At 35.5% G+C, this 137,869-nt stretch overlaps 9 protein-coding genes across 11 annotated transcripts; 5 read left to right on the top strand and 4 right to left on the bottom strand.

The window, feature by feature from the left end:
- Positions 1 to 18,316: 18,316 nt before the first annotated feature.
- Positions 18,317 to 38,237, bottom strand: LOC128232113 (merlin-like). Its single transcript, XM_052945479.1, has 15 exons — positions 37,857 to 38,237; positions 37,600 to 37,728; positions 36,215 to 36,421; positions 35,564 to 35,715; positions 34,903 to 34,978; positions 33,375 to 33,509; positions 33,044 to 33,118; positions 32,160 to 32,273; positions 30,132 to 30,254; positions 26,082 to 26,213; positions 25,738 to 25,823; positions 25,402 to 25,507; positions 24,964 to 25,124; positions 24,542 to 24,704; positions 18,317 to 24,112 (listed from the first exon to the last, which is right to left on the bottom strand). The coding sequence occupies exons 1-15, from the start codon at positions 37,968 to 37,970 to the stop codon at positions 24,062 to 24,064; spliced, it is 1,824 nt and encodes a 607-aa protein (XP_052801439.1). The 5' UTR covers positions 37,971 to 38,237; the 3' UTR covers positions 18,317 to 24,061.
- Positions 38,238 to 40,292: 2,055 nt separating this feature from the next.
- On the bottom strand, positions 40,293 to 49,430 carry LOC128230625 (GPN-loop GTPase 3-like). The gene is made up of 8 exons (XM_052943066.1): positions 49,253 to 49,430; positions 46,410 to 46,518; positions 45,971 to 46,058; positions 45,610 to 45,689; positions 44,991 to 45,231; positions 44,424 to 44,523; positions 42,818 to 42,946; positions 40,293 to 40,741 (listed from the first exon to the last, which is right to left on the bottom strand). Exons 1-8 carry the CDS (start codon positions 49,298 to 49,300, stop codon positions 40,688 to 40,690), a joined length of 849 nt encoding a protein of 282 aa, XP_052799026.1. The 5' UTR covers positions 49,301 to 49,430; the 3' UTR covers positions 40,293 to 40,687.
- Positions 49,431 to 49,534: 104 nt separating this feature from the next.
- Positions 49,535 to 60,217, top strand: LOC128230626 (actin-related protein 2/3 complex subunit 3-A-like). Its single transcript, XM_052943067.1, has 7 exons — positions 49,535 to 49,616; positions 51,255 to 51,351; positions 51,571 to 51,647; positions 57,593 to 57,661; positions 57,863 to 57,989; positions 58,368 to 58,462; positions 59,726 to 60,217. The coding sequence occupies exons 1-7, from the start codon at positions 49,611 to 49,613 to the stop codon at positions 59,786 to 59,788; spliced, it is 534 nt and encodes a 177-aa protein (XP_052799027.1). The 5' UTR covers positions 49,535 to 49,610; the 3' UTR covers positions 59,789 to 60,217.
- Positions 60,218 to 61,320: 1,103 nt separating this feature from the next.
- LOC128230624 (ankyrin repeat domain-containing protein 13D-like) lies at positions 61,321 to 75,894 on the bottom strand. Its single transcript, XM_052943065.1, has 14 exons — positions 75,728 to 75,894; positions 73,751 to 73,886; positions 72,163 to 72,287; positions 71,713 to 71,758; positions 70,973 to 71,026; positions 70,532 to 70,621; positions 70,058 to 70,241; positions 68,637 to 68,703; positions 65,815 to 65,973; positions 65,315 to 65,594; positions 63,698 to 63,859; positions 63,297 to 63,394; positions 63,026 to 63,102; positions 61,321 to 62,796 (listed from the first exon to the last, which is right to left on the bottom strand). The coding sequence occupies exons 1-14, from the start codon at positions 75,821 to 75,823 to the stop codon at positions 62,568 to 62,570; spliced, it is 1,803 nt and encodes a 600-aa protein (XP_052799025.1). The 5' UTR covers positions 75,824 to 75,894; the 3' UTR covers positions 61,321 to 62,567.
- A 1,881-nt stretch (positions 75,895 to 77,775) lies between these two features.
- On the top strand, positions 77,776 to 105,372 carry LOC128231862 (ARF GTPase-activating protein GIT2-like). Of its 2 annotated transcripts, none has more exons than XM_052945104.1 (19): positions 77,776 to 77,932; positions 84,865 to 84,998; positions 85,733 to 85,842; positions 86,585 to 86,684; positions 88,128 to 88,214; positions 88,709 to 88,839; positions 89,027 to 89,121; positions 91,529 to 91,626; positions 92,050 to 92,220; positions 92,581 to 92,704; positions 96,601 to 96,797; positions 97,624 to 97,668; positions 97,907 to 98,053; positions 100,668 to 100,889; positions 101,075 to 101,143; positions 101,417 to 101,547; positions 101,995 to 102,144; positions 102,443 to 102,506; positions 102,688 to 105,372. In XM_052945104.1, the coding sequence occupies exons 1-19, from the start codon at positions 77,875 to 77,877 to the stop codon at positions 102,892 to 102,894; spliced, it is 2,340 nt and encodes a 779-aa protein (XP_052801064.1). In that variant the 5' UTR covers positions 77,776 to 77,874; the 3' UTR covers positions 102,895 to 105,372. The 2 variants fall into 2 exon arrangements, with proteins under 2 accessions (XP_052801064.1, XP_052801063.1); XM_052945103.1 differs by having other exon boundaries at positions 97,904 to 98,053.
- Positions 102,973 to 111,247, top strand: LOC128231036 (uncharacterized). The gene is made up of 8 exons (XM_052943458.1): positions 102,973 to 103,007; positions 103,424 to 103,748; positions 106,864 to 106,950; positions 107,043 to 107,117; positions 107,347 to 107,451; positions 110,033 to 110,227; positions 110,849 to 110,932; positions 111,152 to 111,247. Exons 1-8 carry the CDS (start codon positions 102,973 to 102,975, stop codon positions 111,221 to 111,223), a joined length of 978 nt encoding a protein of 325 aa, XP_052799418.1. The 3' UTR covers positions 111,224 to 111,247.
- Positions 111,248 to 112,717: 1,470 nt separating this feature from the next.
- Positions 112,718 to 117,804, top strand: LOC128233016 (uncharacterized). Its single transcript, XM_052946867.1, has 7 exons — positions 112,718 to 113,054; positions 113,328 to 113,555; positions 113,681 to 113,755; positions 113,985 to 114,089; positions 116,073 to 116,267; positions 116,889 to 116,972; positions 117,192 to 117,804. The coding sequence occupies exons 1-7, from the start codon at positions 112,857 to 112,859 to the stop codon at positions 117,261 to 117,263; spliced, it is 957 nt and encodes a 318-aa protein (XP_052802827.1). The 5' UTR covers positions 112,718 to 112,856; the 3' UTR covers positions 117,264 to 117,804.
- An 841-nt stretch (positions 117,805 to 118,645) lies between these two features.
- LOC128233088 (uncharacterized) lies at positions 118,646 to 122,312 on the top strand. Its single transcript, XM_052946969.1, has 7 exons — positions 118,646 to 119,306; positions 119,591 to 119,818; positions 119,944 to 120,018; positions 120,252 to 120,356; positions 120,929 to 121,123; positions 121,793 to 121,876; positions 122,104 to 122,312. The coding sequence occupies exons 1-7, from the start codon at positions 119,196 to 119,198 to the stop codon at positions 122,173 to 122,175; spliced, it is 870 nt and encodes a 289-aa protein (XP_052802929.1). The 5' UTR covers positions 118,646 to 119,195; the 3' UTR covers positions 122,176 to 122,312.
- A 107-nt stretch (positions 122,313 to 122,419) lies between these two features.
- LOC128233087 (uncharacterized) lies at positions 122,420 to 136,683 on the bottom strand. 2 transcript variants are annotated; one of them, XM_052946967.1, is made up of 14 exons: positions 136,619 to 136,664; positions 136,200 to 136,223; positions 133,230 to 133,368; positions 132,876 to 133,031; positions 131,642 to 131,867; positions 131,236 to 131,455; positions 130,735 to 130,810; positions 126,741 to 127,691; positions 126,386 to 126,496; positions 125,800 to 125,932; positions 125,465 to 125,565; positions 124,852 to 124,981; positions 124,031 to 124,092; positions 122,420 to 123,674 (listed from the first exon to the last, which is right to left on the bottom strand). In XM_052946967.1, exons 1-14 carry the CDS (start codon positions 136,661 to 136,663, stop codon positions 122,920 to 122,922), a joined length of 3,129 nt encoding a protein of 1,042 aa, XP_052802927.1. In that variant the 5' UTR covers position 136,664; the 3' UTR covers positions 122,420 to 122,919. The 2 variants fall into 2 exon arrangements, with proteins under 2 accessions (XP_052802927.1, XP_052802928.1); XM_052946968.1 differs by lacking the exon at positions 136,200 to 136,223 and having other exon boundaries at positions 136,619 to 136,683.
- Positions 136,684 to 137,869: the final 1,186 nt, after the last annotated feature.

Raw genomic sequence — 137,869 nt, 5'->3', positions numbered from 1 at the left:
ATCGTGATGTAATGTGAAAACGTTCAGCAAAATGTTAAGTATCAGTTTATTTCTCATTTAATGTGGTATAGCTGACTTCTGCCAAAGTATGATATTTCTCCTACAGATGAAACTTTGAGAGATTTGTTCTGCTTCATGCTAAAAAATCTAGGACCTTAAGGTGACGCCTCTGACATGATCTATTTCAAGTTTTGGTGCATTGGAAAACTTCTTTTTATTGACATTATAATAGTCTATGTCATGAGAAATATCATGTTTGGACTGATGGAGCTGTTAGTAGTACATTTCTGACAAAAGCTTGGATAAAGCAAAATTACGTGTTACATTTTCTATTGTACCAATATATTCTCATTGTGCTATATTGTTTGATCACTGTGCCAATAACTTGCGTTAACGTATTAGACTCATTTCAATTTATTTCGACTAAGTATCGTGATCCAATATATTAGAGATTACTAGTATGTGTAAGCAGTGTTCACATTTTATAAACTGAAGAATTTTCTTTAAAAACATGCACAATCAAATGCACCAGAGAAACCACTTTATCAAATGCGTCACTAGAAACCACCAGCACAAATCAAGTGTAACTCATTTGTCATCACAGATTCCAGAAATAATTTGCCCAGTTTTAACCTCCTTGCAAGTAACGCATTTAAGAAAGAGGCCATTTGTTGGAGAAAAAAAAAATCTGTCGGATTTACCTCAATCCGCCCGAGGCTGTAGGGATTTAACAAGGAATACTACTGGTTAATGGTACATAGCAAACATAACACCAAAATGTAATTGACTTTCAGCTTAAAGCAAACCTCATATTAAGGTGTTTTTGTTCAACTGTAATAGAAGTTGCCAACGTCATGGAAGCTAATCCATCATATTTGTTTTAATTGCATCAGTTTCTCTTCATTTAATAACATCTTGGATGATTTCCGATGCTGTCATATTGGGGGAAATCTAGACTAAACATAAAATCAAATTGCCATTTATAAAATAAGAGTACTTTAATAGGACATTGACCCATACAAACAGGTATACATGTATACATATCTGCCTTTGAAAACTCTTGCTTCACCTTTCTCTGATATTTTTATATGGTCTTATTTAGTTCATATTATGTCGAGCCAATGCTATGTATAAAAGTTGCCTGTGACTGTAAAAATTTAATAAACTGTTTATATTTCCAATGCAAATGTGTAGCCGATTTATTTAACTGTTAAAGTGTATCTTCACAGTGTTAGGGATATAACATTTAGCCATTTTATCATGTTTAGCTTGTCGGCATTGTTATAAAATCTATACAACAGTTTTTCTCATATCATGAAATTTGCAAAGTTGTCTTCAAAAATATATTCAGTTTCCAGAAGTGTTTCATAACCTCAAGAAAGATATGGGTCTCATAATTCTTCCAGACATACGCAATTCCAGATGTTTTTTTTTAATTATACAATGAATACATCGGTCATTACAGTACACAAACTCGGTATGTATTCTCAAGAATTCACTTTCTAAACCCTTGTTAATTAGTATTAAACATTAAGATGTTGATAAAACATGCAATTCTGAATCTGTAAACTACCAGATTCTAATTCCAAAAAATGATAACGCATCTTACACTCTAAAGCTATTGACATTTGAGAGAGGGATGCTTTCAATACAAACAAGAAAGGACTGGCAATTAAGATTTTACTTATTGCAAGAGAAAGAGTTCGGTATTCTGAGTTCCGATTCCCAGCAGAAATGTGCTATTATGATTGCCTGATTATGCCTGCGATTTGAATGACTGTGTTCTTCCGTAAACAACACTTGTACTATCAATTCGAGGTTATGTAAAACGTCCTTAACATTCCAGTTCAAGGCAGAATTATGTCCGCTAAAAAGATCATTGAGATGTCTGAAAGCGTTTCAAGGATGTGATCTAGTAGCAAACAAAGAAGTGAAATCGAATAATTGTTTTTAAAGAAGACATTAAAGCACTTTGTCGTTAGGTTTGAGACTTTCCTGAGATATTGTGGCATTGCAATAAATCGTAGAAGAACATTATATTAAATGGATACATAGTGCTTCAAATAATGAACTGTCAGATGTTGAGATTGAAATGCTCTTCATGGAAGTGTTGTTTATAATATTTATGCAAAAAGCTACATAAACAAACTGAGTAGCAAAAAGTTTAAACATAAACCCGGTTTAATGGCACTGGGCAAACGCCAAAGACATATAACACAAAATCACAAACAAGAAACATAGAAGAACAGCACAAAACTCCACAAACAGCACAGTGCATACATACATTATATTTAAAAAAATAGGTATGTTTATCAAGAATTGTTAGGTACCGCCTTGGAACGGTCAGTAAAATGTAAATTTACTGAGGGTTTAAACCAGTTTATGTGCACAAACCTCACTCTTATCCCAACAATCCTTAATAAAGATAAAACGCAAAAGGTAAATCTTATTAAAGTATGCATTAACAAATAATAATAAACGTATAGGTAAACCCCAAGTACTTCTATGATTAGAGATCCCAACTCTATCTGCAGACGGAGGGATACAATTTAGAGATCTAATGCAAAAACTTTTCAAAGATACGATGAAGTCATTGTTAGAAACTATAAACATCCCACACAGTCTGCCTTATAAAATAAAAGGTTTAAAACTGTGTGATCATAGAGTTTCATAATAAAAAGCATCATTGTACTAAAACTGGGAACAAATAAGGAAAACATTAGAAAATGTAAAACAAGTTATAACTTGTATATGATGATTCAATAAAATAAACTTTTTCTCGTTACTCTGTGACATTGTGCTGAAAAATGTGAAATCTTTCATGTGATACGTAACTTTGATATTCAATAAAAAGGGTCTAGTAAAATGTTTAAGAATTTCTGCCTTGATTCAGTGCATTGTTACAGTTGTGGTGATCTATTTTTGGATCATAATGTATGTTGCCGTGAATAATTATAGTTAACTATTAGTTAATTGATGATCTCTTTTCATCTTCAATGTGACATTTAGTTTTAGGACCATATCACATAAATAGGTAAAGTGGTACTCTGTTCTTGTGACACTATGATCCGATCACATACATTGTTCTAAATAACTTTTCCCTCAGTAGGAACATGCTTTCGACTAATTGCTCATTTGATTTTTGTACTTTTTTCTTTGTAAAAGTTTTATTCTGTGGTGTGACTTTCTTTAATTATGAAAGTGTTTGATATATTAATGGTTCCGCATAGGCATTGTCGAGCTTTGGCTTATACGATGTATTATAAAGCAGTCATGTTATTCATACAGCCTGTAAACATGTATCTTTCGGTTATAAGATTGTTGTTGATGAGTTTGTTAGATTGGGTATTTCTATGAGAGGGACCGATTTAGTAAGGTCCGCAAGACTGTTTGTTATTAATTATGTGAAGAGTGTTGAGCCTAATTATAGTAGTATACTTGTACAATGAAGGAAACAAGGGTTCTCCGAATACATCTTCAATTAATACTTACAGCCACACAACCTGATTGAGATGACATTCTCTAGTGTTATGTAAAACCTCCATTCAGCTTCGTGTATTATGGCAAATAGTTTTAAATCGTTGTCACCCTTTTATTGAAATCGATGATATAAGAACAATGAAATGCAAACATCTTTATAGATATCAAATGTATTGAGCAATATGAAAATCAATATGAATTTACAACAAGAGCTGAACACCCTGTGGCATATTGTTTGGTTTTCTTTGTTCCGTGCCAAGAACAGTCTATGAACTTGGAAATGAAATCAACAACAAAACCAAATGAGAATACATAAGGTTTGTTTTGGTAACACCTGTATAAAATGTTGTTATAAATTCATTAGCAGGCAACAAATTCAACAACAATTTCGCAGGGAGTGTCTTCTAATTTATAATGCAAATGAAAATTATGTCATGCATAGCAATAACGGTCCTTCATCCAAGTCATGATTATGGTGATTGCATAAACTAAAACATAAACATCAACTAAACAACGATGAAAAACAAAGGAAAACTAGCATCTAAAATTCAAGTACTCAGCGACCGGATGGTTTACTGGAGTGTCCAACACTTCAGATACCAATACTGCGTGTCAAGGAGCCAAACCCTTCAGATATCAATAATGCATTGTTTCTTGGAGTCTCCAGTCCTCCATATACCAATACTGCATAGTATCATCTCCAACCCTCCATATACCAATACTGCATAGTATCATCTCCAACAATCCATAAACCAATACTGCATAGTATCATGGAGTCTCCAACCTTTCGTATACCAATACTGCATAGTATCATCTAAAACCCTCCATATACCAATACTGCATAGTATCATGGAGTCTCCAACCCTCCATATACCAATACTGCATGGTATCATGGAGTCTCCAACCCTTGATATACCAATACTGCATAGTATCATGGAGTCTTCAACCCTCCATATACCAATACTGCATAGTATCGTGGAGTCTCCAGCCCTCCATATACCAATATTGCATAGTATCATGGAGTCTCCAACCCTTGATATACCAATACTGCATAGTATCATGGAGTCTTCAACCCTCCATATACCAATACTGCGTAGTATCATGGAGTCTCCAGCCCTCCATATACCAATATTACATAGTATCATGGAGTCTCCAGCCCTCCATATACCAATACTGCATAGTATTATGGAGTCTCCAGCCCTCCATATACCAAAACTGCATAGTATTATGGAGTCTCCAGCCCTATATATTCCAAAAATGCATGGTATCATGGAGTCTCCAACCATCCATATACTTATATTGCACAGTATCATGGAGTCTCCAGCCCTCCATATACTAATATTCCATAGTATTATGGAGTCTCCAGCCCTCCATATACCAATACTGCATAGTATTATGAAGTCTCCAGCCGTCCATATATATTCCACAGTATTATGAAGTCTCCAGCCGTCCATATACTAATATTCCATAGTATTATGGAGTCTCCAGCCCTCCATATACCAATACTGCATAGTATTATGGAGTCTCCAGCCCTCCATATACTAATATTGCATAGTATTATGGAGTCTCCAGCCCTCCATATACTAATATTCCATAGTATTATGGAGTCTCCAGCCTTCCATATACCAATATTCCATAATATTATGGAGTCTCCAGCCTTATATATACCAAAAATGCATGGTATCATTGAGTCATTTAACAGTGACAAGTCACATACTTGTCATAAATTGTATATATAAGGTATTAGTATATCTACGTTCAAATTGGATATCTTCATTTGAAAAAAAAATCCGAAATAAATTGACGACAATAAACGATTGTTTATCATGTTTAGTTTGCAGCTATACGAATGGTCACCGAAGTGTTCACGCTTCAAGCTGTGTTGCGTAGAAAATCACAGAAGCTTTTGTGAGCTTTTGAAATTCAGTTATGTTTACAATTAGTTGTTACATCAAATTCAATTAGGAAGTACAATTCTGAGGTCATTGACTTACAGAGAGGGGTGAAAGTCCTCATTCTGAGACTTTAATCAAACCTTGCCAATCATAAACATTGAGTATTTATAACGCCTGCAATCTGTGGAGATAATGCATTTTGTCATTCATCCATTTTGTTTGGATTGTTCAGCCATGTGCGTAAACATTATTTGTTCTGAAAAAATATGTTTTGAAGGGAAAAAAACAGTCATGTTTATTGTAAGGCCAAGCAACTGCAAATGTAGAGCAATGTTCGATTGATTGACTTCCTCCACAAAAATATGCTTAAATTAGTTTAGGAAGTATATATAACTAGGTATGTTTATCAAGGATTGTTAGGTACCGCCTTGGAACGGTCAGTAAAATATAAATTTACTGAGGGTTTAAACCAGTTTACAGTTAAACCAGTTTGCACAAACCTCACTCTTATCCCAACAATCCTCATAAAGATAAAGACCTCCAAATATAAAATACATGTATATGTGATGCTGAAAAATATTTTGTTTACTGACAAAGCACGCTTTTATTTTTCGCCCCTACCCCTGAAATGTAAGCGCGTAGAAATTTGAAGCGATATACATTCAGCTGATTTAATTCAAAGGTTTGCAAATGAACAAAATCTTTAGTATACTACATATTTTTATTCCTGTTTTAAATGGAAAGGGTAACTATGTTGTCATTGAAAAATGTTTTGGATTTAAATTCAAGTTTGTTTGTTTTTTCTTGTTGTTTTTTTCATGGACATTTTCGTGTATTCAACAAATAATAACACAACATGTAAAAGGCAAAAAAAACCTAACAATTATTCCTACATATGATTTAAGGTTTTCTATTGTCTAAAATAGGAAAGAATTCAGTCGACTTTATTAACGTTCGGAAATTTTTTTATGGTCTTATATTTTGGTGAAACTTAGAAGCAGTATCAATACCTTTGGAAGGGAAGACTTTAATGAATGAAAATCATATAGAGGATCATTCATTTTGTATAAAGACATTTCCGGGAAAAAAATGCAAATGCTTTTGCTTAGAAATCTGATAAAATCACCCTTCGTAAAATTTGCTCAACTCATAATTACAACTACAGATGTTGCAACAGATATATGTTTTGTGCTTGCTAAATATTTAACCTTAAACTAAATAAAAAATGGATTTTGTATTTTCTGGTCATTCAAACAACTTTCGAAATGTGGAATGCCCTAAACACAACATTCTGTTTGTTCATGTATGAACTTATTGCACATTAAAGTCCTCAATAATGTGAAACGTTTATTGTCAATTCTAAAGCTCTATACAAGTTACCATTTTCATCGAATAAGTATAAATACATAATTTTCATTAATGAAATAATGGTAACAAAAACAAAGGCATATGCAAACACTGTTTTACGTTGTCTTAACGTCATGTGTCTATATGCAGTTCATATGTTTGTATTACATCTTTCCAAAACATATTAGACATTTTTTGGCAAATATTTTCACAAAACTGTTTACCACAATTAAACATCTTTACAACATAGAACAAGCTAGACATCAGTCTGAAATATTTACTGTAACTTTGTACTAAATCATGTTTAACTCAGATATATATCAATGTAATTGAACAGCAACTTCAAGTGTTAATATTTTAATCCATTTTATAAACATATCACCCGAATTGACAATGACAATGTGTTCTCAATAAAGCTAAATGATATGATATCGAATCCCTATTCAAAGCCAATCAACATCAAAAGGCCAGGCATTTGCTTTTCATCATATAGTTTCATTACATCATAAAATAATTTTGTGTTTTCACGTATATTCACGGCCTTAATAAATCCAGTTCGATCTTTAAAAACTAAACCATCTAATACTTGCTACGCTTACTGAATATGGCATTTAACAAAGTAATAGGTCTCCATTGTTCAAGAATTGTTAAGGTTTGTTATCTTTACGTATACACACAATTGTTTCTAACTTGATAGTTCTGGAAAAATAATTATGAACAAAAGCTTGGCTTATTGCTCTGACAACAAAACTTACAATATTTTACCCAAACATTATGAAAAAATCACTGTGAACCGACTTTTATCTTGTGCTTTTTATCATATTTTATAGCTTTTGCTTCTGAAACTTCATCAATTGTAAGGAAACCTTTTAAAGAACTTTACTGTTGGTAATTTAGAACATTATAAGAACAACCATTTAGTCCATCTTGTAAATCAGAAGCAACTGACTCTTTTTCACTATAAAAGTCTTCATAAAACGTTTATGTCTCCTCCAAAATTGCATCATGTTCATATTTAAATTTCCCATCATCGTGTTCAATGAAGGTTATGTGTTTATCAGCAATAGTTTTCGTTTCTAAATTACAAAAATAATACAAAGGAGCGTTTTCCTCATTTTCTGCTCTAGATCTTATTACAAAGCCTGATTAAGTTTACTATTTCGTAATTCATTTTAGTCAACATCTAATGCTACTAACTAGTCTATGTTATTTTTCGACAAATCCCTTTTAAGTTTTAAACTACCATTTGACGATTGTTCGTGTATATTTCTCTTTTTAGACTTATAGCTAACATATGATATAGATTTACATATTTTTCCCATTGACAAAACTTCTAGAAATAGTTCATCATGTATCAGATATATTCATTTCTAACACGTTATTATTGTTATATAGAGGTAAACAATTTCCAGAGACCATTCTTTGCTTTAGAAAAACCTTATTGTAAAACAATAATTGACTTGTGAGATTTGTAACTAGCATCTCTATCGCATTGTTTTCACAAAATCTATAGAATTATTTGTTATCAAAATTACGTCAAGTATCCCCTGTTGGAAATGGTTCAGCCTTACCCAAATGTAGGTTTTAATCTCTTCATGCAGTTCTCTAAATAGATCTAGAAAGTGTTTTTTTTTTTTAGAAAAAACGTTTAGCAATACTTTCCTGGCATTAACATTGCAGTTAATTACCTTAAAATTATTACAGTCTACTTTTGGCTTTAGCACTTGGTTGTAATTTCCACAAATAATCTATCTATCAATATTGAACAGTGCATCTATTTTATTGAAAATCATATTAAAAACAACTCTTGACAATGTGTATTTGGTGCGTATGTATTTGCAAACAGGATATAAATATCATAAAACAATAATGTTTACAAAAGAAAATGTTCATTATTGTTTTAACGGCGCTGTTAACTTAAATATCGAAATTATATCGAAGTAATATCATATCTATCCTAGCATTTGATTTCCCATGGCTGTAAAAATATTCTCCATTCCATTCCGAATATATTGAATGAGTTTCTTGAATACAGACAATGTCAAACTTTTTCTCTCTAAGTATATTGAGTATGGCAAGGCGGTTTAAATATTATTTATTATGTATAAAAATTAGACATAAATGTGTCATTGTTTATTTCAATATTGCGCTCCGATTGGATTAGCGCGACATCAATTTAACCAATGATTTATAAGATATGCGCGGATGTGGATGTAACCCTCGAGCTTTTGTGAACAGGAACAACAAATATAAATTTTGATGGGTTTATATACATCTTGAATAAAAAAAATTCAAACGAAATTTATATAAAAAGATGGTCCACATCTGTTTGCCTTGAGAAAAGGAAAATTATTTTTGAACTGATTTCTTGTTCACGGTAATTATTAAACAAGCCTAATCCGGAAAGTCTTTCTGTGATCATCATATACTTAGGTAAGTTTCTACACGCCACTAAGGGACGTTTCAACTTTTTGCTGTTGACTATACACAAGCCTCGTCAGTGGTATGGTCAGGCAGTTCCTGACATTCAGATTTAAATCCTCTGGATGTGCATACTTAATATCCATCATGACCTGCACTAAATATTTTACATTTCATATGAGAAATATTAGGTGGATATATCAGTCTGAAGAGGGTAATATAAAAAAAAAAACACAGTTTACAGAGAATATGCAGTCAACGGGTGATGAAACTGATGCCTAACAAGACTTTACAACACCTGAAGAACTAAATGTCAGTCTTATTTGCTTTCAATTCTCTAGGAGAAAATTAGGCATTTGATTACTGGCGAGCGCCAAGAATTACAAGGGTATTACAGTATGTCATCATCGGGGGGTATTTCTTCTGATGCTTCATTGTGTGGCGGATTATTAAGTGCTAATAACTGTTTTGAAAGGATTTCCACTGATTTTGCAAGATTGATGTAAAAAGAATGGCTGGCGTGTGGAAATTTGGGCTAATTTTTGAAACTAAGAAGCTTTGATAAAGACGAATGTCGGACATTTGACCATTTTAAAAGCTATTTTTCAAGCATATCTAGTCAAATGTAATCAGAAAAAAAAAATATTTGATACATATCCAATTGGAATTTAATTTGATTTTGTCATCTGCTTTATTCAATCCATGTATCGTCGACATATATTTCAATGGATGTCTAAGCTTGGTTTGTTTTGAATATAAAAGTATCAATATTTACTTGTTTGATGAGTGCTATGTGTTCATTTCAGGAACACGCATAATTGAGTGGGCACACATGATCAAAGACAATGGGAGGAATCAGTCAACGAAGGGGCGGGGTCACCACAGAAGGAGGGGCCGTATTTGCATATCTCTGTGTTGTTGCTCTTGCATAATGTATGTCAGCTGCCGTACATAGGAAATCACAAATTGAAACTTCAAAACATTTTAAGACACTTAAAAATCAGTAATTATATTGCTTAATGATATAGAATGATGTCTAGAATGAATCTGAAATCAATTTCCTAAATATATGGATACATGAAATTTCCTTAAGCATATTTCAACTTGTCAGATTCTAAGCTATGATAGATATCAGTCATTTTTGCCCATAAAACAATATCAAGTAATGTCATATTGTAACGTCTCTCCTCCGCCTCTGATACCTGTTTGCTGGTTTGGTACATCTACACTACAGTGTTGATGTCTTTCCGATCTTAAACACATTAGCTGACAATACGTATATAACGTAATGTCCTATTGTCTGCTTCAAAACTGTTTTGAGTTGATATTAAAGGCACTGATATCTATCAGACCTAACAATCTGACGATTAGGAAATTAACTTTTGTCAGAAAAACATTGCAGTTGGCAATAATTATGTATCTTGATTCAATGATTAAAATCAGGGTTGAAATGTGAAAATATATTTAACTGCCTGTAAAGATAAGAGAATCACTGAGAATTAGTTTCCTATCTGTGGTTGCCAAAAAAATGTTTACAGTGATGTTTCCTAGAAATGTGTCTATAGATGAGAGATAAACGAACATGAAGCGGACAATAAGGAGTTGATTCACTTTAGCACATTCTAGAAGACGGACATGAACGCTGCTGCCTTGGTGATAATCAATGTTGTCATGTAACTGGACACGATGTGATTGTAATAAACTTTATTTATGACAAGAAAGATGCAAGAACGGAGTTGAAAGAAGATAAACCTTTGTGTGATCAACACTTTGAAAAGCAAGTGTTTGCCGTACCAAATGTTGTATTTAGACCAATGCTTGTTACTATGCGATGAGAACAGCCATTGTTTTGATAAAGACATTATAAGAGTCAGTTATATATGTCATGAGAAACTTGTTTGATATACAACATGTATATATTTTAGAAAGAATGTTTCAAGTAGCCAGCAGTATGCCAAGCATTGTGTAGGAAAATGTTTCATTCATCGCTTTTAGGGTTTTCAATGGCCAGGCTTGATAGATATTTTATTTGACACTTACCAATGCAAAGATTGTAAACTTCAAACGACGGCATCATTCTATTAATTGTGGGTCTTATCTGCTGTTATCAATGGCTACAGATTGGAGAGTTAATTTTACTTGACTATGACACTCTGTGATATAATTATTCAATTTAAAATTCCCACTTGGTCAGGAAGAAAATCGTCATGCTATTTTCAGAATCGCTGTTTAGAGACCATATTAAATTGGAGGCTGTGAATAATTACAGATAAGTTCAGGGAGACCTTTAACATTTGTATAGTAGTTGACTATTTGTGGTTTATCTCTAAGGGAGTTATTGCATTTCAATGTTAGTAATTTTCCATAATGTCATTACAAAACAAATACGTTGATTAGCTTGACATTTTAGCAGAACGTCGGTAGCCAGTTGCTCCAGTTAGTTCTCAAGCTTGCTTTTATAAGGATTGATTATGTCAGAAGGAAACAATGTCTTAAGTTAAAAGTTACTTTTAAATTACAGCAAGCATTCGAAATTTAAGTTGACTCTCAGATTGCACTTCCCGCATTCTTTCCCGCCTGTGTACACCCTCTACAGTTAATGATATGTTCTGTTTTATGTGAAAAGAAATATTGTTGCTGAATGAAGCTCTGAGCCAAAATGTTGTCATTCCTTTATGGTCACATGATGCCATTGCATATTTCAGTTTAAGATTTCAGACTGCAGAAACAATCTTTATTGTTATTTTCTTGTTGCTTTCTTGAGGCTCTTAGCCAAATTGCCGCCATGTCTTGATGACAATGTAAACTATTGTTACATGATGAAACAATATTGGAGTATTTATTTTCAAGTTTGTATTGCAGACATCAGAAACAGTATTATTATATTGTTTCTGAATGAATCTCTTAGCCAAATTGCTGCCTTTTCTTGATGGTTTCAAGCAAAATTATAACTGTTCTTACATGATGACACTAGATTGGAGTATTTATTGTTAATTTGCATTACAGACTTCAGAAACAGGCATTATCGTTCAGTGTTGTTGTTTTTTCAATAAATGTTCCGTGTTTATTTCTTTTTTTTTAATAATAACAGTATGAAAACTTATAGATTGTTTTGTTTAGTTTATCCTTGACATGGGAACACTTATTTATGTGTATGTCTCTTAAGGATGTGCTTAACAGACAACTGATTAAGTTCACACACATTAGTAGTTTATTGAAATCAACACCTCGAATAGTCATCAACTATATTTTATAAAGATGACATGAGGAATTCTTCAGCAAAATGTTAATGGTATCGGTCCGATACTAGCATTTTCATGTAAAACAGCTGATATCTGGCCAAAATGTGATATTTCTGTGATACGTTTGAAACTTTGATACATTTATTCTGCTTAGAGCTAAAAAATCTCGAACCTTAAGGTAACGCCTCTGACATGATCTATTTATGTTTTGGTGCACCAGACAACTATTGATAAAGACATTATAAGGGTGTCTATGTCATGATGTTTGGGCTGATGGAGCTGCTAGAAGAACATATCAGACAGGAACTTATATAAAACAATGATGTGTTACATTCTTTAATGTACCATTGATAGCATGTGTGCTGCTATGGTGTGTGATTGCTGTGCAAATATATTGTGTTAGAGTAGCAGACTCATTTCATATCATTCTAACTCAGTATCATGATCCAATATGTGTTAATCAAGTATGTGTAAGCAGGAATCACATTTTGTAAATTACAGAAATGTATTTAAATCACCTGCAATCAAACTATTCAAACGTGTACAGCAATGCTTTAACGACCAGAAAGCCAGCGGCTATTAGAATTGTTTAAAAGGATAAGTAATATTAAACTATCTAGGAAGTGCTTGGCAGTACTATAATTTGATTAGTTTGCTTAGAATAAATCACAAACAATGGTGAACCAGAAAGTCACAAACAATTTAGAACCGGTCAGTAATTCATAAACAATTGAGAACCGGTTACTATAATAAGTAACAAAAAGGTGAACCGGCCAGTCATCAACAAGGTGAACCGGTGACTAGAAAAAGTAAGAAACAATGGTGAACCGGCTGGTCATAAACAATGGTAAACCGGTAACTATAATAAGTAGCTGTTAACATTTAGAAACTGTTTGTGTTGGATAATTAATGTGATAGAGAGTGTGTTCCATACTTACAATAAAGACAGAAATGCAAAAGCTTTTTCGGCAGTGAGGCCGTCTAAAATCTCTCTCACTTCCTGTGAAATTCACAGAAATGAACTGAATGAAAATTAGATTTTCATTGGTCCTTATAAACTTAAACTAGAAATCGCATTGGTCATTGTAAGAATAGTCATATAAAAAAGGAGTGTCAGAAACCAGCTCTATAGATCTCTAATTGTTTAAAAGTTGAAGAATTTTACTTTCCGGGGAATAGCGGGGACTTTGACTTTCGGTCCTGCCAACCCCGGGTAAAATCTCGTCCTACGGGGACGAAATGATGGTAAAATTCTCGTTAAATACCCCTGCACCACAGGGACCCTAGGTAAGGCCCATTCCCCGCTATATTTTGCGCGAAGACAAAACCACCGGATACAGCCGGCACTGCGGGGCCACCTGAAAGATAAAAACACGGCCCATTTCCTCGGCTATCCCCGGTATACCCGCGGACCTGGGGGGGGGGGGGGGGGGGGGGGGGGGGGTTAATATTTCAATACCTAGTATATAAATGATGTTATTTTTGTACAAGATTTTTATACATAATGGGTATTAGCTGGCCAACGTAAAAACAGACAACAGAACATCAATATATTGTAAAATAGTTCATGGGTATACGTTTTAGAACAATGCATAATGATCTCTGAAAAGGTGAGTTTTCAAATGTTTCTTGAAGATGTTTACTGACTCACTTAATGTTTAAGACTCAGAGGCAGTCCATTCCAAAGCTTAGGGCCAATAGTTCTAAAACTTCTGTCATAGAAGGTATTTTTTTCTTATTTAAAGGCACAACGTAGCATCCTATTGATGATTCCGAGGATCGTAGTGTGCGTTTTGAATCTTTACTAGACAAAAGTTCAATAAGGTATTGAGGAGCATTTCCAACAAAACTGTTAATTGTACATATATGTGAGGATCTTAAAATTAATTCTTGCCTTTATGGGTAACCAGTGCAGATCATATAATGCCTGTTTTGAACTATTACGTCTAAGGCGGTTGAGAACAAGTTTAGCACACCTATTCATGATATGAACGTGCTCAATGACTCAGTTCCTGTTGGTCTTATATATTGACGCATTACAATAAATCTAATGATACAGCACATAGCGTTTTGTTACCTTTTCAGGGGTGAAACATTTCTGTATTACATACAACAACACGTGTTAAGTCAAACATTGCAATACTCTATAATACTGTGTATAGTTATGATATTGGAATTATCCAAAAACAGATCAACCAAATGAATCTCTATTACGAGTAGTACATGTTTAATATTTAAACCATTCGGGCACTAGTTATTCCGCTGAATCAAAGGGTATCTTCTTACTAATCGTATTGCCGGAGGAAAGGTTTTGTATGTTGGGTTCCGATTCCCAGCAGAAATGTGCTATAGTGATTGTTGTATGTTTGCATTATGACCTACCGTTTACCACTCCTGTAATAACAATACTAAGAAACTGCCCGCTTAAAAGATGAAGCATGTTATTTATTGAGATGTCTGAAAATGTTTCAGGAGATGGTTTCTGTCACAAGATGTAGATTCAGATTATTTTTAAGAAGAAATTAAAGCAATTAGATGTCACTTTGATGTGGGGTTTGAGTCTTGCCTGTGATATTATGAAACTGCAATATACCTTAGAAATACATTATATTGAATGGATACAAAGTGCTTCAAATGAACTGTTGGGATTGAAATAGTTTTCTGGAAGTGCTACATGATACTGTATATAACTGGTATAAAACGATTCAAAAGAATGTACGTTTTTCAATTACCTTTGACATGAGCTGAAAATTTATTTTATTGATGTGATATTTAAAATCGAAATTGACATAAATTAAATTAAATCTAGTCACAATCTGAGAATTGTTTCCTTCAATGTTCCATACCAGTTATATGTGTTGATCTATTTCTTGAACGGGATATATGTTACACATCAAAATTATGATAAAAAATTATCCCTTGATGCTTTTGATAATTATCTTGTGCCATTTGATTGTAGCACTTACATAGACAGTCTTCATGTAGCACATATATCATATATAGGACATAAACAGTCAACGAATATGACTTAAACAGTCAACATAAAACAGTCAACATATATGACATAAACAGTCAACATATATGACATAAACAGTCAACACATATGACATAAAGAGTCAACATATATGACATAAACAGTCAACACATATGACATAAACAGTCAACATATGACATAAACAGTCAATATATATGACATAAACGGTCAACATATATGACATAAACAGTCAACATATATTACATTAACAGTCAACATATATGACATAAACGGTCAACATATATGACATAAACAGTCAACATTTATTACATAAACAGTCAACAAATATCACATAAACAGTCAACATATATGACATACACAGTCAACATATATGACATAAACGGTCAACATATATGACATAAACAGTCAACATATATGACATACACGGTCAACATATATGACATAAACAGTCAACATTTATTACATAAACAGTCAACAAATATCACATAAACAGTCAACATATATGACATAACCTGTCAATATATATGACATAAACAGTCAACATATATGACATAAACAGTCAACATATATGACATAAACAGTCAACATATATGACACAAACAGTCAACATATATGACATAAACAGTCAACATATATGACACAAACAGTCAACAAATATCACATAAACAGTCAACATATATGACATAAACAGTCAACATATATGACATAAACAGTCAACATATATGACATAAACAGTCAACAAATATCACATAAACAGTCAACATATATGACATAAACAGTCAACATATATGACATAAACAGTCAACATATATGACATAAACAGTCAACAAATATCACATAAACAGTCAACATATATGACATAAACAGTCAACAAATATGACATAAACAGTCAACATGTATGCCATAAACAGTAAACAGACATCACATAAACAGTAAACATATATCATATAAACAGTCAACAATTATGACTTTAACAGTCAACACGAATTACCTAAAATTCAACATTTATTACATAGACAGGTCAACATTATCCCATGAACAGTCAACATTTATTACATAGACAGGTCAACATTATCCCATAAATAGTCACCATTTATTACATAGACAGGTCAACATTATCCCATGAACAGTCAACATTTATTACATAGACAGGTAAACATTATCCCATGAACAGTCAACATTTATTACATAGACAGGTCAACATTATCCCATAAATAGTCAACATTTATTACATAGACAGGTCAACATTACCCCATGAACAGTCAACATTTATTACATAGACAGGTCAACATTATCCCATAAACAGTCAACATTTATTACATAAACAGGTCAACATTATCCCATAAACAGTCAACATTTATTACATAGACAGGTCAACATTATCCCATAAACAGTCAACATTTATTACATAGACAGGTCAACATTATCCCATAAACAGTCAACATTTATTACATAGGTCAACATTATCCCATAAACAGTCAACATTTATTACATAGACAGGTCAACATTATCCCATAAATAGTCAACATTTATTACATAGACAGGTCAACAATATCCCATAAACAGTCAACATTTATTACATAGAGAGGTCAACATTATCCCATAAACAGTCAACATTTATTACATAGACAGGTCAACATTATCCCATAAATAGTCAACATTTATTACATAGACAGGTCAACATTATCCCATAAATAGTCAACATTTATTACATAGACAGGTCAATATGTATCACTTAAACAGTCAACATCTATCACATAGACAGGTCAACAGTGTTCACATTAAAAGGTCAATATTGGGTGTATTGGGACAATAATGCTGAGTATTGTCTTGTCCAGTTCTGTGGACATGTAATGGATGAACATTACCAGTGCTGTATTTCTATATACCTTTTTTATTTGTTTGTTGTTAGTTCTGTATTATGCTTTGTCATGTATTAATAATTATGATGTTACATGCCCTTGGACACATTGATGAACATTGAACGTGTGAAATGTTTTCATATTTTAATAAAGGCATCAAAAGTTGAACACAGATTGGTTTGTGACTGAAGTAGAACGGACACACCCTGACCTTTTTGTTGAACATAAATTATATAACTGGATGAAAAAAATAAAAGAAGAACTCTGTTTTGTGTGACACTGTAATTTAATCATCACTGAGTCATTTCCATCTCATGCTTTCTTTTAATCCATAATATTCTTATCAGTGGTTCATAGAAACTTAAGCCTTAGTAGAATCACGATTTTTTTGTTATTACCCATTGTGATCATGTACTCTTTTTCTTCATACGATTTGTATGGTGTGGTGAAAATTGTCTTTAAATACCGATAATGTTTGAGGTATAATCATCTTGTGTAGGCATCATCCAGCTTTATCACAAAGCAACCTGTTGCTATTCAGCAACCCAGACAAACTCTACAGCCCTTAAGAATGTAACCTTCTGTTATTAGATTATTGATAATGAGTTTGTTAGATTGGGTATTCTATGAGGGGGAAGTCAGTGCTCCTGCAAGGAACCGAGAACAATAGCCAAGTCTGACTTTGCACTGCCTGAGGGGTTAACAAGGTTTCATTTTACAAGAGAAATGTATTGGAGTTTCATCATAATTATTCTTGTGGAATGAAGAATGTCTTCCTGAAGGCACGAAGTTACCCTGAACATATCATCAATTAATATGCATAGCCACACAACCTGATTTAGGTGAATTCTCTTGTTTCATGTAAAATCTCAAAAATAAACTTTGTGTATTTACTATGCAAATAAGTTCTATGCACTTGTTAACCTTTTCTTTGAAACCTAAGATAATTGGAGTCTATTTATATTCATCAAATGTAATACAGACGAAATACATGAAAATAACTATGAATTTAGAACAAACAATGAACTCCCTGTTGTATACAAGATCGGAAATGGAATCAACAACAAAACCAAGTGAGAATATATAAGGTTTATTTTGTTAGCACCTGTATAAAATGTTGTTATAAATTCATTAACAATCTGCACATTCAACATCGGTGGGAGTGTTTTCAGATATTACAATTACATATGAAAGTTATGTCATACCCTTTAACCAATTCTGAGTTATAAATAAACGAATATGTAAGGGCACTGGTAATAAATATTACAACAGAAAGATATACCATACAAGCATTATAATTATGTAGGGATGCAAACGAATGGCAAAATTGATATTCGAATATTCTTTCGAACGAATATTCGAATATTCGATTACCAAAATACATCTTTTAAAAGTTGTAGTACACTTTTATAGTATTCGTAGTAATAGCCGTGGCATATAAGCCCTACTTTGTCGTAACCAATACCCGCGGCGGACCCTGAATTTCACCATATGAGCCTATGAAATTCCTCATTTCAGAAAGACAAAAAGTAAAACATTATGAAAGTAAGTAAAGTAAAAAACTAAATCTTTTCATTTATATTCATGTGCCTTGTAATTGTAAACAACGTGAACTTAGATGGATTTCTGGTCAAATGACGTTATACGCCAATGGAGGGTCTTTCCGAAGAACGAGCAGCCTAGTTCTGGGATTGGCCTGTACTAAATAAACTTATAGAAAAAACAAACCAACTCAGGAACTAGTTTATTCCTTAATTGAAAAAGGCATTTACCGAAAATAATTGATTTTTGGTGTCACTTGTCTTATAGGCAGATATTGTTAAATTGCGGGGACTTTTTATAGTACCCGACGATATGTCCCTAAATGACATATGACACGTGTTTAGTGTATTGTCATCACATTCACAACTCAGGCCAATCGTTGTAAATCATGACAAACAAACTTTATACACAACATCCGGGTTGCAGGCAAAAGGTTTATTGATATATTCATTCAACAAAAAAACATCGAATATTCGAATACCGAGTTTGACATTCGAATACCAAAACGTTTGATCGAATATTCGAATATTCGTTTGCATCCCTATAATTATGTAATGGTTTCTCATAGCATGACAAACATAATTTTGTATAATATAAACCTTTATGGTATGATTAATATGATATTACCTCCAGACCGCATGTCTCATTAGGATCATAAGAACTAGAGCTGTCATACATCCCCAAAGTGTAGCTCAACTCTGCCTGTGCACAGATATAGGCATAATATTTACATGGCTTTTACACATTTTAAGACCACTAAGGCCAACAAATCTGTATAAAAATAATTTTCATTTTGTTCAACTGACTTCATGTATGGTGTTTAACATTTCAAACCCCTCTCCTCGAGAAATGGAGAAGACAGAGAAATGAGATATATCTGAATCTGTTCCAAAAACCTTGACCATGATTTTTTTAACAATTTTCAATTCTACACTAGAATATTGTATTCAAATGAAAGAAACTAAACATTTGTAGAAATCATAAATGCTTGCATTCGCATTAACTACATACTCTTTGAACTTGTTTACTTCAATATGAGGATGCTATTGTTACCAAAATAAATGCAATTTCCTTCAACAGGATGTAGTTTTAAAATATGTACATAATGTGGTCTAAGAAGAGATGATGAAAATGATGATGATGATGATAAAAATGATGATGACGACAATGACGATGATGATGATGAAACAATACACGATAAAACCCTATGTTGCATAGCTACAAGTAAAACATGTCATCTCATAATATAAACTTATTGCACATTTATGTTTTGTTTACAAAAATATATAATTATAACACAAGAAACATAGTCAATACTTTGCTATGGTTTGAAAAATTAAAAAAAAACATGTAATATATAGTGACAGTGAATGAAAACGCACCACATACAAAATAGGAAAAATAATTTTCAAGGCAATGTGTTTCATGTTCATTAATTGTCTAAATAACCTGTTACTATTTTTTGAAAGAATCAAATTAGTAAATTGTTTCTATCACAATAATGAAGTTAACAATACCTTGAGAATCAAACACAGTAAAAAAAAAAAGTCACATACATAAGCTAAGGCATGGGAAATACTCATTCAATGCTCCGCTAACGTCAATCATTTACTTTGTAAGTCTGCTGTCAGAAATTATCAACTTGTGATCACATTGTAAATGCCAGTTTTTTCTCCCTTTACAACAACGTTTTTTGTGCTATGCTGAAATCATGATGATGTCCATCTTACTCACGCCAGAGATTGGAACTCTATATGGTGTTTTACTAGGTAATCCTGAAACAACCTTTTGCAATATTTTTTGATGACATAATTCCTACCTGGTGCTAGATTCCTTTCTTTATGATTTGCTAGTGAGATGAAGCCTTTGACAGGGAGATGCACAAAACTCAGGCTTTTCACTGGTTAAATGCTAGATATAATTTACAACCGATGCACAACTGAATGTAAAATTAACCATCATACATTGTATATTGCTTACAACCAAACACAATGAAATTTGAAATATTTCTCAGATTGCCTGCATCAAAGATTATAGAAATTCTCCAAAGAGTACAAAAAAAGTAAAATCATTATGAATTCTTATTCCCATAGTCAGATCAACTATTTAAAGAGATGTTTATTGCTCACTGGAATGCTTTCACTATTTAAGGTGGCGCGTTGTGTTTACAGTGGACAGTAAAATGTTGTTTATGAAAATATGTAGGACAAAAATTCACCATAAAGCTCTTAATTGTTATTACATTAGTCATCTATAATAAGAAAACATGATTTATTACACATGTTAAAGGGACAAGCCACCAGATGATACCATCAGAAGGAAAATAGAAAATGTCAAAAACTTACATAAAATTGATATCAATGGTTACAACACATTGAATCTTACTTACTGATGTATCATATCACTCACGACACATGAATCTCTCACAGCTTTTGCGTACGTTTCCAATTAAAAGTTTACTGAGTTTGTCTACCTTGTAAATCCCAGTAAATAAAAAAAAAGCAGTTTATGTATCTGTACTAATCACTTGATTTTCACTTGCTTAACATACAGGCTATAAACTGGGAAAACATTATGCCCTACTTTCAAACGCATAAGCTCAGCTAATACAATATGATAAAAAATTTGCTTTAAATCATATAAAATGATGTATTATCGGCCTCATGCAAACTAGTATTGATAATTCTAAGCTTGTTTTGAGGAAATACTATACTTGCTGATTTTTTGACCATCTAGTGTCTAGTCCCTTTAATACTCATCATGGAGGGAAACCTTTATTCAGCATTTACCGGTAAAGGTTTTAGAAAAAATAAAAATTAAGAGTTGCTCTTGAACTGACCAATGTAAGTTTCAGTTCCATGTTTTCTATGGAGCATGCAAGTTTTTTCAAAAATTACATTATGGGAACATCAAGTAGAACCTGGAGATAGCAAAGAACACTTATGAACATATTTCTAAGCAATATGCATGTCAGCAGGTGGTTCTAACCATTTTACATCAAATAAACATCTATGGGCCATGTTGCGTAGATCTACAGCAAGGCAAGATTTGTACAGAGCATCTAAAACGAATATAAAAATTGTACAACAACATAATTATAAAAGTTTTGATTAATGCTTTGTTTTGACTAAGATAAAAAAGTTACGTAAATTGCTGAAATACAGCAATAAGAAATGAACAATCACAGTATTATATCATCTGTAAAAAAAATAATTTCTAATGTTCAATAGTTGAAATATAACTGAAGAAATCACAATAAAATCATTGCATAAAGCACTTAAATGCAAGATAGACTTCCATACAATGAAGCCTATGAACCACAGTATGCCACTTACTGTACACGTAGCCTTCACACCGCAGTATGCCACTTACTGTACATGTAGCCTTCACACCGCAGTATGCCACTTACTGTACATGTAGCCTTCCCACCGCAGTATGCCACTAACTGTACATGAAGCCTTCCCACCGCAGTATGCCACTTACTGTACATGTAGCCTTCCCACCGCAGTATGCCACTAACTGTACATGTAGCCTTCCCACCGCAGTATGCCACTAACTGTACATGAAGCCTTCCCAACGCAGTATGCCACTAACTGTACATGAAGCCTTCACACCACAGTATGCCACTTACTGTACATGTAGCCTTCCCACCGCAGTATGCCACTAACTGTACATGAAGCCTTCCCACCGCAGTATGCCACTTACTGTACATGTAGCCTTCCCACCACAGTATGCCACTCACTGTACATGTAGCCTTCCCACCGCAGTATGCCACTAACTGTACATGTAGCCTTAATACCACAGTATGCCACTAACTGTACATGTAGCCTTCCCACCGCAGTATGCCACTAACTGTACATGTAGCCTTCCCACCGCAGTATGCCACTAACTGTACATGTAGCCTTCCCACCGCAGTATGCCACTAACTTTACATGAAGCCTTCCCACCACAGTATGCCACTAACTGTACATGTAGCCTTCCCACCGCAGTATGCCACTAACTGTACATGAAGCCTTCCCACCACAGTATGCCACTAACTGTACATGTAGCCTTCCCACCGCAGTATGCCACTAACTGTACATGAAGCCTTCACACCACAGTATGCCACTTACTGTACATGTAGCCTTAACACCCTGTATGCCACTAACTGTACATGTAGCCTTAACACCGCAGTATGCCACTAACTGTACATGAAGCCTTCCCACCACAGTATGCCACTAACTGTACATGTAGCCTTCCCACCGCAGTATGCCACTTACTGTACATATAGCCTTCACACCGCAGTATGCCACTAACTGTACATGTAGCCTTCACACCACAGTATGCCACTAACTGTACATGAAGCCTTCACACCACAGTATGCCACTAACTGTACATGTAGCCTTAATACCACAGTATGCCACTTACTGTACATGTAGCCTTCACATCGCAGTATGCCACTTACTGTACATGTAGCCTTCACACCGCAGTATGCCACTTACTGTACAATAGCCTTCCCACCGCAGTATGCCACTAATTGTACAATAGCCTTCACACCACAGTATGCCACTAACTGTACATGAAGCCTTTACACCGCAGTATGCCACTAACTGTACATGAAGCCTTCACACCGCAGTATGCCACTTACTGTACATGTAGCCTTCACACCACAGTATGCCACTTACTGTACATGAAGCCTTCACACCACAGTATGCCACTAACTGTACATGTAGCCTTCACACCACAGTATGCCACTAAGAAGGCACCACAGTATGCCACTAACTGTACATGTAGCCTTCACACCACAGTATGCCACTAACTGTACATGAAGCCTTCACACCGCAGTATGCCACTAACTGTACATGAAGCCTTCACACCACAGTATGCCACTAACTGTACATGAAGCCTTCACACCACAGTATGCCACTAACTGTACATGAAGCCTTCACACCACAGTATGCCACTAACTGTACATGTAGCCTTTCCACCGCAGTATGCCACTTATTGTACAGGAAGCATATAAAAGACATGCATCTTAACAAAAGGGCTACTACTTAGTTACAAATCAACAACAAGAAGTAAGATAGTCTTTCCAACGCAAGCCCATTAGCCGAAGTTAACTGTTACTACTCTTCACAATACATTGCAGAAAAGGTAATGTCATAATTAACATACTACACTGTTACAGACAACCATAATATCAGGCTGAGGTAATCTCTGTTGCGCTGGAAGCCATGGAGATAGGACCTAGTGTCCCCAAGAGATGAGAGGTGAACACAGATTTGTTGAGAGCTGTCTTCATAACTCCTCAAACAACGTAACCCGAGATCTTGTTGTGTTGGATGAGGCCTGAAGAGTTAAAAACATAAAATAAGTACTGTATCAAAACAAAATGGAAACATACATGTTATGAAATATATTGTCAACACTGTGTACCACGTTTAACCTTTCACAGTTTCATAATATGGCCAACACCTTTTTGAATGACGATGTTCTAGACTACCAACTGTGAGGACACCAAGGCTGTGAACACATGTGGAATTATTTTTTTTGTATTTAAAAAATCTAATAACAAAACAATCTGAAGAGTGTGTATCTGTAGTTATAAATCCTCTTTTGACAGAGAATAAATATTAAATTGTTCATGCCATAATATGTAACTCTTCACTGTTTAAAGCGTACAAAATATGACAATATAGGGGAAAAGAAGTATATGAAAATATCTCCAATAGTCCTTCTTCAAATAAAATTAATGTCAACAACATATAGCACACATACAGCTCTCAGTGTTGAGTATTTATCCTGTCCGGTGGTTTGTCTGTGAAGGTCGTGCAGGCGGTCAAACATATTGTCCACATCTTCTTTCTTGAGCACCTCGATCTCGGACTTGAGTTCCCGCAAGTGCTCCTGGAGACTCCGTGACTTCTCCGTGTACTCTACCCTATAGCAGCCGGCAGAAATCTTAAGTATCTTATAGGCTATATAGTTATACTCTGATTTAAACTAGATGACACTGTTCAGAAGGCATTCAAATTACTCTGCTTCATGAGACTGCAGAGGAAATGAAAAAAAAAATTCTTAAAGGGTTTCCAAATTTCCCAAACGACCAAAATTCTAAATCAAATTGCCCCAAAAACACTAATTACTGATTATAACATTGAATTAAAATTCCTTTTTAAAACTACTTAAACAAAACCTACTTTTCCTTCTCCAACTCGAGTGAAAGTGAGACCATGTCTGTGTTAGCCAGGAGGTCACAGCTGGCTTCCGTGCTTGACTCATTGGGTCCATAGTCACCACTTGTCAAGGTCAGGTGGGTGGCAAGGTCAGATGGCATGCGACCCATACCATACAGGCTGTCCTGTGTAAGGAGAGAAATGGAGACATGCATTTTATGCCAAATTTGCTTCTAAGACATACTGGTAAAATACTCTAGTACAGTTACTATCCATTTTACATGTCAGCAAGTCAAATACTTCAATGCTTTACCTTTGTTTAATTATTAAGTATATTTCATCAAACAAAAATGTGTTGTTTCTGTAAATACAACAAGTCTGACAGTTTAACCTAAGCAAACAACCAGTTCCAAAAAGGAGTAAATAAAAGAGTGAACACATTTCTATTGTACATGTACTCACAATGTTCACTGATCCACGCGAGACCTCGAGCAGTTTCTCCTTGGCAAGTCTCTCTGCCAGTCGAGCCTGACGCAACTCCTCTTTCAATTTTTCTGCCTCTTGAGCCCTGCACAGTAAAAATGTCCATACACAAATTGTTGCCAAAATGTATGTCTTACGCAAAACAAAAATGAAACATGAAGGCTTAAATATTGATTATCAGCTACTAGAACTACATTTATTTAAAAAAAGTAAACTTTCCTTTCATGTCTCATAACTGTTGTTTGCATTGACCAGATGTTGGACAATTCTAAGTATTCCCTATAAATTCTGTAGTTGATATTTACTTGGATTTACCTTTGTTCCGAGTCATCAAGAAGCCTGGTGGCGATCATTTCAGCATCCCGCGCCCGCAGTTCCATCATCACTTTCTGTTCCTCTGTCTACAAAAGTAATATAATTGAATATATCTTCAATAATTAAACACTTTGGTCAAATAAAATCTGTTTTCCTTCAAAATTGACTGTTTTCATAAGATATTTTAAGTATTTTGTTACACTGAAAACAAAATATAACCTTCAATAGTTATTGTAAAGTAAATTACAATGCCACATCATGCTTGGCATAACCAAAAACATGGAAATGTCTCTTCATAACTAAAACATAACCCATAGCTTATCATTAGCCACAGCCCTCCATACCTTGATAATAGACATGCGTATACGGCTGTTCTCTGACTCGGCCTCAGATGCCTTCTGTGTGAGCAGGGCGGCCTCTTCCTCCGCTATCCTAGCCTTCTCTGCCAGAAGTTCTGCAGTCTCCTCGGACTTCATCTGGGGGTATTAGTGAGGATTTGTGTAGATGCCAAAGTAAGTTAATATTAATTACTCTTATCTTTAATTCATGCACCAAATTTCAAATGGAAATGTTTGACACTAAATGTGAATTATTTATAATATGACTTTGGCTAGAAAACCTTTTGGTACTTCATTTTCTTTGAATAATATATTTTTTCTTCAACAAGGAAAACAACATTCCTGATCATAGTCTCATCAAAATCATGACCCACATCAACCACTTACAAAAAATACGTAGACACTGTCAAATTTAAGTTTCCTCAACGTCCGCTCTTAGCCAAATTTTGCTGAAGTACTTTCAAAAGTATATTGAAATTACAATATACTCTTTTGTAGAGATATATTGAATATTTTTGTATATAAGGTTGCTATAGTAACACCCGATCAGGTAGTACGGCGCACGCCACCAACATGTCCTTTATCAAAAATGGGTAGATTTCAGAGGTCTGTATTTTTTTTAAATGGCGGCATAACGTCACGAAAATTCTTACATGCACGTATTGACGTTACGTCATCTTCCATACAAAATTGTTCTTGCAACCGTTGTTGAGATATTGTTTATCACAATAGACTATTGGGTGTACAAATGGCACGAGCGATTTTCTGATGGGAGAACATCCATAGAAGACAATTCAGGATGCAGAAAGAAAAAAGAAGATAACGGAAAACTTGATAAGCAACGTCAGTGACTCCATTGAAAATAACAGATGACAAAACATGGAAATATCACAACAAGTGGGTGTTAGCGTTGGTACTGTACACACAATTTTTACTGAACATCTGAATATGCGAAGAGTTTCGGCAAGATGGATACCACGGTTATTGTCTGTAGAAGAAAAGGAGAAGCGTGTGTGTCTGTCAAGGTCATTCCTAAGGCGCCACACCAGGGAAGGAGACGACTTTATCAACAGGATTGTAACCACGGACAAGACTTGGCTGTACCATTTTGATGCAGAAACCAAACAACAATCATCGGCATGGAAACGGAAATCATCCCGAAAGAAAGTGTTCAAATTCTTTATGGATATCCGCGGGATGCTCCTTGTGAACGCAGTACCCGTAGGGCAGACGGTGAATGTGGAATATTATCAAAGGTTAAAATGGTTTATTTTTCACATCAGTTATCATTAAAATGTCACATAATTAAATTTATTAAATTTAAAAACATCTTTATTTAAATTAAAAATAATGAAAATAAATTTGTGATTTCGAAATATGCTATATTTATTTCTTGTTCCGTATTTCACTTTTAATGTTATACGGCGTGATATCCACGCAATATCGAAGAAACGTCCAGGGACGGACATCGGAGATCTTCTGCTTCATCAGGACAACGCCCCAGCCCATCATGCAGAATCTACTACCCTCGAGCTGTACATCTTGGGACTAGGGAGAGTGAAGCATGCACCTTACAGCCCAGATTTAGCTCCAATGCTCTTTAAGGTGTTTCCTACTGTTAAAGCTGTGTTGCGCAGACGCCAATTTGATACCACTGACGAACTGAAGTATGCAACAATAGCTATTGTTGCTAAATTAAAGCTGGAGTGGTACAGGGAAGTTTTTGCCGAATGGTTGCAACGACACAGGTGCTGTATTGATTGTAACGGCATATATTTTGAAAAGATTTGATACACTTTGTGTCGTGTGACATTGGTGACGTTCTGTGATATTACTATGCGCTGTGGCATGTGCATGTGTATATGTTATCTTACAACAGCGGTGTTAATACTGATCGGATTTTAATGAAATTTTGTGTATTAAATCAGTACATGTAGTGCGGCATTATATTCACTGCTTATTTATCTAACAATTTACAAACGCCAAACTAATAGTCAAAGTATGCCAGTCCCAAGTTTAGGACACCAAGTTTGGTGATAAGTGGTTATATGTTTAATAAGCCAAATTCAGAATAATGGACATTGAAAAGACAGTTTATGCCAATTCAAGTGTCATTACTCTGGAGTGACTGAGGCGACATGGCTCGTTATCCAACTTGTCCAAGATATTCTGACCAAACACATCAAATTTTGTGACGATTGGACAAAGGTTTCTAAACTTTTTGAGTGGACAAAATCAATATTTGGTCATTTCTATAATTAAAGGGCAATAACTCTGACTGATTCAAGCCATATGTCTGGTTATCGAACTTGTCCAAGATATTAAGGGCATACACATTCTGACTAAATTTAATGATGAATGGACAAAAGATTAAACAAGAGCTGTCGCTCGACTATTCCGCTGCTTTTCAGTGTAAGGATTGAAAAGTTTTGGCGAAACATGGATAACTGTAAAATTAGATTAGATTTCAATGCAATACATGATGTATTTGCTGAGATATTAACATAGATGTTGTTACATGCAAAATTTCTAAGTCCAATAATAAAGGGCCATTATCTGCAAAATACAGTTATCTAACTTGGTTATTCAAGTAGGTTGGGTGGTTGAGTACCATTGTATAAAGTCTCAATGCAATACATGAAGAAGTTGCTGATATATTAACCTATGTGTGCATACATGCAAACCCTTAACCAGAATTTCTAAGTCGCACAATAAAGGGGCAAAAATTATATAATATGCAAGATAGTTATCTTTCCTAATTTATTAAGAAGGTTGAATGGTTGGGAGCCTGTGTATAAAGTTTCAATGCAATACATGATGTATTGGAATTTTTATGTCGAATAAAAAAGGGCCATAATTTGAATTTAATACAAACTAGAGTTATCTTACTTGGTTATTTAGGTAGATTGGATGGTTGAGTACCATTGTATAAAGTCTCAATGTAATACATCAAGTAGTTCATGAGATATTAACCTATGTGTGATTACATGCAAAACCTTAACCAGAATTTCCAAGTTAAGGCCCATAATTTGCATTATATTAAAAAAAGTGTTATCTAACTTCATAAATTTAGTAGGTTAGATAGTTGGGAATACATATCTAAAGTTTCAATGCAATACATGATGTATTTGCTAAGATATTGACTAAAATGTGGTTACATGCAAAACCTTAACCAGAATTTTCAAGTTGAAAAATAAAGGGCATTTATTTTGCATTAAATGCAAACTAGAGCTATCTAACTTGGTTAATTAAGTAAGTTGGATGGTTGAGTACCATTGTATAAAGTCACAATGCAATACATCACGTAGTTGCTGAGATATAAACCTATGTGTGCTTACATGCAAAACCTTAAACAGAATTTTCAAGTCAAATAATAAAGGCCCATTATTTGCATTAAATTCAAATAAGTGTTATCTAACTTCATTAATTTAGTATGTAAGATAGTTGGAAATACATATCTAAAGTTTCAATGCAATACATGATGTTTTTACTGAGATAATGACTTAAAGGTGCTTACATGCAAAACCTTAACCAAGGTGTGACGCCAAAGCCGACGCTTGGGTGAGTAGTATAGCTCTCCTTATTCTTCAAATAGTTGAGCTAAAAATTATTGATCAGACAAGACCATTCATAAATATTTCCTGTAATTGAAGGGTGATATTTCCTTGAGTCACTAAAGTGATATGACTGATTATCAAACATGTCCAAGATATTATGCCAGTACACATTCTGACTAAATTTGGTAGTGATTGGACAAAGGATTCTAAAGTTATTGAGTGAACAAGACCAATTTTAGGCAATTTAATTAAAGGGTGACAACTCTCAAGTGACTAAAATGATATGGCTGGTTATCAAATTTGTCCAAGATATCATGCCAATACTCATCCTGACCAAATTTGGCGATGATTGGACAAAGAAATCTTAGGTTATTGAGCGGACAACATGGTGGCCTGTACGCTGCTGGTAAAACTAAAATATGCCCTTTTTTAAAAAACAGAGGAATGCATAAGAGTAAGTATTATATCTTATATTGTTTCAGACTTTGTAAGGTCATACCAGAGATTCTTGAGCGAGTCTGACATCGTCCTGGACCTGACAGAGGCGTCTTTTCAATTCCTCCTTCTCACGCAGGGCTTCCTCCTTCAGTTGCTTCTCCTTTGCATAACGCTGACGCTCAGCCTGGAATAAACAGGTGAAATGTCTTCAGTTTTGTAAAATAAATAACATTAGTTATGTCTTCTTGAAGTATATCAAATCATTTCATGCAGACTTTCCAGCTGGATTGACACAGGCCTGAGGGTATTGGTAAAACAATTTTCTTTGTAGGGTTGAACAGACTTATAAATCCACTTACTCTGGCCCCAATTTCTCGAAACTTCTTAATCTTCTTATAACAGGATTAAGCTAATCTCACTATCAAAATCCATTTTCAGAATGTATTTTGGCTAATTGAAATAAGCGACTTAAGCCTGTTAAGCTTAAGAAGTTTCGAGAAATTGGGGCCTGTTCATTATGTCAGTCATTAATGAAAATAAAGAAAAAATATCTGTAACAATATGCCCTAAATATTGCTCACAGCTACCTGAGTGAAAGTTTTAACTCTTGTGAGATTGAAAGAGTTTATGGCAATGCAACTAGTGATAAAACTATATTCGAGTATTGTCAAATGTCGTAAAATAAGAACGTAGGTCAAAAGTCACAGCCATGGTCATCCCATGACAACATTGATACAAGGTTCTCAATAAGTTTCGGTTGAACCATCTCAAAAAGTAAAGTAACCGGTCAGCTTCTACTTATTCTACTTAAAATTCATTTAGTTTTCTTATTGAGAACACTGTTGATAACTGTCTACAAAACTGTATTCATGGTCCAAATTTCATTGCTGTAGCTTCAAAAATAAAAAAGTATTTCAAAAGATCACAATCAAAAACAACATTGATATTTATTTTCAAGACTACAAATGATCTATAGTTCATTACTGTAGCTTCAAAAGTAAATAAGTATGTCAAAAGGGGTGGGGCCAGCTTTGAACCCACAGGCATTATTTGAACAAACTTGGTACAGGGCAATCATATGATGCTACAAACCAAATATCAAAGGTCTGAGGCTTGTGGTTCGAGACAAGATTTTTTTTATAGTCTATAGGAAACGTGTGATCTCCGTAACAGGGCCCATTTTGATCCCCAAATATTATGATGCTATATGTGCATACCAAATATCAAGGGTCTTGGCCTAACGGTTTCAGACAAGAAGATTGTCAAAGATTTCTCAACATAAGTATATCAGAAACATGTGACCACTGAGGCGTGGCCAGTTTTGACCCCTGGGGAATAATTTGAACATCTATTGTACAGGACCTCTATATACGATGCTACATACCAAATATCAATGTTCTGGGCCAAGATGTCATGAGAAGATTTTCAAAGATTTCTCTTTATATCTTTATGTAAAACAGGTCACAATAACTCACCTTCACAAAATCATGCTAAGGTGAGCTAAATATTTCATCAGTAAGTTACACAGAACAGCTTTGAAATGACCTTTTTATCCTTTTTTATCAATTAAAGGGCAATAATTCTTAAGTAAAGTACCATACCAAGACAAAACTTGCACAAGCATCACCCTAATGTAGTTTTTGTTACACACATTTTGTTAAAGGACTAGTCATGTTTTTTTTTATATTAAATAAAGGGCAATAATTCTGGTGTTACTGACCCGATCATAAAAAATCATGCAAGTGCATTATTGAAGCCAGCTTTCATTAAAGAACAATAACTCTTGTGTTACTAACCCACTCTATATTAACGTTAGATGTGCAGCATTGCACTTTGGTTATACTTCACATAAGTTTCATGAATGTAATTAATCAGAGCTTTTTTCATTAATTAAAAGGCAATACTTATTGTGTTCATCCAATCCAGATTATGGTTATATTTACTTAAAATAAGATTCACTAACTTCTGTCACATCGTAATGGAAGAAGGACAGAATGAAAGCAGTATGAAAGTCGGACAATGTCAGTGGGGGGTTATAATTGATGCTTTAAAATCAAGGAACAATGATCACTACACATTTCACTATTACCAGTTTTCTCCTTTTCTCTTCCTGTGCCTGGGCTTTCATCTGCTGTATTTCCATGGGGTCTGGTTTCCGCCGTCGCATAAACAACTCATGGTTACCCACACAAAGCTCCAAGATCTGGCATATACAAAACCAACCACCACTTTATACATCCTGTTAGTGCACTGTATACAGTGCTTAAAGAGTTCATTTAGTCCTTTCAATGAGTCAATTATGTCTGTATCTTTCTCTTGTTTATAATAAATGTGTACCATTATTTAGATTCAAATTTCATGTTTTCTCTAAAAATAAATATAAAAATACAAGTACAGGGCTTTTTCTGCCCATTTTGGGAAAAAGACCCTAAACATTTTGGGAAAATTTGCTTCGTGAAAATGCGGAAATTGGGAATTTTTTCAGTGAAAAGAAAAAAGCTGTCTTGTCTCCTGTGAATTAGGAAATGATTTAATATTAGTTTATTTTCCCTTTAAAAGACCCACAATGGCTGAAATATCAATCCTTGGGGTGTAAATATCTATTGCAATAAATCATGACAGATATTTCATATCTCAGAATGTGATGAAAATCAATGATTTCTGAGTTCAATTACTAAAAATACTTCACATCACATAATTTATTAGGATGTTGAAAATGAACCAGTACAGGTAAAAAGAATTTCTAAAAAAAAAAAAAAAAAATTATTTTTTTTTGTTTGGATTGGGATTTTTTTCTGAAGATTGGGAAAAATATCTTATTTTGCTTTGGGAATGGGTCCGATAGTCGGACCCGTGGGTACTATAGAAAAAGCCCTGAAGTAACAAGTACATGGATATGCCATCCCTAATTAGATTATTCCTTTCAACTACAATACATATTAATAGTATGCATCTTGTGACAAGTCTACTCACCAGTTTATTTATCCTCAATTTTGGTGCATAGAATATAAAATCTGGAGCTTTTTTCTCTATTGGTTTTATCACAAACTGAAATGAATTAAAACATTTGCCAATATTTTAATGCCTTAGCCAACATTATTTTCTCAGGGTTGCAATTTAGCACGATACAATATTTTCCAGTACATTACAGCAAACCCAATCAAATTTTGGAATTCGTTTAATATAGCTACAAAAATAAACACTATTATTTCCTTTTTACTAATAACAAAGTTGTCTTGCATTCATATCATAAAAGAAATCTTATCAACTATAATGCTTGCTCTGGTATTACTAAAGTACTTACACGCTTATCTTTAAATGAAATATTTTTTATCTCATTCCAGGGAAAGAGGACTTTGGGAATTAGACGATTGTCCCGCTCAAATATGTTCAGGCCTGTAGCACTGACCCCCAACCACAGATCAGAGTTCTTCTTGTTCTGAAATAAAAGTTACTCACTTACAAACAAAGTGAGGTAAAACGACAATCATCTATGTTATAAAATGTTGAAATGTAAAAAAGTATGGAGTGATGACTAAGATATAAATTAGTTAAGAAAACAACACAGTGATGAATTTGTTCTGTATAAAACATAAGGATTGCCAATATAATCATGAATTGTTTCCTGCAACATGCGTACCATGTTTCATATCAGAGTAATGGCCAGCTTTTTTGCAAATCTTTTGCACAACTGTAACTTGACAACCATCCAATGGTATGACAATACTGTAACTTTTTTCTTACAAAAATAGATACGTTAAAATTAAGTTAACGAGAGCTGTCACAGCGACAGCACGCTCGACTATTCTGATGCTTTAAGCATAAGTTAAAGGATTGCAAAGTTTTAGTGAAACATGCATGGATCAATGTAAAATTTGATTAAATGCAAAATTTTAACCAGAATTTTAAGGTCAAATAACAGAAGAAGCAAAATTGGCATTATAAGCAAGAAAGCATCATACTTGATTGTTTGAAGTTTCAGTGCAATACATGAAGATCAAGTAGTTGCAAGTTATTGACTTGTATGAGCTAACATGCGAAACCTTATTTCTAAGTTAAACAATAAAGGGGCAAAATTTATATAAAATGCAAGAAAGAGTTATTTAACTTGATTAAGTTGGATAGTTGGGAACACATGTCTAAAGATTAAATGCAATAAATGATGTTTCTGCAGAGATATTGACTTAAATATGATAGCATGCAAAACCGTAGCAAGAATTTCTAAGTCAAATAGTTTAGTGCAATAATTTGCATGGTATGCAATATCGAGTTATCTTACTTAAATAATCAAGTAGGTTGGATAGTTGGGAACACATGTCTTGAGTTTCAATGCAATACAGTCATGTTGTATTTGCTTGGATATTGACTTAAATTTGGTTACATGCAAAACCTTATCCAAGTTGAATAATAAAGGGCCATAATTAGCAATATATGCAAAATAACGTTATCTACAGTCATGCAAAACCTTCACCAAAATTTCTAAGTCAAATCATTTGGCCCATCATTTGCATTGTATTGAAAATAGTGTTATCTAACTTCATTAATTAAGTTAGTTGGATAGTTGGGAACACAAATCTAAAGTTTTAATGCAATACATGATGTGCTGTGGTAATGACTTGAAGGTGCCATGCAAAACCTAAACCAAGGTTTGACACCGACGCAGAAGCTAGGATGAGTATAGTATAGCTTTCCTTATTCTTCGAATAGTTGAGCTTTTAAACTAGTCTTTATTATTGATTAATAGTTTGTGTCTCTATCAAATAAGAAGCATCTATCTCACAATCAAATTAAGAATGTTTAAATGAATACAAACCACCTAATTGTCAGTCTACCTTAATCTGGAAGTAGTTGATGCCATACATTTCCAGGTCCTGGGCAATCTTCAGGTACTCCATCTCTGCTTCACTTCTGCAAAATTTATACAAACTTTCTGTTATGTAGAGGCATTTTATTTTTTATTCATGGTCATAGCACAGCTGTTCACAAAATGTTTTATACAATCAAACATTATTGATGGGCACAAGCCCTTCAAATCATACAACTATTTTTACTGAGTGAATGATATTGACAGTGCTCCAACTAAGTCTTAATAGATGGGGAGTGCCCTTATGCTCTTTTCTAGCCCCCTGCTGCCTTTTAACTAGGTCCCATTGTGCCCATTTGTTTGACAGAGCCACCTTGGCTTCTCTTACAGCTCTTGACTATATTTGATATTAATTGGGTATATTTTCATGTTAATTTTCAGAAATAAGTATAAAAATAATAAATATACATTATTTTGACACTAAAGTAAAGAAACCAGCTAAGGTTCATGTTCATAACAAACTATTAGTATTGAAAGTAGTTACAACACATACACAATATCAAAATTGAACATTGTCCCTTGCAAATGCCCCATTAAGGCTCATTCAATGCGCATCACAAATGCCGTTTTTGACCTAGCACTCTGCTCTTTTCAAATCCTGGCTGGAGCACTGAATTGATTTGACATACCTGGACATGCCACGCTGATCAGCGTACCAGGTCTTGATCCTCTCCTCCCACATCTCGGGGGTCATTTGGTACTGGTCAATCACCCGCTGAGGCAGCAGGTCCTCGCTAGCCAGCATATTCGGCTTATATGTGCTCTCATCATAGTCTCCATACTGTGGAAATGTAAAATAGCGCAGTGGTTGACCAGAGCTTCAGAAAAGGTGATGGAAAACAAAAATATTCAGCTGTATGAAATCGCTATGAATAGCATTCTCTCAGAAAGACAGCTTTAACCAGGATAACACTACAATTAGAAATGAAAATGGCTGCAATAATTATGAAACTAAAAAAAAGTGAGAAAATATTTTCGAAATATTGGTATAACAGGGATGATAACAGACAGAAAATCCCAACTGAGCAAATCATGAAAATATTTGTTTGAGTATCAGAGATTCAGGCCCAAAGCAGGGATAAGGGGCCCCTGTTGAAATTGTTTTCAAAGCCATGTATATCAATTTAAAGATACTTCTTACTGTTTTTAATGCAAGAGTCAAGCAAAAATAAACATAACAATTGTATGATAGTCTGAAATTATAAGCTCTCAGCCATGATTTAATAATAAATCTTGAATTATATCATCCCTGGTTTCAATATGTTTCACATCACTCCTACCGTTGCCTGTACAGCATATGATGCGAGGAGGACAGACGCCTCTGGTGGGCAGTATATGTCCATGTTGAGGATGGACTGTTTCACCTGCAGGAAGAACAGGTGCTGGGTGATCTCCTGTATCAACTCTTCTGTCACATCCTCTGGGTAAAACTTTGCAAGGAATGTAAATGTGACAGGGGCCTCCTTGGACACATCTTGGTCCAGAACCTGAATGTAAACAATTTGATATGCTTAATAATTCATGTATGAATTAGCACATTCACAGTTTTTGGGGAAATGTGATGATAAGTTAGGTTACCACTCCCCCCTCCCCCCTTTGGATTAAGGGAGATGCCAGACAATACTAGGGACTCAAAGTTGATGAAATCATCATGTAAAAACAACAACATCTTTTGGTTCTCAGTACATGCAAGATTCTTTTTACATGTTATTTTTATGGCATAAAGAATTTGTGTTAAACACAATTAATTGTGATCAAAATCAATAACAACTCTCTAAACATGTAACATCATTAATTGATGGACTTAATATACTTAATTAACATTGCCATATCATATAAAATATATAGAACTATATAGAATATTCTTTAAAATATTATGTTCAGATACTTTGCTGTTGCTCCATGGCTAGATACCAGGGCTTGAATTTAAGCTCGCATACTCGCTAAATGCAAGTCAGTTTTGCTGGTAGCGACCTGATAAAAAATCTACTTGTTAAAATTTGCGAGTCCCATATTTCAAAACAAAATACCACAGGCCGAACACTAATGAGTACATAACGAATATCATGTTGCATGACGCTTAACAACTCATAACAGGTAAGCATAAAACGCTTTTGTGACACTGATCACAAATGCCGATTTTGATGACAAATACACATTTGCAGTACACATAATTCCAACACAGTGATTTCCCTTGACAAGCAGACAAGTACAGCAAAATCCACTGTTTTTTTCCTGAATGTGTCGTCTGCAGATATAAATAAACTATTAAATGTCAGAATGAAGTCTATTGTTCTATTGATTAAAAGAATATTGTTATGTGTTCTTAAGGAAAAGTAATGTTTGACACTTGTTCATTAAACATTTAACTAGAACTCACTTGTATTGACTTTTGTTACTTAATTGTTCAGCATATAATGCTAAATTAACCTAATTAAATAGTTTGGGAAAAAAGCAAGTAACTTTTTGAAAATGCGAGTACAAAATTTACCCACTTGCAAAAAATTGAAAGTAGGAAAAAAGTTTAAATTCGAGCCCTGGATACTGGGGGAAAGATGGCAGTATTCAAGACTTGCTGAATATAGGAGGTATTTGGGGCACAGGGGCAACATTTTCAAATGACATATGACAGCAGATATCAAGCATTGATTTTAAAATAAGTTACCTTTTTGTCAAATTTTAGCCACGCAATGTAGTCTTTAGAGTCTACAAACTGCAGTCCAAAATACCATGTTTCACGCAAACCAATGGTTTTGCAGACGAGCTCAAATAATTCCTTTCCATATGCCTTATTCTGTAAAAAAATACAATGCTACTGTATTAGTTAGAATAATGTACCAATGAGAAACATTCTAGACTAAATGTTCCAATAACATAATGCTTCCATTCTAGATCATGCACATGGGTACCGCATGCACATACCTCAATGTTGGCGAACTCGAGCTCTGCATCCATTGTTTGAACTCTGACTGAGAAACTTTTTCCAGGGGCTTTGCTAGCAGCCTTATTGGCCTTTTTCATATTTACTAGAGGCATCTTCCAAGCTCTCAGTATGGAACACTCTTTAAAAATGCATCAAACGGATAATGGCTTAATGACTGAAGGCATCCAAACAAGTGTAAAAATATTCTCAATCCAGGACATTTGAAGATATGGACACATCTGATTTTTAATGGCTAAAACAGCTATATATAACGCAAACCATAAGTTTTGTATGCACAGTTTAATTTTAACGAAGTTTTTCGAACAATCATCACAATCATCAGAAAACAAAACATATTTGTCATTTCTGTCAAATTTATAATCACTGTTATCAGGCGCTTTATTGACAGCGTCAAAGTTTCAAAACGCTTGCAAAAGACTATGCCCTATAATGCCCAGAACACCACACAGTGGCTACTTCCCTTTGCTTATCGAGGGAGATCGCTATCTAAACATACATGGTCAGACACGCCATTTATAATAAAAGAGAAATACCATAGTGTCTTAATGATGTTAAGAAAAAATACACTTTCTAGCTTTAATGGACTCATAATCTGAAAAAAAATCAACTAGTATTGCCTTATAATTAGAAAATAAATTTATGCTTATTGTATCACTTTCATTTCGAGACTTTGGAATCTGTAAAGTAGTCGGTTGATTATAATGAATGTATTGTATAAGTTTCAGAAATGTTAAGTTTTAGTTGGATTAAGTATAACAGTCCCTTGTTTTTGTAACATGCGACGTCAAAGATGCAACATATCCCTTCAGAGAAAAGCATGCTCGACCCTGAGGGGATCCATTGGTCTTTATATACAGTAAATTTTCAATCCACACAGAGCCCGGGCTTTGCTAATTTGCATATTACCAACCAAGTGGGATAGGTATATCAGCCCTTCTGCCAATAATGTATATTCAGTGTTAACTTGATGAACGAGGGTATAAAAGACTGCCTGGACCAAAAGCATTTGTAATTTCTATTAAGGCAATAACCATTTTTTTCTTTTAACCATCTTGAATGATATCTTTAGTTGATGTATATATATTGTGTTGTGAAGTGCAGTTATAATTTAAATGCAATTTCTAAACAATTCTTTTTAATATTATGCAACAATTAAATGTTGTCTCATCCTTACTAATTATGAATGCTCAAACAATGGTTTCAGATAATACAATACTTTAGTAATGAACAAAAAAGAGATTAATTAAAACAAGTTATTTTGAACAGGGAGAAAGTACTTACACACTTTTTACGCGCCTGTAAATAAATGTTCTCAATGGATCCGACATCAAAAGAAAATTATCTACACAATAAGAAATTGTACATAAAAACATGCAGATTCACTCTTAATTGTCTCATTGGTGTGACCAGTGTTTCAAAGAGTTGTTCTTTTAAAGTGTATTGTGTATAAGAACTGAAATGGTCCTGATAGTTGGTCATAATCCGACTGAATACTTTGATAGGTATGACTTGACATAATAAATTACATTGTGATTGTATTATTAAAAATATTTGCAGCATCTGCCAAATTGTTCACATATTTCGGTGAATTTAGTTAATCCCATAATATCATTATGAACATCATACAGAAGAGCAAGGGCTGTACACAAACAAGTTTCAAATGGTTTAAATGAGTCATGTTATTAATTTTAACCTAGTGTTTCTGTGAAATATGGGGAAGTAATAGATGCGCTACAAGTGTAATTGCTTTTTGTTTGACATGTACATTTTGATGTACCTTTCTCTGTATGGGTTTCTTTTGAGTCAGAGTATATTGTTCACACGATGTCTATCTAAACATTATCAAGCATTATTATGTAACTATCCCTATTTAAAACATTTCCAGAAGTACCAAAAACTAGTAGTATACGATACACATTGATATTATTTATTTATATTATGACTCAATGGTAATTTTAATCAAGAAACTAGATAAGAGTTAGTGTTTTCCATCATTAAATGCCTAAAAGGTTAAGCAAGGACAAAAATAAATAAAGACAAAATTTCATACAAGGTGTACCTAAAACCCACAAAAACTGAAGAAATTGTTGAATACACGCATTCTATAAAATCTACCTCTCTGGACCCAATTCTACCTCTCTGGAGAATCATATCTACCTCTCTGGCTCAACCAGAGATTCACATATCTGCAGTATTGTGTACTATAGAAGGCAACCAACAACAGGCAGTTTTAAAACATATGGTAACTTCAATCATCCAAATGAAGTAGGATGAGGTTTTATTTGAGTCAGCAAAAGTAAAACAGTACAAAATATAAGCTCATATGAACTTTTGAACTGACTATAAATAATTAGAGTATGACTTTGTTCCATCCTTTGCCAGGTTTGGTAATGTGAACTAGAGATTATAACACAAACTTTGGTAGTTTTTAATCATCAAAATAAACAAAACAAGTATAGAAGTTTAAGGTTGAACATGTGTTGGAATAGTCATGTATGTGTACAAATTGTTCTTCCAAAGTTAGTAATATCACATTTAAAAAACAAACATGACTATTTCTTTGCCTGGACTGATTGGCATATACACATTATTCACAATGATCCCAATCAATGAATTTGATATGACCTCCACAATGTTATAGTGCCCAAGTATTTTTCATCTCATTGTCATATCTTTCAAAGATTTTTTAGCGATGAAATGTCCACTGTCAGAATGAAGACAAAGCTCTTGGTATGAGACATTAACCATGAGCTGTAAATGGGGTCAGCCCACAAACAAGCGTATCTCCTGGTGATCCTAGTGGCAATTGTCATCCATCAAAGCCGCTGTCAACATAGTCATCATCTGGGTCCTCCTCATAGTCCTGCAAACATCAACACTTGGATAAGCAAATATTCTGCCTTATTCAATCAGTTTATACCAATGCATTTCCTGATTAACAAAATGAAATGCCTTAATTGATTTTATATAAGATACAACAGAGTAAAGTGTGCCATCTTATAATAGTACTTATCCCGTGGTTCCAGGTCCTTCCAACTACCTCACATACCTCATATACTACAACAATTACCCACCCTCATCTCCCGTGGTTCCATGTCCTTCCAACTACCTCACATACCTCATATACTACAACAATTACCCACCCTCATCTCCTGTGGTTCCAGGTCCTTCCAACTACCTCACATACCTCATATACTAAAACAATTACCCTACCTCATCTCCCGTGGTTCCAGGTCCTTCCAACTACCTTACATACCTCATATACTACAACAATTACCCACCCTCATCTCCCGTGGTTCCAGGTCCTTCCAACTACCTCACATACCTCATATACTACAATAATTACCCACCCTCATCTCCCGTGGTTCCAGGTCCTTCCAACGACCTCACATATCTCATACACTCTAAACAATTACCCGACCACATCACCCGTGGTTCCAGGTCCATCCCATTATCTCACACCCCTCATACACTCTAACAATTACCCACCTTCATCTCCCGTGGTTCCAGGTCCTTCCAACTACCTCACATACCTCATATACTACAATAATTACCCACCCTCATCTCCCGTGGTTCCAGGTCCTTCCAACTACCTTACATACCTCATATACTACAACAATTACCCACCCTCATCTCCCGTGGTTCCAGGTCCTTCCAACGACCTCACATACCTCATACACTCTAAACAATTACCCGACCACATCACACGTGGTTCCAGGTCCTTCCCATTATCTCACACCCCTCATACACTCTAACAATTACCCACCTTCATCTCCCGTGGTTCCAGATCCTTCCAACTACCTTACATACCTCATATACTACAACAATTACCCACCCTCATCTCCCGTGGTTCCAGGTCCTTCCAACTACCTTACATACCTCATATACTACAACAATTACCCACCTTCATCTCCCGTGGTTCCAGGTCCTTCCAACTACCTTACATACTTCATATACTGCAACAATTACCCACCCTCATCTCCCGTGGTTCCAGGTCCTTCCAACTACCTTACATACCTCATATACTACAACAATTACCCACCTTCATCTCTTGTGGCTCCAGGTCCTTCCAACTACCTTCAATACCTCATATACTACAACAATTACCCACCCTCATCTCCCGTGGTTCCAGGTCCTTCCAACTACCTCACATACTTCATATACTACAATAATTACCCACCCTCATCTCCCGTGGTTCCAGGTCCTTCCAACTACCTTACATACCTCATATACTACAACAATTACCCACCCTCATCTCCCGTGGTTCCAGGTCCTTCCAACTACCTCACATACCTCATATACTACAACAATTACCCACCCTCATCTCCCGTGGTTCCAGGTCCTTCCAACTACCTTACATACCTCATATACTACAACAATTACCCACCTTCATCTCTTGTGGCTCCAGGTCCTTCCAACTACCTTACATACCTCATATACTACAATAATTACCCACCCTCATCTCCCGTGGTTCCAGGTCCTTCCAACTACCTTACATACCCCATATACCACAACAATTACCCACCCTCAACTCCCGTGGTTCCAGGTCCTTCCAACTACCTTACATACCTCATATACCACAACAATTACCCACCTTCATCTCCCGTGGTTCCAGGTCCTTCCAACTACCTTACATACCTCATATACTACAATAATTACCCACCCTCATCTCCCGTGGTTCCAGGTCCTTCCAACTACCTTACATACCTCATATACCACAACAATTACCCACCCTCATCTCCTGTGGTTCCAGGTCCTTCCAACTACCTTACATACCTCATATACTAAAACAATTACCCTACCTCATCTCCCGTGGTTCCATGTCCTTCCAACGACCTCACATACCTCATATACCACAACAATTATCCACCCTCATCTCCCATGGTTCCAGGTCCTTCCAACTACCTTACATACCTCATATACCACAACAATTACCCACCCTCATCTCCCGTGGTTCCAGGTCCTCCCCGTACTGCAGGCATGTGTCTACTTGCAGTAGCACATCGTTAATACTCTCCTCCTCAGACTGGTCCAGTGGTAGGAAACGCACAAGGCTGTAGTCGTCAATCTACATGTATAGAATAGATAAATTTATATACAGTTAGTTGTTAAATGTAACTGCTTTACAATGATGACATTTTTTACAATGAACACATTCAATTTATTAAAACAAGAAAGTACAAATATGGTTCCTTCACACTATTTTAAAAGCCTGCCTTTAACCCTTGAAAAATCAATATCATTATAAATAAAACAAGAGCTGTCAAATGGCCAAACTTTGCATTATATTCCAAATAGTTTGTATCTTACTTCATGAATTAAGTAGGATTGATAGTTGGGAACAAATATCATATGTTTCAATTGGGGATGCAAACGAATATTCAAATATTCGATCAAACGTTTGGTATTCGAATGTCAAAATCAGTATTTGAATATTCGAAAAATAATTCACTAAAGAGAATAAAAAGCATTTTGCCTTCATCACTGATGTTGTTTATAATGTTCGTTTATCTTGTTTTTACAATGCCGCTAGTGCCAGAGGTGTGAATGTGATGACTAGACATGCGTCATGTGTCATTTAGGGATATATCGTCGGGTACTATAAAAAGTCCCGGTACTTTTACAATAACTGGCTAGGGGTCGGCTTTAACACCAATGTGTTGTCTTGGCTGCAAATTATGCTGTGCAACATAACGCAACTCGAGGTGATGATATGAATGCCACAATAATGTAATATTGTGCTACAATAATGCTGTTGCTTCCATCTTTCGATACAATTTTCTAGCTTTGAAATGGGTATAAGGATATATTTCCTCTATTGTTGTACAATCCATGTTTTCGTTTTTCTAGTTCCCGAGTTGGTTTGGATTTTCCATAGTTATAATTAGTCAATTTAGAGGTCAGTCTCAGAACGAGGCTGATCATCCTACGGAAAGACCCTCCATTGGCGCAAAACACTGTTTGACTTAATAGGAATCCATCTAATTTTACATTGTTTACAAAAGGCACTGGAATTGAATTATTCGTGTTTGTTGTTTGTTAGGAATCCATCTAATTTTACATTGTTTACAAAAGGCACTGGAATTGAATTATTCGTGTTTGTTGTTTGTCTGTTTATAATGTATTGCTTTTTTCTTCCTGAAAAAGGAGTATTTCAAAGGCTCATTTTCGGGAAAATCAGGGTCCGCCGCGGCTAAGACAAAATAGGGTTAAAATGACCCGGCTACTACTTTAGTGAATAATAATAGCAGTTAACTACACCTTCTAAAATATGTATTTCGGTATTCGAATATTCGATCGAAAGAATTACTGAATATTTGAATATCTATTTTGCCATTCGTTTGCATCCCTAGTTTCAATGCCAATTATGATGTATTTGCTGAGATAATGACTTAAAGGTGCTTACATGCAATACCTTAACAAAGGTGTGACACAGACTTGACCACTGATGCTAAGGTGAGTAGGATAGCTCTCCTTTATTCTTGAAATAGTCGTGCCAAAAATGGCTTAATTCTTAGGTAAATTTAACTCAATTTTGCAGTTACCATAGAAGCAATGGCAGAGTTGAGTTTCTTGAACTTTTTGCTGAACTTGTCATCTTCAAATTCCTCATACAGTAGGCCTTGCATTGATGGCTCAAGGTACCTACAAACACAAATGTCATTGTAACTGGTTGCCACTGTCATACTTTACAACATATACATGTACTTACACAACAATATGCAATGTATTATGTAAAATATACCGGTACCCTGTCTTGAGTATTGATATACTAGTAGTTGAATAACAGATGCCTGAAAATTCATAAAGCAAAGAACTTACAACAAAAGATATCCATGTAAGCAATTATCCAACTTGGTTTTACTTTTGAAATGACAAACAGAAAGAAAGTCATACTTATAAACAGTGATACAAATTTGGTTAAAAATTATGATTATTACATCTGGGTAATCAGCCACCAACAGTAGGCTTTTTATCAAATGTTGATAACGTTTTCTTTGTTTTCATACACAAATCTATACAATCTCTGACTTCTTATTTTTATTTGGTTTACAAAATCTATTTTCTAAGGACATAAGAAAGCAAGCACACTGTGATACCAATTCTTATACCTCTCAAGATTCTTCTTATCCTTCTTAGTGAGCAGGTCAAGCTTAGTCATCACGTTAACATGGGGCGTCTCTAAGTTCATCATGGTAGAGAGAGCAGTCAGAACGCCAGACACAAATTTGGATGCCTCAATGAGAAACTGAGAGTCTATGAGGTAAACAGTGCACACATGGAAGTTCCATTTCAGCAGCTCCTCAACCAGCTGCTTCATCACCGGAATGTGAGTGTATAGCTCTATCTGACCTAAGGATATAAACATGTAGCTGAGGGCATGGTTGAGCCTCCACCAGCTGCTTCATCACCAAGGGCGAGTGTATAGCTCTATGTAACATTAGGATATAAAGTTTAATTACTGGTAACATGAACCTATGAACATGGTTAAGCCTCCTCGTTCCATCACTGGAAAATGGTTGTATAGCTTATCTGTCATTAGGGTATTAACATGAAGCTATGTGCAAGGTTAAACCTCCTACATCACAAAGAGAAAACATTTTTAACTGTACTGGTATTTACTTTCAATGTAAAAAAGCAGTACTCCCATGAATTCAGCAAACATCATGGAGAATTACTGCTACCCTTTCACACAGACATAACTACATGAGTAAAGACTTGAGAACCAACCTGGACAGTCAAACAAGATGTAGTCATCCTCAATATCCTCCAGCTGCTCATGTAGCCAGTCAAAATTCTGAGCAAGATATCTGAAAAAAAGATTTCTTATTACTTCAGAACACTCAAACAAACACATATCTATTTGAAAGCAGTGATTATTCAATAATAAGTTTACTTCTTCAAAGTTTTATTTTGTATAATAGGGTCTTTAGAAGTAAGGAAAACTTGTTTGAGTGTATCTTTTTTCACACATTGAGAAGTTTTCTTTTCAGTATTGACATTAATAAGTAAAAACCATTCCCTCTTTTTGCTATTTTTTCCCTATTTTTTGTTTCTAAACTGCATCAATAAATCAGTTGAACCAACTCACTCCATGCAGAAGACCAGGCCTCCATTTGGACCAAACCTCAGCGATTCATCCTCCATGGCATCATCAACCTGTATCAACTCTCGCACATCTGTAATTTACATGCCACATAAAGATTACTTAATTCAGACAAAAACCTAATTTGAAACAAACAAAAACATTTTAAAATGAAGAAAATGGGAAACATATTGGTATCACCTTAAACTTTTTCTTTGAATTTGAAACAATTAAAGCTCCTCTCAATTATCTAATGGCTTTACAATAACAATAAATATGTATTGTAATACAGTTTCAGGAATAATCAATAACATGCAATCAAATCATAAGTTATAAAAAATAATATGACTTTTCCATAAAAAAACATCAGTCCTCAAAAATGAATTTTTACGCTAACAAGTCTGAATTAGTACATTTCTTTTTGACATGTAATGTGTAATCTTACCAACAAGAACTGGGTAGTCGAAGTGTTCTGCTGCTGGGTCCAGATTTACAACATGGAAGTTCCTTCTGATGGTTTCTCCATGCTTGACCATGTTGCTGCAATATGTAGACTAGAAAGAAGAAAGAAATACATTATACAATATAGAAAGTAAACCAAATAACTGCATTACTAAACATATTTAAGTCATCACAAGTATGCACATTGAAAAAGTTTATCTGAATACTGTGGTAACATGTGAGACCAAAGACGCAACAGATTCCTTCAGAGAAAAGCATGCTCAACCCTGAAGGGGTCGACTGGTCGTATATACATAGGCCCTGAACCTCCACACGGGAGGACTGGTAAAAACTGTACAGTAGAAAGAAATACAATCCTAACCTTAAACAATTGTATTTTTTACTTTGGGTCAGAAGGTTGGCTATGATTTTTATATGACTGAGTGAGAAATTATCTTCAGAGAAATTAACAAGATGCTACAATACTGTAAAATTGCATTTCCTTTTCCAAGGGCCTATTATTAAGTTGAAAGATTTGAAAAACTTGTCAGTTGGTCCATTAAAACCAAAAAAGGGCAACACATGTGACATGCAAATTATGCTTAAAATTAGGGCTGTAACGATTCATTGGTGCATCGTGAAATCGCGATTCGGTACCTGACGATATACTGTATCATATCGCATTGTAAAAAATCGTGTGTATCGTTAGATTCGTTACCTCGACTTAAGATTTGTATGCTTAAAACACTTTCCAAACATCTTTGCACGATCATTTTTTTAACTTTCACTTTTTACTGTCGAAACAGGGAAAGCCATTTCAGCCGCATTTTCGCAAACAGCAGGTAGAGCTAGCAAAGTACGTTACACATTATTACTTATCTACGCCGTGTTTATTTTTCAAACTAAAATAAAAAATGAAAATAAAATTATTAAAAAAATTGCAATTTAATTTTCTTTTTTAATTTTGATTTACAAAAGGTATGGGAAAAACTGGAATCTGCGAGCTAGCTATTTGCGAAAATGTGACTGAAGTGGCTTTCGCTGTTTTGACATTTTCAGTCGTCTGCAAAGTCAAGAATGGCGGAAGGAAATACTACCGGTAGTAAAGAGAACAAAAGACAAATAAATAATACTCATTTAATAACAATAATAGGCTCAACAATTAACATTTAACAAAGAGGCAAAACTAAATGAACAATTTTCATTTAATAAAAATATGATCAACAATTTGAAAATAGCAATCATTAACAAATAATATTCATTTAATAATATAGCAAACAATTTACAAAATAATAAAAACATTAAAAAATGCAGTTTTGGTAAGGATATGCTCAACAATTTACAAAATAAGCAAACATTAAAGTCCTACATAAAAAAATAAATATATATACATATATAAGCATATCGTGATATATCGTGAATCGCGTACTCCGTATCGTGATACATATCGTATCGTGAGTTGAGTGACGATACACAGCCCTACTTTAAATTAACATATTGAATTACATACATGTAATTTCAACTCGATTTAATATATTCAAGACAGATACTTATAATTGATTCATATTTGTTTAAACTTCTATCAAATCTAAATTGCAGAAAAACTTATGGTTTTGGAATGGTATTTGCGCTTCCAACACAACCATATATTTAGCAAATCAATCGGCGACTGTGACAGTTACATGAATGAATGGCAATTGGTAAACAACACAGCAGTAACAATCAGATCGGTCCTTGAGCCTCATTATCGTTTTTTAGCAGGTAGCTAGATTGAGCACAAACTTTGTGAATGACCCAAGTCGGCGTACTCAAATCTTGTACAATGAAAATGTTTGTTTGTTTATTTGAGTTTATCAAGGTCTGCCCGCGCCAATTGGCTGCATTATGGTTTGACCCCGCCATGACGACATCACGACTTAAATTGTGTTTAAATGCCATAAGTGACATGAGATAAAACTGACAGCTATTCGCAGTCAAATCCAGACATTGGAAGACTTAAAGAAACAGGTGAGATACAAGAGATCCGGGTGCGATACCCTAGCTCTTTGCGAAGAGACCTCTTGGTTCTTTAACGTGCTAGGTGTAAAGCACCGATACTATCTATCTATCTATCTTTGAATACTGCCGAACCCCTCTTTCGAGTATTACTGGCAGGTGCGCGTCGGACTGTTAGTAAAGTGAAAGAAAGAAATAAAAGATAACATTGTGAGACATGGAATAGAAAAACAAAATCCAGTCATGGTTAAAACATGTTAGTCGTGAGAACATTTTTAAAAAGTAAAATATGATAGTACGTAAAACTAATATTGTAAGCTTGACACTGCCTGTTTGAACCTATCAAGTTCTGTTGCTGGCAGAGTTGCTACATTGACGGGCAGGCTATTCCAAAGAACTATGCTATGGGGGTAAAAGGACCACTTGTGATAATCGGATTGGACTTGGATTTGCTGAAAGCTATGGGGATGAACGTGCCGGCTAAGTCTGACAGGCTTCTGGATATAGGGTGGAAGGTTAAAATCCGATACACGGGATTCAACTTTCTTGGGTAAAACCAGTATTGAGTACACCACTTTTCCAAGAACTACCCTTTAAATGACGAGCGCCTGGCAACGGAGCTACTTGTACCAACTTTTAACGTCTTTCGGTATGACGCGGCCCGGGATCGAACCCACGACCTCCCGGTCCGTATGCGGACACCTTAACCACTAGGCCATGGAGACGGTAGTGAAAATATTTAAAGTGGCAGGTATCATTTAAATGACATTTATCCGAACATAAACATGCATCCGAACAATGTACAGACATACAAACAATGTACATATGTCTAAAACTCCCAAGATTTCGTACCTTCCCACTTCCTGCAGGTCCAATAACCAGCTGAGCATATCTAGGCATGTTGATGGATATGCTTTGTCAGTAAATACTGAATAAAGCACACATTGAATCTCCTATCACGTTGTGTTGAAAAAAGGGCCGCTTAAGTCTACCAATGGTAAATAAAATAAACACTAGACGAAAATGGTAATTTTCAAAATGGTTTAAACAGTCAGTAGTTTCATCTACAGCATTAAATATGACTTGATGGAAGTTTTCTCTTCTTCTATGGTGAATATAAAAACCGGTGAAAATAAAAGGTTGTTCATTTTCGTTGATGTAAGACTCTTGCTTGTCACGTGACAAACCCGGAAGCCAACGAAGTAGCAAAATGCCTGTAAGTAATTTACTATTTCCAAGTATTACAAACGATGTAAAGCTGTGCCAAAGTATTTAATTAGTTTATTAATTCATCCACTAACACCACTTTTCAAATATCTAAAAACATACTTAAAGTTGGCTTCTTTGATATGAAATACTTTAATCAACTTTAGTTTCCTGTTGCCTGTCCACCCATTTTAGCTATGTTGGATATCAGCCCAAAAAAATGCAGAAAGCAGGGGAAATAGAAATAAAAATAAAAATTTTCAACTTTGTTAAAAACGAGCTGGGGAAGAAGAAATCATTAAATTGGAAATGGTTGTACTCGATAGTGTGTGAGATGCAACATGACATAGTAATGTATCATCTTGCCAACTGTCCATGAATACTCATACCTGTATGTTGGGCAAATAGGGGTTTAAAAGTCTATGGGTTTAAAAGTCTTTGTTTTGAGAAGGGGTTAAAATATCTTGGGGTTGAAAAGTCCTGCTCCCTAATTTCTCGTACATAATTTATCATTTAGAATGATAATTATAAAAAATAGTAAATTTTCCCGCAAGTGTAATTTTACATGAAAGTGTTGTGTGGTTAGCTCAGTGGAAAGTGCACTTGCTTCTTACCGAAACTTTGCAAGTTTGATTTAGACTAGTGGTTTCCTCTTGGTACTCCTTTTTCCCCGACAATACAAGAACACGCCCTTGCGTAATATCTTGCCAACATGAGTGATTAATTTAATGAGTGTTTTTTTTCACATGACATTGCTTGTTTTGAATATATTAAACAACCATTATTTATTTTCTTATATTACACTAGCGTAATATAACCTGACATTGATGTCATTATGATTTTTTCCTACTCATTTAGCATCAATCTTTTTACTGAAACTTAAAACTACAATAAAGTGTTTATTGTCCTTTTGTCAATTTATAAGGTAAAAAATCACTGGTTGCTTTTTTTGGCATTTTCTGAAAAAAAGGTGTGGTAAATCCGTTGAACAAAACATCAATTTAGTGTGGTGTTGTAACAATTGTAAAATAACTTAAGTCATTGCAACATTCAACAGAAACAAAGTGATTGCTACATAAGTAAGTTGCTTTGGAGAACCAGGGATATGAGGAATCCCTTAAATCTCAATCGACCATCATAGTGACGACCAACCAAGGTTAAAAAACTCACAGTGATCAGAACCCAGGTCCAAGAATTTAAGTTTAACTCATGGTCTTTGGATGCTGTGTTCATAGGCAAAGAACCAAATGTTATTAAAATCACTGAAGTACCGGTGAAAGTGATTCTCTCATTCTCTAAAGCTGCATCATTGTATAAATTGTCAAAAGTGATTTGATTGATGCATATGGTATTGAAACCCTTATTAAATTCGTCAATCGATCTTTTTCAATACTTTTTCTGCAATTAAATTTTGTGAAATTCAATGCTTGGAAAAAAAAAAAAATTTGTATGTTATTTGCCAATATTAATTGGAATCTAGATTATAAATTCATTATCAGTGATATGCCTATAAAAGCCTTTAGGTTTCTATATGGCTGGGTGACCAGCCTTGAATGTTACAGTAACAGTTTATTGAATTACAATTACAGATCTCACAAAATATAAAAAGGAACTTTATACTCATTCTTATTTCTTTACACTGTTTTAGGCTTATCATTCCAAGTTCACAGCGCCACCAAAGTTGGTTGGAAACATGGCTCTTTTGCCATTGCGTACAAGCTACAAAGGACCAGCTCCAAAGGACAGTATGTATATATAAACATACTGAAATTATAATGAATCATTGTAAACTAATGATAAAGGTTTATAATGTTACAATTTGTAATGTACATTTTTATTTTGTCGCATTAAGTATAATCTTCAGACTATTCTAATGCTGTAAAGGTAGTCTTTAGTTCTGAACTGATTATTGACATGTTGTTTGTAAGATTTTCCTAGCTAAACTTTTCCCATTGTTATTTCAGCTACAGACTTTGACATCATAGATGAGGCTATATACTACTTCAAAGCAAATATTTTCTTCAGGACATATGAAATTAAGGTATATAAAACTAATGACTTAAACTAGTACTGTATTCAAAAATATTTACACACAATAAGAGCCCTGACTGAGAAGTTTTTAGCTCACCTGTCACGTAGTGACAAGGTGAGCTTTTGTGATCACTCTTCGTCCGTCGTCCGTCCGTCCGTCCGTCCGTTCACAATTGCTTGTGAACACAATAGAGGTCACAATTTTGACCTAATCTTTATGAAACTTGGTCAGACTGATCATCTCTATAAAATCTAGGTCAAGTTCGATATTGGGTCATCTGGGGTCAAAAACTAGGTCACTAGGTCAATTAGTAGAAAAACCTTGTGAACACAATAGAGGTCACAATTTTAGCCTAATCTCAATGCAACTTGGTCAGAATGGTCATCTCTATAAAATCTAGGTCAAGTTCGATATTGGGTCATCCGCGGTCAATAATTAGGTCACTAGGTCAATTAGTAGAAAAACCTTGTGAACACAATAGAGGTCACAATTTTAGCCTAATCTCAATGCAAGTTGGTCAGAATGATCATCTCTATAAAATGTAGGTCAAGTTCGATATTGGGTCATCCGCGGTCAACAACTAGGTCACTAGGTCAATTAGTACAAAAACCTTGTGAACACAATAGAGGTCACAATTTTAGCCTAATCTCAATGCAACTTGGTCAGAATGATCATCTCTATAAAATCTAGGTCAAGTTCGATATTGGGTCATCCGCGGTCAATAACTAGGTCACTAGGTCAATTAGTACAAAAACCTTGTGAACACAATAGAGGTCACAATTTTAGGCTAATCTTAATGCAACTTGGTCAGAATGATCATCTCTATAAAATCTGGGTCAAGTTCGATATTGGGTCATACGCAGTCAATAACTAGGTCACTAGGTCAATTATTAGAAAAACCTTGTGAACAAAATAGAGGTCACAATTTTAGCCTTATCTTAATGAAACTTGGTCAGAATGATCATCTTAACATAAGCTAGGTCAAGTTCCATATTGGGTCAACCCAGGTCAAAAACTAGGTCACTAGGTCAATTAGTAGAAAAACCTTGTGAACACAATAGAGGTCACAATTTTAGCCTAATCTCAATGCAACTTGGTCAGAATGATCATCTCTATAAAATGTAGGTCAAGTTCGATATTGGGTCATCCGCGGTCAACAACTAGGTCACTAGGTCAATTAGTACAAAAACCTTGTGAACACAATAGAGGTCACAATTTTAGCCTAATCTCAATGCAAGTTGGTCAGAATAATCATCTCTATAAAATCTAGGTCAAGTTCGATATTGGGTCATCCGCAGTCAATAACTAGGTCACTAGGTCAATTATTAGAAAAACCTTGTGAACACAACAGAGGTCACAATTTTGACCTCATCTTTATGAAACTTGGTCAGACTAATCATCTCCATGAAATCTAGGTCAAGTTCGATATTGGGTCATCTGGGGTCAAAAACTAGGTCAGTAGGTCAATTAGTAGAAATACCTTGTGAACACATTAGAGGTCACAATTTTAGCCTAATCTCAATGCAACTTGGTCAGAATGATCATCTCTATAAAATTTAGGTCAAGTTCGATATTGGGTCATCCGCGGTCAATAACTAGGTCACTAGGTCAATTAGTAGAAAAACCTTGTGAACACAATAGAGGTCACAATTTTAGCCTAATCTCAATGCAACTTGGTCAGAATGATCATCGCTATAAAATGTAGGTCAAGTTTGATATTGGGTCATCCGCGGTCAATAATTAGGTCACTAGGTCAATTAGTAGAAAAACCTTGTGAACACAATAGAGGTCACAATTTTAGCCTAATCTCAATGCAACTTGGTCAGAATGGTCATCTCTATAAAATCTAGGTCAAGTTCGATATTGGGTCATCCGCGGTCAATAATTAGGTCACTAGGTCAATTAGTAGAAAAACCTTGTGAACACAATAGAGGTCACAATTTTAGCCTAATCTCAATGCAAGTTGGTCAGAATGATCATCTCTATAAAATGTAGGTCAAGTTCGATATTGGGTCATCCGCGGTCAACAACTAGGTCACTAGGTCAATTAGTACAAAAACCTTGTGAACACAATAGAGGTCACAATTTTAGCCTAATCTCAATGCAAGTTGGTCAGAATGATCATCTCTATAAAATGTAGGTCAAGTTCGATATTGGGTCATCCGCGGTCAATAACTAGGTCACTAGGTCAATTAGTACAAAAACCTTGTGAACACAATAGAGGTCACAATTTTAGGCTAATCTTAATGCAACTTGGTCAGAATGATCATCTCTATAAAATCTGGGTCAAGTTCGATATTGGGTCATACGCAGTCAATAACTAGGTCACTAGGTCAATTATTAGAAAAACCTTGTGAACAAAATAGAGGTCACAATTTTAGCCTTATCTTAATGAAACTTGGTCAGAACGATCATCTTAACATAAGCTAGGTCAAGTTCCATATTGGGTCAAGCCAGGTCAAAAACTAGGTCACTAGGTCAATTAGTAGAAAAACCTTGTGAACACAATAGAGGTCACAATTTTAGCCTAATCTCAATGCAACTTGGTCAGAATGATCATCTCTATAAAATGTAGGTCAAGTTCGATATTGGGTCATCCGCGGTCAACAACTAGGTCACTAGGTCAATTAGTACAAAAACCTTGTGAACACAATAGAGGTCACAATTTTAGCCTAATCTCAATGCAAGTTGGTCAGAATAATCATCTCTATAAAATCTAGGTCAAGTTCGATATTGGGTCATCCGCATTCAATAACTAGGTCACTAGGTCAATTATTAGAAAAACCTTGTGAACACAACAGAGGTCACAATTTTGACCTAATCTTTATGAAACTTGGTCAGACTAATCATCTCCATGAAATCTAGGTCAAGTTCGATATTGGGTCATCTGGGGTCAAAAACTAGGTCAGTAGGTCAATTAGTAGAAATACCTTGTGAACACATTAGAGGTCACAATTTTAGCCTAATCTCAATGCAACTTGGTCAGAATGATCATCTCTATAAAATTTAGGTCAAGTTCGATATTGGGTCATCCGCGGTCAATAACTAGGTCACTAGGTCAATTAGTAGAAAAACCTTGTGAACACAATAGAGGTCACAATTTTAGCCTAATCTCAATGCAACTTGGTCAGAATGATCATCGCTATAAAATGTAGGTCAAGTTTGATATTGGGTCATTCACGGTCAATAACTAGGTCACTAGGTCAATTAGTACAAAAACCTTGTGAACACAATAGAGGTCACAATTTTAGCCTAATCTCAATGCAACTTGGTCAGAATGATCATCTCTATAAAATCTAGGTCAAGTTCGATATTGGGTCATCTGCGGTCAATAACTAGGTCACTAGGTCAATTAGTACAAAAACCTTGTGAACACAATAGAGGTCACAATTTTAGGCTAATCTTAATGCAACTTGGTCAGAATGATCATCTCTATAAAATCTGGGTCAAGTTCGATATTGGGTCATACGCAGTCAATAACTAGGTCACTAGGTCAATTATTAGAAAAACCTTGTGAACAAAATAGAGGTCACAATTTTAGCCTTATCTTAATGAAACTTGGTCAGAATGATCATCTTAACATAAGCTAGGTCAAGTTCCATATTGGGTCAACCCAGGTCAAAAACTAGGTCACTAGGTCAATTAGTAGAAAAACCTTGTGAACACAATAGAGGTCACAACTTAAGCCTAATCTAAATGTAACTTGGTCAGAATGATCATCTCTATAAAATCTAGGTCAAGTTCGATATTGGGTCATTTACCGTCAATAACTAGGTCAATAGGTCAATTAGTAGAAAAACCTTGTGAACACAATAGAGGTCACAATTTTAGCCTAATGTTAATGCAACTTGGTCAGAATGATCATCTCTATAAAATCTGGGTCATGTTCGATATTGGGTCATCCGCAGTCAATAACTAGGTCACTAGGTCAGATATTAGAAAAACCTTATGAACACAATAGAGGTCACAATTTTAGCCTTATCTTTATGAAACTTGGTAAGACTGATCATCTTTATAAAATCTAGGTCAAGTTCCACATTGGGTCATCCGCGGTCAATAACTAGGTCACTAGGTCAGATAGTAAAAAAATCTTGTGAACACAATAGAGGTCACAATTTTAGCCTAATCTTAATGAAACTTGGTCAGAATGATCATCTTAACATAAGCTAGGTCAAGTTCCATATTGGGTCAACCCAGGTCAAAAACTAGGTCACTAGGTAAATTAGTAGAAAAACCTTGTGAACACAATAGAGGTCACAATTTTAGGCTTATCTCAATTCAACTTGGTCAGAATGATCATCTCTAGAACAATATAGGTCAAGTTCGATATTGGGTCATTCGCGGTCAATAACTAGGTCACTAGGTCAATTAGTAGAAAAACCTTGTGAACACAACAGAGGTCACAACTTAAGCCTAATCTTAATGTTACTTGGTCAGAATGACCATCTCTATAAAATCTAGGTCACGCAGTGACATAATGAGCTTTTGTGACCGCTTGATGTACGTCGTTCGTCAACATTTTGCTTCGAACAACATCTCCTTAACCCCTTGGCCAATCATGATGAAACTTGGCAGGGATGTTCTTTGCATGAAGCTCTACCAAAGTTGTTCAAAGACATGGATTCCATGCGAAACTCTGGTTGCCATGGTAACCGATAAGAAAAACTTAAAAAAAATTCTCCTCCAAAACCACAAGGCCTAGAGCTTTGATATTTGATATGTAGCATCACCTAATGGACCTCTACCAAGATTGTTCAAATTATGCCCCTGGGGTCAAAAATGACCCCGCCCCGGGTCACGTGGTTTACATAGACTTAGATATGGAAAACTTAACAAATCTTCTCTAAAACTAGAAGTCCTAGGGCTTTGATATTTGGCATGTATAATTACTTTATGGACATCTACCAAGATTGTTCTAATTATGCCTCTGGAGTGATAAGAGGCCCTGCCCGGGGGTCGCAAGTTTTACATAGGCTTATTTAGTGAAAACTTAAAATCTTGTCTAAAACCACAAGGCCTAGGCATTTGATATATGGTATGTAGCTTTACCTTGTGGTTCTCTACCGAGATTATTCAAATTATGCCCCTGAAGTGATAAGAGGCCCCACCTAGGGGGTCACAAGTTTTACATAGGCTTATATAAGGAAAGTGTTTAAAAATCTTCTTGTCTGAAAATGCAAGGCCTACGCATTCAATATTTGGTATGTATCATAACCAAGTGGTCCTCTACCAAGATTGTTCAATTTATGCCCCTGGGGAGAAGAGGCCCTATCCTGGGGGGAGTCACAAGTTTTGCATAGGCTTATATAGAACAAAAAACTTCTTGTCTAAACCAACAAGACATTGGCATTTTATATGTGGCATAACCTAGTGGCCCGCTACCAAGATTGTTCAATTTGTGCACCTGTGGTGAAAAGAGGCCTCACCCTGGGTGTCACAAGTTTTACATAGGCTTATATAGGAAAAAACTTTAAAATTTTCTTGTCTGAAGCCACAAGGACTAGGTCTTAAATATTTGGTTTGAAACATTGCCTACTGATAGGGTCATGTGGGGTAAAAAACTAGGTCAGTGGGACAAATAAAAGAGTGGCCTCTAGGGGCCATACTTTTCATTGGATCTTTATGATAATAGGTCAGAATGTTCACTTTATTTAGCAAAGCTACAGGTGAGCGATACAGGGCCATCATGGCCCTCTTGTTTAACATTTGGCTTTTGACCAAGCTGTTGTCTTATTATGTTACAAGTATATAAGAAAATAATAATTCTCAACTCTTTAAAAAGTCATGCAACATCAAGGAACATTTTTTTCAGGTAGGCCCTGTTCTAAATAATGTCTCCAGAAAAATAATGTTTCAAAATCAATTTGTTTACAGCACATATGCTTTTGTATGTGGAGTAGAATACATTTTCGTGTTAGAAGCATTATGACTTAACACTGTTATTATCATTACAGAGTGAGGCTGATAGGACATTAATATACATCACACTTTACATCAGTGAATGCCTGAAAAAATTACAAAGGGTAAGTTGATATACATTACTATAACTTTATTAAAAATTTGGACCAGCATAAAAACATTTTTTATTGAAATTGAAGGAATATATTTTCATTATAAAATCCAACAGTTCATCTTTCCTAGTGCTGCACTTTAAACTTGAGGCTTTATCTTTTTCATTTTTTTTGTCAAATTGTTAGATTTCTGATTTATCTTATGTTGTACAGTGTCAGTCAAAGAATGATGGCCAGAAAGAGATGTACACGCTGGGCATCATAAACTACCCAATCCCTGGAGAGACAAAGTTCCCACTGAATGCCATGTTCGCGAAGCCTTCGAGCAAGGCTGAGGAAGGTATACACCTTCGGTATTGTGGGTGCATTGGGAATCTGCTAGCATTTTTTTTTAACAGAAATGACATATGATCAGTATGAGAATGTCTTTCATCAAAAAGCTATAATGGGGCACATTATGGGTTGATACAAAATACATCAATATTAAAAAAAAGTTTTTGCACCAACCTATAATGTGCCCCTTTAATACACAGTGTTTATCACAAAGCCATAGCTTTATCACTGAACAGGTCTTGTTCGGCATTGTCTTTTTTGGAACATGTATGTTTATAGAATTCTGAAGAAAAAATGAAATCTCATTAACAAATTTACCCCCCCCCCCCCCACACACACCATATTTCATGTATTTAAATATTCAATAAAATTAAACAATTTCCAGAAACTATGCGATCGTACCTACAGCAGATCAGACAGGAGGTCGGTGTGCGCATGTGTGAGAAAGTCTTCGACCCACAGACTGATAAACCCTCCAAGGTAAATTCTTTTGAATACATATAATAGTATTTAATTAATTCATAATGAATATACTATCATCATTGATAAAAAATGTAACAACTATTTTTACAAGTATTGGCTTGAGGAATTTTATAATTCTTCTTTGTAAATTGTAGTTCAATGTACCATGATTCTTTTTATGCCCCCGAGGGTGGGGATATTTAAATCGTAACGTCCATGTGTCCGTCTGTCCGTGTGTCCGGCTCAATAACTCTTGTCCCGGCTGTAACTTTCTCTTGTATGGACAGATTTTAAAATGACTTGCCACATGTGTTTGACATACCAAGACGACATGTCGCGTGCATGACCCGTGTCCCTACCTCTAAGGTCAAGGTCACACTTAGGTGTTTATTCACAGTGGAATGCTGCATATAAGGACATAGAGTATAGGTAGTTGTGTCCGGGCTGTAACTTTTTCTTGTAAGGACAGATTTTAAAATAACTTGCCACATGTGTTAGACATACCAAGACAACGTGTCGCATGCTTGACCCTTGTCCCTACCTCTAAGGTCAAGGTCACACTTAGTGTTTATTCACAATGGATTGCTGCATATATAAGGACATAGAGTATAGGTTGTTGTGTCCAGCCTGTAACTTTCTCTTGTATGGACATATTTTAAAATGACTTGCCACAGGTGTTCGACATACCAAGACGACATGTTGCAAGCAAGACCCGTGTCCCAACCTCTAAGGTCAAGGTCACACTTAGTGTTTATTCACAATGGAATGCTGCATATAAATATATAGAGTAAAGGTTGTCGTGTCGGGGCTGTAACTTTCTCTTGTATGGACAGATTTTAAAATAACTTGCCACATGTGTTCGACATACCAAAATGACGTGTCGCGTGCATGACCAATGTCCCTACCTCTAAGGTGAAAGATACGCTTAGTGTTTATTCACAATGGAATGCTGAATATAAGGACATAAGAGTGTAGGGTGTCAAGTATGGGTGGTATTTTTTATGTTCAGTGGCAAATTAAAATAACTTGCTATATGCATTTGACACGTAAAGGCAAGATCAACTTTTCATGTACTGACCTTGTTCATAGGTCAATGTCACATTCGGGGGCATTTTTTAAAACCATTTGATATGATAAACAAACAATCCCTTTTTGTGAGCATATGCTGTTCATTATTACTAAAATAATCTCGAATTAAATCCTTATTTAAAAAAAAAAAAGAAGTTCAACAAATGGAATGTATTTACATTGTCCTAACTACTTTTATCAAACTCATTTCAGTGGTGGATGTGCTTTGTGAAACGAAAGTTCATGGAAAAAAGTCTATCAGCTCCTGGCCATTAGAACATCATAAGAGGATTAGAACAATTGCGAAATGTTGATATTTTCATACGAATTATGTTTATTAACTTGCTTTTAAACAAGTCTCATTCATGAATAAAATATCTATCAGTGCTAACGATATTACACATTCCGACCAGACATGGATTAATGTGCAATGACTGTTTGTAAGCATTCTGAAAGTGTCAATGAGCAGGTATTGTTGCGACATCTGTTTTGTTTTGTTCATATAACATATATGGTTTGGCATTCAAGTGTAAAAAAGATTTTCTTAATTTCAGCCTCTTTCGTTGTTCAAGGTATGCCTTACTGAATATGCTCTATAGTATTGTATAAATTTGGCTTACTAGGTATTATACTTCACTTTTCATACATACATACATGTACATGTATATACGATAACTTAAAATGAATAAAAAATCTATATTAATAGTTTCTTTTGGATTTGTTTTATTGAAATGCAAGGGTTGTCTGAATTTATTACCAACAATTACTATGCAAAACAATTACACATTGTAATTATATCATGAACAATATTCTCATACATGGTATAATATGTCAATACAGTTACCTGTTATGACAGCTATAAATATGTCATACCTGTATGGTCAATACATATGCAAACTTTATTACCGGTACAATTCTTTTGGCACATGCATGCTTAGTAAAAGGGAAAAGGTTAGTAATGTTTGTGTGAGAAAAATCTCTCCCAGGCTCGACAACAACTAGCAGTATTTGATTTAACAATGAACAAATATAATGTTCAAAGAGAATTCTTATATAATGACTTTTGCCTTCAATGTAAAGAATCTCCCATCAAGGTGTTTTGTAAAACGTGGCTATAATGGCCTTTAAGATAAAATACTGATTTGGATAGCACTATTTTGGTACACTACTTTGTTAAATAATTTTCCTGTCTGGATTTAAAAAAAATGTCTTAAGATTTAAGTTCTGCTTCTATATTTAAAACTTCAAGGTCATAATTGCTAAAATCTTTTGCATGTTATGAATCAACAATGAATCACAGATTTTAACTCATGTGCACCAAAAGAAAAAGGTCATACTTAAAGGTTAAATCTGTGTGTGAAGTTTTTAAAGCAACAACGAGTCGGCTTGGCAACCTTGAATAGTTTTTGCAGTGCACAATGGGTAGGTGTGCCAAATGTTGCATTAATGCTCTCAGTGTGAATGTCAGGATATTTAAGATATATGGAGTTTGATTATAATTTTATATCACTTAATGAGATATGAATCCCAATTTACAGAATTGACAAGCATAGGAAGGTGTGTAGCCTGAATTATTCATGTTTTTTTGCTATGTGTAACTTCTATAGATAGTTATTTAAAAATGGCCAATTTTCAGCATTTAAAACAGTTCTGTCATTTTGTTTGCTTCATACCTTTTTCAGGTCAAGGCTGGCTATGACAGGAATTATCAGTTCAACAACACATGTACGGGTTTGATGTCAATAAAGATCTCCGTGCACTTCCATATGAACAAGATGTCTGTGTTAGGATATCAAACAACTCCCATACAACATAAATTGAATTTATTTTTGCACTTTACCGTAACAGAAACAACAATTAAAATTATAGTAATGGAATAAATATGACAACATAAAAATATGGTAACGGTGAATTCATCTGTAGAAAAGCTCATTTCAAAATGTTTTGTAAAGAAGTTCTATATAATAAAAAGCAAGGCAAACACTACATCCATATTTTCATAACAACAAGAACAGCATTGGAATAGTAAGAAACACAGCTTTCCGAAATAAAAAAATATACATTCACAACACTACAAAGCAAATACTACATGTTTGTTTGTTTGGTTTGAACAAACTGTTATTGCAATATGTGAGTGATAGTCCGACATATATCCCCAACACACATTCCTGACATACATGTAACTGTTCACCAAGAGGCATAACTCTGAATATTTAAGGTAAGAGTGAAGTACCTTGGTAAACGGAAAGTTGTAGTTAGTTTCAAATGCACTATTATAAAGTTTCATTTCATTATCATGGTTTTCATAGTCTATGGTCAAATTGAAGCTCTGTACTTCAACAGAAGGTAAATGCAATAAGCACATTTCTTTCGAAGTGCTTCCTCATGGAATATGTAGTGTACTTACATACAAGAAAGCCACATAATGGCTAGCTACAGTTTATGCAACAAGTTAACCTGTCATTATAAACTAAATAATGTTCTAGACTACACATGTACACAGTGTATTGTTTATACAGAATGGAATGCATTTATCAGTGCCATTTTATCTAATACATTCTAACAACAGCTGAAGGGATATTTTTAGTCATACATGTATACACTAGGCGGCAAATCAAGAAATAGCAATCACAAAATGTCCGAGGATATGTAGGCATACTTCACTACAAACGTGGGATTATTATTGACCACAATTTCAAGAATGTTTTTGTGCTATTTCTACAAGGGATCACAATAGCAAACACTTCTTCCTTTTTAATAATTATTCAGAAATTCTGCGGTTAATTATGTATAGTAATACTCACAGATGCTAGAACAAGCCAAGGAGCATTTACATGTATCATGATAAAAAATCTTAAGATATAGCACTTATTCTGACTAGACAACTTTAACATGTATTTTTTCTCTCCACTTCAAGAGAAAATAAAATGTAATTGATGTACATGCATTTTTTTAATATCGGGATAAAGCTAGAATAAACAGACACAAGGATAGCCAGACTTTGAGAACAAATGATATAGATACATTGTGATATCTTGATATCTCCACCGCAGTTCTACTTTTCAATAAGTGATAGTTCCAGTATTCGTTTCAGTTCCTCCTCTTCCTGTAGCCGTAGACGCTGCGCTTCCCGAGTTTCCCGTTCTGACACCTGCAGAGCAACCCGCATCTGGTTATCCAGGCCTGAGGGTGGGGAAACATCATTGCGCTCTTCATCTGGGGAGTATTCAGGGATCGGCTCAGGCGGCATGCCAGACTGCAAAGCTATACTCTCAGCTATTGCCCTGAAAGTACACCATAAATTATAGCACATGTACATATAATGGATGTGTATATACTTATTTTTGAAGCAAACATAGTTGAATAAGCGCACATCAAAATTATTGGAATTGAGTTCAAATTTTAACTGTTTAAAGATCAAAATGAGGCTGTCATAGTAGTGTCCAACTAGTGTTCATTGTTCAAATTATTTAATGCTGAAATGAAAGGTAAATTATAAAGTGTTAGCCCTACTGTTGAAGCAGCCTCTCCTCTTCCTGTACTCTTGAGATGCGGGGATTGGATCGTCCCAATGCCTCGTAAAATGTCACCTTAAATATCATATAAAAAAATTCTAATGCCAGAATACCATGCAAATGATGCATTGAACAGGTTAAATAAATTATCTGAAATTTGTCAGAGCATTTAGATTAATCTATGGTAAAAATGCCTTTTAATGGCGGAACATAAACTATAATCTCTTTTCATTGCAAACTCTAGATTAACTTTTTGGCTGAAAAGTTACCTGATCGGATTCTGAGCCTGACTCCAAGAGACTCTGCTGTATGGCAAACTGGAGAAGCGCATCATCTTCATCCTGGAAACGCTGGTGGTGGACGTCACCTATACCATATTTGTACATCATTTTCATCAACTGTACATTACCATCTGAACATATCTCACCTTTTTGCCACACATGTTAAAACCCAGAATTTTAAAGCCAAATATACAGTACCTTGTGTTTACTTCTTCTGCAAATATTATCAACAAAATCATTGATGATATAAGTATGACACAATTTGATTTATTTAACATTTTTAACTCTTTTTAATGCTTCAAAATGGTAATAATATCATATTAATTTGATAAATTTTGACCTGAAACACATCAAAAGAGCTTTAGTTGGTTTAATTCTTATGTCCATACCTTGTCTTGAGTATCCAGGTGGTGTTTCGAAGCAGTTATCCTCGATACTACAGCACATGTATCCTGCATCCTCTATCGTCGACACACCCTGCACTGGCGAATCACTCGCAAATATGTTTCCAAATGTTATCTTTGCAGTTAATACATGGAATAATGGAATTTCTGAAACAGACATACATCTGTTTATATTTGCTCCATGTACTAAAATCCTATTCACAAAAGTTATTTCAATAACAATCTGATTTAAATTATATGCTTTATATACACTCAGTACAGAATCTGAGGAAAACCCAATGAAGGACTCCTTCTGACAATCGTTCCATCTTACAAACAGACATGTCCAATTAAAATTATTCGATATACAGCTGGGGTTCCAAATTTAAACAAGAGATGTTTGTCAAACATTATGCCCCCCCCCCCCCCAAATTGAATGAAATATGCATGGACTGAAATGTATGACAGCAGATTTGTCATTGACATTGTATGCCTTTGAGGCTGTTTTAAGATTATGACCATTCAAAGTGTGAGGATAGTAGGTAAAGTTTTTCATAATGTTCCCTCTTAGCAGAAGGGAATAAGTAAATATGGTGTCATTTTAATGACCAGTATGAGTTGTGACATTGACCTTTGACTCTATGACCTAAAAATCTATATTGTCATCAAATAGTCACCCCAACCAAAATGTCAAGTTTGAGGGCTATGGGTGCAGGCATTGTCAAGTAATCACACCGACAAGCTTTTTGCGTTCAAGGTCACTGTGACCTTGATCTTCGACCTGATGACCCCTAATATCAATAGGGGTCACCTACTAGTCCGAACCAACCTTCATGTCAAGTTTGATGACAAAAGGTCTAGGAATTTTCATCATATCATTCGGACAATTTTGGTCTACCGACAGACTGACGAACAGCTCGACATGTGCAAAGCAATATACCCCCATTTCTTCGAAGGGGGACATAATGAGATTTTTTTATGCTTGCAAATTTTACAACCTGGGCTTATGCTCATTCAACTGAATTTCCAAAATAACACCATTAAAACAACATATAGTGTTATTATTCCACTCTATATGGCTCATCATCAGATCTTTCTGCAAGGAACTAAACTCATGTTCTTCATTTGGATTGTTCAAGTTATTTCAGTAGCTGCAACAATTTAAAAACAAATAAATATCTTATAAACCATCAATTTGAATTGAGCAGAAAAGTTCAAAAAAGACTTTGTCTTTAATTCCCCTAATTAAGCTATAAGATATATTCAGTAAGTACATGTACACATGGTTAAATCTAGCACGCCAAACCATGATCAAAATGAAATGTAACTTTCAATATATTAGTAAACTTATATTAACTGAACGCATATTCCTCATTTCAGCTAATGAAGGCTCAAAAAAGAAAAAGAAAAAGATAAACGTAATATTGGTTATGTTAATTAAAATCCTGTTAATTAAAATGGAAGTTTTTACTCCATACAATAATTAAGGAACACTTTCATGCTAAATATATGAGAAACAATTGTACAGAAGAACCAATATTTCGCCTTTCAAAAACTGCAAATCGAAGTAAACTGTCCTGAAGAGAAATGAACTCATCATAAAAAAACAACAACTTTGCTTACCTATTTTGATTGGAAATCCTGCCGGCAGCTGAAGGGTAATGAAATCTCTCAATTTCTTAAAATGTGCATTACTAGCAGCCATTAAGTCTATAATAGGCACAACTTGCTCTTGTAAAGACAAAGGATAGGATTCACACAACCACAATGTAGCTTTAAACTTCTGGGTTTTAGAGGTCAGATCACGGGGTCGACCTATATCACGTTCACCAAGGTCAACTGAACTGTCAAAGTATTCCTCTGGTGTAATGGAACATGGATTATTGGATGATGATGTAACGTCCTGAAAAAGATATATGTACATGTAAAAACACAGCTGTACATCCCACACATACTATGACAACCACCTCCAGAAGTTCAAGCATGTCATAGTTTACATAATACAGAATTCATTAAAAAGCATTACAAAATAGAAGAAACTTGTTATCTGTACTCTTTAAACTAAACTTAACATTGTGAAGTATTAAAAAAAACCATAATAAATTCCTTAAAAGTGACTATACCCCGTTAAAGGCCAACTGTGTCTTGCTGTGCTCCTCTGCGACCCCGAGGAAGGACTCTATGGGCGACTTGTTGTTCTTCTTGCACTTCTCCTTGTCTGCCTCGGGTAGGTGCTCCATACGTGTCTTCGTCACCAGCTCAACGTTAGACGCACTGAACACCTAAAGGTTAAGCCAAGTTAAGATTTGTGTATTTATCAGTATTGTATGTTCAACATAAATTTATCAACATAACTGTAAGCTTTATGTCACAGACTGAATAAACTGCTACATTATGTGCATCTGGTTGGGATCAAACCCACAACCTTTCACACTTTAAGCGGTCAGCCTACCATACTACTATAACAGCTAGATCAATAGCAAGACAGTATCAGTGCCACAACACACATCATGAAATACCTGGTAAAAACTTCCCTCTCTATTTTCAAATTTGACCATCAATTTTCAATAACATAGAGGTTCATCATGCAACAAGAGATATTTAAGTTGTTAACCAAATTGTACCAGATTGTTAGTATTGCTATATGCATCTGGTGTGGTTCAAACCCACAGAACCTTGCACTTCAGGCAGCACTTATACTGTCTCTTTAGATCTAGCTTTTTAGTGAAAGGGAACATGTGTTCGATCCACACCAGATTTGTACAGTTAACATATCAGGGCTATTCCATTTAAACATATACCCCACGGGGGGAAGGCACTTTTGAACTAGACCTCCCCCCTACAGAAGGAAATTAACCGTTTGTGGGTCCTACCTCTATTTGTTGTTATAGACTCGGAATAACCCCCTTCAGAAGCGATTTAAAATTTACAAGTATAAAAGGTTAAAAAATTTAATTCACTGATCATACATTAGGCTTTTATGGATGCTGTAAATGATGATACAGATATTGAACCATTTCTGTTTTAATTCACAAGATTTGAAGAGTTACTATCATTTTAATTTTACACTCTATAGTCACCATGTTTTAAACTATCTTAATGCTGCAGATACATTGAAATCATTGATTTACCGTTATAGGAAGAATCACATGGCACATCTCGAGTCCATTTGTCAAACAGAACTTGATTTTAACTTTTTTGAACATACCCTTTAACCTTTTCTCAGAAATTGGCAAAAGCACTTTCTTCAAGGGACTTTGACCCTGATTTCAAAGTGGCAAAGAGATCTCATCAAACCTAATGACGCATTAGAAATTGATGTGAAATACAATTTAATGATTCAACTGTAACACTTCTTATATCATTAATTTTGATAAGAATAATATTATAATTTGTGCCATGAACTCTTTGTATGATGTGCAAAATTAAATGGCATATTTATCATGTTTGAAACAAGTTGATGTGTCTATCTTAAAAAAATAATTGGAAAACAAACACAACATGGTTGTACGGATTTGTAATTTATTGAAAGGATCTTGTAAAATTATTGTTTATAAGTTATAAAACAAAATGTTGCGCATTATGAATATTATTATTGAATAATTGTACCTGTAATAATATTAATATAAATAAGCACTTAGTAATAAGTACTTATAATTCTATACAGATTATATGACTTTCAATGATCATGGCTAAGATAAAACAAACAGTCTGAGAAACACAACCAATGAATGGGAATCCAACCAATTATCGCTGTCCAATTTACAGTATCTGTGCAACAAAAGAGGTCTATTTATTAATTGCTGTCCACACTTGTGGTCAAACCAACACTTTCAATCACTTAATAGTTGTTGAATCAACACTTGTGGTCCAATCTATAAATATAGCCATCTAGAAACAATAGTTGTCCAACCAACAGTTGCAGTTCAAACATCACTAGCTGTCCATTACACTTGCTGTCCATCCAGCAGTCCAGCCAACAACGGTTGTCAAACCAACACTTACAGTCCAACTATCTATAGGTGTTTAACCAACACTCATGGTCCAACCAAAATAGCAGTCAAATAAACGATAGCTGTCCAACCAACAGTAGCCTGTCGACCACCACTGGTTATCCATCACTATCCGCTTGCAGTCCTGGGTGTACTATAGCAGCCATACCAATTCTAATGGTGATTGATGGAAGTAATGTTCTCAAAACATAATAACAGCATATTTGAATCATATCTGTAAATAAAAAGGAAGGGAAAATAATTGCAGAAGTGTTTCGTCTATTTGATTTAAAATCAACAACAACAATAATCAAATAAGATTAGGAACAGCATATATTTTTTTGAACAGTTTACCCCACCCACCACAACCTCCTGTCTAGGTAGTTTGTCAAGCGATATGCATATCATATCTCTATGATGTATTATAAACTCATTGAAATGCCATATATAATGAGAAAATATAATTCATAACAAACCTGGGGTGGTAATTTATCCGATTTTAGCGTTGTTATTAGACTTCATTTCAACCCGAAAAGAAACCGGAAGTTCCTATGCCGCAAAGGATTATGGTATATTGAGAAGTTGCTATCAAGGAACAAAACAGAAGTATTCCGCAAAGTATAAACAATTCAAGGGAGGTAACACGAATTAACTGTTAGATCGGTCTGAAGGGATTTTCACCCTTACGTCATATGCGATTTAATTTTTAAATTTCGACACCCCTCATCAGAAGCAATTTTCCCAATTTGGCAACCACCTACAGATGCAAATTAGTGAAAAAGACACCCTACCATATATGATGAAAAAATTGCCTTGGTTATATGTTTATATGTTTAAATGGAATAGCCCTCAGCACACACAGGCATTACAATGAATAGTTTAATGTTTTTGTTTGTTTGAACTTCCCATACTGCTAGATGCACTTGAGACAATTATTTTTACATTAAGCTTACCTTAGCATCTCTTCCACTAACAGTTTCTGATCTGTCACTTCGCCAGCCCCAAATGCCAGACTTGTTTCTGAGTTCAATAGGTACATAGAATATTACTTCTGTTATAAACATTTGAAATACAACCAAAAATAAATTATATTTTTCAGAGACAAATACAAAAGGAAACACTATCAATTGAGGTCAAAAAGGCTTTCTACATTATCAAAATTCAAGAAGTTTTATGAAAATTTGAAACATCCATAACTTCCATGTTTTATTAAAATATGGATTTAAAATAAACATTCAGTCTTAATCTGTTAATAAGATTATCAGATGAATATAGGATTGCAGTTTTCCTCAACTTTTTACTAAATGTACAAATAGAGTTCTCAGAAAAAAATAAACCACTCAGTATTTATTTTCTGCTATTAAAAAAATAACTAGGGATGCAAACGAATGGCAAAATTGATATTCGCGTATTCGGTAATTCATTGGATCGAATATTTGAATATTTGATAACCAAAATGAATATTTAAGAAATGTAGTAAACTAATGTTATTGTTCGCTACAGTATTAGCCGGGGACTTTGATATAACCGGAATACACGAGACCCTTATTTTCGCCAAAATTAGACTAAATAAATCCAACAAAAAGCAATAGATTTTGAACAAACAAAAATCCCAAATAATTAAATTCCACACCATTCATATTTGTTAACAAGGCCATGATCATGAATTCCCCGTTGAATGTCATGATGCACCAACGGATGGTAATTCTGTAGGACGCGCAGCCTCAATCTGGGATTGATCTCTACTAAATATAACTATGGAAAAAAAAAACTACTCAGGAATTATTTAAATAATTAAACGAAAATTACCCTGAATATTTTACTCATCTATTGTACAACAATGTCCTAAAATGCTCCATACAGTTACATTTCAAAGCGCTGATGTTATAATGAAACATGGAAAATAGTTAAGAGCACATGACTAGCACATGTCAATCATATCATTGCGGCGTTTTGAGCAATATTGCAAAGCTTAATTGGCAGCCATTACACCACTTTGACGGTTGATTTTGTTTATCCTTTATTGGCATGGTCATTAAAATTTACCGAAAATAATTGAAACTTGTTTGATGTCACTTGTCTAATACAAAAATTTCGGGTACCGTTTATAGTCCCGACAAAATGTCCCTGATTAACATATGACGCGTGTATAATGACATCACGTTCACGCCTCTGGCATTAGGGATAAATCGTTGTAAAAACAAGACAGGCTAATATATACAAAACAGTGTCAGGCAAAGGTGTAAAAAAATATCAAACAAAAAACATTCAAATACTGATTTTGACATTCCAATATCAAACGTTCGATCGAATATTCAAATATTTGTTTGCATCCCTATAAATAACCTTTGTCTATCTTAGTGAATGTCAATACCTCTCAAAGGCAATTTTTTCTGTATCAAGGTACGTTGTGACAACAGGGGAGGTAAGCCTAGCAGCTACAGCCTCGGGAGATGGCTGCATGGAGTCGATTTCTGGCGGGTCAACCTGCAGCTGCATCGTCTCCAGAAACACCTCTTGATTATCGTGGTCTATCTCCATCATCGTCGCCGAGTTGCCTGTAGTAAAGCAGGGGGCAGAAAACAAACATGAATGATCTCCTTATGTAACATGTGACATAGTCCGAATAATAATTTATTGAACTATCATAGTCAAATGGATCATTATTTGCTGGTATGTGACAAACATTACATATTTTTCAGCTAATCCTACTAACATCACTAGTGCAATAACAATACTTCAACCTCTTTCATACTGCAAAAAGACATGCTAAAATGTAGTTATGTATGATTGTACCTCTCGTTATTTTAAATAAGAAGCATGGCCCGATTTTAACTGCTAAAATTACCTGTTCCTTTGAAGACGTAGCTACGTCTGCCTCTCTGCCAGCTGGTGTTGTCAAAGCCCAGAAGGGTTGTGTCAATTCGCACATTTGAACCTGCAACACACAATCCTAGGCAGTTAGTCATTACAGTCTGTTAGATCAGATACTTAAATAATTTCTAGTTTACCTGAACAGGTATCATTTTTTAGCATAATTTCAGTAATATGGGAGCATTTAAAAATATGGTTACTTTGAATTTTATTTGCAAAATGGAGAAATCATTATTAACCATACTACCAGTTTATGTATTTCAGTCCAGGATTTTGAAAAGAGCTTAAACATCAAAATGAACCACAATGACAGCAGACTGCAGTAATACTGAACAGTTTAGACACGATGACTGCATTATCCAAAAATGCAATGCTGAAAAACGTTGTCTAATGATGAACTAGAGTGAGACCATACCTGACTTGTACACCTTGTATGTGTCACTGGGGCACATTCTGGATACCAGTGGAACTGAAAAAAATAAAAATGGCGTTTCAAACTGCAAATGAGCTTTCAATATCTTAATTATTTTGAACCTCCTAAGCTTGCTGGACACTTGATTTTGTCATCATAACACATCAACAAAGTAATGGCTAATGCAGCATGTAATTTTTCTCATCAAATTGTACAATTAAAGAAGAGTGCCAGAGTAAACACTAGCACTCATCTGTTCTTGTTTTTATCAGTTAAACAAGGGTCATAACTCAATAATTATTTAAGCCGGAGTTATGTGCATATTGTCTCTTGTAACATATGCACTAGATTTTATTTGAATACCTTGAACAATTGTTTAGTTATGGCCAATTTTTTGCACAATGCTCCCAACTACTCTGTTGATAAAGACACCATGGCTATCACAAAAACAGTCATTCATTTGGCTCACATCTCCTGTCCTACAGTCATTGACTTTCATGAGGACCAATTATTCCTTAATTTGTATATCGTGGGGATGCACTGTGTCTTTCAGTAATAATTATATATATATATATGTATATGTAATCAAGCAGGCTTAAAAAAAAATAAACCCCTCTTGTTTCATCCATTAAACAAACAAGCTGAAATAGTAATCCAAATTAGATAGAAGTATATGTTTTCTCTTTTTTATTCTACCTGCTGATCAAATAATTCATTAAAAAAAAAACTGTCTTTCTACCTACCCCAACTTGCAAATTCCCACTTCATTTCCACATAGAAATCCGGGGACTGAAATAGTTAATATATTGTGTATCAATTGTGAGTTCACGGAAGAAAGCAATTAATAAGCAAATTTCATAAAAAAAACTTTGTCATATTATATTAACTGGTTTTCGTTTACAAATACATACGGGCTGAAACCATTTCTGTATGAAAGAATAGTGGTATTCTTGAGAAAACTTATATGATCACATTCTTTTACCTATTATATCTATTTCTAAAGCATTCTTTTGCATTTCTAGGTAAAATAAAAAATCCCAATTAAAGTTAAATTTTAGTAAAAAATGATGCATTTTTTCTCAATCAGAAAGGCCATTCCGAGAAATAGTTAGAAAAACAACACTGATATTGCTATTTTAAATAAAAAAAAAAAGGCATAAAGCCTAGAAACAGCCTTTTTCTGTTTAGTGTACCTCTTTGAGTTTCTGCAGGAGTTCAGGGACACCGACAGAGCGTTTTGTGAACCTCTGGTGGTCTCTATGCTTCAGGATGAGCTGGACTAACTCTGGGTCCCCCGCAGCTGTGGCCTCATGGAGTACTGCATCATTCACAACAGGTGATAGTGTACATGATATACTTCATTGGAAGAATGTGTTGTTTAATTGTAAGTTTAACCTCAGATTTTTGCAGACATAAGTATCTTGCTGAATAATATCAAATATGTTTTTTTTTAACTAAATGTAATGCATATTCTTGCCATCTGCCTACTTAATTGACACCACATCAAGATCAAAAAAGGCTACGCATGAACCCTGGCAAGGGCCCTCAGACAAGTATGCAGAAGCAGATGATAATCACACAGAATTTATACTTGACAATCAGATAAAAGCATGGAACGTGGTAAAACATTACAATTAAAGCAAGTATATCATTAGTTCAATATTATTAGCTTGATGCAATGTATGATTCATGTTGAAATAAGTTTATGTCTAAACTTTAACTGAATTTTGTTACAGTAGAAAGGCAGTAGCTTTTTTAAAATAATTTCTTTTACGAAAGTCAACAAAAAATTGATGATTGTTCAGAACAAATGTCAAAACACAATGGGTTTCACTGTTTTTCTTCCTTTCTCCATTAACAATCGCTTGTTTAATACAAGTTGAATGAATTATAATTATTGATATAATTACCTTAATGCTTCTTTCAATGTATAAATATCCATATTAAATGAAACGCAAAACTTTTATAACAAGTAACAAAGTTACAAATGATCATAGTCATAATCAATGTTTTATACTTTGATTTGCTTCATTTACAAAGATGATTGTTTTTATCTATCTATATGATTATATACTATTTGTGATCAGAAGTTATGTGATATTAAACAAACTTAAACGAATGCATATGCTTCAGATTTAACACTTTACGCACATTAAAGCCATTAAACATCAATTTAAAAAATAAATGTGAAAAACTGTGATCTATTGTCAACAGATCTAAATCTGATCTATTGTCAGCATTTTTATAACTGGTTTTCAGACATTTAAACAAAAATTGGCTTTAAAAACAAATTGTCAAAATCGTCACTCTGTAAAAAAGCAGCTTTATGGGGAAATGTCATCAGTACTTTGACTTTCCTTACATGTCTAAACTTTCTCTCAGTTATGAAGGAGCCATTTTGTATTACATACATATAGAAAACAGCTTAATTACACTACTGTTGTTAAGTGCAGATAGCCGGATAGCAACTGATAAGCCCAGCCTTATCTGGAGGGTGATTGGTCAATCGGTTATTGAGCAGCTAGCTTGACTGACAGGTCACGTAATAATCATTTTTAAGACCATCATTTATTTTAAATTTTATTGTCCTACATTTATTATTCGCAAAGCAAAAATTTATTTAATAAATCATGAACATCAGTCAACAGACCATGTGTAAGGCATGCAAGAGAACAGGTCGAAGATAAATATCCTTTTTAATTATCTAAAGATTGTTACAAAGTTTCAAAATTAAATACATGCACACAGTCACATCACTTGATTGATCAATGGCATCTTTACCTGACCAGTAACCCTTGTTTTCAATATTGGCATCAGCTCCGTGTCTCAGCAGCACACGTGCACTCTCAATGTTGCCGAGACTCACAGCAAGGTGCAGGGGCGTACGTCCTCGAGGATCAAGCTTTTCTATGTCATGCTGGAAAATGTTATAGATATGGGTCAGTAAAATCAAAAGAAAGAACATCACAACCTGACAGAGAATTGAACACAGAACTTCTTGTCCAACAAGTTGGCACTTATTTTTATCTTCCATGACTCTATAATTGTAATACTTAAATTTATGGCAAACAAGATGTGCAGGCTGTCTGAATAACTGAATAGGAAACAACCTCTTTGAAAAGATAAATATTTGGGGTGTTGTTTTTTCAGCACAATCTGAGCCAACAACACAAAAAAATCTAACAAAAATCAACAACAAGCAATCAACAACAAGCAAATATGAATATAGTATGGGCCCATAATTCAATTATTAATATCTTGCTGAACTTGTTTCAACTTCATATACTGAAAGCATCTAATAAGAGTTCCACATTTTGAGTTGAATTTAAAATAGTAGAGTGGAAATTGAAGAAAACTGAAGATTGGCAACAGTTACTAAATCAAAGAAATTACCAAGATGAATCGCGACTATCGTCATATACAAATACAGAGAAAACTTATTTTTTTCATTATTGTAGATGGTGATTGACAAAAAACATAAACACATTCGAAAAAAACAAATGGATATAATCTGAATTTTATTCTTAATGGATAACATTAACAGGCATTTCACTAATCTCTGGCTTGAGGGCTTGTGCTAATTTCCACCACCGTATACTACAGGGCCTTTCCCAGGTCATTTATGCAATCTCTTACTGGGGTGTCTGTTTTTCAAAATCTGTTGACGTTAGGGATTGGAAGAATCCCGTATAACACGTCTATTATTTTAGACTAGATTGTAACCATGTGTTTAATAGCTGAGGACACAAAAATATTAAATGACTGGTGAATGCTAAAAAAAAATCAGTGATCAACTATCATAACATGAGGTAGAAATATCGTTTTTTTCACTTATCTTTCAAATTCAACACGGTTTCCATTATGAGATTTTATTCATCATGTTTGGTTAGTCCAAAATAATAGACGTGTAATACTGGATTCTTCCAATCCCTAACGTCTAAACGGGAATGTGCAAAAAACGGGGGTGTTTTAAAAATATTGAAATTGTTTTAAGTGAAGTATTTTATGGTTGAAATTGATCATAAAGAGTTATATTCATATTTTACCATGTAAGTGAAATGTTATTTTGCACTAAACAAGCATTTAATGCATTAAAACAAGTTGTTTACCTTTCCAATAAAACGAAAGTTGACTGACACAGAAAACAATTATGCGAAGGGGAACAACTCGATACAATCGTAATAACTCGGCCTCCTCCGACAAAGCTTCGAGATAGACCTCGTTGCACAATCGTAACAACTCGGCCATGGCCGAAATGTTCGGAGCGATTTAAAACTGTGCCCTGAAGCCTTGCAGGTGCCCTTCATGTATATATCGTTATGTTTTGACAGAATGAAATGAAGAAAAGCGGTCAAACTCATAATTATAAGTTGGATATTTATTTTTTGTGTACGGAACTAATGTAAAATAACATTATCTGGTAATATTTCTTGTTTTTATGATATTTTATAGACGCTATATGCTTTAACCCTGAATCCTGATCGGAACAACTACCCACTTTTGATACTAAACAATTTGTAAGTGAAGGATTTGCCATATCAAAAATCTAAAAAAATCTGTCAACATACAATTATTTGGACTACATGTTTGGTAACTTAAAAAAACAACAACATGAATTGTGGTATAAGGCCATAAGTCATGAACCGGGAATTATGAGACAGGAACTTTACAAAGAGAGACTGCGAAATAGTATCGCCTGAAAAAGTATGATATTTATAAATATAAGTGATCTAGTGAAAGTTTTTGTTGTTTATTTACCTCTCCACTTTGCAACTCATTATCCAAGTTGCTGAAACTGTTATTCCATACACTTAAATGCAAAGGATAGTCTTCTTTTATGTAAGAAAGAGACATGATTTTGCTAAACAGATCGAAAGCTTCTTGGTTTACAGATTTGTAAATAAGATTTGACTCATTTTTTTCTTCCTGAACGTTTTATGGCAGGGAAATTGATGTCGTAAAATATCAACAATAAACATTATAACAAATATTGCAATACTGTTCATAGTGTTGTTCCACAAGGTGAATAATTTTAAATATGTATGTTTGTAAAAGAATTTTACCGTGAAAATTAAAAGTATCTTCAACGCATAACGACATTAAAATGCGAAAACGCGGTTCTTTTTTTGGAATGTTGGAAACCGGGGAATGGCAATCTCCTACGCAGTGATCTACCCTGACAAGCAGAATAGTACTGCACTGAAAGGAAAAAATCACACTCCGCAGACGTTGTGGGAATGGATGCCGGGAATAGTAATGGACTGAATTAGACCATATATATGTTCTTAACGAGGGAGAGGTGCTAATATCTGACACGCGTCCGTATAATAGCAGTCATAATAGTTTATCAATGTGCACCTGTCATAAACAGAATAAGAATATTGAATAAAATAATAAGATATTTTGAAGGGTTTTTTTACCAATAAATTATTACTTACAGGGCGACGTTATCAATGACTGCTTCACACAAAAAAAACGTTTGTTTTCTGGATTTAACTCCATGTTTCACAATCCTACTCTCAAAGATATGCGAACCCACCCCCACCCAATCCCCAATTTTACTTTTTATTTCAACATACGAAAAGGAAAGTCATAAAGTGCGCCCCAAACTCACCAACTTTAGGTAGAAATTGTGTTAAAATTTTCTGGCGGGAGTACCCCCAAACCTCTCTCTTAATTTCGGTGCTCAGGGACGGGAACAGGTCATTAGCTTACGGCCCTAATTTACGCCTCAGCCTACATCAAACCTTGGTTCAATAAACATTTGTCAATGAGATATATAAATATATAGTCAATAACTTTTTTTTACAAAAACACGGTATGCTTATGTGGAAAAATGCGGACGAGGCTCACAACCGACCCCAGATTACATGGTTTTATTTTCCGCCATCACACTGGAAAAATTCATTGCCGCAGAGTGTATTATTCCTAAACTATTTTGTCTGCTGTAAATTACATGCCCTATTATTCGACCATCTCGAGGAAGCTTTTGAAAAGGCCGAACATGTTCCGATTGAATTATGTCCACTCTAATGACATTTGGAGCGCCTCGGCCATTTTTTTCAAAATGGATGTATTTGGACGGTTTACATACTCAAAAAGAAGTCCGCTGCAAGTAGATCGCGTAGTAATTTTATTTAGCAGTTAAACTTTATGTCTTTACTCTTGAAAATCTTAATAATGTTTGCAATAATACACTTCACTGGTAATCAATTTAAACTTAGATCAATTAACACAACTCTAAAACACTAAATTAAATTAACGATATAATTTAAAAAAAATACGAACTACTTCAACTGACTACCGGCATACATCCGAGGTTGTTTTTGAAAAATACATTGATGTTTAACATTGGAATTTCATGGGATTTTTCAGTTACATTAAAGATCATTGTCATACTGAGCACTAATAATCATGTATTTATTAACAAATTTAAGACCAATGAGTGAATAAATTAAAAAAAAATGTTTAAAAACATTATAAATGATGGTCCGTAAGTTTCTGAAGATGGTCCGTAATGTCCCTAAATCTGGTCCGTAATGTCTGGTCCGTAATGTCCATGGTCCGTAGTGTCCGTGACCCGTTCCGAATGCTCTAATGAGCGTTACGCAATGACGTTCGACAATGACGGAAATAGTATAATGTAACCTATATTTTATATCAGCTCAATATTTAGAAAATGTTGATTATTTTTTATGAAAACAGACGAAATATATTGCATTGTTCAATCTAATAGTGTTTTATAATTCCTCAATTATGTTACACATTTATTGTGAAGTATTTTGATTTTCTAAATCAAAATTCGAATCAACGCCTACAAATTAAGTTTCAGAGGATGAAAGGGATCGACTGTCAATTAGCTTTCTTTTCTCTTAATTTGTGATATTCACGGAATATATGAGCACATGTCGAGAGGAAAAGTTAGAACAGCCGGCGATCAGTGTGCCGATTGTGGAGCTACGGGTATTCATGTCAATTTTCTTTCAGTTCTGAACTTTTTTGTGTATTTTACTCTTGTTGACACTGATTGCTGAAGAGTCTGACTCATTCAGTATGTAATTCGTAAATTTACAATACTAATAATGATTATCAAACCGAATATTCTTTAATGATGATTTTTGATAAATGGATGATGACATGTCAATCATTTGAACCCCTCAAATTAGCTTTAGATGGATCAAAACTGGTAAATCAGACATTGTTAATTTGAAATTAATTGGAAAACTTGTCAGCGTAGTTTCGAGAGTCAGTCCTCATTTTTGGATTAAGCAATTCAGTACAGTAATACACTTAAGTTATATTTTATATCCCCAATGTAGTATTAAAAATAATATAATTATCTTCATGTCTACCAAAAATACCTGTTTTTACGGCAGTCAAAGCAAAGACCCTTAAACCTTCCTTCTTTTTTTTAGACCTTAGAGAAAAAAATCTAATTTGCTAATTATAGTAGTTGCTTGCCATTAGATCCATTTGTGTTGATTACAATTAAAAACAATGTGTAAATTATTTGAAACACACTATACCAAATTGTTGTGTGAAGCATTCACGAATTTCTTTGCTGTTTTGACTTGACTTAAATCTTTTTGAAAAACTTAGTCGCTACTCTACCTTACTGAAGTCGAAATGAATTTATTGTTGGTTACTATAATAATATTTAAACATGAACTAAGAATAGCTTTTGATTTTAACTCTGATTTTTTAAGGCCTTAGATCATTACTAGGCTAAAATGAACCACAAGTTAGGCAGGTATTCCATAGGCATACTGTTTTCCTCATCTACTTCCATGTTTAAAAAAGGAAATCATATTACATACATTTATCCAGTGGTCTACATTAGCTCTTAGTCTTATTGCGATGACTGATCTATGTGTTTGCGAAAAAATACAGAACATAATAATTTACTGTAAAAAATAACATCTGATAATAAAAAAGTGGTTTAATTCAATAGATTTAAAAAAAAATCACATTTACCGATATTAATGTTTGATGATCAATCATAAAATATTCCTGATGCAGACACATTTCTTTTTTGTTATACCCCCATCACACAAGACAAAGACCATGAAGACGCACTAGAGAACACAGCGAGGACGCAGTGAAATTTTTAAAAAAATGCTTTACTCAAGTTCATACTACGTCCTTACTGCATCCCTGCCATGCAATCAATGCATCTCAAACATTCCAAATACGTTTTTACTGCGCGCATCATCAGGCGCGCACCACATCCATGTGTTTTTTAAAGAATTACTGTGTTCTATTTATAACTGGCCTATTTTTCATTCATATCTAATGTTTGTATAAAATGGAGTTGATTCCCGTATTTATACATGATTAGTGTTCAAAACCTGACAGGACCTGGTAAGAACCGGATACAAACGTGTTTAAGACGTGTTAAGCACCGAAATAAAATATTAACAACCGAATGAGGTATTCTTCAACATGGCAAAGCATGGAGAAGTTGTGGTGAGAACTACATTGATGTAGCAAGAATGCAATGACAACCTAGAGGCAACAGGATGAGAATGCCATTCAATATTTCCCGTCCAGTACAATGCTTGCACTTTGTCAATCAAGTTCCTACTAGGTTTAAATACGCTGTCATAACGTCCATGCCATCGTTAATACGTTCTTATTAGGTTCTTACTATGTCCTGATTCAACCACGTCCTTACTATTTATTTATTTAACATGTTCAAACTCCACTTATGTCCATAAAGTCCATACCACGTCCTTATAGGTGTCTACTGCATTCCTTCTACGTTGACCAAGTTCTAACTACGTCCTGCCAGATTTTTGAGGACGTAGTAGGAACGTGGCCTAGTGTGATGGGGGCATTAAAGGCTCAAATTAATCATTGAATCTAATTATAATTTAAGTACCGTATTATATCATGCATAGGACGCTAGCATAGATAGGACGCAGGCAAAAAAATGTTTAAAAAACGGGGTAATTCCCTTAATATATCAGATAAGACGCAGCGGAAAAATATCAAAATCCGAGCCTAAAAATTGAGGTTGGTCAAGTATTTATGACATATATTGAAGTAAAAAACAAACAAAAAATTGTATATAAGGCATATTTCGATAACAGCCTTGTGTATTTCGATAATTATTGTCATATTTCAGTAATTTAGCGTACACAACAATGATATAAGTCTTGACATTTGAGAACAATCATGCATATTATAAGACTTATAAATACAAATGCCGTAACGTCTTCTGACTGACAGTCAACCGTTGCAACCGTTGCGACATGCCTTCTGATTGACAGTCAACTGTCACAACCGTTGCAATCACAGCTAAACTGTGTATTGTCAAAACTGATGATTGTTTTGATAAGGCTTGTCGCTGCGCAGATTAAAGCATGTTGGCATAATAAATGCGTGTCAGTAATTAGCCTTGCCAGCGGAAGGCACGTCGGGTAAAGTGTGAACAAACAACCATATGGTATTACCATCGCAATAGTTTGTTCTATTGTTGTTTTTCTAATGACAGACAGCGGGTGTTTTTCACACCTTTGCACATTTGAAAAGATTTGATAGTGACAATAATGCTACTTTGCGTTATGCACATTCCTTTATTATTATAACTTAGTACACATGTAACATACAACAGAATGTTTTGTAAAATATCGAAACATTAAAATCATGAACAATGATTAATTGATATTTACCTCCTTTCCCGATTTTCCGTTGCCGTCATCACTCAATCCAGTTAAAGTGCTGACTCACATCGAGTTTTTGTGAGTAGCGCCCCTTTTGTAAAAAAGTAAACACTCATGTTTGTTTTCAATTTATTTCTCAATAAATCATTTTAAAGTAAACATTCAATATATTTCTGCGTGTGATAACTTGTGTGATTTTACCTTTGTCACTTTGTCAGTTGTTCTCTTCGGTGACACAGTACAGATACTTACTATTACCGCGCTCGTCTCCGGTCCGACATTTTCGGCCTGAAATAGACTTGAGATAAACTGATAAAATTCTAATAGCATAGAAAGGACGCAGGCAATTTTTAAGACAAGCATTGGGGGTAAAAAAAGTGCGTCCTATGCATGATATAATAGGATAGTCTCAGACTATGCTTATTCTGGACTGTCTCATCCATTTCAGCTTTCCAGGTACTCAATCTCCACACTTTTAGAACTTTGTAATCAAACATTACTGAGCCTAAATTAATGATGCATACATTATATGTACATCTTTATTTGCAAGCTTCTAAATTAAGAGAGAGCTACTGTGTGACAGTTGTACATTCCAGTTCAATTTATTTGCTTTTATGCACTTTAATTGCGGAAGACCTCACAAATAGCCCAAAAAGCCTAAAAGTGATCATGCTGGTTTATAACCAAGGTTAGAAATCTGCTGTAATGAAGTTCAGGGTTTTTGTATAGAGTTAATATTAGGAAATACATATACCGGTACCTTCATTTATGATATTTCTACTGGGATTTAAAAGGCAATTTTTCAGTTTCACAAAAAAAGTAGACACACTGTGACTGAAATGAAAAGAACAAAATGACTGTATAGATTGACCAGTATATTAGAGTTACCTGTATACTGTATTCCTTGCTGTCATCTACATGTAGCAGCACTATAATGCTGCAAAGATAAAAATCCTGTAGTTGTGGATCCGATCATGATAACAGATTACCGTTCATGGAAAATAGGCCTTTAGTCATATTTCAGACAAGAAATAAAACTATTCAAATGCTTTATTTAAATTTTGAGAAGGTATGATTATTTGATCAGTCACCATTTCATGAACTATATGTATAGGTTTGCTAAAATTTGTCTGTCAGTGTCTGTCCATTCATCCATACATAAATATGTGTATGTCAAAATTGTGTGTCCATATGGTAGCTAACAGTACAAGTCAAATTATTATATAATTTAGCAGGTTCTTGGTCAAAGTCCGAAACTTAGGTTTATATTAATGTTTCTGCCTGCTATGTTATATATCACATATGAACCAAATTTAATGATACTTGGCACATGTGTTCAACCATAGCTACTTAGGCAATGTGTTACTGGTATGTACAAAATTCAAGTCTGTAGGTTTAAGGTCAACATAACAAACTAAACTAAGGATTATTTTCTTTAAGTGTTATATTAGTGAAGCATCGAACTTTGTTTTGGGTCTGTGATGAACCAATTTTAAAATACATGTAACTTCGCATACAATGTGCATTACAAACACAGGTAGAGTCATCACAGACAATGTGTAACATTCCATACCAAGATCTGTAGATTCAAGGTCTCAAGCCGGAGTTTATTTATAAGCTTTTCAATGGCTGCTTTGTAAATTGAACAGCAGAAATTAAATTGAGTATTATTTAAATTAATAAGCATTGAAAACTAAAAAAAAACTATGAAGCAAGAATGAAAATACCAGCTCATTAAAAGTTTGGCTTTTTTAGCGATATATGTTAAATTTAGTTATATTCTGGGCCTGCACATCTATTACTAGCGAAGGCACCATATAGTGATAAGATAAAACACATGGGGTAAAATCAAGAGATGATGATTCATTATGTAGTTCAGCATGTACCAGTTAGAATAGAGAAGAGGAAGTGATAATTGAAAAAACTTGATATTTTATCTTGCTCTAACATCAGAATTAACCTAGTCTTCAGCTATGCTTGGTTTCCATACAAGTTTTGGTGGTTGATGTTAATTAATGGTATCGGAGGCAATATTATCCAAGTTCTGATCAGTATTCACTTCTTTTCTTTAAAGCTTTTACTTCAACCCCTGTTTTTATATTTAAAAGGCTTGTATATGTATGGAAATGAAATAGTTATACATATTGGTCTCCCTGTGTTCATATTACACAGCAGTAAAATGCAAGAACAAAGCCATTTTCAAGCAGTGGTGCAGTCTATTCATGAGGCTAATGACCACTGGGACTTGATTGATAGTTAATATGTTTTTTCTTCTACAGGCTTAGTTATCATTAGCACAACAGACTCATGAGTTTTTCCTCTTTACTCTGTTATAAATGATATACTGGCCAAGGATGTACATGTTAATAACAAAAATCTTTCTTGAACTCTACTGTAAAGCCATTTTCCTAGTGCTAAATATTTTGATTCTTATACTAGTAAGACTTTATATCAGGGGCAAAACTTCAAAAAGTAGAAATCTTAAGAATGGTGTTGGTTTTAAAACAAAGAGATGCCTATTCAAATTTTATTGTAAAATGTTCAATTCAACATAAAATGGAACTTCAAAATATTAATGGTATAAAAGATGTCTGCCAAAAATGAATAAGTTGGCAGGTAGCAGAGTTTGGCAATGATAAAATCTCGTTTTTCCACACTGGTGTATTTCACCTGCATTTTGTGCAACTCTGGTTTTATTAGGTTATCCTTGATATAATACCCCATTTATAAGATGAGATTTATCCTTGTGGCAAAGTTACCCCCATTGGCAAATATACACAAGGGGCAAATGTGCGTATAAACCCAATACCAACAGGGATAAATTTACCCTGGAGGCCAAATTTGCCCCTCCCCCTTCTCCAAGTCTGGTGGTGGGGTAAAATATGCCCCAGTGGGTATTTCATCTCATATAAACCCTACAATTGATTTCCCTTGCGGAAGTTTTTTGATTTTGGCCGAGTTTTCAAAGTATTGGACAAATAAAATAAGGAAGAAGAAATTGTTTTAAAAACTGATTTATTTATTCTATCAAACTTTTTTTTAAATTTCTTGGCAGGCTTTTTGTACAAAGAACTGAAATGTTTAAAATACCATTGTTATGCATGATTCATCAATTTTGTTTTGGCTATTTCGGCTTGCTTGAGACTCTATGCAATCAAAATGGAGTTCTTAAACCTCTAAATACCCTTAGGACTGTCACACTCCTATTTCAGCTGATTCTTTTGATAACTTTATCAATTTTAAACACCTTTCTTGATTCTTAATTTGTTTTTAGATTGAAACAAACAAGAAAACGTACAGTTTCAATGTTTTCTGACAATTCGACCATATACTTATTGTAAAACACACAGATTTTCCTATTATTTTCCGGAAAAAACTGCAACATGACATCGCCAATTCAACAAAAGGTATTTAATACAGATATGTGTATCATACAATACATTTGAAACATAGCCTCATCATTATTTCTTATGTTATTTTCAACACAAAATTATGAATATTTTATGGAAAATGTTCATGCCATAAATACCCAAGGGGCAAATTTGCCCCCATTGGCAAATGTTCAGCATATAAACGCAACATAAAACACTAATTTACACAGGATAAACATCATTCAACCATAAAACCTAGTGCTCTGCTTAAAATAATACTCTGGGATTTTTAAAGCCCATGTAAAACACTGTGGACTGTAAAACAGATAAGCATGTTGTGATAAAGGAACTGATAAGCCCCTGAGGCTGTTTCCACGGCAACCAAAACACTTGGCAGAGTCTGGTGTTCCCATGTACTGTGATTTTTAGTGTGGGAGAATAATGCCAATTTATTAAAACATTTTTTTCCATGATATAATAACTTCCTCATACATGTAGCACTCATAATTACCCATCTACTAATAAAAACCATTTTCAATGATTAACTGTTACTTTTTAAACATACTGATTTCTGCAGCCAGAAGTGTTTGTTTATATTCCTGTAAATATTTCCTCTCTCATTCAGATTTATCTTTGATGTGAATTTCTCACCCAGTGATTTAGCTAACCACAATAATCGTACAGGTGTAGGAGGGATTCAGAATGAATAGGCTCTTTCAGTAAAATAATGTATCCTGGACATGAAATGTTTTTATTTTTCTGTCTGTTTTATTTCAAGAAAGATGGTTATTGTTATTTCTATGCATTTTTAAAAGCGTTATAATTAAATCATGTAACAAATAATTGCCTGTTATTGCAGAGCCAAGTTGGGCTTCCATCAACCGTGGTGTGTTGATATGTGACGAGTGTTGTAGCGTACACCGGAGTCTTGGCCGACACATCTCCCAGGTGAAGTCGCTAAAGAAGGGACAATGGTGCCCCACACAGCTTGCAGTAAGTGAAGAGTGAAATGCCAAACAAGTTTTGTTGGTCTGTTTTTCAAAAAGTTCAGGTAATGTGATAGTCTTTGTGTTTTGCAGTGGCGGTGTTTTCATGCTGGAAAAACGATCTTTGGAGTTTTTCATATGAAACTTAGTACACATGTAACCAGGGGCAATGCCAAACATTCAAGCCTTTTATATGAAACTTAGTACACATGTAACCAGGGGCAATGCCAAACATTCAAGCCTTTTATATGAAACTTAGTACACATGTAACCAGGGGCAATGCCAAACATTCAAGCCTTTTATATGAAACTCTGTACACATTTTTCCAGAGACAATGCGCATATTTGTAGTAAGGTATCAGGTCTGGTGACCTGATGATGTGTCTTCACTCAGTGATGAGGCCCTACCAGTGACTGAGGCATTTTCTTTAGGTCACTGGTTCAGATCATGTCCAGGAAACAGGCTTGAGATTGATGATATACGCAACAGTTATTAGTTTTCATGAACATTTTCTTGTGCACACATTTGGACAGCTTCTCACCAAGGTGTCCCAGGCTTGTTTCATAGCCCTAGTGCATGCAAGTTTGCTTGGAGGCTTGGAGATCTTTAAGTGATCTCCCCCAAAACCCCAAAAGGCATTCTTGTGTTCCATGGTGTTAATGAGCTTAATAAGAATAATGTATAACTTATTTTGCAATTGTTCTTAATTTATAAAGTTTAAGCCGAACTTCTATGTTGTAGATGGTGCAGCATCTAGCTAGCCATGGGGCCAACAATATCTGGGAGTACTCCCTCTGGGACCCTTCACAGAAACACGGCCGCCGGAAACCAAACTCCAGGGACCAGGTCCAGTAAGTAACAGTTTGTTATCATGACAACTGGTTTGGCCATTACCAATGGCAATTTACAAAAAATACAATGTATTGACATGATGTCCAAGGCAAAACCAAAATATTGAAGTATAAGTGTTACAGGCTTAAGTTTCTTATTTCATTTAACCAGATTGGTAACTTAAACTAGATTTTACAACAAATGAAATGGTTTATAATTCATTTCAAATGTCTCAAAACTCATTAAAAGGAGAATACTATACAATTTCTACCAAAACAAAATCAGAGATAAAGGACTTGAGGTTGTTTGAGGAGTTGGGGCAAGTCCCTTTCTTGCAACATTATTTAGTCTGTAAAAGTACAGTAACAGAAATAATATGGTTTAGAATGAGTACATGTTGGAGCTTGAGCTTCTTCTTACCACAGATTTATAATTGTTCATATTTCTTAATTCGTTAAATGCCACTGATTTTAATCTACATCAATATTATTCGTTCAAGTGTTTGGTTAACCACAGTAACTTTTGACTGACTTCTAATGTTTGTTTGACACTCAACATGATTGCAGAATTTCCTCATTTGCTTACTTAGACAGCATATGAATTATTGAATTTAAGTGATTGTTATCAGGAACTTTTATGTAGTTTTCTGTACCTTGATGTAAAGTAATTGGAGCCAGCTGCTTTGTTTAATTTAGTGTTGTATTTGTTTTGAAATGAATTACATGCTATTATGATAGTTGTAATGTTGTTGTTCCTTTTCAGTCCAGTGAAAGCTGACTTTATTCGTGCCAAATACCAGTTTTTATCATTTCTCAACAAAAGCAAAGACACAGATATTACATCTCTTGATGACATTAGTCAGGTAGGATCATTATAAGTAGTTTAGTACAAGATTGTTCATTTGTTTTGAAGAAAAAAGTTAAGGTATTATTGTAGCCTTGGTCCAGTTGTTATTGGCATTGGCGTTGTTGATGTTTGTGCCAAAAATTTCACTATTGCCTTAAATAAAAAAACTGTTAAACATATTCAAATGATAATTGTACAAATGTTACCAGGGACAATGGGCTTATGTACAGCAAGGCCCATAACTCTGGCTTCAAATGTTACCAGGGATAATGGGCTTATGTACAGCAAGGCCCATAACTCTGGCTTCAAATGTTACCAGGGACAATGGGCTTATGTACAGCAAGGCCCATAACTCTGGATTTAAATGTTACCAGGGACAATAGGCTTATGTACAGCATGGTCCATAACTCTGGCTTCATATGTTACCAGGGACAATAGGCTTATGTACAGCAAGGCCCATAACTCTGGCTTCAAATGTTACCAGGGACAATGGGCTTATGTACAGCAAGGCCCATAACTCTGGATTTAAATGTTACCAGGGACAATAGGCTTATGTACAGCATGGCCCATAACTCTGGCTTCATATGTTACCAGGGACAATAGGCTTATGTACAGCAAGGCCCATAACTTTGGCTTCAAATGTAACAAGGGACATTAGGCTTATGTACAGCAAGGCCCATAACTCTGGATTTAAATGTTACCAGGGGCAATAGGCTTATGTACAGCATGATCCATAACTCTGGCTTCATATGTTACCAGGGACAATAGGCTTATGTACAGCAAGGCCCATAACTCTGGCTTCAAATGTTACCAGGGACAATAGGCTTATGTACAACATGGCCCATAACTCTGGATTTAAATGTTACCAGGGACAATAGGCTTATGTACAGCATGGTCCATAACTCTGGCTTCAAATGTTACCAGGGACAATGGGCTTATGTACAGCAAGGCCCATAACTCTGGCTTCAAATGTTACCAGGGACAATGGGCTTATGTACAGCATGGCCCATAACTCTGGCTTCAAATGTTACCAGGGACAATAGGCTTATGTACAGCATGGCCCATAACTCTTGCTTCAAATGTTACCAGGGACAATAGGCTTATGTACAACAAGGCCCATAACTCTGACTTCAAATGTTACCAGGGACAATAGGCTTATGTACAGCATGGCCCATAACTCTGGCTTCAAATGTTACCAGGGACAATAGGCTTATGTACAGCATGGCCCATAACTCTGGCTTCAAATGTTACCAGGGACAATAGGCTTATGTACAGCATGGCCCATAACTCTGGCTTCAAATGTTGCTTAATGCCCCTTTTTTTCAACTGTAAAATAACAGACCAGCATTGGCTTTTCCTCCTCGGTGCTGTCATATCAAAAAATGATAACACAAAACATGTGACCTGAACAGTATATATATATATAATATGTTTTTACATTTCTTATTGTATATTCCAGCAATTGCACTCAAGTGTTCGAACAAACAATTTAGAGACAGTGTTGAGATTAATATCGAAAGGTGCTGACCCTAACTATTACCACCCTGTAAGTGATGCTCTGTGATAGAGACAAAATCAACCACCAACTTTTCCATACGCATTTGTGGGTAGAAATATGATCAAATTTACCAAATGAAATATTCACGGGTATATAGTTGGTTCATTGTAAATAACCTTGAGATATGGTATGGACTGTTGAAAAAACAAAACAGATTTTATCCAGCTATGTTAAAATTGGTGGGGCATTTTGTCTGTATCTCTCGGCTTAGAGAGAAGCTGTTTGAATTTGTATTAACCTGTTCATGCATTGGTGATGATAATTTAACCATATGATAAAATACCGTAACTGATTTTTGACCTGAATATAGATCAATCATTCAAAAGATGATCACCTATATTAATGTACCAGTAATTTCATTTTGTATCATTGGGTCGCATAGGTTAAAAAAATTATATTGCATATACATGGTACTTTAATATAAATTATTACTCATTTATATTAGATATATCCCCAATGTATCCATACATTATGTTGTACAGGAGAAGGGCAACTGTCCCCTGCACGTGGCCGCCGGGTCCGGCCAGATCCTGCAGATAGAACTTCTAGTCATTTACGGAGCAGACCCTGGGGCACAGGATGCCTTTGGGAAAACACCTATTGAGTATGCCAAGTAAGTAGCATGCGGGGGAAAACAGGAAAAATGTAATTGCATTAGAAAAGAAATATTTGTACATATATTTCTGAATTTCAGTATATGTCTTATCTTTTAGGACATGTATAAAGTTTATATCGCTGTTTGTAGTTAAATAAATTTTTTTAGTCTCTTGGAGTTAAAGTATGTATTGGGTGTATTTCAGGGCTGAGGGTCACGAGGACATTGCCAACAGACTGGTGGAGTGCCAGTATGAGCTCACAGACAGACTTACATACTACCTGTGTGGCAAAAAACCTGGTATGTGCACGCCGATTCATGTCAAAAATAAAAAAAATAACTCTACTATTGGAAGAATAAGGAGAGCTGTACTACTCATCTTAGAGTCTGTGTCAGAGTCACACCTTGGTTAAGGTTTTCGTATGTAAGCACCTTTAAGTCATTATCTCAGAAAATACATCTTGTATTGCATTGAAAATTGAGACAAGTGTTCCCAACAATCCAACCTAACTGATTAAACAGGTAAGATAACCTCATCTGGCATGTAATGCAAATTATTGCCTTTACTATTCAACTTAGAAATTCTTGTTAAGGTTATGCATGTAAGATCACATAGATTAATATATCAGCAACCAATTTATGTATTCTATTAGAATTTATACATTACTCAACCATTCAACCAATTTAAATAACTTTAATAACTCTATTTTGAAATAAATGCAAATTATAGCCCTTTATAATTTGACTTAGAAATTTTGGTTAAAGCTTTGCATGTAACCTCATTTAAGTCAATATCTTAGCAAATACATCATGTATTGCATTGAAACTTTATAAAAGGGCTCCTAACTATCCAACCTTCTTAATTAATTAAGTTAGATAATACTATCTTACATTTAATATATAATTTTGCCCCTTTATTATAAGACTTAGAAATTCTGGTTAGGGTTAGGGTTTTGAATGTTAGCACATATAAGTCATTAACTGAGCAACTACTTGATATATTGCATTGAAACTCTATACAATCAAGTATGATTACTCTATTTTGCATATAACGCAAAGAAATTCTGGTGAAGGTTTTGCATGTAATCTAATTTGACCATGATCCATGCATGTTTCTCCAAAACTTTGCAATCCTTTACTTAAAAGCGGCGTAAAAGTCGAGCGCCCTGTCTCTATGACAGCTTTTATTGATGCGATCATTTATTTAAAGTTCAGACACTTTGAGTTAAAGAATTAAAGCTTTAAATCAATAAAGACCTTAAATATTGAATATGTAATCAGGGCCTTCACCAGAAAGTTTTTTTAGGTGCTACTTTTGTAGGGGGTGGGTGTGGGAGGGTGGTTACCCCCTTCAGTGTGTCGATTTTCAATACCAAATGGCACTCATATATAATAATTCTTCAATAAAGACAAGCATTCAAAATCATTATCGTGTTTATTTCATTACTAAAGACATGAATTAATAAATCATTTTTTTGATACATAACATATCAATGCATAAAATCTAACCAAAATCATATCTCTGATAGTCCTGCCTTCTCCCAATGCCACTCCTTCACCAGTCTGGTGAAATCCACCTCTGCAGTTGATGGCTAAAGCATGCTCATTGTCAGCAGGCTGTTCAGTACTTTAGTGGTGAGTGAAGAACGGTGGATGTTGTTCTCTCGCTTCAATGACGAAAACCCTCTCTAAAATAAAGTGAATATTTATTTAACACAGTAAATGTTGACATGTGAAGGCCACCATTCAGACGGTGGTGTTTTTGTAAAGCTTGTAACTTACTTAATTTTAAACCAACTGTCTCGAAATATCTTTCATTCATCTCATTACATAAATTTTAATAAAGTTTCAGAAAAAGTATATTTTCAATGATACATCCACCAACAAAGTAGACATTTTAAGTCCAAACTGGGTAGGCAATTTATAATCACTTTTGGAATCCATCTTTTCAACAAAAATTTGCTCATATCATCTATTAGAACAAATGACATGTCATGAAAACTGTAGCAGACAATAAAACCAAAGGAAACAACCTCAACTCACAAATCGGCAACAAGTCAGTAATACGTCAATTGTTTTGGACCTCAACTGTCCTGAATTTGGGATACTCATTTCGGATACAGATTTCCCCCCAAAAATAACTTACCTCATAGATATGAATACCGCAAAGTGCAACTGCCAAAAATAGTTGGTAAAATAACCAAAATAATAACTGTGCACCAAAACCCCCCACTTAAATCAATAACCAATCAGCATATGCCATAAAGAGATTTAATCTGATATCAATAAAGATGTGAAAACTGGACCCTGTCATTGACAATTATGTAATGCCCATGTTTGGCAAGCGCCCCAATACCCACATCATAGGGGACCTATTTCTCCCTACCTTAAATAACAATGTAAGTGCCCCAGGCTCCTGATCATAATGCAATAGGATTTTCAAGCTCTCTGGTGATAAGGCTTTTGAAAATCTGACGACCCAGTACAGGGGCTCTAAAATTGCCTGTGGAAGGCTCTGGTGATAAGGCAGTTGACAATACTGACTTGCAATTTTTCAGATGAGAATTCTATAAGTTGTAACAATAAATGACATTACAGGAGCTTTACAAAAATAAATGACAAACCTACTATAGTCAGTTCCTGCTTTATTTCAGTTCCTTGCCTCTATAATGAATAAAGATAATGAGCTATGATGTGGTTATTTCAGACCATCATAAAGGACTGCACTTTATCATCCCGGAGATGGCTGACAGCAGCCTCGACATGTCCGAGCTTGCTAAACAGGCCAAGAAAAAACTCACACAGGTAAAAAAATACTTTATCTTGTATAAGCAACATGGGTAGGATTCTCCCAGATTCTACATGTACTCTTATACAGGACTGTAAGATGCGCATTTAAAATGATGCCCATATTATAAATTAATAGTAAATTTCTTATTATATTCAGTATTATCACTACTATTTTATTACGCTCCTTTGAATAAAGGACACCTAAAGTTTCTGGGATAAATAGGTCAGGGTGACGGTCAGGGTTAACTGTCTTATAAAACTTTGTCCAAAAAAATCAATTTGAAATGGTTAGACCATGAAAATTCACTGATGAGATGAAAATTAACCTATCTACAATACCTGTAAGATTATTTATAAAAAATGTATGTGATCTCAAAATTTGCCTCAATCAAGCTGAAATAAATCTGAATAAATTAAGAAGCAAAACTGACTTTTCAGCTATCAAACCACCTGTTTGAGGAGCTTGCAATGGATGTGTATGACGAGGTTGACCGGCGTGAGAACGACTCTGTGTGGCTCTCCACGCATGACCATACCTCCATCGTCAGCGACCGCCAGGCAGTCCCCTTCCTACCAGTCAACCCAGAATTCTCTGCTACCAGGAACCAGGTAATGAGCCAAACACAGTGTGGTTTCACATTCTGATAGGAGATTGTAGCTTAATACACATAAAATGTATTTTTGTATATTTGTTAATATGTCAAGTGGGCTTGAAATTAAAATTGAAATTATGAATAAGTTATGTTTCTAATAAGTTAGTAAGGCTAGAATAGAGAAAATAAATAAACTGATTATTAATTATATTTTATAAAATCTCATTTAGTATATTTTTAGTTATGAAGCACTATCAGAAATGTTATACATGTATGTAGTTCACAAAAATAAAAACTATCCAAATGTGTAAGATTAAGAATTTGGAAAAAATGCATCCGTATTGGCATATGAACATATCTCTGAATTTGATTCCAGGGACGTCAGAAGCTTGCACGGTTCAACGCGCGGGAGTTTGCAACCCTCATTATAGATATTCTCAGTGATGCCAAACGTCGCCAGACAGGCATCGCACAACCTCTTACAGCCAAAGAAAAAATTGGTGAGTTTTTCTTTTATCATTTCTCGGGAATTGACTGGAATATTGGCTTTCATTTTCCAAACATTATCCATCATCTTGCCTCAAAAGCATTGAAACAAACTTATTTATTTGTCAATTTTGGCCGAATACGCTCGATGTTCGTCGCGATCTGTTACGGCGAGTGGCGATATATGTCGATGTTCCCCGATGTTTGCCGAATTGTATTACATGGCTAATACCTTAAGTTGAACATTTATTAAAAGCAATTTATCAGTGTTATGTACCGGTACTCACTTATTATTAACTTAAGCCAATTTGTAAATATCATTCAAAAATGGAAGCATTAATCTTTTTTAAATGGGTCAGGGCTCCAATTTAGCTTTCACAAAATGAAAGTGAAAATTGGAATAAGTGAGTTTAGTTTTAAGGTGCTTGCTAATATTTTCGAGTGAAAACTCTTGAAAGATAGCAACTTTGAAAAAATGATTCTCGTAAGCACACATAGAATGATGACATATGCACAAGAGTGGTACGCTTAGCGCACATTGTAGACTGGTATTTTGTATTCAGATTTTTAGCAGCAGTGTTAAATTTTCATCATTCAATCATCATGACAAGCAAAAAAAATCACAAGTTTTTTTTCCGTATAAATATTTTAAATCGGCTATGGCTGACGGCAATGATCAAACTAATCAGACATATAACGCAAAATCAAATAAACCGTCCATAAGAATTGTAACTTAATGAGAGAAGAAACTCCACATAAAAATATCCTTTAATATGGACGACGATGGGAACGTCTCCAAGATATTTTGTGCAGACTGTGTATCAGACTTCCTCAATATGTTTTCCATGTAAACGAATCTTATGGCTTGAGAACGTTGAATTGTTATGACACAGAAAACATTGTTGTTGTTTTTTATTACATTACCCGGTAATTCAAGCCCTAAAATATTTAAATCATTTAGCAAGAGCAGTCAAAAGATAATGAGCGTTGTCTGTAGTCACCACATGATAGTTACTGATGGAACTAACATTACTGTTGTACACAGTAAATGTTGAAAATACCAATTGGTTAAATGTGAAACTGAAAGTTCAAAATTTAAAATAACTTTGTTTCACTTTTCATTGTTCATTTAATCAATATAAGGCCAACTTGTCTACTGTCTACTTTCATGAACATGTTTAGAACAACTGTATTGTTTAAACTTATATGTGGCTACTTTAAATCAGAATAATATTGTATCTTTAGTAATTTTGCTTTGGATTCATTGTTATGGATTTAATCTTGTGATATGGAACTAGCTGGCAAGTTTGAGTTTTTATATACATCTAGATTATTAGATCACGAAATGGAAGGGATTTGGGGTTGGTAGTTTGTAGGGGTAGTAGATCAGAGATTTTTTAACTGATGAATTCTACCTTGAAAACATTTTTTGGTAAACTTATAAAGAGGTTAATAATCATTGTTTGAGTAAGCTCCCTTTGACCATGAAATATAAAATAGAATAGAAAAATATAATTTGTGTAAATTTCAGAAATTGAATCTTTCTTTTAACAGTTTACCGTTACTCTCTACTGCTTAATCCCCTCAATCTTATGATTGCTCTAAGATAGTTTGTAAAGTGTTAAAAATCATTTTCTTGAGCAGAACTTCTAATTTGATGCCAATAGTTTAAGGGTTAAGTTAGGTTGGGAAAGTGGGGTTTCAACCACTCAACCACAATTTAAAGGGCTTTTTTCCGTCCATGGTAGACATGTGCCCGTGGGAAAAATAGCCTTCTCTGTTAGGTTAATTTTGAAATTTTTAAAGCATCAATTAATATGCATAAAATACAATAAATATATAATGGTACATGAGTTACCAGATTAGGTGTAGAAACAACAATAATGGAAGCACAAAATGACGCTATAAAATGATTATTCTTTTAAAAAGGGGTAATTTCAGCTGTTTATTGGGGGGACCTGAAAAAGCCGCAAACCTTTATCTCACTGATCTATGCAGAAACTCTCTTCTGAAGAAGATAAATCAGAACTTGTTAAGGCCTAAAGCCATCCTTTTAGAAACATTCATAATTATTACATTGGCAGATTTCAATTTATGTTGCACAAACATTCGCCATGATGAGACAGTCTAAGTCCGTAGGTCAAGGTCACAATTTAGGGTCATGGGTCATTGGTAACAGTTCCACTATGATGAGACAGTAAAAATGCTTGATTACCTTATTTAACCATACTATTGGCCATTATTAGTCTTAAAATATTGGCATTTCATAAACAAAGTCTAGAGTGCCAGTTGACATATGTAATCCATAGATTAAGATCAATTTAAGATGTTTAATGAGTACGAAACCCAGAACTGTAAAGTTCAGAATTTATTGCTCAGATAGCTTGAAGTCATATTTGTACAGACAAAAGAAGAAATAAAACAAGGCTCTTTTTGAGTAAGGCTCTTTATATGGTGGCAGGTAAATGGAATTGAATAAGAGTACTAAAATCATAATGTGCTACTTAAACACAGTCTTCCATTCAAAAAATGTATTCGTGGAAGCCATGTTCGGAGGCATGGTTGATTGCCCAGAGACAAGCTACTGATTTAAGATAACATTCACTTTTGTTCTAATGACTGCAGTGTCTTTGGTGAATATGGAAAGTAGACCATGTCCTTTTGTACAGGTTATTTGGTCCAATATTTAATCGGGTGCATTCTCTTGAAGCTACATGAAGGAATAGAGCTGGTTGGCAATATTTATGGGCATTAACATTACAGAGAAGGATAAATAAAAGAGAAAAATGAAAAGATTGCGGAAGAATATGTAAAAAAGTTTAATTTCAATCCACGAAAGTTTGAAATAATCATCTTGTTGCAAAACAGTCCGGCAACTTGACTCTTTTTGTGTGACAATGAATTCAACATTCTTATGTTTGGCCTTACTGTAGGATAAGTAAGCATTGTTCTTGAATATATTAAAAGAATATATATTCAATAATGTTTAGAACATTAGTTCAGCTTGTTCAAGGTGTGTCCTTGTGGAGTAATATCTTGAAAAGCATAAATACATGATACATTAAGAATAATATGTTTCTTATGATAAGCATACAGGATAACTAATATGTTTTAAGTATAATATTTGTTAAATGAGCTTGGAGATGATATCGCGTTCATCTTTTCAAATTTCAGAAATTAGCAAGTTTATTCAGATTCACAAGATAGATACAAGTTTTACTTGAGCACAGTTTGAAAAGATAACCAATTATTGCATGCATTTTATAGCAGTTTAATGTTCATTATTATTATTATTATAATGTGCAGATCTGTTGAAGTGTTGAGGCTGGGGGATGTGTTTGTAGGTCTTGCTTATTTATGATTCAATTAGTTGAGAATAATTAGCCTGCCAGTCATCTTGCTCATGGTAAAAACTGTGCGTGCTGTCACAGGGATTTATCAAGCAGATGTCTACTTTTGCGTTTTCCTTGAACATGTTATAGTTTCGTGCAAAGATTTAATTAGTGTACTGATATGAAAACATGTAATGCAATAGTTTACTATCAAGATACATGGATAGGTGTACCGTATTAGATTTTTATTTTCATTAATGTTTGTGAATTGCAATTGTATAATTTGATGGCATTACTGTACTAGTAAGACTAAACAAACATACTTTCCCCTATTATTGAGTGCTGGTAATGGTTATACAAACAAAGTGAATTGATTCTGGGAATTAAGGTGAAATAGAACATCTTCAGTTAAAAGGTAATAAAGTATAAAGCATCTTGAACATTTATTTGATGTAATATTTACTTCATCTACAATACATATTTGGGAGTTGAAAATTGACAGTGTTGTTCTCTTACTTAATACTTTCCAGTTTGTGATGAACACAAATATGAGTAAATTATTGTTTTTCTGTTCATAGAAAAGCGTGAAAGTCTACCAGCGACGCCAACATCATTTAAGCGTATCGCGAACAGTTTTGCAAGTGACGATGAGCCGCTGTACGACAGCGTGGCTTCAGATGAGGATTACAGCAGTGTTGACAACCTCTCTGTACACAACATGAAGACAGATGACATGCAGACGGACATAGGAACAGACACAAACATTCAGCATGAGGTTTGGACATTGGTATTCTTAAAAAAAAATATGTTATTAGGTGGATTTTTCAAAGGAAATTAATAGTTATAGAACAGCGAAAACTGGGCGGGCGGACCTATGTCTGATTAATTCTGCGTTAAAGTTTTTTTCCATGTCATTAATACAATAGTTTTTATCCAATTCTTATGAAACTTGGGCAGAATAATTATCTGCATATTGTTTAGAACAAATATTTATATGGGTCACCTATAGTCAAACACTGGGTTTTCTATTGAATATACACCATTGTCGAAATGAAAAATCTGGCTTTATTGCCGCTTTCTGCTTTGCCCCTTGTTTTCCATTAAGTTATGGTTACATTTTATTTGGACAAAGTTGTTGCAATTTGTATATTGATTGGCCTGTGGGTGCCATTTGTTTTGTTTTTACTACATAATGAGTGTGTAGAAACAGTGGTGTATTAGCATGTATTAAAAGCTTGAAATAACCAGTCAAATCGTCTTTCCATTGTCATCATAGTAACAACAGCCTGAATGTTAAACAACAAAAATATTTGATCATTTTGAAGGTATTCAGATAAATGCTATTTTATTCATTTACATGTTAAACTGACAAAATTTACAACAGAATCCTTTGCAACAATATGGCTGTAATGTAAAAGATGTGTTCATCATCCTTCATTTTCAGTTTTATCATAATCCCCCCCATTCCTGTCTGGCCAGATATCAACACACCTAACATTAATATTTTACCATACACACCCCTTATAGAACTATACTAATGGAAATGCATGCTTTTGTACATCCTATCCATATATATAACCAATGTAACCAACGTTTTCCAGGATAAAGAATCCACCCCTGTACCCATCTCCTCTCCTGAACAAAGAGTGAGTTGCCAACGATTATGATCAATGTTTCGGTGAACATTATCAATAAACTAACTTGCTATTGGCTCTAGATCTCAGTGATTGAACCTAATTGTTATTGGCTTAATTTTGAAACTTGATGGCAAAAATTATTTAAAAGTGAAACAGATTTTACCACTAAATTTGTCAATTTTTTTTTTATACTTTTATGACTATTTGAAAGTCATGTAAATGTTAACTTCCTCCTGCATTTCAGCAGTCAAGCCCGGACCCAGGGGGGTCAAAGTCAGAGGTTAATGAGGTAGCGGGGATGAGGCAGGCCCTCGTCCACTCACAGTCTGAGGTGCGCCAGCTTATACAGGCCAACAAGAACCTTCAACATGAGGTCGAGAGGCTCAATACACTGGTAGGTTTACCGCACCTGCCCCAAGCTGGTCATAACAATAATATTGAGGTGAAAAGATAGCTACAATACAACATAAACTCGTGTGAGCTTTTGAAATCACTAGCAGATCCAGGCAGTGTGCACCCGGTGCTCTTGAAAGTTTAGTTTTTATATCAACTTAGGAGAAAATAATCAATAAAATTCACCAAAAAAGCACCATTTTAGTCTAGAAATTGTTAACATTTTCTTCCCAAACCCTCATACAAAGCATTAAACCAAATAGATTTAGGTTCTGCAGGAAAGGCCCAAGTAAAAACACTAAGTTACGCCTCCTCGAACGTCAAATCCTGGTTCTGCTCCTGGAAATGGCTATGTTTTAACAGAGTCTTATATGTATCTCATATTATAAATGTATAAAGCCCAGAATGGTCACATAGTAAGCAGCACTGTCACATAGTTAGGAGTGATGTCACATAGTAAGCAGCGCTGTCACATAGTAAGCTGCGCTGTCACATAGGTAACAGTGCTGTCACATAGTTAGGAGTGCTGTCACATAGTAAGCAACGCTGTCACATAATAAGCAGCGCTGTCACATAGGTAACAGTGCTGTCACATAGTTAGGAGTGATGACACATAGTTAGGAGTGATGTCACGTAGTTAGGAGCGATGTCACATAGTTAGGAGTGCTGTCACATAGTAAGCAGTGCTGTCACATAGTAAACAGCGCTGTCAAATAGGTAGCAGTGCTGTCACATAGTTAGGAGCAATGTCACATAGTTAGGAGTGCTGTCACATAGTAAGCAGTGCTGTCACATAGTAAACAGCGCTGTCAAATAGGTAGCAGTGCTGTCACATAGTTAGGAGCAATGTCACATAGTTAGGAGTGCTGTCACATAGTAAGCAGTGCTGTCACATAGGCAACAGTACTGTCACATAGGTAACAGTGCTGTCACATAGTTAGGAGAGATGTCACATAGCAAGCAGCCCTGTCACATAGTAAGCAGCGCTGTCAAATAGGTAGCAGTGCTGTCACATAGTTAGAAGCAATGTCACATGGCAAGCAGCGCTGTCACATAGGTAACAGTGCTGTCACATAGTTAGGAGAGATGTCACATAGCAAGCAGCCCTGTCACATAGTAAGCAGCGCTGTCAAATAGGTAGCAGTGCTGTCACATAGTTAGAAGCAATGTCACATGGCAAGCAGCGCTGTCACATAGGTAACAGTGCTGTCATATAGTAAGCAGCGCTGTCAAATAGGTAGCAGTGCTGTCACATAGTTAGAAGCAATGTGACATGGCAAGCAGCGCTGTCACATAGGTAACAGTGCTGTCACATAGTTAGGAGTGATGTCACATAGCAAGCAGCCCTGTCACATAGTAAGCAGCGCTGTCAAATAGGTAGCAGTGCTGTCACATAGTTAGAAGCAATGTGACATGGCAAGCAGCGCTGTCACATAGGTAACAGTGCTGTCACATAGTTAGGAGAGATGTCACATAGCAAGCAGCCCTGTCACATAGTAAGCAGCGCTGTCAAATAGGTAGCAGTGCTGTCACATAGTTAGAAGCAATGTCACATGGCAAGCAGCGCTGTCACATAGGTAACAGTGCTGTCATATAGTAAGCAGCGCTGTCAAATAGGTAGCAGTGCTGTCACATAGTTAGAAGCAATGTGACATGGCAAGCAGCGCTGTCACATAGGTAACAGGGCTGTCACATAGCAACGAGCACTGTCAAATAGCAAGTAGTGCTGTCACATAGCAAGCAGCGCTGTCACATAGCAAGCAACGCTGCCACATAGGAAGCAGCGCTGTCACATAGCAAGCAGCGCTGTCACATAGCAAGCAGCGCTGTCAAATAGCAAGTAGCGCTGTCACATAGCAAGCAGTGCTGTCACATAGTTAGAAGCAATGTCACATGGCAAGCAGCGCTGTCAAATAGCAAGTAGCGCTGTCACATAGCAAGCAGCACTGTCACATAGCAAGTAGCGCTGTCACATAGCAAGCAGCACTGTCAAATAGGTAGCAGTGCTGTCACATAGCAAGCAGCACTGTCAAATAGTTAGAAGCAATGTCACATGGCAAGCAGCGCTTTCAGATAGCAAGCAGTACTGTCACATAGCAAGCAGTACTGTCACATAGCAAGTAGCGCTGTCACATAGCAAGCAGCACTGTCAAATAGGTAGCAGTGCTGTCACATAGCAAGCAGCGATGTCACATAGCAAGCAGCGCTGTCAAATAGGTAGCAGTGCTGTCACATAGCAAGCAGCACTGTTAAATAGGTAGCAGTGCTGTCACATAGCAAGCAGCACTGTCAAATAGGTAGCAGTGCTGTCACATAGCAAGCAGCACTGTCAAATAGGTAGCAGTGCTGTCACATAGCAAGCAGCACTGTCAAATAGGTAGCAGTGCTGTCACATAGCAAGCAGCACTGTCAAATAGGTAGCAGTGCTGTCACATAGCAAGCAGCACTGTCAAATAGGTAGCAGTGCTGTCACCTAGCAAGCAGCACTGTCACATAGCAAGGAGTGTTGTCAAATAGCAAGCAGTGCCAGGCTTCATGATATTGAATATTAATGTTTAAACCAGCAAAATGTCATTAGCTTGTATAAGTGAACTTCTTCCATTACACAATTACAGGTGCATTCACTTGTCCATGAGAATGCCATGCTGCGGGAGCAACAGCAGCATTTGTTACGTGGACAGGGTCCCCCGATACCCAACGGAGGGGTTGAGGGAGAGGATACACTCGGGCGCATCCCGGGCATCCAGACACGTGCCAATAGGAACAGCGGAGGTGCCCGACCACAGTCAATGTTCGAGCCCAGAAACCAAGAGAGATTGTCGCAAAAGTCTAACAAGGTTCTTATTTTAAAATGATTGCTTTGTGTTAGTTTAAGTAGAATTTTTTTTATGTCTTCTTCCATACTTTTTTTAAGGAACTCAAATAGTTTCAAGTTATAATTGTATTAAGAATGATTTGCAAAAGCTTTCTTTAGTAAAATTATTTGGATAAGATATGTAATTTTTACATGTACATATTTCAGAGTCAGTCCAAAGATGACTTGTACCCTGTGCAGTCTGGCAACGAATATCGCCAAATTGAGGAGAACAAGGTGAAAACTATTCTTCAATATATGCCACTTGTTGATATATATATATTTAGTGCCTGTTTTATTATTGTTTTAAAGTAATAGGTTGCTGTTTTTTCACAATTATGTGATATAATTTTCAAATTTTTAAGAACATATAGGTCTCAGTGACGAGGGACATTCATTATACAAGAGCTGAGAAATTATTTTAGATAACACATTTTAGATCCCTCGGAATCATTCATCTAGCAACAAATGTATATACAGTAAAGTTACAGTACCGTATTCCTCTTCCAGTCGTCCAGCTCAGGATCGTCATTTTCTCAGGGCAGCGGAGAGTTGCGGCATGATTCACTCGGTCACTACGACAACCCCATGTCACACTACGATAATCCCAGATCATTACCCATTGAACAAAGTGCAATAAGGTAAGCCTTAAGCATTAATCAGAATTGGAGCCATCATATGCTTTGCTAAAGTACATTATAGTATGCAATAAATGGATTTCATAAATTAATTTCAAAAGGAAGTAAATATTAATTATTGGATTCTCAGAAAATTTAGCTACAAGCTCACAGCTGATATGCATTTTGCATGTGATTTTATTTAAAAATGAAAGAATGTTCTGGTGAAATTATTTTCTTACACGATTAACAAGACCAGGTTGAGTGTGTTTTGATGTTGTGCTTATAATTGTATTTTTCTGTTTTCTTAGAAACAAAGAATGTCATTTTGATGAATCATTGTGTTACCATAGTCATGCCTATTTAAATGCCCACTATGTGTGTGTTCCTTGAGATCAGAGGATGCTTTGATCCAATGACTGTATTCTAATAATCTAACGTATCTCATTCTTGCACTTCCTGTATCTGCAGAGAGCAATGCGAGTACGAGGGCGGCCCCCTGGAGGACATGGAGGGGCTGGAGGGCTACCCTTCCCTTGAACTCCTCATGCAAAAGACGGAGAAAATTACTAAGAAAATCCAGACACTTCTCCTTTCAGCCCAAGAACGCAACATCACAAGGTAGAAGGGGAGTGGGTCTCAAAACTTGTCATGATTCAGGACTTGGTTGAATCTCTTAAAACGTTAAATGGACATTTGAGAAAAAATAATTTTTAAGGGATATGTTTCTTGGATTTTAGAACTGAAACAATTTTTACTGCTTTTTTCGCCATATAAAACAATTCAGTCTAAATCAAAAATTTCTGTAAACTCAGATTAATTATCTACTTTGTCCTGATAAGATTTTTTAACAGGGTAACACATACATATGCCGATATGGGAGATTTGGATGCTTATTTTGTTTTGGAACATGTTTCAGTTATGGTCCCTGTGCCAACAACATCCACGCCGCAGTATTAGAAATGGTTGAGGTCTTCCCAGAGGTCAGTAGCTCACAAGTAGCATAGTAGATCAAAATTATTATTCATGTTAATTAAAAGAAGTAATCGGTTAACTTTGACCAGTAATAAGACTTATTGTGACAACATTCTTACCAAACTCAAATTGTTACAATATACAATAAACGCATTATTCTTTTAAATAAGTTTTTCCATTATTCCACAGAAGCCTGATGAAGAGAGTGTAAAGTGTGCTCTGGGCCAGTTGGTGACAAGTGCTGTCCGTCTGCAGGAGGAGTGCTCCGAGTGTTCAGATATCTCCATGGAAACGGAGGAGTTGACTTTTGACCCCTCCATCAAAACACAACAAGTGATACAATGTGCCTATGACATTGCGAAGTCTGCCAAACAGCTTGTGACCCTCTTTCAATGATGATGGCAGGGAAAACATTCAAATCTAGTTGCCTCCCTTGAACCATTGATAAATGCAATCAATCACAGCCAAGAGTGAATGCATTTACAAAGGAAAAATAACCGATTTCAGAGGTTTATAGTTCAGCTTATCTGATTTGTTAATGAAAAATATTAGCTATTACCATCATCTTGTTAATCAAAGTTGTCGGCAATGTTTTTGATAAGTTCATTTAGGTCACTTCTTAAAATTCTCAGTTCCATCATGTTTCTATCTGAAATACTTCCTTAAGTTACTTCTTTTCTCCTCAGTCCTGTGGAATAAAGAAATGTTTGTTATATGTTGCAATATCCTGTCCTGTGTATATTTTAATGGATTGTTGCTAGTTCTGAGTGAGAGAAACAGGACGGGTCAAAGTAGGACAAGCATCTATGCTCTTCATTTTATGAGGAAGAATCTATCTACATGTAGGTGATGACCATGATAATTTTCCGTAAGGAGGACCTTGACTATCTACCTGTAGGTTATGCTTTTGACCATCAACCTGTAGTGTAGGGGACGACCATGAGCATCTACCAGTAGGGGATGACCTTGAGCATCAACTTGTAGGGGATGAGATTGGGCATCAACCTGTAGGGTATGACCTTGAGCATCTACCAGTAGGGGATGACCTTGAGCATCTACCAGTAGGGGATGACCTTGAGCATCAACTTGTAGGGGATGAGATTGGGCATCAACCTGTAGGGTATGACCTTGAGCATCTACCAGTAGGGGATGACCTTGAGCATCTACCAGTAGGGGATGACCTTGAGCATCTACCAGTAGGGGATGACCTTGACCATCTACCTATAGGGGATGACCTTAAGTATCTACCAGTAGGTGATGGCCTTGACTCTTCTGTCTTACAAATCTCAAGAGCAGCTATATTTATGATTTACACATATGCCGTCTCTAATTTTTTGTCATTAATGTATTCTTTGAAACTATATACATTTGAAATGAACAACTTTTACACACTTTTACTTTTGAATACTAATTAAAGCTATTTTATTGTTTGTGTCCCATGGGAAGCATGGCAGACACAGGGATTCTATTACTTTGTCAGGCAGCACCCTAGATGTCCATGTCACACTTTCGTTTCCAATCAACAACTTTTGAATGACTAGATGAAGAGTGTTAAACCTTTGTGTGAGCATTGTTCATTATCTGTCGATGACCCTTATTGAATAAAGGGTTGAAGGTAAAGGTCATCGTGACATTTTCATGAAAAATTATAGGGGCACCTGACAGGAGACACATCCGTTTCTTGGAATTCTAGTTTGTATGTAGGTATGATTTTGTAAGTATACCTTCATTTCGTAGTTTCTAACCGTCACCAGAATAAGGACCAGTTACGCTTGCCTTTTTATGACAGAACTATGTGTTCTGCTTTCGTATTTCAAAGATAATTCAGTGTTTACATAGGTGTAAGCATCTAAGCAATATAAGTGTTCATGTCTTGTAAGGCTGGAACTTTTTTCAGTTAACTGTTATTATAGGTCATGAAATAAGTATTAAAAAAACAATCTTACGGTTATGATGGTTATGATAAGAATTTTGCCTGCATGATCTTGGTTAACACTATGTTTAACCTGCTCTCATAAAATCATTTAATTAAAGTAGCCTAAGTAGAACTAATACTCATTACTAACCAAGATCTTGACATTTCACAATAACTGATTTCATGACCCATGGAAGTGCAGATTCACGGCCACTTTATGGCAGATATATGATTTTATCCAAAGATTAGTCCGTTAATGTTTGTAGTCATTTAGTTGTACATTATTGTTAATGGACATCACTTATCCCACAAACTTGCAATATATTATTTATTGTTAGTGTATTTTATATTTATTGTTAATGTAACTGTAAATAAATGTACATGCATTCTTACATGCTGCCTAAGATTTCTTAATTTACTTAATTTCAGTCTTTTGCATAGTATTCATTGTTAATATATCATACTCAGCATTTTAAGTATTCATTTTGATTAAATTATAATTGTTCAATTGATTATGCCATTATTAATTTGTAAAATAGGCTAGCATACTTGTGTTTTAAACTCATATTTTACAAGATTATAAATAATATAATTATTTTAACGACCATATACTTTCAGTTTGGAATAAGAAAATTGGTTATAGCTCTTCGAATTTATACATGCATATTTATGATTGTAAAATCTGGATTTTATTAGCCAGCATTTTTGCAGTCCATAGTTAATTGTTTGGAGGAAGCTATGGAAATTAAACCTTAAAGTCCAGTGCAGTTAAAGAAAGCAAAAGTTTATCAGTTACAACATGTATTCAATATATCACCTATTTAATGTCGGGCAGTATGAGTAAGATGAGTTTTGGTTGGTATTTTACCCCTTTTATAGTATTCATGTGCATGCCATGTGTTATATAACATACCCTTCATATGAACAACTTATAAACTGAAATAAAGAAAATAGAAATGAAACAATATGTGGTCTTTTTTTAGCTGACCCAAGCATGAAGTGTTGAAGGTGAGCTATTGTGATTGATCTATGTCCATCGTCTGTCGCTAACAATTGCTTTAGACAACATCCCCTCCTAATCTATATAGGAAAATATGTTATATTCTTCTTGTATGAAACCACCAGGCCCAAACCCTTAATATTTTGTATGTAGCATCATACAGTAGTCCTCTATCAACAACAAAAAAATTAAAAAAATAAATGGGAAAGGGCATACTTTTTTACCATATATATCTATAGTCCAAATCAATATTTTGATATTGTGTGTATGACCTTGCATTCTTTGTATGTTTTCAATAACAAATATGTTTAACCAAATGGTTTAAAACTTTCACTCAGGTGAGCGTTTTAGGGTAATCACGGCCCTCTTGTTAAATTTTTTTTTTTATTTAATTCTAAGTTGTGATCAAAAAGTTCGCGCCCATAGAGTAATGACTGTGCAAAATACAGTAGATGTTTAAATGCAGTAGTGGTAAAAGATGATGAAAAATGCATACCATCAAAAATGATTCTGTATGTATAAAACAAGGAATCTTTTTACAATCAGGCACTTGATTATCATCAATTTGACATATAATTATACCACATGTTAAAAGTACATCTCTAAACTTAAACGCCCACTCCGTATACGTGTTAAATACAAAATGGTTAAGAATGTATATTAAGGATATACTGCAACGACTGATTTGTGACGAAAACAATGTTTGCCAGTTTAAATTGAATACGGGTCGATACCTGCAAATAAAGTTAAAATGTAGAACTTGTCTGTTTTATTCATAACTACTCGCTATATGCATCACCGCATCACTACCATATGCCTTCTATTATATTTAAAAGTCAATTTCACCATTAACACATATTTTCAGTAGCGGCGAAGCTGATGAAATGCAAAAGTTAAATTGTAGAACTTGTCTGTTCTATTCATAACTACTCGCCATATGCATCACCGCATCAATACCATATATGTTTTCAAGTAGGATAGTGAATTGTTGGGCTTCGACTGTAACGAATTATCATTTTTGATGGAAGATGTCGACAGTATCGGGAGAGGGCGACAATATCGTGTAACGTGCATTATGGTACTGACTGGACAAGCTTATCATAAAGTGTATTTTCATTAGTAAGCATTACTTCGACGAATGCTTCAAATAGTTGTTAAATAAATCGCACCGATTATGGTATGTAGCGATTTGTGCATGTATTATAATATTAAAGTTAATTAACACCTGTATAGTGTGCTAAGTTTTAAGTGGAATCAAGACTGAAATCGGTTCACGATACAGGCAATGTCGGCGGGTGTGGGTCTTACCACCAGTGCGTTTATATTGTTACTTCCATTTACTGCCCCTTTAAGAATTATACATGTATGCACGTTAAATTCGTGAGAAAAATGCATATAACAATTTTAAGTCCTTTGTTTATGTAAAAAAACAATACTCGTGTTCTTGCAGTTGATGGGTGTGGGTATCATCATCGTGGGGAAGTATGTGGACTCGGAGATCAGCAAGAACGAGAACGTCATGGAGCTCCTAGTACTAGTAAATACACATTAATAAGGAAATGCAGCTGTTTTATTTTCAAGGAAAATCATGTACCACTGGTAGTTGTGTCGACAACATATTTATTTCAGTACATAGGCATCATCCTCCTCGTCATAATCGTTGAAATTGCCGTGGTCAGCTTGTGGGTCAAGCTTTTCCGAGAGGTATGTACTTTATACCCGTAGACATCTACATAATAATGAAATACGAGATAAACAGAACATTCCTTAAATGACAGTCCCCTGTAATTTGTATTACTTTTACGGAAAAAACGCGCTATAAAACTGGCTATGCTTACTTAAATATTGGTAGAGCTATGCATTTTTTTCTCCACATGTTCGTCATAAATCATATCAGAGCAGTTATATTATATGATACTGTTTGGATCCATAGGTGGACTACGCCCTGGAGAGCCTGCTCCTGGATCTACTGAAGGAGTACACGGGGTTCTCCGACATCACCGTCTACACTGTGGGCTGGGACTTCATCTTCATACTCGTATGTATAATAACATACTCGCTACCCTGGCTACTCATAACATACATCTTTCAATACCCTGGCCAAGTTGACTGCAGATACCTCGTCCTCGTGAAATCCAGACGTTAAACTTGACGCCTGAGATACACCCCTCAAACCTTTCGGTCATGAAATCGGGGACGGAAAATGCCAAGGAATAATCAATCATTCCTTAAAAAGTTGCGCTCTGATATTTTCCCACGGTTTATTCTGAAGAATAATGTGGGTTCCGACGATGGTATACTAGCATCAATAGTGAACTGTCTAAATACCAATGCTTTATTAGTTTAGTCTGACTTTAATACATCATACTCATCCCTAACCTGAATATATATCAAAGCGCGAGGCACTGAAAGACTATCTGCGGGCAAATATATGAGAGGTGCAAATTTTATTTGAACTATGGGAATGGGTGAAGGGCACATTGATAAAAGTGAAAAATGTGCCGAGGGCCATGAGCGCTTTTGCCCACACTGGGTGAGGAAACAACAACATCTTTACCTATTTTATGCCGTCTTGTGTCATTTTGTTTATGTTAATGTCACTTCAATCGTCGTAAACTCACCTCCCCATGTATTTAATGTGACAATGCATGCTAAATATTTTTCGTTGCTAGATATCATACGATAGGAAAATACAATACATCATATATCATTTCCTTTAATGAACATACACGTTTTGTTTAAGGAAAATCATTTTTTTACAAACAACTTCAGCAATAATTCCATTCAAGATGCACAGCTTATCACTTAAGTCGACGTACCCCCATGTATTTAAAGATACAAACTGAGCCTTAGCAGACTTTACCGAATGTTACGCACTAAAGGGGGATGGTGTGGGATGGGGAATATCCCTGTAGCCGGTTGGGGGTTCGCGGGGGGGGGGGGTATACCCAGTGGAAAACAATGGAAAATGGAACGAACATGTTGAGCTCTGAGGTGTATTTGGAGGGATTAATAGGTTCGAGGCCGTGGACCTAGTTACCAAGTGATTGATTTCGGCTCAGAAAGCTATCTATCACAGGGAAGCAACGTTTTCTTCGGCTGCTCTTCCTTTTATTCTGATATCAATTTTTAGCTTAGCCCTCGACCTTTCATTTTTCAAATTAATGTTACGCACATGCGTAAGTGTGTAACGCTGGCTACGCCCCTGACAATGCATGCCCCTTTCAATCGCTTCTAAAGATTTTCAGTGCTTTGATTATATATCATACGTTATGCAAGTTTTATTAACATACACGTTTTAACTGTTTAAGGAAAATGATTTTATTTTTACGAATAACTTTAGCAATAATTCCTATCCGATTGAAAATGCAGAGCTTATCAGATGGTCGTTTTCCCGCGGTGAGGCCAAACATGTGGTCAGTTAATGTATGTAGAAACTATTTTTAGAAAATCAGTCAGTTAATGTAGTTGAAACTATTTCTAGATTATCGGAAATTGTCTGTTCTAAGAATGGGAATATGATTGTGCCTTTTCAAGTATTGATAAATAAATGTTATTTATGTTTTATGTAAGTATCTGTGTAGAAATAATACTGTTGCTGTTATGAGTGCTTTGCACTCTTTGGGTGTTTTACAGGTTAAATCCGAACTACTTTGCTTCATCAAAAGTAAGCATAACTCACTGTCGTATCAGGGAATGTGTGTTAGAATAAATTGAAAGGCTAATGTCCAAAACTATGCCAAGAATACACCGGAACGAAGCTTCTACGCAAAAATGTGAACATCTTATTAGAATCATCTTATTAGAAAAGTATACGCCTAAAATCATAGAATGAATAGTATTTTGTTTTTGTATAGCAGGCAAATCATAGTATTTTAAGCATTAGCAACGCGAAACCTGGGATACAACTATTTTGACTTTCAGACAATCATTTTTGTTTCTTATCTCATAAAAGTTATATTAGAAATACACCCTTACAAATGAGCGTGCTTCATTGTTACACAAGGTTATAATAACAAACCCTGCAGGCGATGGTACACTTGCGGTCGGTATTAATTTCTAAAACATCTTGGTCTGAACTCAGAGTGAATATCAGTATGTTACCTTCCTACCAGAGCATCTATTATTTTGACCCACACTAATCTGATAAATATAACGATCTATAAATAGTTATATTCTGCTAAAAATAAAACGCCGGAATACAGAAATACAGCGCGGAAATAGCTGAACAATCAAGAACACATACTCGGATAATCTATTTTTATGGTTTCGACGTCATTCTGCTACTAAACATAGAGCGCATTGAGACAAAAATGGGTTAAAACGACATGGATAGAAGTAGTTCTTTAGAGTTTGCGGTCTTAAGACTACCTGCGCGTATGCGCAGATAGTCTAAAAACTGTACTCGTCTAAACGTCGATCGTCAGACCAAACAGACAAGAGTTTACAATATACAAATCCCAAATATGTTTATTATATTGGCATGTTTAAAATAGATTTTATCATGCATTTTGTAATGATAACCACTAAATAAGATTGATTGCATCTTTGATACAGGTGTTCGGAGTTTCAATATGAAAACAAATATGTTCGTTACTCTATTATAACATAAATTGCAGTTTGATTGCTGTGGAGTGCACCCAATAACCGCGTCCTCGAATGATTTTGAGACGCTTCCGTCAGCGTTTTGGTCGAACGGTGACCGCGGAAGTGACGTCATCCCGCATGCGTGCTGCAAGGATGTGGCCGTTAAAAACTACCTTAACTACACAAACACAGACTGCACTGTGAACTTGCAAGACTATCATACATCGGTATGTAGTTACTAGGCACACCGACAGTAAAACTCTTCCATCATGAATCATCAAATCACTAGAATCCCGCGGAATTGAATGTGTCGCCTATTTAGTGTGCCTTACATAGTCAAACCAGTAATATAACAAATATTATTGCATAAGGAGCGAACTGTTTATTAGTTTATTGATGTACCGAGGAGTTTTGGCACACAATCTAACATAACCAAGATGTATGTCCAAACACATTCTCATCAAGTTTCATTAGCAATGAGTAATAAATGATGAATATTATTTACAAACACTGTCACCAAGTTTAACAATACATACTCCAGTTATTGCCTGTACAAGGTTTGGCTGACGTCGTCGACGAAGAGTTGTGTTTAAGACGACACGAAAACAATCACAGGACAAAGTCATCCTAGGTTTCAACAACTCAATGCAATATTTATCATGCGAATTTTTGCAATTAATTTCGTAAATAAACGGACTTGTTGTTATTGAACGTTTATATGAAAGGTGACAATTCTTAATAACAGTATTTGCCATAATTTCTTCGTTGTATCTTCTTTCGTTTCAGCTAGTATAGTTCCATCACGTTAAGTTATTTCTGATGTAGCTGTCAAATCTCTGTCATTCCAGGGTTGCTATGACGCATTTGATCGAATTTTCAACCAGCTAGGTTCGGCGGCTGTTTCCGTCGCAAGTCTGTTAGTTCTAGCAGAGGTAACACCCAAGTATTGCATTATTTAACAATTGTTGACTTCCGCCATCAATCGATATGATGAATACAATCTCCTTTATGGCAAAAATAATGTGTTTGACCTGAGTTGGTGGACTTAAAAAGATTTCAGTGTTTTCATTCCGAAATTAGACTAGCACTCATCATACAGTTCAAAATGTTCTTTTTAGACCTCAATTAAATGTTGCCTTCCATTGTTTCAGCTTGGTGCAATATTCTTCAGTGTGATTATAATAATTGCGGTTTTCAAGAAGAAAAGAGCCGGTCTTGTTTGAAAGAAACCTAAATGCAGACCTGCAGCTGTTTCCAGATGTTCTAGTCTGGACATTACTTTCAGTTTTTTTAGCATTTACATACATATCTCTTTTTTATACTTTTACAATATAATAAAAGTGTTTTCGTGTGTGTTGCGTTCAGTGCACTTAGAAGTTAGCAGGTATTCAATTCATGAACATATCAATTCAAGTCTGTATACGACTATTGCCTTCCAGTTATTAGCGGGGAAATAATATAATTCAAAAGTTGATCGATACGTTTGAATGATTGTCAAATTAATATCTAGTTATAATTCTATTGAATCTGGATTTTATAAGCCAGCATTTTTGCAGTCCATAGTGAATTGTTTGGAGGTACCTATGGATATTAAATCTTCAAGCCCAGTGCAGTTTAAGAAAGCGGAAGTTTATCAATTACAACATGTACATGTATTCAATATATCACCTATTTAATGTCAGACAGTATAAGTAAGATGAGTTTTGGTATTTTATCCCTTTTATAGTATGCATGTGCATGCCATGTGTTATATAATATACCCTTCATATGAACAACTTATAAACTTAAATAAAGAAAATAGAAATGAAACAATATGTGGTCATTTTAGCTGACCAAAGCATGAAGTGTTGAAGGTGAGCTATTGTGATCGATCTATGTCCATCGTCTGTCGTCAACGATTGCCTTAGACAACATCCCCTCCTAATCTATAAAGGGAAATATGTTATATTCTTCTTGTATGAAACCACCAATGCCAAACCCTTAATATTTTGTATGTAGCATCATACAGGAGTCCTCTATTAAGTTTGTTCACCCTCCCCCGCCAAAAAAAATAAAATAATAATAATAAAAAAAAAAAAAAAAAACCCTAATAAAATTACAAATATAAATGGGAAAGGACATACTTTTTTTAACATATAGCTATAGTCCAAATCAATATTTTGATATTGTGTGTATGACCTTGCATTCTTTGTATGTTTTCAATAACAAATATGTTTAACCAAATGGTTTAAAACTTTCACTCAGGTGAGCGTTTTAGGGCAATCATGGCCCTCTTGTGAAAAAAAAAAAATAATTCTAAGTTGTGGTAAAAAAGTTCGCGCCCATAGAGTAATGACTGTGCAAAATACAGTAGATGTTTAAATGCAGTAGTGGTAAAAGATTGACGAAAATGCATACCATCAAAATTGATTCTGTATGTATAAATTTGACATACATATAATTATACCACATGTTAAAAGTACATCTCTTAACTTAAACGCCCACTCCGTATGTACGTGTTAAATACAGAATGATAAAGAATGTATAAGCATATAAGACCACTTTTTGACTATTGAATTTAACGTCAGTAACACATTTTTTGCAATAGCGGCGAAACTGATTTAATGCAAAAGTTAAATTGTAGAACTTGTCTGTTCTATTCATAACTACTCGCTTTATGCATCACCGCATCAATACCATGTGTATTCAAGTAGGACAGTGAATTGTTGGGCTTCGACTGTAACGAATTATCATTTTTGATGGAAGATGTCGACAATATCGGGAGAGGGCGACAATATCGTGTAACGTGCATTTTTTGTACTGACTGGACAAGCTTATCATAAAGGGTATTTTCATTAGTAAGCATTACTTCGACGAATGCTTCAAATAGTTAAAAACGCACCGTCTATCAAACCGAACTTCAAGCCTGCAACCAAGATGAGGCGATCTAGAGAATCTCAGAAGATGGGTGGTGGAGGGACTAAGACCGCCCAAAACGGACCCGACAACTCCTTACTCACGTTGCTCGCTAACGTCGGCATCGTCGTGCTCGTCATTCTGAACATCTTATCACTGGTATGTAGCGATTTGTGCATGTATTATAATATTAAAGTTAATTAACACTTGTATAGTGTGCTAAGTTTTAAGTGGAATCAAGATTGAAATCGGTTCACGATACAGGCAATGTCGGCGGGTAAGGGTCTTACCACCAGTGCGTTTATTTTGTTACTTCCATTTACTGCCCCTTTAAGAATTATACATGTATGCACGTTAAATTCGTGAGAAAAATGCATATAACAATTTTAAGTCCTTTGTTTATGTAAAAAAACAATGCTCGTGTTCTTGCAGTTGTTGGGTGTGGGTATCATCATCGTGGGGAAGTATGTGGACTCGGAGATCAACAAGAACGAGAACGTCATGGAGCTCCTCGAGCTCGTGGACTTTGGCGACTTCAACCTCCGCACGCTCGTCGATGTGCTGATCATCATCATATTTATCGTCGGGGCGTTTGCCATTGTTCTATCGCTCATAGGCGGCATTGGCGCGTTCTTCACATTACGTGTTCTCTTGTTTCTTGTGAGTATCCGAACCGTTACTTAGTTTAAATCTATTAAATACAAATTATTAAGGAATGCAGCTGTATTATTTTCAAGGAAAATCATGTATCCCTGGTAGTTGTGTCGACAACATATCTATTTCAGTACATAGGCATCATCCTCCTTGTCATAATCGTTGAAATTGCCGTGGTCAGCTTGTGGGTCAAGCTTTTCCGAGAGGTATGTACTTTATACCCGTAGACATCTACATAATAATGAAATACGAGATAAACAGAACATTCCTTAAATGACAGTCCCCTGTAATTTGTGTTACTTTTACGGAAAAAACGCGCTATATAAATGGCTATGCTAACTTAAATATTGGTAGAGCTATGCATTTTTTTCTCCACATGTTCGTCATAAATCATATCAGAGCAGTTATATTATATGGTACTGTTTGGATCCATAGGTGGACTACGCCCTGGAGAGCCTGCTCCTGGATCTACTGAAGGAGTACACGGGGTTCTCCGACATCACCGTCTACACTGTGGGCTGGGACTTCATCTTCATACTCGTATGTATAATAACATACTCGCTACCCTGGCTACTCATAACATATTTCTTTGAATACCCTGGCCAAGTTGACTGCAGATACCTCGTCCTCGTGAAATCAAGACGTTAAAATGGACGCCTGAGATACACCCTTCAAACCTTTCGGTCATGAAATCGGGGACAGAAAATGCCAAGGAATAATCATTCCTTAAAAAGTTGCGCTCTGATATTTTCCCACGGTTTATTCTGAAGAGTAATGTGGGTGCCGACGATGGTATACTAGCATCAATAGTGAACTGTCTTAATACCAATGCTTTATTAGTTTAGTCTGACTTTAATACATCATACTCATCCCTAACCTGAATATATATATCAAAGCACGAGGCACTGAAAGACTATCTGCGGGCAAATATATGAGAGGTGCAAATTTTATTTGAACTATGGGAATGGGTGAAGGGCACATTGATAAAAGTGAAAAATGTGCCGAGGGCCAAGAGCGCTTTTGCCCACACTGGGTGAGGAAACAACAACATCTTTACCTATTTTATGCCGTCTTGTGTCATTTTGTTTATGTAAATGTCACTTCAATCGTAGTAAACTCCCCTCCCCATGTATTTAATGTGACAATGCATGCTAAATATTTTTCGTTGCTAGATATCATACGATAGGAAAATACAATACATCATATATCATTTCCTTTAATGAACATACACGTTTTGTTTAAGGAAAATCATTTTTTTACAAACAACTTCAGCAATAATTCCATTCAAGATGCACAGCTTATCACTTACGTCGACGTACCTCCATGTATTTAAAGATACAAACTGAGCCTTAGCAGACTTTACCGACCAAAAGGGGGAGGGTGTGGGATTGGGAATATCCCTGTAGCCGGTTGGGGGTTCGCGGGGGGGGGGGGTATACCCAGTGGAAAACAATGGAAAATGGAACGAACATGTTGAGCTCTGAGGTGTATTTGGAGGGATTAATAGGTTCGAGGCCGCGGACTTACCAAGTAGTTACCAAGTGATTGATTTCGGCTCAGAAAGCTATCTATCACAGGGAAGCAACGTTTTCTTTGGCTGCTCGTATCAGGGAATGTGTGTTAGAATAGATTGAAAGGCTAATGTCCAAAACTATGCCAAGAATACACCGGAACGAAGCTTCTACGCAAAAAATGTGAACATCTTATTAGAAAAGTATACGCCTAAAATCATAGAATGAATAGTATTTTGTTTTTGTATAGCAGGCAAATCATAGTATTTTAAGCATTAGCAACGCGAAACCTGGGATACAACTATTTTGACTTTCAGACAATCATTTTTGTTTCTTATCTCATAAAAGTTATATTAGAAATACACCCTTACAAATGAGCGTGCTTCATTGTTACACAAGGTTATAATAACAAACCCTGCAGGCGATGGTACACTTGCGGTCGGTATTAATTTCTAAAACATCTTGGTCTGAACTCAGAGTGAATATCAGTATGTTACCTTCCTACCAGAGCATCTATTATTTTGACCCACACTAATCTGATAAATATAACGATCTATAAATAGTTATATTCTGCTAAAAATAAAACGCCGGAATACAGAAATACAGCGCGGAAATAGCTGAACAATCAAGAACTCATACTCGGATAATCTATTTTTATGGTTTCGACGTCATTCTGCTACTAAACATAGAGCGCATTGAGACAAAAATGGGTTAAAACGACATGAATAGAAGTAGTTCTTTAGAGTTTGCGGTCTTAAGACTACCTGCGCGTATGCGCAGATAGTCTAAAAACTGTACTCGTCTAAACGTCGATCGTCAGACCAAACAGACAAGAGTTTACAATATACAAATCCCAAATATGTTTATTATATTGGCATGTTTAAAATAGATTTTATCATGCATTTTGTAATGATAACCACTAAATAAGATTGATTGCATCTTTGATACAGGTGTTCGGAGTTTCAATATGAAAACAAATATGTTCGTTACTCTATTATAACATACATTGCAGTTTGATTGCTGTGGGGTGCACCCAATAACCGCGTCCTCGAATGATTTTGAGACGCTTCCGTCAGCGTTTTGGTCGAACGGTGACCGCGGAAGTGACGTCATCCCGCATGCGTGCTGCAAGGATGTGGCCGTTAAAAACTACCTTAACTACACAAACACAGACTGCACTGTGAACTTGCAAGGCTATCATACATCGGTATGTAGTTACTAGGCACACCGACAGTAAAACTCTTCCATCATGAATCATCAAATCACTAGAATCCCGCGGAATTGAATGTGTCGCCTATTTAGTGTGCCTTACATAGTCAAACCAGTAATATAACAAATATTATTGCATAAGGAGCGAACTGTTTATTAGTTTATTGATGTACCGAGGAGTTTTGGCACACAATCTAACATAACCAAGATGTATGTCCAAACACATTCTCATCAAGTTTCATTAGCAATGAGTAATAAATGATGAATATTATTTACAAACACTGTCACCAAGTTTAACAATACATACTCCAATTATTGCCTGTACAAGGTTTGGCTGACGTCGTCGACGAAGAGTTGTGTTTAAGACGACACGAAAACAATCACAGGACAAAGTCATCCTAGGTTTCAACAACTCAATGCAATATTTATCATGCGAATTTTTGCAATTAATTTCGTAAATAAACGGACTTGTTGTTATTGAACGTTTATATGAAAGGTGACAATTCTTAATAACAGTATTTGCCATAATTTCTTCGTTGTATCTTCTTTCGTTTCAGCTAGTATAGTTCCATCACGTTAAGTTATTTCTGATGTAGCTGTCAAATCTCTGTCATTCCAGGGTTGCTATGACGCATTTGATCGAATTTTCAACCAGCTAGGTTCGGCGGCTGTTTCCGTCGCAAGTCTGTTAGTTCTAGCAGAGGTAACACCCAAGTATTGCATTATTTAACAATTGTTGACTTCCGCCATCAATCGATATGATGAATACAATCTCCTTTATGGCAAAAATAATGTGTTTGACCTGAGTTGGTGGACTTAAAAAGATTTCAGTGTTTTCATTCCGAAATTAGACAAGCACTCATCATACAGTTCAAAATGTTCTTTTTAGACCTCAATTAAATGTTGCCTTCCATTGTTTCAGCTTGGTGCAATATTCTTCAGTGTGATTATAATTATTGCGGTTTTCAAGAAGAAAAGAGCCGGTCTTGTTTGAAAGAAACCTAAATGCAGACCTGCAGCTGTTTCCAGATGTTCTAGTCTGGACATTACTTTCAGTTGTTTTAGCATTTACATACATATCTCTTTTTTTATACTTTTACAATATAATAAAAGTGTTTTCGTGTGTGTTGCGTTCAGTGCACTTAGAAGTTAGCAGGTATTCAATTCATGAACATATCAATTCAAGTCTGTATACGACTATTGCCTTCCAGTTATTAGCGGGGAAATAATATAATTCAAAAGTTGATCGATACGTTTGAATGATTGTCAAATTAATATCTAGTTATAATTCTATTGAATATGGATTTTATAAGCCAGCATTTTTGCAGTCCATAGTGAATTGTTTGGAGGTACCTATGGAAGTTAATCCTTCAAGCCCAGTGCAGTTAAAGAAAGCGAAAGTTTATCAGTTATAACATGTACATGTATTCAATAAATCACCTATTTAATATCAGACAGTATAAGTAAGATGAGTTTTGGTATTTTACCCCTTTTATAGTATGCATGTGCATGCCATGACTGTGTTAATAACATACCCTTCATATGAAGAACTTATAAACTGAAATAAAGAAAATAGAAATGAAACAATATGTGGTCATTTTAGCTGACCTAAGCATGAAGTGTTGAAGGTGAGCTATTGTGATCGATCTATGTCCATCGTCTGTCGTTAACAACACCCCCTCCTAATCTATATAGGGAAATATGCTATATTCTTCTTGTATGAAACCATCAGGCCCAAACCCTTAATATTTTGTATGTAGCATCATACAGTAGTCCTCTATCAACCTCACTCCCCTCCCCCCCCCCCTAAAAAAAAATAATAAACAAAAAAAATAAAAAAAAAAATGGGAAAGGACATATTTTTTTTACCATATATATCTATAGTCCAAATCAATATTTTGATATTGTGTGTATGACCTTGCTTTCTTTGTATGTTTTCAATAACAAATATGTTTAACCAAATGGTTTAAAACTTTCACTCAGGTGAGCGTTTTAGGGTAATCACGGCCCTCTTGTTAAATTTTTTTTTTTATTTAATTCTAAGTTGTCATCAAAAAGTTCACATATAGTAAATGACTGTGCAAAATACAGTAGATGTTTAAATGCAGTAGTGGTAAAAGATGATGAAAAATGCATACCATCAAAATTGATTCTGTATGTATAAAACAAGGAATCTTTTTGCAATAGGCACTTGATTATCATCAATTATACCACATGTTAAAAGTACATCTCTAAACTTAAACGCCCACTCCGCATACGTGTTAAATACAGAATGATATCTTGACTTAAGAATGTATAAGCATAATTATACTGCAACGACTGATCTGTGACGCGAACAATGTTTGCCAGTTAAAAGGTTTAGTGAACGAGGTTATGGTTAGAAGTGCCCTATACCATTAAAGTTGAATACGGGTCGATACTGAGGTTCGATATATAGTACATGAATCATATGTGAACAATCTGGGTTAAAGTACCTGGTTGCAGAGCTATGCTAACTTTAAATCAGAGTGGATAGCTTAATGCTCTTATGACGGAATTATATTATTTATATATTAACATCTATTTGCAATAGGGGCGAAGCTAATGAAATGCAAATAATGTGCAGTGTGTTTTTGGAGTACGACCATGATGTAATGTGTTTCTTGGTGTAGGACTTGGCTGTTTAATTTCTCAATACTCGCTTAATGCATCACCGCATCAATACCATATTTATTCAAACGAGTTATCATTTTTGATGGAAGATGTCGACATTATCGTGTAACGTGCATTATTGTACTGACTGGACAAGCTTTCCATAAAGTGCATTTTCATTATTTAAGCATTACTTCGACGAATGCTTCAAATAGTCGTTAAATAAATCGCACCGTCCATCAAACCGAACTTCAAGCCAGCAACCAAGAGGAGGCGATCTAGAAAATCTCAGAAGATGGGTGGTGGAGGGACTAAGACCGCCCAGAACGGGCCCGACAACTCCTTACTCACGTTCCTCGCTAACGTCGGCATCGTCGTGCTCGTCGTTCTGAACATCTTATCGCTGGTATGTAGCGATTTGTGCCTCAATATTATAATATTAAAATTAATTTATACCTAAAGATTGTGCTAACTTTTAAGTAGAATCAAGTTTGAAACCCGTTCAAGCAATGTCGGCGGTTAAGGGTCTTACCACCAGAGCGTATATATTGTTACTTCCATTGACTGCCCCTTTAAGAATTATACATGTATACGTTTAATTCGTGGACAAAATGCAGAACACTTTTAAGTCCTATGTTTATGTAAAACAGCCCGCCCCGCCTCCTCATAATGCACGACGTGTACTTGCAGTTGTTGGGTGTGGGTATCATCATCGTGGGGAAGTATGTGGACTCGGAGATCAGCAAGAACGAGAACGTCATGGAGCTCCTCGAGCTCGTGGACTTTGGCGACTTCAACCTCCGCACGGTCGTCGATGCGCTGATCATCATCATATTTATCGTCGGAGCGTTTGCCATTGTTCTATCACTCATAGGCGGCATTGGCGCGTTCTTCACACTACGTGTTCTCTTGTTTCTTGTGAGTATCCGAACCGTTACTTAGTTTAAATCTATTAAATACAAATTATTAAGGAATGCAGCTGTATTATTTTCAAGGAAAATCATGTACCACTGGTAGTTGTGTTGACAACATATCTATTTCAGTACATAGGCATCATCATCCTCGTCATAATCGTTGAAATTGCCGTGGTCAGCTTGTGGGTCAAGCTTTTACGAGAGGTATGTACTTGATACCAGTAGACTTCTACATAATAATGAAATACGAAATAAACAGAACATTCCGTAAATGACAGTCCCCTGTAATTTGTATTACTTTTACGGAAAAACGCGCTATATAACTGGCTATGCTAACTTAAATACGGTACTGGTAGAGCTATGCATTTTTTTCTTCACATGTTCGTCATAAATCATATCAGAGCAGTTATATTATATGATACTGTTTGGATCCATAGGTGGACTACGCCCTGGAGACCCTGTTCCTGGACCTACTGAAGGAGTACACGGGATTCTCCGACATCACCGTCTACACTGTGGGCTGGGACTTCATCTTCATACTCGTATGTATAAAAGCATACTCGCTACCCTGGCTACTCATAACATACACCATTGAATACCCTGACCAAGTTGACTGCAGATACTTCGTCCTCGTGAAATCCAGACGTTAATATGGACGCCTGAGATACACCCCTCAAACCTTTCGGTCATGAAATCGGGGACGGGAAATGCCAAGGAATAATCATTCCTTAAGAAGTTGCGCTCTGATATTTTCCCATGGTTTATTCCGATGAGTAATGTGGGTTCCGACGATGGTATAATAGCATTAATAGTGAACTTCGTAACTATCAATGCTTTATTAGTTTAGTCCGACTTTAATTCATCATACCAATTTCTAGTCTGGATATATAAAACTGTACTCGTCTAACCGTCGATCGTTAGACCGAACAGACCAGAAATTACAATATCCAAATCCCAAATATGTTTATTATATTGGCATCATTAAAAATAGATTTAATCATGCATTTTGTAATGATAACCACTAAATACGATTGATTGCATCGTTGATAAGAGTGTCCCGAGTTTCAATATGAAAACAAATATGTTCGCTACTCTATTATAACATATATTGCAGTTTGATTGCTGTGGAGTGCACCCAATAACAGCGTCCTCGAATGATTTTGAGACGCTTCCGTCAGCGTTTTGGACGAACGGTGACCGCGGAAGTGACGTCATCCCGCATGCGTGCTGCAAGGATGTGGCCGTTGACAACTACCTTAACTACACAAACACAGACTGCACTGTGAACTTGCAAGGATATCATACATCAGTATGTAGTTACTAGATGCACTCGGACAGTAAAACTCTTCCATTTTAAATATTATAATTCCTCGGAATTGAATGTGTCGCCTATTTAATGTGCCTACCACAGTCAAACCAATTCTAGTAGATATTTTATTGTAAAAGGAGCAAAATTTGTAATTAATTGAGGTACTGAGGTGATCTGACCCATAATCAAATATATCCAACATAGTATGCCCATAAATAATCTCACCAAGTTTTATCATGAATGGGTAATAAAATAAGTTTATAATTAAACAAGACTAACTTGACCGAGTCATTATGGCCCAATATACTGTCACCAAGTTTCGTCATGAGTGGACAAAATATTCTTAATTTACAATCTGCCCAAGGTTTAGCTGACGTCGTCGACGCAGAGTAATTCCTATTACGACACAAAAATAAACCAAAACAATCACAGATGTAAGGTTTCAACACAACATTTGACGTTAAGCATATACCGTTTTTCCTATTAATTTCGTAAAAAAAACATATTTATCCCGGTCACGGTTGTTGTTGCTGAACGTAAAAATGAAAGGGGACAATTCTAATACACATGTTTCCCTATTTCCTTTGTTTTATCTACTTCCATTTCAGAAAGTATAGTTCTGTTGTTGTTTACATGTGTGGTGTAGCTGTCGTATCTCTATCATTCCAGGGTTGCTATGACGCATTTGATCGAACGTTCAACCAGCTAGGTTCGGCGGCTGTTTCCGTCGCAAGTCTGTTAGTTCTAGCAGAGGTAACGCCATGTATTGCATTATCTACCAATTGTTGATTTCCTCCATAAATCGATATGATGAATACAATTTCTTCAATAGCTTTAATCACTCCGGTCACAAACTTGTATTTGACCTCAGCTGGTGGGCTTAGAGTTCAATGTTTTTATTCCGAAATTAGACAGCACTTATCATACTGTTCAAAATGTACTGTTTAGACCTCAATTAAATGTTTTCTTCCATTTTTCAGCTTGGTGCAATATTCTTCAGTGTGATTATAATAATTGCGGTTTTCAAGAAGAAAAGAGCCGGTCTTGTTTGAAAGAAACCTAAATGCAGACCTGCAGCTGTTTCCAGATGTTCTAGTCTGGGCATAACTTTCAGTTCTATTAAGTATTTACATACATATCTCAGGTTTTTTTTTATACTTTTATAATATAATAAAAGTGTTTGCGTGTGTGTTACGTTCAGTGCACTTAGAAGTTAGCAGGTATTCATGAACATATCAATTCAAGTCTGTATACGACTTATGCCTGTCAGTCTGTTTCAACTCTGTACAGGGTTAAATTAGCGGGGAAATAATATAATTCAAAAGTTGATACGTTTGAATGATTATTTAACTGTAACAAGTATGTCTTGTGAGGTGGAAGATGTATAAAATTTGTCCAAAGGTTTGTGTATATAGGTCTTTGCAATGACAGAGTCTACTGCATTGCCTCAACTCATTAAATGTCCTTTGAATACCTCATAAGATCTCCAGCAAAACACATGGACCATGTACTCAACAGGCGTAACAACTGGAACATCAGCATCATGTTGCGTTAATAAAGAAGCTTCATCCAAATATAAAATAAAACAAGACGGCATAACAGAAAGCACAACAGCAAAAGCAGATCAAGTTATGTTAAATCTTTCAAACTCTTTTAAGACATATATAAACATATTAAAACATGCATTTATCCAAAAAATAATGTCGGATCCATCCCAGCATTAATTGAACTACTTCATTAATTGTACATAAAGATAGGAGTGAACCCAGCAATAGTTTACTAGTATATAAAGTCATCTATAAACTGCATACAGCTGCATGCATCTCTATAAGGTATGTTGGGTACAAGTCAGCACACAGGGGGCACTCTACTTGAACTTCTCCCTGGGGCTCTGCGGCTCCTGCACCTGGTTGGTTCCAAGGCTGCCTACTAGCTACGGAATAATTTGAATTGGAAGTTACACAGGATTCTGTAATCCCACCATCATCACTGATTGCACTGTAACCCAGCCCTCTGGCTGAACCTATCTGACTAGACTGTGATCCTCTGTGACTGGTACTTTGACCTACACTGCTTGCACTATTGTTTCCCAGCACTGACAGACTCTGACTAGATTGACTTCTATTATGATTCTGAACTACTGTACTACTGGTCTGCAGGGAATTCCTGCTATATTTTTCCAACATAAACTGTTGAGACTCCAATACCGGACTCGTCATATCGGAGTTCACAAGAGAGCTGCATGTACCATTACTCTCACTGTTTCTACAAACTGTGTCAGTTTTCCCCGATGTCTGCCGTTGAAGTCTCCTTTCAGCAGCCTGGAGCCATGGGGGCGATTCTAATCCGCTGGCGGACTCACTCCCAGATATTGTTGGTGATTCAGAGCCCTTAAAACCTGAGCCCAGTTTCTGCCCTGTACAGGTAGCGTTTTGATTGGCCAATACCTTCTCTGTCGCTGGACTTGTTGGATTAGTTTGGTTGCCATTCAAAATCTGCCATCGTTTACATTTTGTCTGGTGCATAGACAGGGATGATGCGGCAAAGTGCTCTGAAAAATATTGTGGAAACTCTACAGTGATTATAAATACACAAGGTATAATAATAACAAGTTTAACTTAACACTAATGTGAACATGCCAAATATATTTCACCTACTGTGACCTACATATTCACCTATTGTGACCTACATATTCACCTATTGTGACCTTCATATTCACCTACTGTGACCTACATATTCACCTACTGTGACCTACATATTCACCTATTGTGACCTACATGTTTACCTATTATGACCTACATATTGAAGATAAAAACAAGCATTTTACTTATTCAATGCAAACAAGCAGTTATTCTAAATAATATTCATTACACCCAGAATAAATAATAATTATTAATAAGTTACTACCATTGCAGCCACTGCATTTTTCAAAACTAGTTGGTCGAACTTCCCTTGTCCAAGTTGATGTCCTGAAAAAATGTCAGAACATGATTAAATTACTTGAAGCTAAATCAATCTTTGTTTAGTCATACAATACTTCAATACACATTATTCTGGCAGAAGATTTATGGTAATTATTAAGATATATTAATTGTTTGTATAAAAAAGTACAGAAAAGAGTTACTGATGTAAACCTAATAGTTACTGATGTATAACCAAATAAGAATACATTGTACAAAGCTGCATGTACATCTATTTTCAGATTGTTCGACTATAAACCAACACTCAACAGAGTTCACATGTAAAATTTACTTTGCAATGATAAGCATTTTTTAGGCTGTGGGCCTTAGGTCTTATGCGGCGTAAAAGCGTACAAACAAAAGGAACCCTTTATTTCAATATGTTCATAAGATTGCAAGGTTAACTTGAATTTGATAGCAAGCCAAAGAACCTTAAATAAATCGTGATGAGGAACTGAGGGGAATGGATAGTTATAGATAATTACGCAGAAAATGTAAATGTGTAGACTAAAAGACCCTGCCTTACATTGCCTACTACAAATGGTAAAAAAAACCTCAGCCAATATCCTGTTTCATTTCATTAACTTTACAGTTGCAATAAACGACTTATTGGTACCTGTTTGGGGACAGATTTTGATTTTTATTGTCTGTGATCAGAATTGTATAAAAAGCAAAATCATGCTTGTTACGCCTATAGCCTTTAAACGTTTTCATTTAGAATATGTATAGTATAGTTCAATACAATGAAAAGCTGTCTAAAATGCTCACTGCTTTGCGGACATGTTTCCTGCACATAAACTAGAGTCTGGTGTTGCTTTCTCTCCAGACGCAGGTTGGCTTGACTTCAAGGCTGGACATCGAATCTTGTGGGCTCCCAACAGGCTTTCTCCAAAGAAATCTGCAAATAGGATTGTCCTCAAAGTCAATACATAGAAGGGCCATCTTTTCAACAAGTTTGTCAAACATCTTTTTTTTCAAACCTTTCATTCTTGGTTGATTTGCAATATCTTTGTAATAAGTTGGACAGTAAATTTACACTAGGTTTATTTGAAGTTCCAGATCTTACAATACATTGTCGTAGGCTCGTTGATAAGGTGGTCCAAAAATGTGTTTGTATAATTAATTTGCATTTATCTCATGACATTAATTATTCATATTCACATAATAAACATCACAGTAATTTAATTGAGAGAGAATAGTGCTAAATCAAATTGGAATATACAAAGTGCAGAAGTGTGATTAATTTGATGCTGTCAAATTAATATCTAGTTATAATTCTATTGAACAAGACTGAAGAGTGCTTAGATGATTGATTACAATTATAATTAAACATGTGTCTTTAAGGCTTGTATAAAACAGCCTGTTGCATGATTAAGCTCACCTTGACATCCTGGACAGCGGGAGAACCCTCGCGGGACTGCTGGCAGATTCGGACTCTCAGATGCCACTATCACATCATTGTCTATTGGTGTTGGAGCTTCACTGTAGGAGTACAGCAGGCTTTCATTCATTGTGTGGAAAGCCAGACTAATGCAAATACCATTTTCCCTCTAATCACAAATATTTTCAGACTTATTCAGTAAGTAAATGCAAATGAATTCAATGAAACAAACAAACCCAAATGAAGATTCTTGCCTCGAAGCGTACCTCTCTATCCAAAAGGAAGGGAGAAAAAATAAAACAAGCTATAAGGATTGCATTCCCTATACAACTCACCAAATCGTCTTTCGCCTCTTAGCTCCACGACCCCTCCCTCTACCCGTGCCACGCCCTCTGCTGCCTGGCAACAAAAAGCCAAGGTCATCGCTGTCATCAAGGTCAATAGCAGATGCAGATTTTTTACCTGTACCTAAAATGCATTACAAGCGTAGAGACTAAATTTTTCCCATGTTCATTAACTATTCAAATTAATGCATTTTTTATATGTTTACTACATTTACAGTGTTCTCAATAAGAACCGGCTGCCGGCCAAAATGGACGGTTCAAATGGCAATAGGGCCGGTTCAAATTTGGAAAACTAAATGAATTTTCAGTAGAATAAGTAGAAGCTGGTCGTTTACTTTACTATTTGAGACGGTTCAACCAAAACTTATTGAGAACCCTGCATTAATAAGGCTATAGTTTGTCAATGTTCAAATACAAGTGACAGTGAAATGCTTGAATTTATCAAATAATCAGTTTTATCTGAGCATAGTCTTGAACTGTACAATTGAGAGGATATTTAAAAGCAGAATTTTAATTTCACTCTCAATAACTAGATTATTGTTATATACAGCAGCATTATTCCATATCTACAACTCACCCCGACCCCTACTCCGCCCTCTGCCACGGCCTCTCTTCTGTGGTGAGGGAAAGTCAAGGTCATCATCGTCATCCAGGTGAATTGAATTTGATGAAGAATGTTTTCCTCGGCCTAAAATTTAGTTATTTTATTTTTATGTTCATTCAAAACACATGACCATGGCTGTCAACAGTATGATTAATAAAAACTTTAATATTAGTCTAGAATATATAAATGCTTCTATATATAATGTCTTATCAATTCTATCAAACACTAAAGTAATTAAACAGTAGTTAACCGTTAAGACTAAAATGTGAAAGTGTAGCCAGGATGGAAGTAAAAGTGAATGTCTACATAGCAGCTATGTTACACTCACCCCTGCCCCTTCCTCTCCCACGACCACGCCCCCTGCCACGCTGGCCTTTCTTCATAGCTGCCTCCAAACCCTGCAAGATATCTTCATCGTCGTCACTGCTTGACAGCAGCTCCAGAAATGACGGTTTCTTCATTCCAGAAGAATTGAAAGATGTTTTAATCACATTGTCAGAAACATTAGATTTTTGACTCATTGGAGTTGACTTGCCTGAAACATTAGACTTCTGGCACATTGAAGTGGACTGGATATCAGAGCAGTTAGAGATATTGGGGCCTCTGGAGGTGTTTAACCATCCATTTGTAGGAGACTCACAAACTGAGACGGCGTTGATTTTGTTATTCTTTGCGCTACTAGGTGATGGAAACATGGAAGATGAATCGAGATCAATGTCACTTCCTCTAAGGCCCTTGTATTGAAAAGGTACATTAATCGGCGTAGAAGTGCAGTTTTTTAATGGATCAAAGATGCCTTTGCTTTTCTTTATGTCATTCATAATATCTTTCTTATCAATTACACATATTTGTTTTTCAACACTCTTCATTTGTTGTCTCATTCCAGTTGGTTTCTTTGCAGGGGGAGTAACTACATCTGTTTCTAGTTTTCTTTTGGTGCTAGGAGTTCTGTCCCTTGGCACATTCAGTATTTCAGCTCTTTGAGGTGCTGTATCACTTGAGCATTGTTTAGCAGATTTCACTTCAACAGGATTCGTGTTCCTAATCGACGAATGTTGATCTGCATTCAGATTTTTGTTTTCATCTTTACTAGAATGAACAGTATTTGGTGCTCTTGTTTCACTATCCACATTTGATTTTTCATTTTCTTTCCCCGGACACTCATTTGTCTGTTCTTTAAACAATTCCATGATAAAATCTTGTGTCATCTTGATGAAGATCTTCTTTTCATCTTTGGTCAACTTTCGTCTTTTCTGTTTTTCAAACTTGTGTCTGAGATCTGAAATTATATTTTATTCCATTGATTCAATAATATAGTTCATATTGAAAAGTTACAAAAACAAGAGGCCCAAAAGGGCCTATGCTCTACTGGCATGGCTCTTGTGGTCATTTTCAATTCAGAGCATGTACGTTTGAGTAATAGGCAACAAATATATAGTTCACTTTTAGTGCTTGGGTTAGCTGAAAACGCTGCACGTTCAACATCTGAGGAAAGGTGTTGTAAGCAGATTATTTGCATGAACTATTTTAATATGTGCCAAGTCAAGGTAATCTGAGGGTAAAGAATATTTGCTTTCAAAACTGTACTCATGGTCAAAATTTCATTTCTATAGCTTTAAAAATAAAGTCGGTCAAAGGTCAAAGCCAAGGACATCCGAGGAAAACATTAATGCTTGTTTGCAAAACTGTTCACATGGTCAAAATTTCATTACTGTAGCTTTAAAAATTTATAAAAAAGTCAAAAGGGGTGGGGCCAGCTTTTGCCCAAGGGGCATTATTTCAAATGTTTTCAATTGCAACATATGATGCTCCACAACAAATAAAAAAGGTATGGGCCTTGTGGTTTGAAACAAGATTTTGAAAATATCTCCGGGGGGGGGCAGTAATGACCCCAGGGGCATAATTTGAACAAACCTTCACAAGCAATTGTGACCTTACATGTAAACTTGGCTATAAATAGACGCTCATGTAGCCTTGGCTAAAAATAGACTTCGCTTAAAATAGTATCTTTTATACTTTCAAGACCCATAATCCAGGCATGCATGGGCAGATCTGGCTGGTTTTCAAAAGGAACCGAGCTCTAATGGATATCTAAATACTGTACAAGTTTCAATGAGATACAATCAAAACTGAAGACTTTATCATGTTCACAAGCTAGTGTTTACACAATAGCATTTTTTTATACTATCAAGGGCCATAATCTAGGCAGGCATGGGCGGATCTGGCTGGTTTTCGAAAGGAACCGAGCTCTAATGGATATCTAGATACTGTACAAGTTTCATCGAGAAACAATCAAAAATGAAGACTGTATCGTGTTCACAACCAATTGTTTACACAATAGCATTTTTTTATATTATCAAGGGCCATAATCTAGGCAAGACTGTATCGTGTTCACAAGCAATTGTTTACAGACGCAAGAACGCATTGACTACGTACACATTACCATCGCATAAGCTCTTCTGGCCTTTGGCCAGTAGAGCTAAAAAACAGTTCTATATCAAGCTTTTACCTAAATGTATGTTCAAAGGATACAGATAACCTTTTTTGGGTATCTCAAGGTGCAATATGCAGTCACTTATAATCTTAGGTAAGACTGTGTTCAAATATGAGACTGGGAATTGTTCTGGTCCATATTTCTCCATTTCAAGAAGCATTACTCAAGGCTTACTACAAAATCTTGAAATGAAATTGATGCACAGAATGTATGTTCCTGGTAGGGTCAACTGAAACTGAAGAAACCAGCAACACAAGAGTTATCCTGTTGATCTACTAGTAGGTCAATGGCAACTAGAGCTATCACAGTTGTGATGAATGACTCCACAGAGGTTGACACTAACTATATTTCCCAGGGATCTTGAAGGGTCACCACAAATTGCACCATAATCAGATGTCCCTTCCTGAATTTTATGAGCAAGCAGGGTTTTTATAGCTGTTTTACAAGGAATTCACATGACATATGGAATAAAGGCCTTTAAATATTTTCAGGTTAAAATTTTAAAAGTGTATAATATAAAGCATTAAAAGAATCCCAAAACACTTTGAGGACCATAAATATTGATGAAATGTTAGGTACAAAGTGAAATGTCAAAGATTGCAGATGCATCATTTCCCATGACGACCAACATTCCTTTGAAGTTTTGTGAGCGTATGTTCAATCCTTCTAGTGTTGCAGGCAACATAACTTTTCATACCATTTTTACTTAGTTAAGAGTATTAACATAAATTGGTGGTGCCCATTCTGTTGAAGCCTTAAGTGTGAAGGTGAAACATTTTTGGTGCTACATGACAACACAAGGTTTTTCAGACCATTTTTTTTATTAAGTTCCTTAACTTTTGTTAGCCTGATGGAAATGTGACAAACATGACTCAAGTTTCATTTGTGTAGGTGCCATACTTTTTACCCTACAGACATCACAATATGTTTGGGACATGATGCAATGCAACTCCTTTAACAATATAGTCCCTAGATATACATGTATCTATCTTGGGTTATAATCATCATCCTTTACAGTTGAACACCGCTATTCCAAACACCGTTTATCCGAAATTATCGCTATTTCAAAATTATTTTTCAGTCCCGATTTTACTTCTTCTATGTTAAACTAAATTTTTAATCTTTTATCCGAAATCCCTAGTCCGAAGTAAATATTACAGTCCAGATTTGATATTTCACACCTATTTATCAATTCTTATTTCGAACTCGCTCATGTCATAGTTTTCACACTATACTTCGAATGCACTTGGGCATCGGTTTGAGGTGACAATGGAGCACACTTAGTGCTTGTTAAAGAATGACATTGAGCACGCGTATGTTACAAAGATCGATGTCATATAATGAGCAATTCATTTGTGTAATGTAGTGTGTATATAATTGCTGGTTAACACAACCTGAATATCATTCGAAAATATCTATCTCATCAGATTTGCATTGCACACTCGACCGGCTACCGAACAATCCGTGCTATTATCCGAATGCATACATGTGCTGTCATTTTTAAATGTTTTATGTATTTTAAAAAAGAAGTATGATAACAAATTATTTGTCATTTATTAAACAATAAATCAACAAATATTTTTGTTTACGAAAGATCACTCAAACAGACTGTATTTTATTGGTAACGTGTAACCGACATTTGAATCTTCGCAACATAATATTTTGCGTCATTATTAATTTGTGAATGCTGTCATTTTCTGAAAATTGTTAATCTGAAATATGGCTATTCCGAAATAATATTTATTGTGCCTATGATTTCGGATTAACAGTGTTCAACTGTACTTTGTTTTAAATAGTTCTGACTCTATTGAGGTAGATGATGTGAAACCTGCGATAGTGATGGTGTCCAGCTGTGTTCTATCTATAGGGTAACTGGCCAGGAACTCTGCTATGTCCTCATCCAACTGTAACATAGAAATATGTACATGCAGTCATAGTTTCTCAGATGGCTGAATGAACATGTGTTGCTACTAGCATGGTCAACATAAGACTTTGAGGTCAAAGAGGGATTCTTAATGAATAAAACATTCTATTATATGTATTTTTCAATTTAAAATGATCACAGCCACTTGGTTATTATCATTTCTTTGATTATGCAAATGATTATTTGCAACTTGCATCATAAGCAATCAATTTCAACAATACAAGGTCATTATTTTATCCTTAGTTGCAACACCATTTGTTGATTTTGTGTACAATGTTTCATGCAGATATCTTGAACAATTATTTAGTTTTGGCCAGACAAAGATTTTGCACTGACCAGACGCCAAATAAAAGGGAAAAACAATACCTATTTGTATAAAAAATACTCCTACAAATTTACAATAACCTTTGGTGCAGATTTCTGTTCCATATGGCTGGAGTACATAGCTGGTCTCTCCCCTTTACCAGTAGGGCTAGGGTTGAGAAAGGGGTTTGTTTTGATGGCTGATGCCGCCAGGACAAGTTTTGCTGTGCGAGACAGGGAGTCATCGTGTTCAGAACCACTCTCCGAGCTGGCTGCTATCTTCAATAGGCGGGATTTCAGAGGGTCATTGTTTTTGTTCTTCCTGATTGAATAAAAATTCAGTTTATATGAAATACATTTGGGTCACACCAATATCTTATTTGTTTGATTTATATTCATATGAAAGTTACTGTATTTGAAAGTTCATTTTAATTATTTTTACACATAACTTTTTTTTAAGCACATGAAAACCACACTACAACTTCAACTATTTAATCCTTAACATTACCCATTTTCTAATTTTCCCAGGAAGTGTCTCTGAATGTCTTTAACAGAAGCAGATTTGTTCTCAGCACAGTTGACCGCAAGGCCCGTTGTACCAGCCCCAGTGGGTGTGGAATTTGACCGCACACGGATAAAGGAGAGCCCAAACTGGGTGAGCTTCTTGTACGGCTGACGACATACAACCTTCACCCTGTCCCATGACCTCTTTGCTATCTCAGGACAGAACATGTCTGTAATATACCCATGATCATGAAGTTTGGATAAAATAGCTCAAACATAATAGAGGAAATGATAACATTAATTTGAAAAAAATGGCAGTTCAATCATACACGTGTCAGTATAGATAAAACAGTGACTCTTGTTGGAAATATATAATTGCAGGCAATTAGCTCAATGTGGTTGCATCTACTAACAAGAACACTAACTGTCACAAAATAAGCTGATCTCAATTTATACGCTAATCTCAATTTTTAGGATACTAAGTTTGCTGATAAGTGATTGTACATTAAGCCAATTAAGATGACACTGTATATACATTTTTGGGGGTCATAACTCTGGAGTGATTGATGGAACATGATGGCTGGTTATCAAACTTGTCCAAGAAGTTATTCTGACCAAATTTGGACGAAGGCTTCTAAAATTATTGATTAAACAGGACTAATTTTAGGTAATTTCTATAATCAAAGGGCGATAACTCTGAATCGACAGAGCGATATGGCTGGTTACTGAACTTGTCCAACATATTATGGCCATACACATTCTAACCAAATTTGGTGCTGATTGGATGAAGGTTTCTCAAGTTATTGTTTGGACAACATACTAGACTGCCTGCCCTACCACCTACCCTTACCCCGCAGGTATCAATACGCCCTGTTACCGTATATGAATGGGCATATAAAAATAAAAATGGACATTAAAATTAGTCTGATAAATGTCTTATTCTTGTCATTCATCTCATATATCTCTCTTTTCAAAATAAATGTAATCCAAAATTAGAAATTGTTTTCATGAATATTATTATATATACATTGTTAAGTTGAATGATCTAAACATAAAAATCGTAATTCTTTCAAACACCATTTTCTTTTTCTTTTTTATTTCTGTTGATCATTTAATTTTGACCAAGCTGTCAGTTTCATCGAATGTATCAGAATGTGTTTAATGTTAAATAAGCTTGCAAGCAAAAACAAAATGAAGGAACAGTATGACTCATATTCATTGTGTCAGACATAACCTACCTGGTGAGAACATCTGTGTTTTGTTTGGGTTTTTGTTTTGCATGCTGTCTGAAGGAGTCATGAGGTTGACGGTATAAGCCAGGGTTTCATATTCCCGACCTGCAGGCCATTCTGAACAACCAACCTGGATTTCAATGGTAGCACACCATAAACTTCCTGAAACAGAAAAAAATCAACAATAGACCCCTTCTGTACACAAAAATGTAACAATAACACTTCCCTTTTATGTTAGTTCCATGATTGGTTATAAATAATAATGTTGAACAACAAGTCCTCAAAGTTCAGTCCTTTAACCTATGAATATTCAGTTATTGTTTAAAATTAATGATATGACAATGAACTGATATCGAGTACCCAGATCTATGTATGAGATGATGCATGGCCTTTCCAGCTGGAAAATAGCTTCCACTTGTCCTGAACGTTCTTGCGGATGACAGAGCCACTTCTTGAAGCCATCTCCCTTGATCAAGTTGCTGACTGGATGTTTCTCATCCTGAAAACACAAATACAGTTTATTTCAAGACTTGATTCCTATTTCCACCTGTTCTATTTTCTAAAACATGAAGTTAGTGTGTTATGGCATTTTTAATTGACATTTAGTCTTCCACAAAAAATGGCTAAAACTGTGGAGAAAGTATCAGTATGTAATGTTAATTTTGGATTGGATCTTTGGTTTTAGGCAGGGATCCCAGTTCAAAAGCAGTAGTCCCTTTGGGATCCCTTCAAAAAATGTTCGTGTCGACGCCTGCAAAGCTTTCTCTTTTGTAAGTTTTCTTCATAACAGTGGAAGTTTTTGTACCTTCCCTTTTGTAAGTTTAGGGCATTTGGGGAAGTATTCCAAACTTCCTTTAATGGAAGCCCTGTTAAATGTAAAAACGTTTGTCTTACCTTTTTTATAACTCTAGGGATTTTTTTCTACATAAATTGTGGTACTTTTGTGGAATAATGATAAGTTGTTATGTACCAGTCAATTGTAACCAGCACCAGCCCCCCCTCCCCCCCCCCATCGGGGAATAGCCGGGACTTTGACTATCGGTCCAGCCAAGCAAACTGCTGGTAAATCCCCGCAAAACTCCCCCCGCACCCCAGGATAACTAGACAAGGCCTATAACCTGCCATTTTTGGAATAAAAAAAAAACCCACCGCATTCATTCGGCACTGTGTGGCCACCTACAATGTAAAAACACAGCCCATGTATACCTCCGGACCTGGGGGGGTGGGGGGGGGGTCCCATGTCATGATATAAAAGCCATAAATTGTGGTTCTGCACCATGCTTTCTTTTGTCTATCATGTGTGTAGTGTGGCATACTTGTTTACTCATTCGAGTTAACTTTTAAACTGTAAGTAAAAAAAATCCCTTTTAAATGCTAAAAAGTCAATGAAAATATTTCCCTTTTAAATGCTAAAAAATCAATGAAAATATTTTGCATGGATGTAGAGGGTGTAGCATAGATGAATTCTTACTTACTGTTAGTATTAAAAAGATAAACAAGAGCTGTCACAGTATGTGACGAATGCCCCCGAATGTGACATTGACCTATGAACAAGGTCAGAACATGAAAAGTTGATCTTGCCTTTACTTGTCAAATACATATGGCAAGTTATTTTAAATTGCCTCTAAACATAAAAAATACCACCCAAACTTGACAACCTACACTGTTATGTCCTTATAAGCAGCATTCCATTGTGAATAAACACCTAAGTGTGACCTTGAACTTTGAGGTAGGGACATGGGTCTTGCTCGCGACATGTCGTCCTGGTATGTGTAACACATGTGGCAAGTTATTTTAAAATCTGTCCATATAGGGGAAAGTTACAGCCCGGACACGACAACCTATACTCTATGTCCTTATATGCAGCACTCTGTTGTGAATAAACACCTAAGTGTGACCTTGACATTAGAGGTAGGGACACAGGTCTTGCATGCGACACGTCGTCTTGGTATGTGGAACACATGTGGCAAGTTATTTTAAAGTCTGTCCATACAAGGGAAAGTTACAGCCCGGACACGACAACCTATCCTCTATGTCTTTCTATGCAACACTCCATTGTGAATAAACACTAAGTTTGACCTTGACCTTAGAGGTAGGGACACGGGTCTTGCACGCGACACGTTGTCTTGGTATGTGGAACACATGTGGCAAGTTATTTTAAAATCTGTCCATACAAGGGAAAGTTACAGCCCGGACACGAGTTATTGAGCCGGACACACGGACGGACAGACGGTGCAATTTTAATATGCCCACCTTCCGGGGCATAAAAATACTACTCTTGTAACAAAATACGCCAATTGTTTAATTGCTCAGTAGAGCTAGCACTGTGTCAATATTGTTTATGACCGGTAACCTAGCTCAAGTATCTATTATGTTTTACTGTGTTACTTGCCTTATCGTTTACATCACCGTTTTCCTATGGTAGTTTCATCTGCAGTAAACATGACCTTTGATCCTCCATATCCAGATGTTTTAGAAGAAAAAAAGAATGCAGACAATAACTTTAAATTTATAAAGATATTGACATCGAGGTGGGATTTGGTGCAAGCATATGCCTTTCCATCCAGGTAAACATACTGTATATACTAGAGGTGTTCACACAAGAGAACAGTACCCAGGAGCTGTATACACACACTGTAAGGCCATTGTCCACGCATAAAGTGAGATCTGTGCAAGGAATATGATGGATCTTGTGCAAACCATTGCATTTGCGTTTAACTATTCTGCTAAGCGAATGCTATACTTTAAAGACCAGCTAGCAGGAGATCAGGCTAGCAAGCAAGAAATGGAGAAAAGAACCAAACTGTAGTCTGTGCAACGCGTTGGGCTGCCCCTCGTTTCGAGTTTGTGTACGCATTTGTAGCCGTGGAATCAGCACTGAATAAGCTGGCGACTGAACATGGAGATATAAAGGATGCATCATACAGAAGCGGGATCTTAAGCTTCGACTTCATCGTCACTCTAGCAGTCGAGTGCATTCTCAGTGGCATCGCCCCTCTATTTAAGATGTTGCAGAAAGAGAAATGCTATCTTGTTCAAGCTTTATTAGAGGCAAGAGTTTTTAACAGCCCAACTTGATACTGATAGGAACGATGATGGTACTTGGGACAATTTGTTCACTAAAGTGGTGGTTTGGGCACAGCAAGTTGGAGTAGAGCCTTCCCTTCCTTGTCACATTAAAAGGGAGGAAAACAGGCCTACAGTAATGTTCCAGCAGCAACACCATCAGACTTCTAGAGACGAAACATGTATAATCCATTCGTAGACCATCTCATTACACAATAAAGGGATCGCCTTCTTGTCCCACATGGGCGTATTAGGGCGCATTACCTTATTCCAAACCAGGTTGGTGAGCTGGAAAATGAGACAGTGCAGCAATCTTTACAGAATTTGAGGCTGATATCAACTAGATGGGCAGCAGTGATGCCGGAAGGTGTCCCTAACTCACTTGAAACAGCTATAAAGAGAGCCCCGTTGGAATTGTATCCAAATATAAGAATGTGCCTGTCAATTTTCCTGGCTATGCCAATTTAACTTAAAAAACTATACAGTTGACATCAATTTAAACCCCTGATTTTGCGTTCATTTAAAAAAAATCAGGGGGAGGACCCAAAGCAAAAAGATCTCAATATTTCGAGTAAAATCAAATTTGCCCACGCTACGCCCCTGTCCCCTTTGTCCAGTCCAACTACCTTATGACCCAATTTATATATGTTTATACATGTGCACATGAACATGTGTACGTTTACCTGAGATGAAAACGAAACCACGTATTTGATTGATTCAGTAGGCATATTTTTGTTTACATCTAATTTCCCGCGTTAATTTACAATTACTTCCGGGCTAGGGATAAATCGTCCTATATGAAAAGGTCAAATAGCCAAAATCAAACGCAGTGACATGCCCCTTAATTACTTCCTGCACTGATCTGTATTTACAAATACATCATTTACTAAAGAAAAAGTATCCAATTTATTGCTATCAGCATATTGTCGATTAAAAAATGTAAAATTAACCAAATAACTCAAAATAATTTTAGTATCATAGGATTATCATATGTGTCACTCACTCAGTTGACGGACGTCTATAAAATCTGAGCTATCGGGGCGGTTACAGAAGACAACACAAGAACGACCAAGCTTGTGCATTTATTGATATATCTGGTGAATACAAATAAAGATGGAGAAAATGATTCTTGACATTTCCAAAATATTTCCCTAACACAGCTGCTGGGGTTTTGTATGCAGTCTGACGCACATTTAGTGGTCCTTTCCAAGATTGTTCAAAGTATGGTCCTGTTGTTTAAAGTGGCCCTGTCCAATGGGTGTCACGCTTTGTATAAATTACAACATAACATCTTTGATTTTTTTTCTATGAGACCGAAAATCCAAGACGTTTGATATTTGATGTATAATCTCACCAATAGGCCCTTTACCAAGATTGTTCAAATTATGATGTTGGGGTCGATTTTTGTCCCACCACGGGTCCCAGGTTTTTTATATACTTAAATAATTGTAGATTTGAAAATATTCTTCTCCATGTTAGCAAGGCCAAGACCGTTGTTATTATGTATTCAATTTTCAATTCAATTCAATTCATGTATGTACATGTATATGTAGCCTCATATGTAGTGGCTATATTGGCCAATATTATTAAAAAGTTGTCCCTGTGGACTCTTTTTTTTCAATACTGATGTTGTAAAAGGCGTACCATTGATGATCTTTAGCAACCACTTGCTTTTTTCAGCTACTACTTACATGCCAAGTTTATTCATCGTCCCATCATATGTTTAATCAGATATCTTCCCGTCAGCATATTGGCGAAAAAATGTTGCTGTCGACGATTTCGATATTTCCGTCATTATTCTTCGAATCAGTTGTTTTTCGATGTCAGTTATATCCGATATTATAATCTTTATAATCCAATATAATTCTTCAACAGCTCAACTTTAAATCATATTGCATCATGTTAAAACTGTTTTACGTTCCAAAATCTTAAAT

The sequence above is a fragment of the Mya arenaria genome, chromosome 4 (genome assembly GCF_026914265.1).
Source record: "Mya arenaria isolate MELC-2E11 chromosome 4, ASM2691426v1".
Taxonomy (NCBI): Eukaryota; Metazoa; Mollusca; class Bivalvia; order Myida; family Myidae; genus Mya; species Mya arenaria.
The sequence above is the reverse complement of the archived record's forward strand: the minus strand, read 5'-3'. Positions and strand labels throughout refer to the sequence as shown.

Bases quoted from the DNA above. Each gene is read 5' to 3' on its own strand.
- LOC128232113 (XM_052945479.1), bottom strand. From the start codon at position 37,970: ATGCCTCTAGTAAATATGAAAAAGGCCAATAAGGCTGCTAGCAAAGCC. The intron at 26,214-30,131 runs GTATGACCTTAC...TAATACCCCCAG, and splicing joins GACTCGCTCAAGAATCTCTG to ATGAAGTCCGAGGAGACTGC. The intron at 25,125-25,401 runs GTGAGTACATGT...CTCCTTACACAG, and splicing joins CGCGTGGATCAGTGAACATT to GACAGCCTGTATGGTATGGG.
- LOC128230625 (XM_052943066.1), bottom strand. From the start codon at position 49,300: ATGCCTAGATATGCTCAGCTGGTTATTGGACCTGCAGGAAGTGGGAAG. The intron at 46,059-46,409 runs GTAAGATTACAC...TGTAAATTACAG, and splicing joins CGACTACCCAGTTCTTGTTG to ATGTGCGAGAGTTGATACAG. The intron at 45,690-45,970 runs GTGAGTTGGTTC...TCTTTTTTTCAG, and splicing joins GGCCTGGTCTTCTGCATGGA to ATATCTTGCTCAGAATTTTG.
- LOC128230626 (XM_052943067.1), top strand. The intron at 51,352-51,570 runs GTATGTATATAT...TTGTTATTTCAG, and splicing joins AGGACCAGCTCCAAAGGACA to CTACAGACTTTGACATCATA. The intron at 58,463-59,725 runs GTAAATTCTTTT...AACTCATTTCAG, and splicing joins AGACTGATAAACCCTCCAAG to TGGTGGATGTGCTTTGTGAA.
- LOC128230624 (XM_052943065.1), bottom strand. From the start codon at position 75,823: ATGTCTCTTTCTTACATAAAAGAAGACTATCCTTTGCATTTAAGTGTA. The intron at 70,242-70,531 runs GTAATTTTAGCA...GCTTTACTACAG, and splicing joins CTACGTCTTCAAAGGAACAG to GCAACTCGGCGACGATGATG. The intron at 63,103-63,296 runs GTAACTTTTCAG...ATGATATTTAAG, and splicing joins CAGGCTCAGAATCCGATCAG to GTGACATTTTACGAGGCATT.
- LOC128231862 (XM_052945103.1), top strand. From the start codon at position 77,875: ATGTCGAGAGGAAAAGTTAGAACAGCCGGCGATCAGTGTGCCGATTGT. The intron at 91,627-92,049 runs GTAAAAAAATAC...CTGACTTTTCAG, and splicing joins CCAAGAAAAAACTCACACAG to CTATCAAACCACCTGTTTGA. The intron at 100,890-101,074 runs GTTCTTATTTTA...TACATATTTCAG, and splicing joins TGTCGCAAAAGTCTAACAAG to AGTCAGTCCAAAGATGACTT.
- LOC128231036 (XM_052943458.1), top strand. From the start codon at position 102,973: ATGCATTTACAAAGGAAAAATAACCGATTTCAGAG. The intron at 103,008-103,423 runs GTTTATAGTTCA...ATCAACCTGTAG, and splicing joins AAAAATAACCGATTTCAGAG to TGTAGGGGACGACCATGAGC. The intron at 103,749-106,863 runs GTAGGTGATGGC...GTGTTCTTGCAG, and splicing joins ATGACCTTAAGTATCTACCA to TTGATGGGTGTGGGTATCAT.
- LOC128233016 (XM_052946867.1), top strand. From the start codon at position 112,857: ATGCTTCAAATAGTTAAAAACGCACCGTCTATCAAACCGAACTTCAAG. The intron at 113,756-113,984 runs GTATGTACTTTA...TTGGATCCATAG, and splicing joins GGGTCAAGCTTTTCCGAGAG to GTGGACTACGCCCTGGAGAG. The intron at 116,268-116,888 runs GTATGTAGTTAC...CTGTCATTCCAG, and splicing joins TGCAAGGCTATCATACATCG to GGTTGCTATGACGCATTTGA.
- LOC128233088 (XM_052946969.1), top strand. From the start codon at position 119,196: ATGGGTGGTGGAGGGACTAAGACCGCCCAGAACGGGCCCGACAACTCC. The intron at 120,357-120,928 runs GTATGTATAAAA...CATATATTGCAG, and splicing joins GGGACTTCATCTTCATACTC to TTTGATTGCTGTGGAGTGCA. The intron at 121,877-122,103 runs GTAACGCCATGT...TCCATTTTTCAG, and splicing joins GTCTGTTAGTTCTAGCAGAG to CTTGGTGCAATATTCTTCAG.
- LOC128233087 (XM_052946967.1), bottom strand. From the start codon at position 136,663: ATGCCTACTGAATCAATCAAATACGTGGTTTCGTTTTCATCTCAG. The intron at 126,497-126,740 runs GTGAGTGTAACA...ACTAAATTTTAG, and splicing joins TGGGAGAGGAAGGGGCAGGG to GCCGAGGAAAACATTCTTCA. The intron at 123,675-124,030 runs GTAGTAACTTAT...AATATTTTTCAG, and splicing joins AAAATGCAGTGGCTGCAATG to AGCACTTTGCCGCATCATCC.